Genomic DNA, 142,083 nt, shown 5'->3' on the forward strand with positions numbered 1-142,083 from the left:
GACCACTATGATATAACATGGGCAACTGTTTGTCCCAAAAAAATAAAATAAAGGAAAAACAAAAGAGCTTCTTCAATTTACTGAAAAGCCACAGCAAGGGCAACCACAAATATATATTTATATAAAATAATTCAGATGGGTTACCAATTCAATTTTAGACTTTTAATTTTTGTATAACATAATTCTAGACCTTTGTACAAAGTTTTAATGAGGTCATTTCGGTTAGTTGTAGCCAAGAATTGCTGATGCGATGTCTAATCATCACGGACACACTAATTTAAATACCTCATGCATCATCACATAGCGATTAGGGGGCGTCAAACTGAACTATATACCCAAATTAGAACCTGATCAAAGCTAAAGGTTTTGAGTTTTGCAAATAATTATAAAACAAATATTGTGCTTGTTTCGATTTGGTTTGGGTTATTACTTGAACTGAACCAAAACATGTTACTCGATGAAAGAGAGTGTCGCAAACATAGGAAGAAGGAAAGCCCGCATGTCATGCAAGTCATGTCTCTAAGTAATTGAATATCAAAACACACACAATTTTTAGTTCATGTTATATCTGAATTTCAAGTCAAATCGGATCATTACAAAGATGCACACTTCTCGTAGAAACTCAACTCGATCCAAACTGTTGACAGCTCAAATAGTGATTTTCGACAGGCCATTAGACCGAATGGGTAATTCTTCCTATCAAGCCCGACGCGATCGACCGGTCATGCACGAGACGCTCACCTGGCACACGCCGAACTGAGGAGAAATTAGGACATTATGTTCTTTTTGCGGGACAATCAAACCGGGGAGAAATGAGGTCATCATGTCCTAATAAGATGTCATCACCTTTGATAGAACCGTAGCGAATCTTTCTGCTCGACAGAAATGACTTTTGCTCCACGATTTAAATATTGAGAGGTCGACATCTCGAGAGGTACAATTGTCCCCCGCGCACAATCAATTTATGGGGAAGAGGACAAAAGGAGGGGACGAGAGCGACGCCCAATAATGAGGGGGACGTGTCGTTCCGCATTATTACGAGGGCTCATCGTTCGCGACTTTGTATCTTTTATTTTCCACCCTCGCTTTTTAGGCGGATCGGTCGAGCTTGTCGTGGCGTTGACCGACTTTGATTACCGGTCAGGTGAAAACAATATGGAATTGGGCTATTTAACACCTAACATTGGTAGGTTAACATGCACGATTGGCTCTTCAATACCTAATGTCGGTAGGCCAAAAAATAAGTAACTTTTAGTCATTATCGACAAGTGGTAGGCATAATCAATGAGAGCAAATTAGTCATTTATGGACAGAATTATTGGTAACTCAAAAAGAGTCAATTATTTGATGATGTAGTAGTCTTACGATTGATTGGCAAAGTCATCAATATAGATAGTGAGTAATCGACAAAAGGAATGGACGGGTGATTATTTCAATTGCCACTATTTAAGAATTGTTGTTACTTCTTTTTTAATTGGATTGTAGAATACTATAGGGTAATTTCTCATGAATAATGTAACTTCTCCTAACCACTAAAAAGTTATTTATGTTTTTTTAATTTATAAACATGGTATATAACTATCTGTAGAGGGTTATAAATAACCCGAGTATGTTTGTTGTAAGCCCCCAACAATCATGACAAAAAGCTATTATCTTTTATCAATGCAATCCTTCAATTATCTTTAGTTTCATGTCCTTAGCTGTATCTCAAAATCTTTCGTCTAGGTGAGGGCCGCGGTGTCCTCAACTAGCCAGATCTGGTGAGGACGTCGTGGGCAAGCGAGGGCCAACGTGCCCTCACCCACTATCGGAGAGGGCATCACAGTCGTTGCCGGCACTTAGGGTAGGGGAAGGGAGGGGGAAAATGAAGAAAATAAAAGAGAACAAAAGAACAAAATTATAAATCAAAAAATCAAAAATCAAAAATATTATTTTATTATTTTAAATACCAAGTTAGCACCAGTAGCACCACGTCAATGCTAGCCAACCAAAAGTGGCCAAGATAGACTGAATTAGCACAAATATAAAAGATTTAAGATTGAATTAGCTACAAAAATTTTAGGATTGAATTGATATAATTATAATAAGTTTAGAATTTTTTTAGTAATTTCTCTAGTATTATTCCATTTCTCTAAAGGTTGCAATTGATGTGGTTATGTTCACATTCTATGGTGGCTGGAGAGACATGCGAGGGGTACTAAAACTTATGGAAGTTTGTACATCGCTTGTGGGTTTCAGTTTTTAGAGAACTTAAATCTATAGGAGAAAATTTTGTTCCTTAACTGTAACAACACCGTTCGGGTAACTATCTTGCAATATTAAAAAAACAATGAAAAACTATAATTTGATCTACTTAAGAAAATAACTAGATTACTTAAAAATTAGAATTTATGGGATATATAGAGTATAATGTGATAGTCTTTTCATATTTTAAAATTATTTTCTGGTCCATTATTTAGTAATGCATGATTATTATTTGTCATTGTGAGCATGGGTTTTGTGGAATTTCAGGCGAAATATTTTAGGTTGAAATTGTTTACACATTTTCTTTGTACATGGAGATAACCATTTATAATTTAACGCATGGTTTGGCATCAAATGAAATTGGATAAGTTAATTCGTAGAATTTCGAAAGCAATGTCAAGGTAAATTCTTTTTTTTTCTTCTTCTAAATTTTTTGTTTAATATTTGAGTTATGATAGATCTAGTATTTTCTAAAACTACTTTCACTGTAGAATAGATTATCACGTCCTATGTCGGTTTACTTTATTATTTCATAGTAATCTAAAATTTCAAATATTATAAAGCTTATGAAAAAGAGAGAGAAGTGTTATGAGGCATTCATTAGTTATATTTTGTTCTAAAAATGCGTCAATAAAATTTTACTAGAAATTAAATAAAATATTTCCAGTTAGTTTTGTTAACAAGTATCACTAAATCAGTAACAATTGTTTAATTTTTAAAAAAAAAAACTAAATTGTTTTTCCTTGCTTCATAGTTGCCTCGCGGAAGGAAGGAAAAATGGGTCCCACGCAAGAGCCCTTCTAGATTTCGGTTCTCCAAAACAGCTTCATGTGACGCCGCGAAAAGACAACGCCCTGACATCACTTTCCCTCTGCAAATGACCAGAAAACGATAAAGGCTGCCGCTACTTTGCGAGGTCAGAATATTTAATTGGACGAATTTTTTAATCAGAAGGAATAAAATATTACAAAAGTTGAGCACTGATTAATCCGCTTACCCTTTTCGATATACATCTTCGGCAGATCTTTTTGACATTACGATCTGTGCATTTCCTTGGTATTGCCAAGCAGGTGTATCAGTCGAGGAAATTTTTGTTAGGGTCAAGGATTCCCAAAGCGATCGATTTGCATAATTTAACAGCAATTAAATAAGTTATGAGTTCATGCCATGAAAGGTGCGCAACAAAAATTGTGTCTACATAAGTTGACTCAATTACATGTTAAGATATGAATTGACATGATGAGTTAACGTGTCATTTGATTCGACATAACCACAACTAAATATATTTTGTAGAGATTTTTTTCCTCACTTAAAGTTTATGAAGATAATATCCATATCGAAAAGAAGCAAATAAATAAAAATATGTTTAGGAATACAAAAGTCGTTAATATAAAGTAAAAACAACTCAATATTACATTTTAGATGTAATATGGACTGAAATTACTTATCTCGTTTAGAAACGTGTTAATACAAGTTTCGTGCATAAACATGTTTATCATATGTGCAGGTTAATGTATATTTGTGAACAATTTATTATATCAGTCCTGTTAATGCCTAAGATGCCAACACATTCAATAATCATGTTAACTATGTCGGTCGCGCATTCTGTTTTGTTAAGTGGTGATATGTTCATGTCAAGACAATTCAATGCATCTCATAAATATGTTGCTTTTGGATTAACCAAGGAAAAGTACCCAAAAAATCATTAACTTATTGTAATTGTGTTAATTCAACTATAAACTTTTCCATATAAAAAAAAAACTATAAACCTTTCAATTATGCCAATTTATTGCAAGTCTTTTCTCATTTTGTCAATTAAGTATATGGGATCAATTTTGGCCAAAAAATTCCCGACGTCGACGTTGAACATCCTACGTGGCATGGCTAGCACCAAGGTGGCCATTTTTAATAATATTTTGATACATTTTGATTTTTTAACAATTTTTTGTTCTTTTTTATTATTACTTTATTTTTTTTGTCTTTCAGTTTCATTTTGGCTAGTGAGGGCCTTCGTGCCCTTGTTGGCTATGCGCAAGAAGGCCCTTGCCTAGATCTAGCATTAGCCTTCGCACCTCCGCTGGCCACAGGCAAGGCGACCCTCACCTAGATCTATTGAGGGCAGCCACTCTCGTCAGCCAAAATGAAAGGAAGAAAAAAGAGAAAAATAATAATTAATTTAAATCGGTCATGACGGAGGACGGTAAATGTTTACATTAACGATTTTCGGCCAAAATTGACTGGATTTATTAAATTGAGAAATTATGAAAATGTCTAGTATTGAATTGTTATGATTGAAATATTTATAACTGAATTGACATAAATATAATAAGTTCATAACTTTTTTTGTACTATCTTTTGATTAAACACATTCGTATTATATTCATATTTCAATACGATGCGAATGATTGTACTCTACGTCCCTAAAAATTAACGATAGGTCCTACATCAAGCTGCGCGTACTACATTCCTTACCCACAATAGGCCGATCAACGCGATGCCAATTCGATCGGTCACCAAATCCACCATGACGAAAGAGACGGGAGGACATTTCTCGGCACGCCCCATGTTCGAACTGCAGAATTCACGATTCCAACAGGGGAGGGTTTTGGAATTTCCGGAAACTAGGAGGGCCACACTCGCTGTTTTCGTACTTTTCTTTTGGGCCCCACGTTGCAACGGACGATGTCGTAAAAGAAGAAGAAGAAGAAGAAGGGGCCATCAATGCATGCGAGCCCGGCGGACACAGATTCCCCCCATGTCCCGTCAAACAGAAGAACACGAGGTTCACTGGGAACTGAAAACAAAGCAGAACAAGACAAAGTGGGGCCCGGCGGACAGGAACGGACGGGTGGCAAGTCGCCACCTTGCGCGGGCGACGTGCTTACACGTGGCGCTGCCCCTCCGTTCCGCGGAGCTTCATCTCCCCGTCCCTTCGTGGGACGGAAGGGACGGGGCCTGTTTACCCCGCTAACGCAAAATGGACGGTCTAGATCGTCCGCGAACCGGACCCCTTTTTTCAGGTGCATCGGAAAAGTTACTTGACTGGCTGAATATAATATATCATGCTAATCACATATTAAGGCTCCATTTATTTTTCAAAAAATAAATGATTAAGAACTTTTTTCTAAAAATAATCGGTTACGTTACTTAAAAATTTGCTATCTTATATATGCATTGGTTAAGATGAGCCGACCCTTGTTGGCTTTGGATAGCAAGAGCTCAGTAGTTGGATGCCCGATGCTCTCACTGGATCTAGTGAAGTCTTGGCATCCCTCACTTGTGCCTAACAACCCTTGCTAGTCTTCTCTCCAAAAACCCAAGAAAGTACATAAAAGAATAAAAATTTGAAAAATATTCACATCGGTATCAATTATGCCACGTAAAATGAATGGTGTTTACATCAGCAATTTCTAATCAAAATTAACTGGATGAACTTAATTGATAAACTGTAAAAATGTTTAAGATATAATTGTCTCAATTAAAAAGTTTAGAACTATATTAACAAAAATGCAATAGATTTAAAATTGTCTGAACAATTTTCCCATTTAGTGTAGGGGGTTCAATTGGACTCGATGTTGGACTAGTAATTCAACTAAGTTGATACTTGATAGTGTAATTTTCCAAACATCGTTTTCTTAATTGTCATGTCACTAGTTCTCTCCCCCAAACCTAGAAAGTCAATTCTCACGTGTCAAATATACATGGCAATACTCCTGGGTAGAGTCACAACAAAAAGACTCGATTTCCTCCGGGACATAATTGCACTGAACAAAATGGAGCAATGACTTGTGAATATGATTGATCACTTGCCTAGCTACGCACAACCAAAAATATCATGATGGACTTGTTGAAAAATATAATCAAGTACCTCAGGACATAATTAGACTCAGGAAAATCGTCGATAGCTTGAAGAATTATGCACAAACATGATGATTGACTTGTTGAAAAATATAATTAGGGCACCTCCTGGATATGATCGGACTAAAGAAAAGCAGAAACGACGCGCGCAAATCGTTGATGGCTTGCCCATTTAGCCATGAATGCTACAAATGAATTTGCTGAAAACTATAAAGCTACGTTTGGTCATCCGACTTTCTAATCGGGATACAATTGGATAGGATTTATTATAAAATTCTGGGATTTTTTTATATCTTATCTATTGTTTGGTGAATCGCAATATTAAAATTAGATATGTTCACATCATATCATGTACATTTTTTTTTATATGAACGGCATATGATTATAAATGAACTTAAATTCATAAACGGAGATGGTAAAAATATCTCGTAACACTATTTCTTAATTTATTTTTAATTTATTTTTCCTCTTTTTTTTATATTATTTTATTTATTATTTCTTTTTTCCCTTTCATCATTCTTTAATAAATTTTTATCAAATAGTAAACCATACTAACATACCTAAAATATAAAAATACCTAAAATATATAATAAATATAAATATTTAAATTATAGATTGAATGTTTGTTATAAGATAGAATTAAAGTTGAATATATAAATTAAAATAGGATTAATTAAAAAAATAATTTTTATTTTTTATTTATTAAATTAGAATTAAAATATTATTTATATTGAAATATAATTTCAATTTTGTTAATTTAATAAGTTTGTTATTCGAGAAAAATAACTTTCCTATCATAAACATTAAACATCCTATCCACCTTTATCCCACCTCCTCCGTAGGATAATTGTATCCTGTATATATCTCATTATATCCGACTTTATCTTGTCCTGAGTGAGCACCAAATGTAGGATAGAATAAATCATATCCGATTCCGAATTTTATCCCAACTGTCAAACGCAGCCTAACTACGGTACTTTCCAGATATAATCGAACTAAAGAAAGGAAGAAATGACTCGCGAAGATTGTGGATGGCTCGCTCAATTCCGCAAGATCTTCTTGATGAATTTGTCGAAAAAATACAATTTATGCTAACTCAGCAATGGCAAGATTGTGACGAGGACCTTGTTAAAGGGATAAGACTAAACTCTACGTGACAACATCTTCAAGAACACGATGCGAATGTGCCAAGCAATTTGCCATTTTCTACTCAGCTAGCGGTGGCACTAATCCGCCAGCTTTTGTACTCGTTCGATTATGAATATAAATTTCAGTATGACCTCACGTTACATGCAATCACGTGGCATTATTATGATAAATTTCATCTTGTAGTCGAATCGGACAATTTCTGATTTGGAATTAGGTGGTCTAGTGGGGCGCACGGGGTGTGGCGAGAAGGCGACACGATCCCACGCCTGTTCTAAAATAGAATTAAACGTGATCCAACGGTCGTGTCGTTTTACGAATTTTGAATGGTACCAAATCGATTAAAATGAATTTAAGGGAAACTCGATAGCGACGCGAGCCGACCGAGTGTGATTGTCCACTTCGAGAGGCAATGCCGACCACTCCATAAGTGCAACCTTCAATTTGCAAATTACAATTGTTGTTGCCATCACTAGCCCCACTTCAGATGCTAAGATCTAGTCCTTTTGCACGTTATTGGGCGTTAGTCTTGGTGCCATTGAATTTAGCAATCATGCCTTGAATGTAATTATTGGAGAACAATCTATGTCAAGTTAGACTAGTATATATACCTTTTTTTGTGGGGTACATATTAATTATGCCCCTCGATTCTTTGCAATATAATAGATTGACTTCAAGGCTTATCATGGATGTTCCATTCGCCACTTCTATCTTGTGTAGTTATTAATTGCACGCTTTTGTTACCCATTTCCCCACTTTGCGCCTACTTTTGAGGAATTTATGCAAATGTGGTGGGATCCCGGTAAAATGTTCCGAAAGATTTAAGCCGTTCGAGCAATCCCCCTCGCATATAAATTAGACTTTACCCTAAGACTAAAGCAATAAAATATACAACAAGGGAGGCAAATAAGGCCTAAAAAATGTCAAGCTCAGAACCTCCCCCTTTGATATTCTATGAAATTTTATGAGATCACAGCTAACTATTGTAAAAGTTTAAATAAATTTTTATGAGACCATTAAAAATTATTCTTAAAGTTTAACCGATATATGAAAACTTACTTTTTTTTTTTTTTTTTTTGGTCGAATATGAAAACTTACTTCGATATTTAAATATTCTAACAATATTGTAGATTAGTGTCATGACCTGGAAAGTGAAGTGCAGTTCACTTTAATTTGAGGCAGGTGTGATTTTTTAAGCTTGCTTTTATTAATGTTGGTGCAAATCTGCCAAATCATGCTTTTATTCTAGCAAGAACAGAAAGAAAGAAAAAGTGTCGTGCTTTTCGAGGAATAGAGACAGAATTAGGTTACCTTTTTTAGGTGTCAACATTGCTTTAGAGCATAACCTAAAACCGAACCAGGTCGACACTATGCAATCCAATTCCTCTTGGAAATGGTTCGATCTTCAATCTTAAAAATTGGGAATCGGCACTGTGCGATTTAGTTCCAGGTTCGGGGTGCTAAATCGAACGGCAAACCGACCCTAAATCAACCCTAAACCAACCTTGGCCGAGCCTATTTTAACTATGTTTGTTGTTTGTTTTGTTTTCAAGTTGTTAGAATATAATTCATGTTTTATGTTACACGTTTTGTACTTTTTATTGTTCATATTTTAATTTCGTTTTTATCTTTTATAGGTTGTTGCTTTTGGCAACTAGAGATTTCTACTCTTGCTTTAGCTTTTGTTTTGCTTGATTAAATGATAAGTTGGACAATTCTGTGTTGCTTAAAACTTCTATTTGGCTTTTACCGGTGTTTTCTTCTCACCGTTTTGTTGCTAAGTGTAGCGATTCTGAATATCGTGTGTTGATGGATAAATAATTGGAAAAAGTAAGTTTGTCTATTCAAGTAATATAAACAAATGAAAAAAAAATTTGACCCGTGCGTGTAGGTTCCAAATTTCAAGGTTAGACTGACTCAAGTTCATGAGATCAAATAGTGCCTTAGGATTATAATTTGTAATGATGCAGAGATGATGTTACGAAGGGAAAGGTGGGGTGAGGAGAGGCGGGGCCGGGGTGGGGTGGGGTGGGGGTGTAGAGAGAACATATCCGATCTTAGCACATAATGGGCACGTTCCTTCCTAAAGTGAAAATGTTTTCAGTGCTCATGTCCTCTCATGAGGATCGGGCATGAAGATTTTTCATGCATTTGATCCGACAAGTAACAAAAATATATCTTAAAAATTATACAATCTACCAAAAAAATTCATTATTTGGGAAAAAAAATTCAATATGATCTATGGATTGTTCACTTTATTATACTCTTAATTTGCATTTGATGATTCGAGTATAACTCCATATTTTATTCAATGGGAAATATATTAATAAATATGTTCGAAAGCGCCATGAGGCACTTAGTAATCATATTTTACGGAAAAATAATTTCAAAAATTGCTGACTAGAAACTAATACATTCAAAATTAATAATATTTTATTGCCCATAATAATAATAATAATAATAATAATAATAATAATAATAATAATAATAATAAAATCCATGTCCGGCTTGATGATTGCCTCCTAGAAGGAAAGAGAACGGGTCCCACAACGAAATCCTCCTAGATTTCGGTTCTCAAAGGGACGCTGCGAAGCGACAACGCCCGCAGATATTCTTTCCATCGGAATGCTCGATGTACGGATATTTACTCACAAGGAATAGAGTATTGCCGAAATTGCGGCTGCTTAAGGTCGCTGTTTCCAACGCAGCAAGGATGAGCATCACCAATCAAAGTCAGAACAAGACTAATCAAGCTCATCTTGTCTCTATACATCTAGGCGGATCAAGAGTCCATTATCGTGCGTCGCCTATCATGAATTTTTAGTCACAATCAAGCCATCGTTGCTTGAAATTTAAGTATCGTGGTATCGATTTTTATATAGTAAATATACTTAAAAGATGCAGATGCGAGCAACAGTTTGATTTATCTCTATTTAAAGCAATGTGGATGGCAATGCGTTTAATTTTTTTATTGCTTGTCCAAAACAGCACACATGCCTTGTTTTTAGCTCTGTTTAGTGCTTCATTGCGGTTTGTGCATATCCTAGGTATTGTATCTAATCCCACCAAGTTGTTATGTCAATTATGGAAAAATCTTATTAGGGCCAATGACTTTTGACATAACTTGTATGCACAACATGGTTGCATTTAACTAGAATTAGGTTTGGTATAAATGAGTTCGTGTCCTTAAAGGGGACATGGTAAAATTTATGTGTCTTACGTGAATTGATCTGCTTAATCTATTAAGATACAAATTGACATGATTAAAGTTAACATGTTAACACATCATTTGATTTAACACGCAAAAATTAGATACGTTTTGACACATTTACAGCTCATATTTAAAGACTTTTTATCCTTGCAAGTTAATAGGAAATAACATCCATATCGAATAGAATAAAACATATTTAGGAATATAAAAGTAATTAAATATAAAAAAATCCATTTAAGAAAGCGCTAACTTAATAATACTTAGATGTAATGCCAAGTGAAATTAGTTGTACCATTTAGAAACATATTAACATAAAGTATTGTGTATAAACGTGTTTTAAGTGTCTACCAGGAACACGAGGTAACGTATATTTGTAACAAATCAATGCATTGTATCTTGTCGACACCCGACATGGTGACACGTTTCACAACCGTGACGTGTACCCGCTATATTAGACATGTTGTGTCCAGATTATTTATATTGATGCTATGTCTTTGCTTCAACATGGCACGTATCGCCAACTCTAAATGTTATATATTGTATTCTATATCCCTAAAATTAACCGAAACATGGCACATGTGTTAGATAGACCCGTTAAACCAACTCTAAATGTTATATATTGTGCAAAAATTTTCTATATCCCTAAAATTAACGAAACCGTTTATATATATATTTAAAAGTCTCATAAATTTAATAGATATTTTATAATTTTTAAAATAATTATTTTAAAAAAATCAAGCTATGTGCACATTCTTACCGCCGACGCCGTTTGCATGTGTTAGAGGTAATTGTATCTATGAAATGCAATTACAACTTATGCGATTGGATAGCACTATTTGGAATGAAAGAGGGAAGAAATCAAGCTATGAGACTTTAGGCATCTGCATAATAACCACTATAAGAAAGAAAAATAAATAATAAAAATAATTTTTTTTTTTTTTTTTTGTCATTGGAAAATAAAATAAATTTGTTAACTCTTTAACCCATTTAAACCCATATATCTTAGTCTTAACCCATTAAACATAAATCTATTTAGTGACGTAATATTCTAATTGTATCTATGAAATGCAATTTTTTTTTCAGGACAAATAATAACCACTATTGAAATGTCCAAAAATAGGTTTCAAATAGAAATTAGAAATAGCAAATTTCCACCTTTTTATTTATGGAATGGAAACAAAAATAAAAATTCTCCTCATCTCTCACTCGCTTTCTTTAGTGTGCATTCTCCCACAAGAAGACCACCCTCCTCATCCTCGAGACTCTCCTCCTCCCAAACCCCTAGATTGACACCGGACCCCGGAGTGCCAAAAGTTACAAAAGTGACACTTAAAGTATCAAAATCGGAGTAAAATGGATCACTTAAGTGCCAATTTAGCCAAAATACTGACGTGGCAATTTTCCGGCGAAGCAAGTATAAAACAGCATCATTTTGGTGGTGACGTGGTAAAAAATAATAGAAAATTAATTAATTTAAATATAAATTTATTTAAAATATTTTAAAATAAAAAAAAATTTAATATTAAAAAAATAAAAGGGGGAGGGAGCCGAGGCCGGAAGGGCCGGTGACGGAGGGGGAGGGTCAGCTGGGGTCGCCGGCCCCTAGTGGTGGCGGTTGAGGGCTGAGCAGCCCGCCTCCCCCTTTTTTTTTTTTTTTTCTTTTTTTAATTTTTAAAATTTTTTAATATTAATTTTTTTTTAAAATATTTATAATAAAATTTAATTTAATTAATTTTTGTATTATTTTTTTACCACGTTGGCACCAAACACAACGCCGTTTTTGCATTATTTGGCCACATCAGTATGCAAAACGGCTTCGTTTTGCACTTATTTTGTCAGAAATTGCACACGTCAGCATTTTGACCGGAGTGACGCTTTAGTGATCCATTTATCTTCGAATGTGGCACTTAAGTATCACTTTTGTAACTTTTGGCACTTAAGTGTCCCTTTATGCCAAGTTATGACATTTGAAGCGATCTTTTTCCCTTAGATTGGCCCTTGCCTCCTTTTTGCCCCCTTTGACACCTCCGTCTTTGCCTCTTTCAATGGTAGCTACTATACCTCCTCCTTTTCCAAGCTCGCCCTCGACATCGACATTAGTGCCAACACCTCCTTTTCCAATTTCCACCACTCCCTATTGGACAATCCCATCATCTACAACTTCTCTGAGCTTCAATCTACCACCAATAACTTCCTCACCAAGCCCCACTACTCTGGATGCTCCTCCTCCTAGTGCTACTCCCTTTGCGACAAGGACACCATCATCTTTCGGCGCAAGTTCAGGCACAAGATTGACATGGGCTGCCTTAAGGAGCTACCTGGGATGATTAGCCGGAACAACCTAGTTAGCATCGCAAAGCTACTTGGCACCTCCATCCTTGGCAATAACATTTTCTTGGTCAATGAGTTCGTCAATGATGCCAGCCTCTCCAATTTCATGGTCCTCAAGACTTGTGTAACATCCTCGATTTCAACCCTTATTTTGGTCCCAACTAAGAGGCTAAGCTAGATAGGCCTTAGGTTAGTCAAACCTTCTTAGACAAGTTAAGAGCACATTAATTGCATTTGGCTTCTAGTTATTCAATACCGAGATGAAGTGTCCAAGCTAACCTCAGACCTAGATGAAAACTTGGGAGATAAAGATGCCTGAGTTTGAGTCCGAATGCCTTAGTGAGCTAGCGTCACGATGTCTCAATTGAGTTGAGATGCCCTGATTGAGCTAGGATGCCTAGCTTGAAACTGGATGCCTCGGTTGAGCCGAGAGGGCCTGGTTGAGCTGGGAGGGCCTGGTTAAGCCAGGACAATGATAAATGAATTTGCATGAGTCCCGATATATGCATAAGTATGATATGTTGATATGTTCATTGACAAGTTGAAGGTAAGCATGCATTGAAGTATGTTGTAATGGGCATCTGCATATGGTAGAGGTGTAGTAGTAAGTTTGCTAATGATCTGCCATCGATATTGCATTGCGAGTGTTGTACTTACTAAACTTTGATAATGAGATGTCTTCCTAGTAGAGAATTAAGTGTTTTGCTTATTGAGTTTCCCCAAAACTCACCCCTCATCTTTTTAGTCTTGTAAGCATAAAAATCTCACGTCAATTTTGGGAGTTGCAATCTCGCTAGAGGAGCTAAGTTTTACCTTGATCTTTTGAAGATGTGGTAGTTGTAAATATAACGACCCGTGATAGAATTGCTTGTAAAACGTAGCTAATGTAATTGTGTGTTTGTAAATGGTTGTTTTTCTAGCTAATTGTTGTTGTCCAAGTGTTGTATATACGTTTCTGCATATGCTTAATGAAAAGATAAAAAGAAATGGGACGGCAACATGCTCGGGACGTCGCAAAAATAACCCTTGCTGCTCGTGACCTTGGGATAGAGTCAAGGTCGTGATAGCTTGGATGTCAAGGATGCTGATCACCAACATCATCACACACCGCCTTATTAACATTTATAACAACACCAGCCTTAACATGATTCTCATCCACAACCACATCAAGACTAGCAAACAAAGCCATCACTCGAAGACAAGATCTACCACTTCAGGACTGCCTAGCCGTGTGACAAGTGGACAAGCGACGTGCTCCAAAAGTGGGCGTGTCTAGTGGAGGTCAGAAAATTTATTCATGATTTTTATATTGTTATTAAACAAATTTCTACTTCGGAAACAAAAAGTTTTTGTCATTATCAAATGCGATTAAATACTCCAAAATTTGTCTAGGGAACAAAAATAAAATTTTTGGTATGAAATTGTTTCCAAATGATAAAATAGTTATCATTCGTGCCCTAAAAGTTGGAGAATGAGATGATTTGTCCACATACTTAAAAAAGCAAATAAAACAAAAGATAAAAGTTATCAACATGTAAGAAAGAGCTTTACCGCCAGAAAATGCATGCTTTTAATTGGGGAGGTTTTTAGAATTTTAGGAAACTAGGAGGGTCACTAAGAATTGGATTCCTTAGTAAGGCACTCGTGCCATCAACCATGACAATTTTCTAGACGCATAAAAAGTGTTTCTATTTCCCAAAACAAAAATTTATGTTCTTTTGTTTCTGATAACAAAAAGAACATAAATGTGTTTTCGCCGCAGAGGAGGCGCCGTCGCAGAGGAGACGCGCCTGTCAGAGAGACGCTGTCGTGTGCTCGGAGGAAAACTTTGTTCGAGAATGAGGATTTAAAAAAGGAATTTTGTTCCTTTTTTGTTTCGATTTGTGTTTCGTAAACAAGAAAAATAAAAATAGAGAACAAAGAAAAAATAGGGTCCGTTCGCTAAAAGCTTCTTCTTCTTGATAACAGATTTTCTACAAATAATTTTTTCTCTCTCTTCTTTTTTTTCTTCTTTCTTTCTTCTTCTTCTTCTTCTTTCTTTTGGCCGGCCGCCGACCTTGGCCATAGCTGGTGCTGGCGACCAGCCAAACGAGGGCCGATGACCTCGCCAAAGCATCACTAACCCCCAGAGACGTTGAACCATGGCGAGGCTCACCCTCACCTAAATCTAGCGAGGCCGAGCCTTGCGATGCTCGCCGGTGGTCGCGAGGCTCGAGCGAGCGAGCGAGCCGGACTCGCCAGCTTGGCCGTCGGCCGCTAGCGACCAACTACAAAGAGGAAGAAGGGGAGAAAAGAAGGAAGAAAAAATGAAAATATAATAAAATATTTAAAAATTAAAATAAATAATTATATACCAAACGTATTTCTTTCCTGGGAATAAATTTTTTTCACAATTATCAAGTGCATTCTTATATAAAAAATTGTTCCCAATAACAGAAAAATAAACTATTTATGTTTAAAAATTGTTCTCAGAATAAAAGCGTTATTAAACGTGTCCTAAATGTCTCGTATTTTTGTTGTGAGAAGAAGCTAGGGCAAGCAAAAATAAAGAACAGAAGAAGATGAGGGGGCGAAGCAGACGAGTAGAGAAATAGAGCACCTTACGTGGGTAACATGCTTACACGTGGCACCGCCCTCCGTACCCAATGCCCTATTCTGTGGAGCCTTGTCCCCGAGGTATTACCGACACAGATGGATGATCCGACGACGCACGTGTCGGCTTCACGTGAGAATTGCCACGTCCCTACAAAATGGACGGCCGAGATTGTCCTCAAACCGGATCCTTTCAGGCGCACTGGAGAAGTTATTCGACAGCTTAATTCAATGAGTTATGCTAATCAAGTATTAAGAAATAATGACCGAAGAAAAAGTATTAAGAAATAATGAGATCCATAGATTCTCCCCCTAAAAAGCGACTTACCAAACAATTTTTGGTATGTAATCAACCCCCTTCGATTTTTTTCTCTGGCAGAAGGACCACAATATGTTCTTTTTTAACTTTTTGCTAGGCCAAGATGCTACTTTCAGTTGGATACCGTATATTTTATGATGTACTTGTTAATAACATTATTGGTAGCTCGGGACATAATTAGACTGAAGAAATGAAGAAATGGCTTTGGAAAATCGTTGATGGCTTGCCCAATTAGGCACGAACATCATGGTGAGCTTGTTGAGAAGAATGACTACGGTACCTTTCCATATACCAGTCGGATTTAAAGAAACAAAGAAATGACTTGTGAAAGTCGTTGATTGCTTGCCCAATTAGGCGCAAACATCATGCTGAGCTTGTTAAGCAATGACAACAACGGTACCTTCCAGACATAATCAAACTAAAGAAAAGTAGAAATGACACGTGAAGATCATTGATGGCTTGCCCAATTATACACAAACATCATGATGAACTTGTTGAAATATATAATTACGATACTATTTGGACATAATCGTACTGAAGATATGAAGAAATGACTAGCGATAATCGCTTGCCCAATTAGACACAAATATTGTGAAGTAGTCGAAAAAACATAACTATGCTACTTCAACAATGACATGATGATGGCGACGACCTTGTTAAGGGGATAAGACTAAACTGTGTGTGACAACAACATTTCATTTTTTGGAATATAACCCGCATTGGCTTAGACCCAAAATTGCCCCCTTCATAACTTTAGTGTGACCTCGCAATCTATGCAATTATGGTGGTATGTAATTTGATAAAGAGAAAATGATATAAATGGTCCCTAGTTTTGACTTAACGTGCAATGTGATCTCTGAACTATAACCCAATATGCAATGTGATTCATAAACCTTTAAATTATTCAATGTAATCCATAAAATTTTGGTACATATTTAATATATTACCCCTAAACTTGAAATAATGGAATAAAAACATTTGACATTCTCATATTGTTCAAGAAATAAGTTAAATATGTACTAAAAATCTAGGAATCGCTTTTAACATTAAACTAAAGTTCATGGATCACATCAAACAAATTAAAAATTTAAGGATCATATTGCGCATTAAGTCAAAGTTAAAAAAATTATTTATGTCATGATCCCTTTGATAGATATTATCTCGTAATCACATCGACAATATTTTTATTTGGAATTAGGTGGGTGTATGGGCGTTGCGAGAAAATGACACGATCCCATGCTCATCATAAAATATAATTAAGTGTGATTTGAGGATTGAGTCGTTTTACAAATTTGAAATGGTACAAGATCAATCGCGAATGTGAGGGAATATCGGTAGCGCCACGAGCCAACCGAGTGTGATGGTCAATTTGAGACAGCCCGAATAAAGCTTTCCGGACAAAGATCAAAACCCTGACAAAAAAAAATTGTATAAAATATAAAAATTAGGAGGCAATGGCCACCACTCCAAAAGTGCAAATTGCAATTATTGTGGCCATCGCTAGCCCCACCCCAGATCCAAAGATCTAGTCCTTTTGCACTTCATGGGCGTTTGTCTTCGTGCCCTTGAAATTTAATAATTGCATCTTGAATATTATTATGCGAGAACAATCTCTGCTAAATCAGACTAATCTCACTTGGGGACCATCTAATTATGTCAAAAAGATCGCGCATGCGGATTATATAACACATATTAAAATATTAAATTAGGTCTTTATCGAACAGCTTTACATTTTCATAAATAATTAGCTGGGTCCCGCGATATTTTATATGGTATCGAATTAAGAATTTCTGAGTTTAAATGTTTTTAGACGATTTATTTGTCACTTTTATTACATATTTCCACAGTTCACAAAATCTTATGCCTTGATAGTTACGTTCGCCACTTTTTATCTTGTTTAGTAATTTATTGCACTCTTCAGTTGCCCTGCTCGTGATCCCCACTTTCCGACTACCTCTGAGGGACATGGCTTTAGAGATTTCGATATCCACTTTATGTTTTGCAGATCATTATGCCGATCTGGAAAGTGAAAGGCAGTTCAGTTTATTTTAATGTCAGATGCAATTTTTCCTGCTGAACTTTTTATTAGGGTGGGTCTAAAGCCATGCTTTCTTTCTAGCAGGAAAAGAGAAAAGAGAAGATAAGAAGGTCGTGCTTTTCGCGGAAATGGAGACAAAATAGGTCGAGGTCCCGTTAAAGCGGTTCCCCCTAAGTCTTAAGACGGTGTACTAGGACTGTACTTTGTAATGATGCAGTAATGATGTAAAAATGGTGTTCTGATCTAGGCATATGAGTTAGCACGTTCACTCGTAGAATTGATAACTGTTTTTAGTACACAGGAGCTCTCACAAGTGCAGATTTCATGCATCTGTTTAACAAGTAATTTGAAATTATGCAATTTGATAAATGAATTCAGCATTCGAAAGGGAAAGGTAAAGTTTACTAGTGGATTGATTGATCTACTTAACTTTTGTGATCTAGAGATGAGAGTAGAGCTTTTTATCAGCGTGACAAATGAAATTAGACTTATGAAGTGGGACTATGCTCAAATTGAGTCGGCATAACCCATTATATTTAATTTAACTCAATCGATAGAACTTTTTGAAACCCAACCTTGTCCCAATGCAAAATATTTCACGCATCCTCAAACTCAAGATTGAGAACAACCCCGATTAAGTTGTTACAAGTATGAATTTCAATGAAGAGTTCGAGGTCATAGAATAAAAGTAAAGCATAAGTATTTTTATCCATGTCTACCATACCTACAAGAATTTTTGCACATTAAACACAATATGTGCTGCCAACGTACTTGCTCATTCTAGGGTTTTGAAACATGATGCTAATGACATATACGTAGTTGCACGTGATTTCATATCACGCGCCTTTGATTTTGACCTTAATGATGGTATCTCAGTTTAAAGGGTAGCCTAAAGACCAGACGATTAGCATGTATGTGTTGTTGCGATTCACGTGCTCGACTCGATTTGGTTTCTAATCACTCTAAGTAAAGTATGTTATCGAGCTCGAGTTCGACTCTGTATGAATTCCTTAGCTGCTTGTGTTTGTTCATATTCCTTTTGAAACACTTCGGGTTTTTCTCTGTCTCTTCCTCTGGCCAGTTTGCGGTTTCTCTTTTTGATGCATCATCTTTCTTCCCACTCCTTATGGGGGTATACATGCCTGTGCAGTGTCATGTGGATCATGAAGATGGACATTGGGCCTTTCTCATCATTCAAATTATGGGCTATTGTCAAGGAGCTTAATCTTCAATAGCAAGAAGAAAGGAGAATCTGTTCGGCCCATTTTCAACATTAATTTGTTTTGTCAAAGAATGCATCTTCTAGCTTGGCTATAGAACAATTGATGTCTAAAAACAACAATTCACACTCCTATTCTCGTTATTGGAAAGAAAAGGAGGAAATGAAACTTCAAAATTCATATCCATCTTGTTCCTGTGCACTCGAGCACGTGTGAGCACTTGAATAACATATCATTTTATGTGGATCTCACCTAAATTGAAACTTTACGGCGAGTTGCATAAATAACACTTTCAATCGATACATCACATAAGACTTAGTTTTCATAAGCCAAACTGGTTTTGCTTTGAGTTACATCTACTTTTTTTCCAGAACCTCATTGTCTTCGTGAATTAAAATCGTGGGAAAGCGCAAACTAGTCTTGATCACACTCTAGACAAATTAAGATTTTTCAAGACTGAAGAATGATTGGGTGGTTCAAACTTGTGCTTGAGGAACTCTAAACTATGTGAGAGCAAGCCCTATATCACTTGACCGAATGCCGCGGTGGTTTCTTAGAACCTCCGATCCGGTGGTTCGTCGTCTTAGAAGAGATATATTGCCTTACGTGTTGCACCGTTCATGTACTCATCAAAAACTATGGGAGGAAAAAGAAGGGCCCTAATCATCAAGTCTCAAAAGAAGGTAGAACGTCATTTCCCATTAGGGCTTCAAAAGATGGTTGAACGTCATTTCCCATTAGGGCTTCAAAAGATGGTTGAACATCATTATCATATCCTACTTCTCTTACTTATCCACTATTTAGCCAATTTATGTGTATCTTGACCCCATCTTGGCCCTTTTGCCAGCATTTGCAATCAATGTTGGTTCCTCAAGATATGGTCCTCCATTATGGAGTGACTGATTTTATGGGCAATACTACCAATCAAGAATTGGACTCATTCCTATGGAAAAAGGACAAAGAAGAGAGAGGTCTCAGCTCTTTTCAATCAAGACTTCAAAATTGAACTGGTGAATGCTCTCATCAATTGTCTCTACCTCATGAAGCATGATTGCTTCCCAACCAAGAAGAAAAAAGGGGAAAATCAACCTAATTTATTCTCTCTAATTTCCACATCTTCAGGTAAAGATATCTAGCAAGACTTCATCCATCAAAGATCCCCAAACCTCAACCTCCAAGCCCAAAGCAACTTCCATCTTTTCTTCATCCACATTTCTCCATCTCTCTCTCCTCTCCATATCCTTAATGTAAGCATGCCTTCCATCTTCAACCTCCCATCCTAAAAACACTTCTTGGGGTTGCCGATTGATCCAACCCTCGGCTACCTTCAACAGTTCGCTCTCGAACTCATCCAATCCTCCAATCGCAATCTTGTTCGCGCTCTCCTCCTCCAGCCTCTCCCTGAAGAAGTCCAACAGGAGAATGTCCACTTTCGAGGTGAAAGACGGATCAATTCCCGCAGCGACATCAAGCAACTCTCGAATCTTCTCTTCGATCTTTCTTTCGTCGTCTTGAACCTCAGTAAGAACACTCGGACTGGGGGCCAAGCTAGGGTACTGCACTGGAACCTCGTCTTCGAGCTCCGACAAAGCGATCCTTCTCTCCAACTGCATTGGCTTCAATCGAGAAAGCGTCTCGCACCGGTGAGCCTTGTGCCTGAGCTTGTGTTTGGCACCTGTTCATCACAAACATCATACTTTAGTTACTTGATGCACACAAGGATTCAATGTACTCATCAACTAAATTCGTTCACTTAGAGAGAGAGAGAGAGAGAGAGAGAGAGAGAGAGACCTCCGATACGTGAAGGGCTCCATTCAAAAGGGGAAGCAATGTCCTCGTCATCGTTGAATGGACAGTCCAAGACAGACACCGGACTGAACTGCTCCTTCTCCTCATTAGGCCATTCTTGCTGCATGAACAAAAACAAAGGGATTTAGCTCAAATGGATCGAGTGGAAAGAGCATTTACCGACACCAGATCATAGAGAAATGCTATCAAATAGAAGAGAGTGCATTTATACTTCTCATCTTAATGATCCTTTTGGCCCATCAATTTTCATGCAAAACAGTTTAATCTCATCCAGGATCTATCACTTTTAATTTGATTACCAAGGATAAGAAAAGTCAAATCCTTTGTCGCATGGCCAGGACGGTTCAAGTCATGAACCTATGCACTTGGATGAAATAGCGAAAAATGACAGCGGCGGTGGCGGCAACAACAATGTTATGGACGGTTGGAATGTACTTGCGCTCTCTAACACGTGTATGCTAAACTACGTCCCATGTCCTCAAATGAAATAGTGGTTGCATGTTCTTGACTTTAAAGGAGTCTAACTCTATTTTAATGTGGGGACATCCTTCTTAAAGAAATATATAGCGTTGATTCCATGCAATTATTGCTACGACCTACATGGATGGATACATACAGAGGATAGAGCAAGAGAAGTCAAAAGGATAAGGATTCAATCATTGGAACAATCACATCCCAATTATTTCCTACACTTGATCTTATCACGTCATATGTGAGAAATTAAAATAGCAAAAAAGATGTTCTTTTTTTTCGAAGAAGAAAAAGAAGAAGAGGGGCAAAAATAGTAAGGTCGTACAATTATACCAACTTAGAGACAATAAAATGGAAAATTCAAGTCCAATGATGGCAACAGCACACTAGCAGACAAGAATCGACATCTGTCCACTTGGTCGATCTACATTTAAACCTAACTTCGGTCCAACTAATTTATGTTATGGTCGGCATTATTTAATTTCCCTAGCTACTATATATACAAAGGGACCAGCACCAAACTATGCACAACAAATAAATTAAATGAAACTAATTTACTAAATTATAGTATTTCATTCCTCCTAAACTGAAAACTCAATTTCTCGACCGACAAAAAAAAAAAAATCGCAACTACCTAATACCCTAGCGCCCTAACGCAAATCAAGTGCTGCAATATACAATCTTTTTTATTTTATACTTTTTGTTATATCCGTAGTGAAGGTCGCAGATCACCGCACACGTGGCTGCCCGCAAGAGCCTTATTCGGCGGAGAGATCTAGTATTTCGCGCAGTAGGGATATTAATGGTCTTGCACTAATCGACGCCGTCGATGCCGCGTAGAGGTCTACACGTAGCGGGATCTAGGGCCTTGAAAAGCTCGATGCGATTCCATCGCATGGTCCCGAGAAATACCATGCTATTTCCCCGAGACATCTAGACCACCCGCACGTGGAAGCTGTGCCGTGGCAGCTCCAGCTGTCCTTCTCGTGCAATTTCCACGTAGGCCCCCTCCTCTCTCTTTTTTTCTTTTCCTTCTGCGTGATTATTAGCCTTTTTTTTTTCCAAATTTTTTAAAATAAGTAAAAAGCTTAGCATAATTCAAAGAAAAATTAACATCAATTTACACGAATTATAAAATTGTACATAAAAATTCGATATTTATGCCAAAGTAAAAATAGGAATTTTTTTTCGCGGCGTGTTTGTACTTTTCAACATCTTCATGAATGTCGTTTGAATCACGTAACTTGCTCGCTAGTAACGACAGACATTAGGCAAAATTTTAATTTGAACTCTTGTTGGTGGTTTACCTTAGAGCAGGTGGGGGTCGCTGCGATGGAATCCTGGCCGTGCGTTGCGCCTACTTTATCGCTGACCTTCTCATCGTGTGGTCCCCGCGGTGCGGGGCCCTTATCCTCCGACACGACGTCGTTCGGCCGCCCGGGGCTCTCCGGGTCGCCGCCCGGAGAACGGGCCAGCTCGGCCGCGAACTCGCTGCTGTCCCAGCTGCTGCTGTTCCGGCGGTTGTTGCTGCTGCTGGAGCTCGTGGAGAACCTGTGAGGCGCCACTGCGGAGGCGGCGTTCAGATCGGGCGGCGGCGGGGGCCGATTCTCGACAGACGTCCGCCGCCCGGTCCCCTCGCCAAGGCGGTCGTCTCGGCTCGGCTGTTTCCTCCAGAAGCTCCGGCTCCACAGCTTCCGCGAGAGGCTCCGAGGCAAGAGCCCCCTGCGGCCGCGAGCTTTGGTCTTCTTCGCCGCGTCGCCCGAGGGGGACTTGGCGGAGTGAAGCTGGAGGAGCTTCATGGCGTTGAGGACCTTGACGGAGGCTCTCTGCAGGACGGAGGCCGTCGCCGGAGGGCGCGGGCTGGTTTTCCGCGGGCGTCGTTTGGAGGGGGCCAAGGGTGCCGCTTTGAGGTCGATCTCGAGGAGGAATCGGACGGTGGTGCAGCACTGTCGGCGGGGGAAGGATTTGAAGCCGTTGGATGAGCAGGAGCTCATGTCGTCCCGCAAGTAGTCCTTGAGCATCAGAGGGCGCGGGTCGCTCTTGAAGGACTTCCGATGGTGGAAATTAACGGTGGTTATTTCCATGGCGGGATCGGGAGCTTCTTCAGCAGAAAGTTTGGAACTTTTTTGAGTGGGCAGAGAGAGAGAGAGAGAGAGAGAGAGAGAGAGGATATGGGGACTTTCTCAAAGACAAGGAACTGTCCTTTTGCTTGATTTCGAATTGGGTTTATGAGAGGACGCAGGAATTCTTGGAATGACAGAGATTGGGCACTTTTTGCGACGGGTTCTTGTCAAACAGGCGAAGCATTTATGGCGAAATGCTGAATGCGCATGGAAAAGGAGATCGCAGAGGATAATTTTCCCATAAATTCACCATCAGAAAGTGAACTGCTCTAACACTGCATTGTTGGACGTACATACATACAGAGAGAGAGAGAGAGAGGAAGGAAGGGAGGGAGACGAAGCTGAAGTTAGCTGAGAATAATGGTGGAGAGAGAGAGAGAGAGAGCGAAGGGAGAGAAGAATTTATAGCAGGTGAAGGAGGGGGGGGAGGGGGAGAGAGGGGGTGGGGTTTGGGTGGGGGAAGAAGCAGAGAGGTAAGTTCCTAGCTGCAGCTCAACGAAGATCTCAAGGTGAAGATGGGATAAATCTCAACTGACAGGCTTGCATTATTTTTGCTGCAGAAACTCGACAGAGAGGAAGCAGAAGGAGAAGTGGTAACAGGAGGAGGAGGTAGAGAAGGGAGAAGAAGCTTCATCCGAGCTTCTTCTCCTGCCTGAGGCGATTGGGGGGGAGTCTTTTTGAATCTCAAGTTTGGTTATTTTATCGTTTCGGATTTGAAAGCATTGACAGAAATATATATTAAAAAACGAACCTTTTGAATCGAATTGAATTCAATGAGGTGGTGGGTTTTGGACGGGAGTGCGACCGGGAGTTGACTTGCAGAATCTGACGGGGGGATTCGCCATTGGCCCCGTCTCCCATGCTCGCTGACCACGCTTCGCGCACTCGGGCACGTGCGCATGTCATTTTCCATTTCTTCTCTACCTGAAGAAGACGGGCGAAGCGGGGAAAATGGAAAACACCTGCAGCTTTTTTGAACGTGCACGTTGGGACTACGAGATCGGACCCGGTTCGGCGCCTCCCCGTCCATCGTATACTGTACGATTTGACAGTGAGAGAGAGAGAGAGAGAGAGATCTTTCTTTTTCTTTTTTGTTTACTCTGCGTTTCTCTGTTTCTTTAATGGAGACGGCTCCTGCTAAAATCGTGATGGGTCACAGAATTTGTGAAGGGAGACTGAAGAGAGCCCAGATGTTTTTGGACTTTTGGGCATGCTTGATTAGATCTCATTGTTCATCTGAAGTATTGATTTAGATCTCGTTTCGGTTGAACAATGTCAGCCTTCCTCAATAAGTTAGGGATGGAGAAGCGGCCATTTCTTTTAGAAGTTTCACAGCACCTTTATGCACCATCTCGATCCTACTCCATGTGATTATAATCTTTCAACTCTTGTGTTCTAAATCTCATGCATTTTGACAGTGAAGGTAAAATTCGAGATAAGATTAAATTTATCAAATCTTGTGTTTGGTTTCTTCTCGGGATAAGATAAAGGGTGATATAATTGGAATATAAATCAGATTAAATTATCTTGTGGAAGAGGTAGGATAAAAGTAGATAAGATTTTTAGCATCTATAATAAGAAAGTTATTTTTCTCGAATGACAGACTTTTTAAATTAACAAAATTAAAATTATATCTCTATATAAATAATATGTCAATTCCAATATAAGAAATTCAATATAACAAATAATAATAAATTTAGTTATTTTCATTTAATCTTATTTTTATTCATATATTCGAATTTAATTATATTTTACAAAATAATTTCAATATATAAATATAAATATAAATAATATTTTTTATATTTTTAGATATTTTAGCATTTTGGTTATATTAGTACAATCTACTATTTAATAAAATTTTATTAGAGAATGATGGGAGGAGAAGAAAAAATAAAAAGAAATTAATTAATAAAAGAGAGGAAAATAAAATAAAAACAAAATAAAACAAAGCAAGAGTGTCGTAAGAGATTTTTACCATCTTCGTTTATAAAAATTTTGTTTATATGTCGTTTATACCAAATAATGTATATGATATTATTTGAATATATCCTACTTTATTACTACAATCACAAAATAGTGGATATGATATATCAAAATCCATTTAATTTTATATTATATCCTATCAAATCCTATCCAATCCTATCATGATTAGAAATTTGGACAATCAAACGTAGCCCAATAGATTTTGGCTTTTCAAACTCTTGAAAAATAGATATGAATAATACTAATATGCTCGTCTGTATTGGATTTACTCAAATTCTTGCTAAGATAGAAGCAACTATTAAAGAATGATTGGAGGGATTCAAAAGGTGACATTCCAAAAGATGAATCTTCTTTGCATCTTTACTTTTAGCTATGTTATTTTGATCCAAATTTGTTCTCATGTCACGTAAGAAAGCTCATTCCAAGCCCCCACAAGACCACAATAACACAGCTGATGATTACTAATTCCAACATTGCAATCTTTAGTTTCCGCCTCTTTCAAAGCACCAATGAAATTATATCGGCTATTTCAATCAATTTTGTGGCCACATTCAATGGTCACTGCTGACTTCCTTGTGAATTTAGTTTGTTGTTAGTAAATTATTAGGGTTATAGTTAATTAAAATTTGTAAAATTGCCAGTCAAATTTGTCCTTTATATATATATTCTATCCTATCCTATTAAAAAAAAACCAATGATACACATACAAAGCAGAGCAATTATATGAAATCATCAATTAAATTTTTATTCAACCTAATAGAATTGTTTTTTTAGTTAAAAGAAAATTTTTGTTGTTCTATTTTTATCATTGGATATAATATAAAGAGTAAAGACAAGAAAAGTATTCTTATTCCCCAAATATTCGAATGTTGATGCCTAATACTCCATCCATTGTTTCAATCGTTGTAATTGTGCACAAAGTACAATTTTGCACAATAGGTACCTATTTCGCTGGAATTTCTCTAAAGATGAAATATCTTTAACCGAATGTAGTTCTTCGGCTTTTAATTGAAAGAGATCAAGTTTTATGGCGATTTCAGATAGGAAATATCCAAGTGAACACATAAATCAACTATTTTACTCTAAACGAATTTATATAGACACAAATTATGCCTGAAGTCAATCGACAGTAAGACTTGAAAAGTACAATTGATAAAGACAAACCACACACTAACAAACCCCATTGAAATTTAATCGACCACAAAATTTGACAATGTAATCACACAACGTTGGACTTTAATCAACGACACTACACCCAAGATATAAACACATGCTGAAATTTAATCTACGATGTGAATCTAAAGCTACAACTAAGGAAGGTAAAGTGCAGTGCAAGAAAGTAAAGATAAAGATAAATTTGTTTGATTTTTGCAAGGAGCTTTCTAGTAGACAACTGATGATATCTGTAACGGCTTTGCAGTAATCACCTCTTGACGGTTTCCAATGATTGTCTCAATTGTCTCCTTGTTTTTTTTCTTTATTTAGCATTTCCCTACCCATGATCTTTAAACCTTCTCTCTCTAAGCGTTTATCCTCCTGAAAAAAGGGTGTTAACTACCTCCACGATCTTGTTTTCATAATTTCTGGCAATTGCTCATCATAATTGTCTTGCATTTGTATTGCTTCTCGGTTCTATCTTTCATATCTCCTTGTTCGATATTCAAATGACAAGTGTTCCCTCCAAACGTACACGCTCATTCTTCCCAATTCCAATTGTTTTGTCTTATGACCGTGCCTTTACATATACCCTTGTTGATTTCTCCTACCCTTAAGACCTTTAGACGGCATTTCACCATACGTATCATTGTCAACATCCATACTAATGATTTATGGTTGTGAGATTTTGTGCATACTGTCAATTATTGTAAAAGCGTAAGCTTTTAAATGAAAGTATGATTTATTATTTAACTATTCAAACACTTCTCCTAACTCTTATACAAATTTTATTATTTAAATATTCTAAAGTTTCCCTCACACTTAGTCTAGTTTTTTTTGCTTAGTATTAAGCATGGAAATTTAATTTGGGAGGCAAATGAGACTTGAAAAAATTTGAATTTAGTATTTTAGCTTTGATATCTTGTGAGATTTTGCAATACTATTGCTACCTATTCTAAAAGCTTAAATTTTTAGATAAAAGCATGATTATTATTTAAATATTCTAAATACTCTCCCTCACATTTAGTGTGGTCTTTTTGCCTATTAGTAAGTGTGAAAATATTTAATTACGGAGGTAGATAAGATTTGGAAAGATTTGAACTCAAAACCTCCAACCCGATCCCAAGTGAGATTTCATAGAACCGTTGCTGAATGTTGTAAAAGCTAAAAATTTTAAATTAAATCGTGATTTATTATTTAAATATTCTAACAATCGTATCTCATCCTGAGAGTTTGATAAATGAATATATATCACTGATGTCCCTCACCATTGACTGACCCCACATCATCTTTCATTGGCATTGATAGAATGTAATGCATCCATCAATGTTCACGTGCTTCTTACGTGACTATTCAGTCTCACTTGTTATATTTCAATATAAATAATATATAATATTCGAAAAATGGGCAGAATTACCCTTGGCAAATACCATTACTTCTTCTATTTGTGAGTTGCAATTTCCTCGGTATATTGTAAGCATTTGTAGAGATTGCTCATCCCCTTTGCAATTCTCATGAAGCGATGCTCTTTTCCCATCCAGCTCTTGAATGTCTCTAAGGTATAGAGAGATTCGATCGAGCAAAAACATTGTGGGCCGAAAGCAAAGGCAAGGGCACATTCAGGCCTAAACCCAAACGATATCATGGACTGCTCATCGAGAAAATATTAGGTGGGTTTTACCCTCCACCTAGGTGAAATGTATCACCATTCAAAAAACGACACGTGGCAAATTTGGGCCCACCCGTCAGCACCCACTCTCTCCATTAACTCCGTCTCTCTCCCGTTTACTCTCTCTCTCTCTCCTCCCCTCCGTTTCTGCCCACAACTCTTTCTCCCCCTCTTCTCTCTCCACTTCTCTTTCCTTTTTTCTTGCGTCTGCCATGGCTCGAGCTCGAGTCGGCTCATGGCCGCTTCAGGTCAAGGATAGACGGCGCGCCGCCGCGAGGCATCGGCGTGAAGCCTCCCGCCTCCGCCGGTCCATGGTCCGGACCCTTTCGGCGTCTCCGCCTTTGGATTGCGAAGAAGAACAGCATGGCGACGACCAGCGAGCTGGCCACAGTGGCCGCCACTGCCTTGACGATCATCTTGCTTGAGGAAGATGACGAGTCCGGCGCGGCGGCGCTTGGAGCGAGTCTATTATGGAAGGAGGAGGAGAGCCGGGGGGCGGGCGGACGACGTGGAGGCGGCCTGGGAGAGGAGGGCGCGGACGCGGGAGGGGTCGGCGGGCTGCTTCGGGGTGGGGATGCGCTCCACGCCGGAGTGGCGGTTGGCGACGCACCAAGACTGGATGAGGCGGGGGAGGGTGTGGTTGGGGATGAGGGCGAAGTCGAGGAGCGGGGCGCGGGTGACGGGGCAGGTAGTGTTGCCGGCGGCGATCCAGGGCTCGATGCTGGACCGGTCGTAGGTCTGCCCCGTCGACACAGTCACCGGGTCCCGCATCAGCTCCAGCGAGATGGGGCTTCGGAAGTGGTGCGGGATCTGGACGCCCACCATGTCCAGCGGCTCCAGGCTCAGCCCCCACGCATTTTTCTCTCTCTAGGAACGGCGCAAAAAAACTCCCTTTTGTTCGTTACTGCACTCCCTCTCTCTCTAGAATGTGGGCACTGGATGAAGTGAATGATCGACACTTGCAGAGCGCGCAGGTGGGCGCTGGCGAAATTCCTTCTCCGTTCGTGAGAGGACGCTGGTTTTTTCTTTATACAAATCGGGAGCAGAAGAGAGAGAAAGAGGGAAGAGAGAGAGAGGGAGGGAGAGAGGACAGCTGGTTTTTGTGGGCAGAAACGGGAGGGGAGGAGAGAGAGTAAAAGGGTGAGAGACGGAGGGTTAACGGAGGAAGTTAAGACCGACAGGTGGGCCCAAATTTGCCACGTGTAGATTTTTGAATGATGATACATTTCATGTCGGTGGAGGGTAAAACCCACCTAATATCCGACAACGTTGGTACCTGATTCAGGTGTACTTTTGGTACACACTCTCTCTCTCTCTCTCTCTCTCTCTCTTCCCGTCCGTGTGCGCTGCGTGTGCGTGGAATTCCTCCCTTCGACTCCGGTCCGCGGGTTGCTAGTTCAGGTCCATCGCCATCGTTGAATTCGCGGGTCCCATGTTTTTGTTACGTTTTCTGCACGACAAATCGGGATAAAAAGTAGGATGTTTTACGGGGTCCGAACAAGCACTAAATAAACATGTATTATTCCTAATCACGTACGTTTTGACGATTGACTATAGTCCCGTCCCCTCAATCATGTTCGCCACTAAATTTCCTTCAAATGCTCTCTAAAGAAAATGTTCTCACATAGATAGCAAACTTTCAACTGTCAATACTCGTTTTAGTTATATTGACCAAAAGGTTAATTAAATAGCTTTAGTCATAGATAACTTACTTAAAGTCTGACAAATATATTTTTCATCATTATTTTGAGGATTACATTGCTGAAATAGAAAAATTGAGAAGAGAGATCAAGCTCCCATAGGAAGAAAAGTTTGTACCTCTTCTTAGATTTTTTATCACGTGCATATTGATGGATCTGGTGACAACAAATTCTTTTGGTCCTTCACACAAACAAACTACATCCAAAGTACCCATTCATTCATCCTTTGTCTTTCTCCCCATATGAGGAATTCCCATAAAAACTCAATTGGTTTTATTGGTATTTGTCCATTCCCTATACTATTGTCATCAGTGTGAATGTTTTCATAGTTAGTTACGCAAGTGTCTGGGACTAACTTCACAAAACTTCACAAAATCAAGAGGTTATTTGGACCTTTACAAGATCTCCCTCGACATATCACACTCCTTCACTCTAGACCTGTCAAACGAATGGGTCAAATTGGGTTGAATATGGTCTCCCAAAGAGACCCATTTTTAATGCATTTTTTTAAGCACTATGAATCTAGTGACCATACTGAGCCTAATACATAACCAGCACATACCTTACGTGATCTATATTACTAAAACACTTCTATATTGAACCTAATTTATAAAAAATCATACCCAAACTAAAGAGAGAGAGAGTGAGATCAAGGAAGAAGGGAAAATTTCAAATAAAGGTTCGAAGTAAACCTATTTTCTCAAATAATGACCCAAAGTGAACTTTGTTTTAAATAAGGACCCGATGTGGACCCATCGTTTCAAATAAGGACCCGAAATGAATTAATTATTTCAAATAAGGACCCGAAGTGAATTTTGTGTCAAATAAAGACCCGAAATGATCAAGTTAATCTCTATTAAGGACTTTAGCTTGCCGGTAAACATTTTCCAGCGATTAAAATATGGGCAATTTTGTTAGCAATTTGTCATTGAAAAAAAGGAAAATTCTAAATTAATTAAGTTTAGATTATTCATTTAAATGTTTACATTTTCTTCTTTCTTTCCCTCACTGCTCCTCAACCAAATTGTTGCTTGGTCATTGTCGCGAGTCGATTCTCGTCACTCCTCACCTTGCTTGACCCACAGAAAATTTGGGTCTCCGCAAACAAACAAAGAAGCATATGGTTTTCTTCTTGTTTTTGAATTCGTGCCTCAACTGGTGTAGAATTTAGGTCTTCAACTTTGCAGAAGATGGGTACAAGGAATGGGGAGAACTTCAGTCTTTGACTTTGCAGAGGATGGGTACAAGGAATGGGAAGACCATAGAAAACCTAAGGTTTTTTTGTTTCTGTTTTAGGATTTGTTAATTTTCCCTAGATTTTTTGACAAAATTGTTCAAACTCCAATCGTCATAAATATCACATGCTTGATAGCCGGCGAATATTTGGCTAACTAGCAAGCTCGGGTCCTTATTTTGAATTGATTCAACCACTTCGGATCCTTATTTGAAACAATGAGTTAATTTTAGGTTTTTATCTAACACAAAGTTCACTTCGGATCCTTATTTGGAATTTTTCCAAGGAAGAATGAGAAGAGGATTATAGAGGTGGGTCTAAGTAAGTTGTAAAATCATTTATGACCCATTTGTTAACTATAACCAATTCATATGATAATTCAACCCATCATATATGAGTTAAGAAATATGAGGCATAGTGACAGACCTACTTTACTCCTTAGTCAACTCTCTCGCTTGCATTGGCACTCGAAACTGGTGACAATTCCCAAACGCATGTATAGACAGAATCTTTCAAAGATTTACTTCAGAAAGCAAAGAATCTTTGAAAGATTCTGCCACAACAATTTCGACTCTTTCTACAATTATCACCCATGCTGTCTGTCCGGTCAGTAATGACAACAGTTATACACGCGACAAACATATTGACACAGAACTCTGCCTATTCGACAGGACCCAGAGACACTATAACGAGCTGATAATAGGGGGGGAAAAAGGAATAAAATCGAAGTAAGATGGAAAGCCCTACCTAAGAGGAGAAGATAAAAGAATGTAGAAAGAAAGAAAAGCTGCATAATTTGTATCGTCGTCGTTGTCGTCGTCGTCACAAGGAATAGCTCCAAAGTGAAACATCTGGATCATCGCCATCTGCATCGAAGTCACAGCTTAAACGAACGCCGGCATCATGTGGCGTCGGAGATAGAAGAGGACACTCGAGCCACGCCTTCATGTCCAACGATGTCATCTCTTCAATCTTCACGCAACCACTCGCTCTCTCTTGCTTTAAACGAACGCTGGCATCATGTGGCGTCGGAGATAGAAGAGGACGCTCGAGCCAAGCCTTCATGTCGAACGATGTCGACTCTTCAATCTCCATGCAATCACTCTCTCTCTCTTGCTTTACCTTTTTATCATGTACAATATGCACACTCGCCTCTTGGCCGGGGCAGACGCTCCCTCCGCTGGCTTCGCCACACGAAGAGACCGCCTCCTCGGCCTCTGCAGGGCGGAACGCCTCAGCTGCCGCCATGGCGGTCCTCCTTATCTCGGCCGCCTCGCGGGACGCCGGCACGGGCAGCCGCCAGGCGGAGTCGGCGAAGTTGAGGCACACGCCGTGCCTCCCGCGCAGGGCCAGCGCGGCCACGTCGTGGGCGCGCGCCGCCATCTCCGCGGTCGGGTACGTCCCGAGCCATACCCGGGTCTTCTTGTTGGGCTCCCGGAGCTCGCACACCCACTTGCCCCTGTTCCGCCGCCGCACCCCACGGTACACCGGGTGCCTCGTCTCCTTGAAGACCTTCCGCCCAGCCGGCCTCTTGGGCCGGCTGGAAGCCAGCGCCACGGCCGGCTCCTCGTCGGAGCACGCGGCGTGGCTCGCGGAGGACTCCGACTGCGACGACTGCGACGGGGACGGCGAAGACGACTGCGCCGGCGTCGGCACCCGCACGTCCGACGGTAGTTGCGTGTGAATGTTCATCAAGAATATGGCTACACTAGAAGATTTTGACTTCGCGAGTGAGGGTGGAGATGGTTTTCTCTCTTTTTGGGCTGTTTTTCTTTACTCTTTTTTCGGGGGATTCAGAAGCCGCATAGGACGGAGACGTGGATATATACAGGAGAGCTAGTGAGCGGGTCGCGCTTTTGGTGCGGTTTCGACACGGACGAGCGAGGTGTGAAAAAGCGGAAAGCGGAAGCTAACCGGACCCCACTCGAGGCAGTAGCGAATTCCCCTCCTCTCTTTTTTCTATTTGCGTGCTTAGGGTCTTGACCCTATCAACTGTTACCGTTGGCCAAACTCGCGCATTCTTTCCACGTGCCGGAAATCGAGGAAACCCCTATTGCGGCCACAAAGACGTAACACGTGCATTGTGCATTTCTTCGTCCCCATTTTGCAATCTGGGTCGCTGTTGATGTGCCGTAATCGCGTCCATCAATTGATTGGATTAAGATAGAAAGATGTGTTTGATTAGTGTCGCCTTGCATTCAAAATAAAGCGTATCTTATCATATCATATCTTCTGAGCTTTACGATTGGTGTTTTGTTCAGCGTTGTTTAGTATTTATCTCATGTCATTCAATCAGACCGGTCATATTCAATTAAGCTCCTTTGCATTGCTTAATCGACCCATTTACTACATGGTCCGAATTTACTTAATAATATTTCAAAAATTATCGCATTGAAACGTGAGTCGACTGCCAAGTGAGGATGAGATACCTGCTATTAGGAAACACGTGTTGGATGCGACTTGTTGTACGCTTTGTTTTGGATTGGGGGTGGGGGTGGTTCAATTGGCGCAAATACCCCCTTTGAGTGTTATCACCATGACTACTCCCGTAGATATATGAACCCGATGCCGCAGTGAAATCTTTTTCACTCGAGGGAATGTATGCTCAAGACACGAGCTGATCAGAGGTCCGCCCACTACAGGATCCTACCCTATTCACCAGCGCGACAATTCCGTCGCTATGTTATCGTTTGTCTTGTCAAAGTTAGGGAATAAGCAATTGTGGAAAGGAATATGTGGACGGAGAACACCCTATCTTCTGGTCAACCGGCGTTTCCTTTCGCGGGGCCTGGCGTTTGACCGGGCGTAGGACTTTTATCCCTCTTCTTTGCATTTTAGGTGAGTCCTGCATATCCCCCACCTAGAAAGAACCAAAGGAGGACTGATTCACGTGAGGTATGGAACACATTGCGCGAAGTTCGACGTCCCTCGCGGGTGATGTCGATCGGTTCGTGTTCATGAACCCATCTTATTCCTCGGTCGCTCTTCAACATATTCCATTCCACCCTTTGCCCCGTATCTTTCCTCAGATACATTTTACTCTATTCGGCTCCAACACCATACGTTTTCTAATCGTTTCTGGCGACGAATGTTTATGTGCGGCGTGATTGGATCGGGTCGCTTCGAGTGATCATTTTTGATTTTGGGTTGCCATTGCCTTGACCTCACGAGGTAATGTTGATGCGACGATCCTAGTGGCCGTTCCACCTGAGGAGTTAGAGGGGCTTAGTTCTCATGCTTGTGCCTCCGGTGACCAGATGACATCGAGCATTACGTGAAAGGTTTTCGTGACCCGCGGGCATGTGCTAGTAGACCTATTCGATCAGCCTGTAGGATCGGGCACTCGGCGTAGAAACCCTTATTCGAGCCCCATCCATTTGCACTACGGATCAAGATAGGTTCACTGGATTTAGATATAAATTTCCTCACGAACTAGAGCCATGCTTATCTCCATCTCTAATCAAAAGTAACTTTCTCAAACCAATCTTCTAATTCGTGACTCACGTGAAAACATCAATTGCTTTTAAATTTAGTTAGGCTTGCACATGGGCGAGATCCATAACTTTTAACTCATCAGTGAGAGGCATAATCAAAGGAAAACATAGCCCCTATTTTACACCAGTTTTAGTTTCATACTCTGTGTTACTAGCGCGACGGGATACATCGTCCGTGTTACTTAGATTATGCAGCGATGTGGATTGATTTCATTCGAATGACACAAGTAATATGAAAAATGCATTCGAAACCTCTCGTTTCATTATCTGAAAATCACGACCAGAGTTGGAGAACGACGAACTTGTACGCCGATTGCAGTGTCGGATCGCGCATATGTGTACATATATCTTAGCTCCCTTGACTGCGGAAACATGTATACATGGATTCTGAGTATCCTCTGCAAAAATCATGGTTTCCATGGGAACGGGGATTCCAGACAAAAGAAATGCGGAACTCAACTGGTGTTCACAAGGAAACCTCAGAACACTAGAAATGGCTGAACAATGATGGAAACAGAGTGAAGAAAGTCACCCGCTGGGCACGTCAGCGCCGACGTAAGACCTCCGGAGAGGAATGCGGGGGCCGGGCAGCCAGCCGTGGCGGTCAACGGGAGGGGACGCCGCGACCAGCGGAGAAGACCCGGTTTCGCCGAGGGGAATGAGAAGGGAGAGGAGCTGCTTATGGCTGACCGTGGATAAGGTGGGTGACACCTGTCACCACGATGTCGGACTTTGGTCTCCTGAAAAGGACGGCCACAAGAGAGCGATGGGACATTCTGCGACCGCACATCTTTTGACCTTTGTTTCTTTTTGACCTTTGTCTCGTGTACACACTACTGTGGTTCCACCTCAACACTGGTGATTCATCTTCTTCTTTTTTTAAATTCCCAAAACTCCGGTTGATATCCTTACCTTTATCGGAAATTTTGATGACATAAAAAGGAAAAAAACGAGTTACCGACATCACGGCAGGCAAAATATCTAGTCGTTTTATATGATCTCATTGGAAAAAGATCATCAAATCAAAGTTTAACATATTGATGATCCGAGACAGGTTTTTTAATAATTGGACTCATGTCTCAATTTGAAAATCTCTGTAGAAGATAATAGAAAAGGAGTTATTGTGAGATTTCTTCTTAAGGGATAGATATTGCAGATTCGAAGGAGACAATAGAACTTGTTTGAATGATTTTTGAAATCCAGAATTTGCAAGGAGAGACTTTATGCTTTTAAACATCAAAAATCCCCTCCCTTATTAAAAAAACCCATTGATCACTTCTTCTCCTTTGGCTTGATTTCTTCTGCTTAAAAACTTGTTTTCGCCTCTCTATCTCTGACCTTTGTTCTTTGTAGTACATGCATATATTGCATATTCAACAATATTGACATGTCAAAAAATTGCACAATCAATTCCAAGTGTGGGCGATGACCATATAAACCATTTTAGCTGCTGAGCTACTTAAAATTATCGAGCGAATTCGCAAAAAGTGGTTAGGCAGCTCTTCTCAAGTGATTGAAATTAAAATAAAAAGCATAATATCTCCAGAACTATAGAGAAAAGAAGAACAACCCATTTTGCGTTTGTCTAAGAGAGATCTAAATAGTGTTATTGTGTGAAGATGCTAAGTGACTATGCTAATCGTATAATTTTACGAGTTAAGCAACCTGTCGAAGCTGCTCGGATTGAATATAAAGTAGATATTTTCGAATGCATGATCTTATCTCCATAAAAGCAGAAAAACCTACTAAATTTTTTTGTTGAGATATTTTCTCTCGATATCTTATCTGCAAACGAAAAATTTGAAGCCGGCTATAAACCCTAAAAATCCCCTAAAATCTAGAGGGAGGGAGATATATCCACAATCAAAATGCAGATTGGATCAAGTGAAGAGATCAAATTTAAATAGGAAAAGGATTGCCTGCTTCTCTATAAAGACCCATCAAGTGACTTCTTCTTCTTCTTCGTTTCCTTGATTCGTTTTCTTCTTCTGTTGCCCGCTCTTAGCTTTCCTTCTGTATTTGCATGTTTGATGAACATTAGATACAGAGACTGTAGCTAAGCAACATGGCAGGCGGTGCTCTCGTTACTGGTCCTGGAAAGAGCTATCCGGGAAACCTCACGTGCAGGGTTTTCATCACCTGCATCGTCGCCGCGACCAGGGGTTTGATCTTTGGCTATGATCTCGGGATATCAGGTCTCTCTCTGTCTCCCCCTCTCTCCGGCTCTGGTAAAAGTGTGAAAATTCTTGCTTATCAGATTATTTTGCACGATGAAGTTTTTAGTGTCGATGGTGAATGAACGTATAGTTCAATCTCTGTGCCTAAGAATATCATCGGTTAGATTGGTAAACAGCGAAGGATTTGCTCATCATCGATCAACATGAGTTGAAAAATCTGAAATTTCGTCACCGGCTTCTTTAGTCATGATGTCTCTCGACTATGCGCCATTACCAAACTGATGAAACAAAATGCTCTGATGTATTTAAGTGATTCTAGTTTTCGATACGATGCGTTGCAGGTGGAGTTACGTCGATGGACTCCTTCTTGAAGGAGTTCTTCCCGTCGGTCTACAAGGAGTCGTCGGTGAAGCCGTCCGACGACCAGTACTGCAAGTTCAACAGCCAGATCCTGACCTTGTTCACCTCGTCGCTCTACCTGGCAATGCTCGTGTCGTCCATGGCAGCATCCACCATCACCCGGGCCTTCGGGAGGTGGTTCACGACCCAATGACGTCTGCCTGGGTTGCGCAAGCCTAGATCTGGCCGCTGGTGAGGCCCAAGCACCGCCGCCTGAGGTCACTTGACCACAGGTAACCTGGCTGACGGCCAGACCTCAGGCAGCTTCGCTGGCAGCCAAATCTAGGTTCCCTAGACCAGGCAACTTCGCCAGCGGCCAGATTTGGCCCGCGGTGGTTGGAGTATGGAAAGATGATGCTTGGTAAAAAAAAAAAAAAAGTCAAAGAGGAGGACTCGCATTTTCAAGCTCAACGCAGGTCCCACTTGCTTTGGGCGGAGATTGAACCAAATACTTAATATTTTTTTTCTATGGGCTTTGCAAAGCCCCTTGGAGTGCTTAACCAAATGCATTGATGGCCCTTCTTATTCTTCTTTGACAACGTCCGTTGCAACGTGGGACCCAAAAGAAAAGAAGGAAAAACAGCGAGTGTGGCCCTCCTAGTTTCCGGAAATTCCAAAACCCTCCCCTGTTGGGATCGTGAATTGTGCAATTCGAACATGAGGCGTGCCGAGAAATGTCCTCCCGTCTCTTTCGTCATGGTGGATTTGGTGGCTGATCGGATTGGCATCGCGTTGATCGGCCTATTGTGGATAAGGAATGTAGTACACGCAACTTGATGCAGGACCTCCCGTTAATTTTTAGGGATGTAGAGTACAACTGTATAAGCATTTAGAATCGGCCGTTCACATCATATCGAAACAGGGATATAATACGAATGTGTTTTATCAGAAAGAGTACAAATTATCAGAAAGAGTACAAAAAAACTCATGAACTTATTATATTTGTGCCAATTTAGTTATAATTTTTTTTTTATCAGTCCTACTCTATTCCTACACTACACTCACTTTCAGACTTTTGCCCTGCCTCCCACTCCTGAAACTTACGCGCCCTCGTCCCATCCCCCTGAGAAGGTGGGGATTTGAACCCCTCACCTCTCCCTTCCATGTTGGAAGAGTGGCCAAGGGCGAATCCCGGTGGTTCGTTATAAATATTTTAATTATAACAATTTAGTACTAGACATTTTTATAATTTCTTAATTAAATCAATTCGGTCAATTTTGGCCGAAAATTACTAATCTAAATATTTACTGTCCTTCGTGACATGACCGATTGATTATTATTTCTTTTTTTTCCTTTTATTTTCGCTAACGAGAGTGGCTGCCCTTACTAGATCTGGATGAGGGCCGCCTTGCCTTAAGCGAAGTTGCAAAGGCTCTTGCCAGATCTAGGCAAGGGCCTTCTTACCAACAGCCAACAAGGGCGCGAAGGCCCTCACCAGGCAAAATGAAACTAAAAGACAAAAGCAATAAAATAATAATAAAAAAAGAACGAAAAGTCACCAAATCAAAATATATTAAAATATTATTAAAATGGCCACCTTGGTGTTTGCCATGCCATATAGGATGTTCAATGTTAGCAATTTTTTGGCCAAAATTGATCGAATATACTTAATTGACAAAATGATATAAGAATTTGGAATAAATTGGCACAATTGAAAGGTTTATAGTTAAATTAACATAATTACAATAGGTTTGTGATTTTTTGGGCACTTTTCCCCTGTTCATCCGAAAGCGACACATTTATGAGATGCATCGAATTGTCTTGACATAGACATATCACTGCCTAACAAAATAGAATGCGCAACCAACACAGTTAACATGATTATTGAATGTGTTGGCGTCTTAGGCATTAACATGACATGATATAATAAATTGTTCACAAATATACATTAAACTGCATACATGATAAACATGTTTATACACGAAACTTGTATTAACACGTTTCTAAACAATATAAGTAATTTCAATCTATATTACATCAAAATGTAATATTGAGTTTTTTTTCCTTTATAGTTAATGACTTTTTGTATTCCTAAACATATTTTTATTTATTTGCTTCTTTTCGATATGGATGTTATCTTCATGACTTTAACTGAAGAAAAAAACCTCTAGATATGTGCATGAAGTATGATAAAACATATTTAGTCTTGGTTATGTCAAATCAAATGACACGTTAACTCATCGTGTCAATTCATATCTTAACAGGTTAATCAAGTCAACTCATGTTAGAGACAATTTCTATTGCGTGCCTTTCATGGCATGGACTCATTTATATCATATCCGAACTAATTTAATTGTAGTTAAATTATGCAAATGGATCGCTTTGGGAATCGTCAACCCTAACAAAAATTTTCTCAGACTGATACACCGGCTTGGCAATACCTAGGAAATGCACAAATCGCAATGTCAAAAAGATCTGCCGAAGATGTATATCGAAAATATAAGCGGATTAATCAGTGCTCAACTTTTGTAATATTTTATTCCTTCTGATTAAAAAATTCGTCCAATTATATATTCTGATCTCAAAAAGTAGCGGCAGCCTTTATCATCTTCTGGTGATTTGCAAAAGGAAAGTGATGTCAGGGCGTTGTCTTTTCGCGGCGTCACACGAAGCTGTCTTTGAGAACCGAAATCTAGAACGGCTCTTGCGTGGGACCCATTTTTCCTTCCTTCCGCGAGGCAACTATGAAGCAGGGAAAAACAATTTAGTTTTTTTTTTTAATTAAACAATTGTTACTGATTTAGTGATACTTGTTAACAAAACTAACTGGAAATATTTAATTTAATTTCTGGTAAAAGCTCATTGACACATTTTTAGAACAAAATATAACTAATAAATGCCTCATAACACTTCTCTCTCTTTTTTATAAGCTTTATAATCTTTGAAATTTTAGATTACTGTGAAATAATTAAGTAAACCAACATAAGACAAGATAATCTAGTCTACCGTGAAAGTAGTTTTGAAAAATATTAGATCTATCATAACTCAAATATTAAACAAAAAATTTAGGAGAAGCGAAAAAAGAAAAAAAGAAAAAAAAATTACCTTGACATTGCTTTTGAAATTCTACGGATTAACTTATCCATTTTCATTTGATGCCAAACCATGTGTTAAATTAGAAATGGTTATCTCCATGTACAAAGCAAATGTGTAAACAATTTCAACCTAAAATATTTCTCCTGAAATTCCACAAAACCCATGCTCACTATGACAAATAATAGTCATGCATTACTAAATAATGGACCAAAAAGTAATTTTAAAATATGAAAGACTATCACGTTATACTCTATATATCCCATAAATTCTAATTTTTAAGTAATCTAGTTATTTTCTAAAGTAGATCAAATTATAGTTTTTCATTGTCTTTTTAATATTGCAAGATACCCGAACGGCGTTGTTACAGTTAAGGAACATAATTTTCTCCTATAGATTTAAGTGCTCTAAAAATGAAACCGACGAGCGATGTACAAACTTCCATAAGTTTTAGTACCACTCGCATGTCTCTCCAGCCACCATAGAATATGAACATAACCACATCAATTTTAACTTTCGAAAAATGGAATGATACCGGAGAAATTACCAAAAATGTCGTAAACTTATTATAATTATGTCAATTTAGTCCTAAATTTTTTGTGAATAAGTTAATCTTAAATCTTTTGCATTTATGTCAATCCAGTCTATCTAGCCGATTTTGATTAGTCGGCACTAACGTGGCACTACCGACGCTAACATGGTATTTTAAAATAATATTTTAATATTTTTGAATTTTTTTATAATTTTGTTCTCTTTTTTTTCCCTCCCTTCCCCTTCCCCTACCCTTAGTGCCGGCGACGGCTATGATGCCCTCTCTGATAGTGGGTGAGGGCATGTTGGCCCTCGCTCGCCCACGACGCCCTCGCCAAATCTGGCTAGTTGAGGACATCGCGGCCCTCACCCAAACAAAAGATTTTGAGATACAAGTAAGGACATGAATCTAACGATGATTAAAGGATTGCATTGATAAAAGATAATAGCTTTTTGTCATGCTTGTTGGGGGGCTTACAACGAACACACTTGGTTTATTTATAACCCTCTACATACAGTTATATACCACGTTTATTAAATTAAAAAACATAAATAACTTTTTTGTGGTTAGGAGAAGTTACATTATTCATGAGAAATTACCCCCATAGTATTCTACAATCTAGCAACACCAGTTAAAAAGAAGTCACAACAATCCTCAAATAGTGGCAATTGAAAAAATCACCCATCGATTATACTTACGTTGATTACTCACTAGCCATATCGGCGACTTTGCCGATCAACCGTAAGACCACTACATCATCAAATAAACAACTCTTTTTGAGTTACCAATAATTCTGTTCATAAATAACTAATTTGCTCTCATTGATTTAGCCTACCGACATTAGGTATTGAAGAGCCAATCGTGCATGTTAACCTACCAATGTTAGGTGTTGAGTAGCTCAATTCCACATTGTTTTCTCGATCCACCTGATCGGTAATCAAAGTCGGTCAACGCCACGACAAGCTCGATCGATCCGCCTAAAAAGCGAGGGTGGAAAATAAAAGATACAAAGTCGCGAACGATGAGCCCTCGTAATAATGCGGAACGACACGTCCCCCTCATTATTAGGCGTCGCTCTCGTCCCCCACTTTTGTCCTCTTCCTCATAAATTGATTGTGCGCGGGGGACAATTGTACCTCTCGAGATGTCGACCTCTCAATATTTAAATCGTGGAGCAAAAGTCATTTCTGTCGAGCAGAAAGATTCGCTACGGTTCTATCAAAGGTGATGACATCTTATTAGGACATAATGACCTCATTTCTCCCCGTTTGATTGTCCCGCAAAAAGAACAAGAGGAAATTTCGGCGTGTGCCAGGTGAGCGTCTCATGCATGACCGACCGATGGCGTCGGGCTTGATAGGAAGAATTACCCATTCAGTCTGATGGCCTATTGAAAATCACTATTCGAGCTGTCGATAGTTTGGATCAAATTTATTTTCTACAAGAAGTGTGCATCTTTACAATGATCCGACTTGACTTGAAATTCAGATATAACACAGACTGAAAATTTGCATATAGGGCATATTATGTGTTTTGATATTCAATTACTTAGAGACATGACTTGCATGACATGCGGGCTTTCCTTCTTCTCATGTTCGCGACAATCTCTTTCATCGAGTAACATGTTTTGGTTCAGTTCAAGTAATAACCCAAACCAAATCAAAACAAGCACAATATTCGTTTTATAATTATTTACAAAACTCAAACGAAAAAAAAAACAAAAATTTCAGGTTTGATCGGGTTCTGATTTGGGTATATAGTTCAGTTTGAGACCCCCTAATTGCTATGTGATGATGCATGAGGTATTTAAATTAGCGTGTTACGTGGGATGGCCGAGATGATTAAACATCACATCAAAGATTCTTGGCTACAACTAATCGAAAGGATCTCATTTAAATTTTGTGCGAAGGTCTAGAATTATGTTATACAAAAATTAAAAGTCTAAAATTGAATCGGCAACCCATCTGAATTATTATTTTCATTTTCATTTTTTTTTTTTTTGTGGTTGCCCTTGCTGTGGCTTTTTAGTAAATTGAAGCTCTTTTGTTTTTCCTTTATTTTCTTTTTTTGGGACTGATGGTTTTATTAATTATTGTAATGGGCCTAAGTTGGCTCGTCCGCTCATGTTAGGCCTAAAAGCCCGGCCCACAATATTAGGGCTCATGGATAGAGGGATATGATGAAGAGACACGTTTCTTTTTGGAGGGGACGTATATAAAGGGAAATAAAGAGGGAGGAACGCACCTTTTGAAGTAACGTACGTTCCTCCTCTCTCTCTCCCTCAAAAACACTTCCAAAAGGAAAAACAGTAAGCAAGAGGCGACACCCATCTTCCCTTCAAGGCCAATTGATATCATCGGATCGAATGGAATCGGTTTCTCTCCCTCATATCGGCGTCGGTGTTTAATATGTGGCTAACAAGGTACGTTTGATTCTATGATGTGCCTTAGGATCGGTTATGCATGTGTTTTTCCTGGGCTCGTCTTCCACACAAGTTTAGAGGTTCGATTTAGTGTCGAATCCGGTTTCAGGGAATTAGAATTTCCTTCATTGGTATCAGAGTCGTAGTTCTTGTTTCTCGATCATTTTCCATGTTTTTCTCGACTCCTTTCATGTTTATGGATGATTTCTTATTAATTTTTGTGAAATTAATCGGCCGACACCGATCAGGGCGGAAAAATCCCGACACCCGAGCAGTGTTCATCCATTTTTTCAAGTTTCTGTAAGTTGAAATCCATTTCTGATGGTGTTGGATGGAAGGTCTCGTCGAAGAGCGCAACGAGTGGCGGAACGCCGTCAAAGGCCACCAGACGCGCCCCCACATGCAGCCGGAACGAACCGACGTCTTCGGCGCGTGCAACGCACGCGCTTGCGTTGCACGCGCACGCGGGGGGGCCGTCGATGGCGCGTCCCACACGTGCCAGGTCGATTCGTCCGACCCGACCCGACCGGTCCAACCCGACCGCCCATTGACCTCGACCGCGACCGTTGACCGTTGACTTTGAACGTTAACTTTGACCGTTGACAAAAAAAAAAAGGAAAAAATGTGTTTCTTTTTCCAATTAAGTCTATGTGGATTATATGTGATCCCTTATTTGTTCTGCATTTGTTGCAGGAACAATGTCTCTCCTTAGGTCGCGCACACCTGTTCGCGCAATTACCGATGAACAAAAGGAAGGGCTTTCTAAGTTGATAACCGAGCTGACTGATCATCAATGGGAGAGGTGACTTAATTGATCACGTTCTTGAAGTCAACGGGAAAATTCAAAAGGTCATATAGAATGGTCGTCCCATGCCACAGTCTGAGATGGTGCAATTTTTCATGAACACTCTTCCACCAGAATGGCAAGGAGTGTTGAATCGCATATGGGATGTCAACAAAGCCATTTCATATAGGAAAATTGTGATAGATTTTATAGATGATTATTACTAGATTGTTACAAGGGAAAAGATCAAGAAATTGAACAAAAGAGAATCTTTCCCAGTTTATGTATTGACTTGGTGTTAGATGTATTAACTGGTCTTTGTTTAGTGTGCTTTGTGGACATCTTATGTAATGTTTTTCTAACTAGTTATTGTTGGTGTGGCAACTGATATGTTAGTTATATTATGTGAAAGCATTATTATTCTATTGGATGTCAAATATTATTTACTTTCTGTTATTGTTGACTGCTATGGGTAATTCATAAAAGTTTTTGTAGCTTCATAGAATTTATTTTGCATAAGACAACTATATTAATGATAGTTTTAAGTTAGGATTTTTGGAGGATGATTGAAAACATAGTAACATTTTCATTTTGAAACCTTACTTGAAATTGTTCATTAATATGATGGGTCTGTGCAAAATGGATGCATAAATGATAGGCATTAATAATTCGTGTATATATGTTTAATGTGTTCAGATCAATGGCTTCAGCCACAAAGAGCATAGTTATCGAGCTCAACAAAGGTGAAAAGCTCAATGACGATAACTATGAAATATGGCACATGAAAATCCAATATGTGCTAGAAGAGTAAGAGGCACTAGAAGCTCTTAACCTGACCATGGTAGAACCTGAAGAAGGAAACACTGCACAACACAAGAGAGATAAGGAAGCATTTGTTGCATGGAAAAGAAAGAACTATCTTGCTCGCATTACGTTGCTGAGTAGCATGGAAAATGACGTCATGCGAGAGTTTAGGCATTTTGAGAATGCCAAGGAAATGTGGGAAGCATTGGCAGCAAGATTTGATCATATTTCGGTGACCAGACTAAGGCAGCTCACTATTAGGTTTGACTCTTATAAGAAGTCTCATGGTCAGACCATGAAGCAACATCTTAGAAAGATGTCAAACATGATTAATGAGCTGAAAGATGCTGGCCATGTCCTAACTGATGAGCAGCAAGTGCAAGCAGTAATTCGTTCATTTCCTTAGAGTTGAGAGCATATGAAGGTGTACCTGACCCATAATGAGAATATCAAAACCTTTGAGGATGTAGTGCGTCATCTTGAGCTAGAAGAGGACCGCCTCTTGGCGGCTAAGCCGAAAGCTGAAATTTATCATGTTGGTTCTAGCTCACATGGAGCTTCGAGCTCCAAGCACAAACGTCCTAATTGGTTCGATAAAGGGAAAGGCAAGGAAGCAGGTCCTTCAGGAAAGAAACCTAAGCTTAACCAACATGAAAGAGGAAAGCATCCTCGAATGAAGAAGCTTACAAGGGTGAAGTGTTATAATTGTGACAAGAAGGGTCACTATGCTCGCGACTGTCGTGAGCCAAAGAAGGTATACACCCCTTGTACTTTTCAGAACTTTGCTTATGTGTCGAGTTCTGTATTCTTAATTGAGTCTAATCCTTTGTGGATTGTAGTTTCAGGAGCAACAGACCATGTAGTGAAGGATAGATGATCATTCGTGGAATTCCGACGAGTACCAACTGGAACTAAGTGGATCTATGTGGGAAACAACTCCAGAGCTGAAGTAAAAGGAATTGGCACCTGCCAACTAAACATGCGTGGTGGACGCACTTTATTCCTACATGATGTATTGTATGCTCCGGAGATTCGTCGAAATTTAGTGTCTGTTTTAGTGTTGGTCAAACTAGGTTTTAATATGAACTTCCATAATAGAGGCGTGGATTTATTTTTGGATACAAATTTCTATGGTTGTGGTTATTTTCTGGATTGTTTCATTGTATTAGATATTGACTATATTAATACAAATGTTTGTTATTCCCTTCTCACGTCTCCTAATTCATATGATAATGATGTGAATGTGTGGCATGCTAGACTTGGTCATATTGGCCAACAATGTATTAATAGACTAACCAAAAAGGGTTTGTTGGGTAACATTGAAAAAGTCGATTTGCCCATATGTGAGCATTGCCTAGTAGGGAAAACGACAAGGAAACCATTTGGAAAAGGTAAAAGAGCTGAATTTCCTTTGCAATTCATCCATTCTGACGTTTGTGGTCCAATGAATGTGAAAGGAATGCATGGGGCTGTTTATTTCATCACTTTTATAGATGATTATGCTCAATTTGGATATATCTATTTGATTTCTCATAAATCTGAAGCATTAAGTTGTTTCAAAAGGTTTATGAACTTGGTAGAAAATCAATTAGACAAGAAAATAAAAGTATTAAGATCCGATCGAGGTCGAGAATATTTATCTGATGAGTTCAGAAAATTATGTGATGAAAAAGGAATAGAAAAATAGTTGTCTATTGCATATACTCCTCAACAAAATGGTGTTGCGGAAAGAAGAAACAGAACCCTACTAGAAATGGTTAAGTCCATGATAGCGTATGCTAACTTACCTATCACTTTTTGGAGTGATGCGTTGTCAACTGCTGCCTATATACTTAACCAAATGCCTTCCAAATCAGTTACTTCCACTCTATATGAGTTATGGACAGGTAGAAAATCGGACTTAAGTTTTCTTAAGCCATGCGGTTGTGTTGCCTATACTCATGAGCCCTCTTACAAGTTTGGAAAATTGGGTCCCACAGGAAAGAATAGTATTTTCAAAAGATACTCCGAACACTCGAAAGGGTATGTGTTCATAGGTGAGCAGGAAAGTGTGAGTATAACTGAATTTGAATCACGGGATGTCACATTCTTAGAGAATGAATTTCCTAAGAAGGGTGAAATAGGTGAAGATTACTCCCTATTTGAAACATTGGATTAAGATAATGATATTAGTGGAGTTCGTCCAAGTGGGAGTAATATGAGAAGTGATGAATTAAATTCAACTCACTCTCAATTACAACCGCATGATGAGATGATATCGTCTTATCTAATCCGAGTGGAAGCATGATGGGGAATGATGTGCAAAGTGTACAATCTCCCATACGGCGAATAAGTCGCAAAAGTATTCCCCGTCAACGTTTTGACATTGAAGGGGAAACTTTTATGATTGCTCCGCAAGATGAGGATGAGCCAAGAAATATTAATTGGGCTCTAAATTGTCCTAATAAGGAAAAATGGATTCATGTAATGGAAGAGGAGATTGAGTTAATGAAGTCAAACCAAGTTTGGGAACTGGTTGATCTTCCAAAAGGACGCAAAGCCATTGGGAACAAGTGGGTTCTCAAAATAAAGCGAAAAGCCGATGGCTCGATAGAAAGGTATAAGGCTCGCCTTATGGCGAATGGGTATAACCAACAGAAAAGAATTGACTATGAAGAAACATTTTCTCTTGTAGTGAGATTTACCTCAATTCGCATTATTCTGATAATAGTGGCTAGTATGGATCTTGAGTTATATCAAATGGATATAAAAACTGCTTTCCTCAATGGAGAATTAGAGGAAGAAATATATATGGAACAACCTACTGGTTTCATAATGAAAGGCCAAGAAGAAAAGGTATGTCGACTTTTGAGATCGATATATGGCCTTAAGCAGTCGTCAAGACAATGGTATATACGTTTTCATAATGCTATAATGGCATATGATTTTACAATAATAGATGATGATCATTGTGTATATATTAAAAGATCCAAAATATCAATTTGTGATCATATCATTATATGTTGATGATATACTAATTGCCGGAAGCAATATGGAGTTTGTTAATACTGTCAAGAGTTAGTTATCTTCCAACTTTGAGATGAAGGATATGGGTGAAGCTGCATACATTCTTAGAGTTAAGATTTCAAGAGATCGTTCGAAGAGATCGTTATCTCTTTCGCAAGAAACATATATAAATAAGGTTCTTGAACGATTTCGTATGCAAGATTGTAAACCCATAAACACTCCTATTGCAAAAGGTGAATGATTGAGCCATAGACTGTGTCCAAGGACTCCACAAAAGAATGAACAAATGAAACATATTCCTTATACTAGTGCTGTTGGGAGCTTGATGTACATTATGATGTGTACAAGATCTGATATATGTTTTGCAGTTGGAATGGTGAGTAGATACCAATCCAATCCAGGTCAAGCACATTGGAAAGCCGTTAAAAGAATACTGAGATATATGAAGGGAACTGTTGATTACAAGCTGAATTACCAAGGAAATGATTTGCGACTTGAAGGCTATTCAGATGCTGATTGGGGAGGAGATTTAGATGAAAGAAAATCTATCTCTGGATTTGCTTTCTTACTGAACAATGGTGCCATATCATGGAGCAGTAAGAAGCAAACGTGTATAGCCTTGTCCACGATGAAAGCTGAGTTCGTGGCATTATCAGCAGCAGTATAAGGAGTTTGGCTTAAGAGATTTTTGGATCATTTAGGTGTTATTGAGAAAGCTACAAATCCATTATTGATTAACTGTGATAGCCAAACAGCTATAACGTACACCAAAAATCCAAAATATCATGGCAAGACCAAACATATAGATACCAAGTATAAGTTTGTCAAAGATATGGTTGCACGAAAATATGTGAACTTACAGTATATATCTACGCATAGAATGGTAGCAAATCCTATGACAAAGTCAATACCTAGAGATGTGTTTTGTGGTCATGTAAAATCTTTAGGATTGCGTAGAGTCTGATGTAATGGATATTGTAATTTCCCTGAGTTGTTCACATTTATGAACTTGTGTTTTTTTCATTATTAATGACTATGAATGTTTGTTTGATCTTTATGCATCTTAATGCTCAGTGCATTACTTTAAGTTGAGAAAGTATGTCGGACAGATATAAGATTGGCCCGCTTACACGGGTAATTGCATCTATTTACTATGTGATAAATAGAGATGAGACGGTTTTTAAGCTTATTATCTAGGTGATAATCGAGAGCTCAAGCTTAAAATATATATGTCACCTTAACTAAGTGCTAAGATGATGACATGATATGTACTATGTCCGAAAGTAAAATACCCAACATATTTTACTTTATTTGTCTAAGATGCCAGATGTGAGTTCTGATGAAATATGTGAATGAGTAGATACGTGAACTCAAGTTAGACATTGAGTATGTCTGAACTATCATCTGTACGGTATTGAAGGTTAAACATATGTTCCATGGGAAATGAGTTAATACCATAATACGTATTTCATATTACGTATGCATAAGACGACTAATAAGAGTGGCAAAAGTTTGATCTCAACTTTTAATACCGTGTGAGACTCTTGAGGAAAATGGTTCCTCAATTTGAGTGCTCTCATGACTCTTACTTATTCTCAATATTTCTATTTAGTGTTTGCTATCTTAGGATGTTGCCAATGGTCATGAGTTGATTCGATCTAATGGGACATTTCTAAAAAAGCAAACTAAACTAAAATTGAGAGTTTGAAGGAAAGAGGAAGATTGAATTTGGAGAATCACATTATAGTTTTTGTATTCACTGGTCGACCAATTATGACTGTCTTTGGGATAATCATAATTGTGAATATATATATCATTATTTAAAAGAGATCAATAGAGATATAAATGTGATCGATCGATATAGGGTACTGCATATTAAATCTACTCAGAGTGTGATGCCCATTATGAGTTGCTATATATTCCTAACAGATGTATGGCAACGAGCTCTCAAAGTATGATGGTCGCACGGATTGTTCACCGATATGAATGTTGAAGAGAGGTAAAGAGGATCCTGTTCAGCCTACCATGTGCGAGTGGGAGATGATGGTTTTATTAATTATTGTGATGGGCCTAAGTTGGCCCATCCGCCCATGTTAGGCCTAAAAGCCCAGCCCACAATATTATGGCCCATGAATAGAGGGATATGATGAAGGGACACGTTTCTTTTTGGAGGGGACGTATATAAGGGGAAATAAAGATGGAGGAACGCACCTTTTGAAGTAATGTACGTTCCTCCTCTCTCTCTCCCTCAAAAACACTTCCAAAAGGAAAAACAGTAAGCAAGAGGCGACACCCATCTTCCCTTCAAGGCCAATTGACATCATCGGATTAAACGGGATCAGTTTCTCTCCCTCGTATCGGCGTCGGTGTTTAATCTGTGGCTAACAAGGTACGTTTGATTCTGTGATGTGTCTTAGGATCAGTGATGCATGTGTTTTTCTCGGGCTCTTCTTCCGCACAAGTTTAGGGGTTCGATTTAGTGTCGAATCCGGTTTCAGGGAATTAGAAATTCCCTTCAGGGACAAACAGTTGCCCATGTTATATAATAGTGGTCAGAACTGAAGGTGGGGGTGGACCACGAAGCTTTCATTTATGTAAAAATAGAATATTCATTGCTTTACATATTATGCGGATCATGTGATTATCTGATCACGAGCTGTCATTTTCCCTTTTTCGTGCGCCTTCAATAGTAAATTCACGATATTTCTGGCTTTCATTTTCTTTTTCCTTTTTTTCTTTTTTTTGTTGAAGTATTGAAGCGGGAATGATCCATATATTTTTATAGTGAATTTTTCATTATGGAATTTTAATTTGGCCAGGCATTAGTTATATTTATTTTGAACCCAACCAGTCCAACAAAACAAAAAACAATACATAACGTCTTTAATTTAGAACTCTAATGGACAAATAATAATAATAATAATAATAATAATAATAATAATAATAATAATAATAATAATAATAATAATAATAGAACTCCTAAGCGAAAATTAACAATTTTTGTAGGTGAATTTGACACGTTTGCAATATGTGCGTATGATTAAGTAAATTGGGTATTTAATATGTGGATATGATCAATAAATTAAGTGCCTATCTATGTTCCTCTATCTACTAATACAATGCTATAATCTCATAAATTCACAAGATCGTTATGTCATAACTAAAAAGCAAAAGCACCATAAACAATTAAACATGTGCACGCACACATTCTAAAGTTAGCTCGCCAAACACCTACTATAGTGTTACAGCGCATTATAATTTAGGATATTGGAATATCGAACAATGTTGTGGTAACTATATCTTAAACATTTTCACACATGATTAAAAAATAACACCTTTTAAATCAAAACTTAAATTTCCATGGTTCAGACTCATCTTGAAACATGAATTCCTTCACAAAAAATTTAGTATTAATGCCCATGTGCATCTCCTTTTTATAATGTGATTACATAATAGCCACCGTCTTGAAAATCAAGCTGGACTGATTGAATCGATCGAGTACTAATCCGATCTTCCATTCAATTACCTATGCTCGTCATCTTTTTTTCCTCCTATCTCTCGTGATTTTAGCTATAAGATTTACCTCGGATCAATAGCATATAGTAGAAGTTGCTATCTAATCTTAAGCATGATATTAGGAAACACTAATCCTGATTAAAATTTCCAATCAATTTAAATATTTGCCCCCCTTTTCTTCCCAAGTCGCCAACTTTGAGATTACGAAATTTCCAAGTCTCCCTCCGCCCAAGGGGGATGTTCCAAGTAGGGGTGATCGGGTAGGGTCTAGACCTAGACCCTATACCCGACCATGTTATAACCGATTCCTCTTTTCCGAACCTTATATCAAATCCTATTTGTATTGGACTATGTACTCAACCCACCCTGTTTTTCCGGTTCGGTTCCAGGATCAACCCTGTTTCCACTAGAACCTGTTTTGCAATCTCCCAATATCCTATACGATTTCGAATTTTATATTAATACGTGAAAAATGACGTAACCTTCCTAATTTGTATTGAAACATTAAGCACTTATAATAAATAAATACATGAACTTTTTTACTAAATGAAAAATTAAGGATTCATAAGGCTAATTATAATAAATAAAATAATAAGACAAAAAATTAGCAACAAACATGGGTCTAATATTAGTCTTATTCTCACAACTACTACATGAAGCTATTCATTTATGCAATCATAACTCCTCATACTAAAGAGAAATTATGCAAGCCAATTCATGTGATACATAAGAATTTGACGGCAACGAACACCGTCCGTCCATCGAACGGTGCGAGAGGGAGCCGGTGAGAGAGGGAAGCAAGTGAGGAAGAGGAATGACAAAGGAGGAGTGCCATGCGTGTTTAAGAGAGCCAAGAAGAAAAACGTTGTGTGATTGCGGGAGTAAAAATAAAAATTAGGGAGAAAAAGGGTTTTGGACCTCTACTTATAAAACCGGTTTCCAAACCGGTTTTAAAACTAGTCCATGAACCGGTTTCTGAGTGAGTAATCACTCAGAATCTATTCCCGGACCGGTTTAAACTGGTTCTGAATTTTGGAAACCAGTTCTTGGATTGATTTCAATGAGAACTAATTCTCGACCCTGTTTTTCGAGTGGATTGGTCCGGAAACCGAGTATATCCAGTCCGACTGCACACTCCTAATTGCGAGCACTCTCGCTCCCGCATATAAATAACAGGATCCGCTTTTCTCTGCTGAACCATAGAATCCCATCTCTCTCTCTTCCCTTCCTTTCGCTCACTATCCTCTTCGATTCGGCAAAAGCTCGCGAGGACTCTCCATTGCTCCACTCTCCCGATTCAACCTCCCCGGCTCCCCGGAAGGCGCCTGCCGCGCCGCGCCGCCGCCGTTCCTCATCTCTTGGTTCCATCGTCGTCCCCGCGGAAGCAAGCAAGCGCGCGCTCGCTCGCTCGGTCGTCCGTCCGTCCGGTTGCCACGTGAGCCTTGGGAGGAGCGCTCCGGATCGCAAGGGCTTCCGTCGGATTCGGTCTGTGGTAAGTTTCGTTCGTCCTGGTGCGTGCGTGTTGATGCGGTCGGGGAAATTAACGGTGGTTATTTCCATGCCGTGATCGGGAGCTTCTTTAGCAGAAAGTTTGGAACTCTTTTGAGTGGGCAGAGAGAGAGAGAGAGAGGATATGGGGACTTTCTCAAAGACAAGGAACTGTCCTTTTGCTTGATTTCGAATGGGGTTTATGAGAGGACGCAGGAATTCTTGGAATGACAGAGATTGGGCACTTTTTGTGACGGGTTCTTGTCAAACAAGAGAAGCATTTATGGCGAAATGCTGAAATGCGCATGGAAAAGGAGATTGCAGAGGAAAATTTTCCCATTAATTCACCATCATTAAATGAACTGCTCTAACACTGCATTGTCGGACGTACATAGAGAGAGAGAGAGAGAGAGAGAGAGAGGCAGATGAAGCTGAAGTTAGCTGAGAAAAATGGTGGAGAGAGAGAGAGCGAGAGCGAAGGGAGAGAAAAGAATTTATAGCAGGTGAAGGGGGGAAGCAGAGAGGTAAGTTCTAGCTGCAGCTCAACGAAGATCTCAAGGTGAAGATGGGAGAAATCTCAACTGACAGGCTTGCATTATTTTTGCTGCAGAAACTCGACGGAGAGGAAGCAGAAGGAGAAGTGGTAACAGGAGGAGGAGGAAGAGAGGGAGAAGAAGCTTCATCCGAGCTTCTTCTCCTGCCTGAGGTGATTTTGGGGGGGGCCTTTTCTGAATCTCAAGTTTGGTTATTTTATCGTTTCGGATTTGAAAGCATTGACAGAAATATATATTAAAAAACGAACCTTTTGAATCGAATTGAATTCAATGAGGTGGTGGGTTTTGGACGGGAGTGCGACCGGGAGTTGACTTGCAGAATCTGATGGGGGGATTCGCCATTGGCCCCGTCTCCCATGCTCGCCGACCACGCTTCGCGCGCTCGGGCACGTGCGCATGTCATTTTCCATTTCTTCCCTACGTGAAGGACACGGGCGAAGCGGGGAAAATGGAAAACACCTGCAGCTTTTTTAACGTGCACGTTGGGACTGCAAGATCGGACCCGGTTCGGCGCCTCCCCGTCCATCGTATACTGTACGATTTGACAGTGAGTGAGAGAGAGAGAAAGAGAGATTTTTTCCTTTTTTGTTTACTCTGCGTTTCTTTGTTTCTTTAATGGAGACCGGCTCCTGCTAAAATCATGATGGGTCACAGAATTTGTGAAGGGAGACTGAAGAGAGCCCAGATGTTTTTGGACTTTTGGGCATGCTTGATTAGATCTCATTGTTCATCTGAAGTATTGATTTAGATCTCGTTTCGGTTGAACAAGTCAAGCGGCTTCCTTGGATAAGTTAGGGATGGAGAAGCGGCCATTTCTTTTTGAAGTTTCACGGCACCTTTATTCACCATCTCTATTCTACTCCTGGTGATTAGAATCTTTTAACTCGTGTTCTTAAACCTCAAGAGTTTTTTATTTTCAAACTTCACTTGTAAAAAACGGATATGAATAATACGGATATGCTCATCTGTATTGGATTTACTCAAATTCTTGTTAAGATAGAAGTGACTATTAAAAAACGATTAGAGGGATTCAAAAGGTGACCTTCCAGGAGATGAATCTTCTTTACATCCTTACTTTTAGCTATGTTATTTTGATCTAGATTGGTTCTCATGTCATGTTAGAAAGCTCGATCCAAGCCCCCACAAGACCACAATAACCCAACCAATGATTACTAATTCCAACATTGCAATATTTCGGTTCTGCCTCTTTCAAAGCACTTTTGCCTCTTTCAAAGCACCAATGAAATTTTATCGGCTACTTCAATCAATTTTGTGGCCACATTCAATGGTCATTGTTGATTTCCTTGTAAATTTAGCTTGTTGTTAGTAAATTATCAGGGTTATAGTTAATTAAAATTTGTAAAATTACCAGTCAAAATTGTCCTTTTTTTATATTCTATCCTATCCTATTTAAAAAAAAAACCATTGATACACACAAAGCAAAGCAATTATATGAAATCATCAATTAAATTTTTATTCAACCCAATAGAATTGTTTTTTTAGTTAAAAGAAAATTCATGAAAAGAAAATTTTTGTTATTCTATTTTTATCACTGGATATAACATAAAGAGTAAAGACAAGGGAAGTATTCTTATTCCCCAAATATTCAAATGTTGATGCATAATACTCCATCCATTGTTTCAATTGTTGTAATTGTGCACAAAGTACAATTTTGCACAATAGGTACCTATTTCGCTAGAATTTCTCTAACAATGAAATATCTTTAACCGAATGCAGTTCTTCGGCTTTTAATTGAAAGAGATCAAGTTTTGCGGTGATTTTGGATGGGAAATATCCAAGTGAATAGTGAAATCAACCATTTTACTCTAAACGAATTTAGATAGACACAAATTGTGCTCGAAGTCAATCGACGACAAGACTTGAAAAGTACAATTGATAAAGACAAACCACACACTAACAAACCCCATTGAAATTTAATCGACCACAAAATTTGACAATGTAATCACACCACGTTGGACTTTAATTAACGACACAACACCTAGGATAGAAACACATGCTGAAATTTAATCTACGATGTGAATCTGAAGCTACAACTAAGGAAGGTAAAGTGCAATACAAGAAAGTAAAGATAAAGATAAAGATAAATTTGTTTGATTTATGTGAGGAGCTTTTTAGTAGACAACTGATGATATCTATAACGGCTTTGTAGTAATCACCTGTTGGCGGTTTCCAGTGATTGTCTCAGTTGTCTCCCTGTTTTTTTCTTTAATTTTTTCTTTATTTAGCATTTCCCTACCCATGATCTTTAAAGCTTCTCTCTCTGACCGGTTATCCTCCTGAAAAAAGGGTGTTAACTACCTCCATGACCTTGTTCTGATAATGACTAGCAATTGCTTATCATGATTGTCTTGCAATTGTATTGCTTCTCGGTTCTATCTTTCATATCTCTCCGTTTGATATTAATAGGCAACTGTTCCCTCCAAACAGACACGTCCATTCTTCCCAATTCCAATTGTTCTGTCTCATAACCGTGCCTTTACATACCCCTGTTGATTTCTCCTGCCCTTGAGACCTTTAGACGGCATTTCACCATACTTATCACTGCCAACATCCATATTAAATGATTTATGGTTGTGAAATTTTGTGAGACTACTGTTAATTATTGTAAAAATTTAAGCTTTTAAATGAAGGCATGATTTAGTATTTAAATATTTAAACACTTCTCATGACTCTTATACAAAGTTTATTATTTAACTATTATAAAGTCTCCCTCACACTTAGTCTGGTCTTTTTGCTTAGTATTAAGCGTGAAAATTTAATTTGAGAGGCAAATGAGGCTTGGAAAGATTCGAACTTGGTATTTTTAGTTCTGATATCATGTGAGATTTTGTGATATCATTGCTATCTATTCTAAAAGCTCAAGCTTTTAGATAAACGTGTGGTTATTATTTAAATATTATGATACTCTTGCTCACACTTAATATAGTATTTTTGCCTATTATCAAGTGTGAAAATATTTAATTGCGGAGACAAATAAAATTTGGAAAAATTTGAATTCAAAACCTCCAACTCTGATGCTATGTGAAATTCTATAGGACTATTGCCGACTGTTTTAAAAGCTAAAACTTTTAGAAAAATCTTTGTTTATTATTTAAATATTCTAACAATGGTATCTCATACCCGGGTGTTTGATAAATGAATATATATCTCTAATTTCCATCACCATCGACTAACCACACATCATCTTTCATGGGCATTGACAAAATGCGATGCATGCATCAATGTTCAAGTGCTTCTTATGTGACTATTCAGTCTCACTTGCCATATTTAAGTGTAAACACTATCTAATATTCAAAAATGGGCAGAATTACCCTTGGCAAATACCATTACTTCTTCTATATGTGAGTTGCAATTTCTTCGGTATATTGTAAGCATTTGTAGAGATTGCTCATCCGCTTTGCAATTCTCATGAGGCGATGCTCTTTTCCCATCCAGTTCTTGAATGTGTTTCTAAGACAAAGAGATTCGATCGAGCAAAACCAATGTGGGCCGAAAGCAAAGGCAAGGGCACATTCAGGCCTAAACCCAAACAATATCATGGACTGCTCATCTTTGTCCGTTCTCTCTCTCTCTCTCTCTCTCTCTTCCCTTCCGTGTGCGCTGCGCTGCGCGTGGAATTCCTCCCTTCGACTCGGGTCCGCCGCTCGCTAGTTCAGGTCCATCGCTTTCGGTGAATTCATGGGTCCCATGTTTTTGTTAGGTTTTCTGCACGACAAATCGGGATAAGTAGGATGCTCTATAGGGTCCCAACAAGCACTAAATAAACATGTACTATTCCTACTCACTCCCGTTTTGACAATTGACTATAGTCCCGTCTCATCGATCATATTCGCCACTACATTTCCTTCAAATGCTCGTCCTAATCACAAACAACAAATTTTCAACTATCAAGACCCGTCCTAATCATATTGACCAAAAGGCTGAACAAATGACTTTAGTCACAGATAAATTGCTTAAAGTCTGATTTTGCTCAAAAAAAAAAAAAGTCTAACAAATATTTTTCTCATCATGAGAATCACGTTGCTAAAATGGAAAAATTGAGAAAAGAGATCAAGCTCCTACAGGAAGAAAAGTTTGCACCTCTTCTTAGATTTCTTATCACATGCATATTGATGGATGTGGTGGCAACAAATTCTTTTAGTCCTTCGCCCAAACAAACTACATCCAAAGTACCCATTCATTCATCCTTTGTCTTTCTCCCCATATGAGGAATTCTGAGAAAAACTCAATTGGTTTTATTGGTATTTGTCTAATCTCTATACTATTGTCATTGAGTGCGAATGTTTTCTTAGTTAGTTACCCAAGTGTCTGGGAGTAACTTCACAAGATCAAGAGGTTATTTGGACCTTTACAAGATCTCCCTTGACATGTCACACTCCTTCACTCTAGACCCGTCAAACGAATGAGTCGAATTGGGTTGAATATGGTCTCCCACATAGACCCATTTTCGACACATTTTTTAAGCATTGTGAATCTAGTTACCATATTGAGCTTGATACATAACCAGCACATACCTTACGTGATATACATTGCTAAAACACTTCTATATTGAACCTAATTTTTAAAAACTCATACCCAAACTAAAGAGAGAATGCGAGATCAAGGAAGAATGAGAAGAGGATTATAGAGGTGGGTCTAAGTAAGTTGTAAACTCATCTATGACCTATTTGCTAACTATAACCAATTCATATAATAATTCAACCCATCATATGAGCTAAGAAATATGATGCATAATGACAGACCTACTTTACTCCTTAGCCAACTTTCTCGCTTGCATTACCACTCATACCTCGTGACAATTCCCAAAGGGATGTATAGACATAATATTTCAAAGATTTACTTCAGAAAGCAATGAATGAATCCCTCTGATCAGACAACAAAAGCAAACGGATGAGACGATGATTCCACCAAAAGAAAAAATTAAACACAGATTGCATCGTCTCTCCCAAAAACTAAGCTGCCACGATTATTTCGACTCTTTCCACAACTATCTCCCATGTTGTCTGTCCGGTCAGTAATGACTCCAGTTATACACGCGACGAACATATTCACTCAGAACTCTGCCTATTCGACAGGACACAGAGACACTATAACGAGCTGATAATAGGGGGAAAAAAGAAGAATAAAATCGAAGTAAGATGGAAAGCCCTACCAAGAGGAGCAGCTAAAAGAATGTAGACAGACAGAAAAGCCGCATAATTTGCATCGTCATTGTCGTTGTCGTCGTCACAAGGAGTAGCTCCACAGTGAAACATCTGCACCATCGCCATCTGCATCGAAGTCCCAGCTCAAACGAACGCTGGCATCATGTGGCGTCGGAGATAGAAGAGGACACTCAAGCCACGCCTTCATGTCGAACGATGTCGTCTCTTCAATCTTCATGCAATCACTCGCTCTCTCTTGCTTTAAACGAACGCCGGCATCATGTGGCGTTGGAGATAGAAGAGGACACTCTAGCCAAGCCTTCATGTCGAACGATGTCGACTCTTCAATCTCCATGCAATCACTCTCTCTCTCTTGCTTTGCCTTTTTATCATGTACAATATGCACACTCGCCTCTCGGCCGGGGCAGACGCTCCCTCCGCTGGCTTCGCCACACGAAGAGACCGCCTCCTCGGCCTCCGCAGGGCGGAACGCCTCAGCTGCCGCCATGGCGGTCCTCCTTATCTCGGCCGCCTCGTGGGACGCCGGCAAGGGCAACCGCCAGGCGGAGTCGGCGAAGTTGAGGCACACGCCGTGCCTCCCGCGCAGGGCCAGCGCGGCCACGTCGTGGGCGCGCGCCGCCATCTCCGCGGTCAGGTACGTCCCGAGCCATACCCGGGTCTTCTTGCTGGGCTCCCGGAGCTCGCACACCCACTTGCCCCTGTTCCGCCGCCGCACCCCACGGTACACCGGATGCCTCGTCTCCTTGAAGACCTTCCGCCCAGCCGGCCTCTTGGGCCGGCTGGAAGCCAGCGCCACGGCCGGCTCCTCGTCGGAGCACGCGGCGTGGCTCGCGGAGGACTCCGACTGAGACGGCGACGGCGAAGACGACTGCTCCGGCACCGGCACCTGCACGTCCGACGGTAGTTGCGTGTGAATGCTCATCAAGAATATGGCTACACTGGAAGATTTTGACTTAGCGAGTGAGGGTCGAGGTGGTTTTCTCTCTTTTTTGGCTTTTTTTTAACTCTTTTTTTGGGGATTTGAGAAGCCGCATAGGACGGAGACGTGGATATATACGGGAGAGCTAGTGAGTGGGTCGCGCTTTTGGTGCGGTTTCGACACGGACGAGGTGTGAAAGCGGAAAGCGGAGAGCGGAGAGAAAATACTGTCAACGTACCTAATATTTTCTCGAAAGGGGGAAGCTAACCGGACCCTATCAACTGTTACCGTTGGCCAAACTCGCGCATTCTTTCCACGTGCCGGAAATCGAGGAAACCCCTATTGCGGCCACAAAGACGTAACACGTGCATTTCTTCATCCCCATTTTGCAATCTGCATCCCCGTTGACGTGCCGACGTGCCGTAATCGTGTCCATTAGTTGATTGTATTAAGATAAAAGGATGTGTTTGATTAGTGTTGCATCGCATTCGAAATGAAACGCATCTTGTCATATCATATATTTTAAGCTTTTTTCTTACGCGTTTTGTCCAGCGTTATTTAGTATTGTTCTCAAGCTTTTCCCTTACGCATTTTGTCAAGCGTTATTTAGTATTGCTCTCATGTCATTCAATTGAACCGGTCATATCCGATTAAGCTCATTTCCATTACTTAATCGACCCATCTACTATATGGTTTGAATTTACTTAATAATACTTCAAAAATTATCGCATTAAAATGTGAGTCGACTGCCAAGTAAGGGTGAGATACGTGTTATTAGGAAAGACATGTCGGATGCAACTTGTATCGTACGTTTTGTTTCAATATGTAAATGGATTGGGAGGAGGGAGGTGGTTCAATTGGCGCAAATACCCCCTTTGAGCGTTATCACCATAACTACTTGCTTTGCCCGTAGATATATGAACCCGATGCCACAGTGAAATCTTTTCACTAAACGTAATATATGCTCGAGACACGAGCTAATCAGAGTTATCTTTTCTCTTGTCAAAGTTAGGGAATAAGCAATTATGGAAAGGAATATGTGGACGGAGACCACCTTATCTTTTGGTCAAACGGCGTTTTCTTCCTGCGGGGCCAGGCGTTGGACCAGGTGTAGGACGTTTATCCCTCTTCTTTCCATTTTAGGTGAGTCCTACACCTGGCGGACTGATTCACGTGAAGTATGGAACCAAAGGAGGACTGATTCACGTGAAGTATGGAACACATTGCGCGAAGTTCGAGGTTCCTTGAGGGTGATGTCGATCGGTTCGGGTTCATGAACCCATCTTATCTCCACGGTCGCTCTTCAAGATATTCCATTCCACCCTTTGCCACGTATCTTTCCTCAGATACATTTTACTCAATTCGGCTCCAACACCATACGTTCTCTAATCGTTTTTGGCGACGAATGTTTATGTGCGGCGTGATTGGATCGGGTCGCTTCCAGTGATCATTTTTGATTTTGGGTTGCCATTGCCTTGACCTCAGGAGGTAATGTTGATGCGACGATCCAAGTGGCCGTTCCACCTGAGGAGTTAGAGGGGCTTGACTTCTCGTGCTTGTGTCTCCGGTGACGAGATGACATCGCGCATTGCGTGAAAGGTTTTCGTGACCCGCGGGCATGTGCTAGTAGACCTATTCGATCAGCCTGTAGGATCGGGCACTCGGCATATAAACCCTTATTCGAGCCCCATCCATTTGCACTACGGATCAAGATAGGTCCACTGGATTTAGATATAAATTTCCTCTCGAAATAGAGCCACGTTTATCTCTATCTCTAATCAAAAGTAATTTTCTCAAACCAATCTTCTAATTCGTGACTCACGTGAAACCATCAATTGCTTTTAAATTTAGTTAGGCTTGCACATGGGCGAGATCCATAACTTTTAACTCATCAGTGAGAGGCATAATCAAAGGAAAACATAGCCCCTATTTTACACATTCGTTTTAGTTTCATACTCTGTGTTACTAGCGCGACGGGAGACATCGTCCATGTTACTTAGATTATGCAGCGATGTGGATTGATTTCATTCGAATAACACAAGTCATACGAAAAATGCATTCGAAACCCTCTCGTTTCATAGTCTGAAAATCACGAAGAGATCAGAGTTGGAGAACGACGAACTTGTACGCCGATTGAAGTGTCGGATCGCGCATATGTGTACGTATATCTTAGCTCCCTCGACTGCAGAAACATGCATACATGGATTCTGAGTATCCTCTGCAAAAATCATGGTTTCCATGGGAACGTCCCGGGGATTCCAGACAGAAGAAATGCGGAACTCGACTGGTGTTCACAAGGAAACCTCAGAACGCCAGAAATGGCTGAACAATGATGGAAACAGAGTGAAGAAAGTCACCCGCCGGGCACGTCAGCGCCGACGTAAGACCTCCGGAGAGGGCCGCGGCGGCCGGGCAGCCAGCCGTGGCGGTCAACGGGAGGGGACGCCGCGACCAGCGGAGAAGACCCGGTTTCGCCGAGGGGAATGAGAAGGGAGAGGAGCTGCTTATGGCTGACCGTGGATGAGGTGGGCGACACCTGCCACCACGATGTCGGACTTTTGGTCTCCTGAAAAGGACGGCCACAAGAGAGCGATGGGACATTCTGCGACCGCACATCTTTTGACCTTCGTTTCTTTTTTACCTTTGTCTCGTGTACACACTGCTGTGGTTCTACCTCAACACTAGTGATTCATCTTCTTCTTTTTTTCAATTCCCAAAACTCCTATTGATATCCTTACCTTTATCGGAAATTTTGATGACGCAAAAAGTTAAAAATCGAGCTACCGACATCACGGCAAGCAAAATTTCTAGTCGTTTTACATTATTTCAATGAGAAAAGACCGTCAAATCAAAGTCCGACATATTGATGATCTCATGCAGATTTTTCAATAATTTGATTCATGTCCCAATTTGAAAAATCTTTGTAAAAGATAATAGAAAAGGAATTATAGTGAGATTTCATCTTGAGGGATAGATATTACAGATTAGAAGGAGACGAAAGAATTTGTTTGAATGATTTTTTAAATCCAGAATTTGCAATGAGAGACTTTATGCTCTTAAACATCGAAAATCCCATCCCTTATTAAAAAACCCATTGATCACTTCTTCTCCATTGGCTTGATTTCTTCTGCTTAAAAACTTGTTTTCGCCTCTCTATCTCTAACCTTTGTTCTTTGTAGTACATGCATATATTGCATATTCAACAATATATATATATATGGTATATTCAACAATATTTGACATGTCAAAAAATTGCACAATCAATTCCAAGTGTAGGCGATGACCATATAAACCATTTTAGCTGCTGAGCTACTTAAAATTATCGAGCGAATTCGCAAAAAGTGGTTAGGCGGCTCTTCTCAAGTGATTGAAATTAAAATAAAAAGCATAATATCTCCAGAACTACAAAGCAAAGAAGAAGAACCTATTTTGCGTTTGTCTAAGAGAGATCTAAATAGTGTTATTGTGTGAAGATGCTAAGTGACTATGCTAATCGTATAATTTTACGAGTTAGTAGATATTTTCGAATGCATGATCTTATCTCCATAAAAGCAGAAAAACCTACTAAATTTTTTTGTTGAGATATTTTCTCTCGATATCTTATCTGCAAACGAAAAATTTGAAGCCGGCTATAAACCCTAAAAATCCCCTAAAATCTAGAGGGAGGGAGATATATCCACAATCAAAATGCGGATTGGATCAAGTGAAGAGATCAAGTTTAAATAGGAAAAGGATTGCCTACTTCTCTATAAAGACCCATCAAGTGACTTCTTCTTCTTCGTTTCCTTGATTCGTTTTCTTCTTCTGTTGCCCGCTCTTAGTTTTCCTTCTGTATTTGCATGTTTGATGAACATTAGATACAGAGACTGTAGCTAAGCAACATGGCAGGCGGTGCTCTCGTTACTGGTCCTGGAAAGAGCTATCCGGGAAACCTCACGTGCAGGGTTTTCATCACCTGCATCGTCGCCGCGACCGGGGGTTTGATCTTTGGCTATGATCTCGGCATATCAGGTCTCTCTCTGTCTCCCCCTCTCTCCGGCTCTGGTAAAAGTGTGAAAATTCTTGCTTATCAGATTATTTTGCACGATGAAGTTTTTAGTGTCGATGGTGAATGAACGTATAGTTCAATCTCTGTGCCTAAGAATATCATCGGTTAGATTGGTAAACAGCGAAGGATTTGCTCATCATTGATGAACATGAGTTGAAAAATCTGAAATTTCGTCACCGGCTTCTTTAGTCATGATGTCTCTCGACTATGCGCCATTACCAAACTCATGAAACACAATGGTCTGATGTATTTAAGTGACTCTAGTTTTCGATACAATGCGTTGCAGGTGGAGTTACGTCGATGGACTCCTTCTTGAAGGAGTTCTTCCCGTCAGTCTACAAGAAGGAGTCGTCGGTGAAGCCATCCGACAACCAGTACTGCAAGTTCAACAGCCAGATCCTGACCCTGTTCACCTCGTCGCTCTACCTGGCAGCGCTCGTGTCGTCCATGGCAGCATCCACCATCACCCGGTCCTTTGGGAGGCGGTTCACGATGCTCTCAGGCGGCCTCCTCTTCTGCGCCGGTGCAATCATCAACGGCTTCGCTAAGTACATCTGGATGCTCATCGTCGGCCGCATCTTACTAGGGTTTGGCATTGGATGTGCTAATCAGGTTATATTTTTATTCTGATGCGTGACTATCTTACGTAGATTTCAATATGCGACTGAATTCTCACTATGGTATCGTTTGGCCTGTGATTTATGTAGTCTGTGCCAATCTACGTATCCGAAACTGCGCCATACAAGTACCGCGGCGCGATGAACATGATGTTCCAACTAGCGATTACGATTGGGATCCTCATAGCCAACCTCCTCAACTACGCGTTCGCCAAGATAGAAGGCGGCTGGGGGTGGCGTCTCAGCCTGGGGGGCGCGGTTGTCCCGGCTTTGATCATAATCCTCGGGTCGTTCTTCCTCCCAGAGACGCCCAATTCGCTGATCGAGCGCGGGAAGTTCGATGAAGCCCGAGCCCAGCTCGTGCGCATCCGGGGGGTCGAGAACGTGGACGAGGAGTTCGACGACCTCATCGCGGCCAGTGAGCGGTCGAAGGAAGTGAAGCATCCGTGGGCGAACCTGTTGAAGAGAAAGTACAGGCCGCAGCTGACGATGGCCATATGCATCCCTTTCTTCCAGCAGCTGACCGGGATGAACGTCTTCATGTTCTACGCGCCGGTCCTGTTCAAGACCATCGGGTTCGGGAGCACTGCTGCGCTCATGTCGGCCGTGATCACGGGAGGGGTGAACGCCCTCGCAACGTTCGTCTCAATCTTCGCCGTCGACAAATTCGGGAGGAGGTTTTTCTTCTTCGAGGGCGGACTCCAGATGCTCATTTGTCAGGTATGTCTCGACTCTTGAGTCAACCTCTTCATTTCGCCTTCGTTTCGATTTACCGAGCAGATATAAAGTGCAACTATAGCTGGAAACATTATGTTAGAAACAGATAAAGTGGATGAACAAAATAAATGATAATGTCATCTTCATAAAGAGATCAATTTTTTCGAAATCTACATTATACAAGACGACATTTGATCGTATATATGGTGAAGATTACTCTCTTGACATCATCTGAGGTAGAAAACAATTTCTTTCAAGTCCGACATTATCCATACCTTAACCGCGCAGGTGGTGATTACGGTGGCCATCGCTCTCAAATTCGGGATGAGCGGCAACCCCGGCACGCTGTCCCACTCGTATGCCTTGACCGTCGTGGTGGCGATCTGCACCTACGTCGCCGGCTTCGCGTGGTCGTGGGGCCCGCTGGGCTGGTTGATCCCTAGCGAGATATTCCCCCTGGAGATCCGCTCAGCAGCACAGAGCATCAACGTTGCGGTGAACATGATCTTCACCTTCTTCATCGCGCAGATCTTCACCCTCATGCTGTGCCGGCTGAAGTTCGGGCTCTTCACGTTCTTTGCTTGCTGGGTCGTGATCATGAGCATCTTCATCTACAAGTTCCTGCCGGAGACCAAGGGCATCCCCATCGAAGAAATGCACCATGTGTGGGAGAAGCATCCTTATTGGAGCAAGTTCGTTAAGGGAAATGGCAACAGCAGCGGTAATGGTAATGTCGGCGGTGGCGGCGGCGGCGGCGACAGTGATAAGCCCCAGTCCGAGGAATAGGGTTGCTTGTGATGAAAGAATCCCTGGAGGCTAGCAGTCATCAATTTCCACCACGACGTAGGTAGAACTTGAGAATTTCTATGTTGGGGAACGACATAGGTTCTGTTTTTTTTTTTTTTTTTTGGACAATGACATAGGTTCTGTTTATTGGCGCTTTTAATGACCCTTTTTCTAGGTTTTAATTTTCTTCTTTGGGCTTATGTTGAATCGTTATGGTTTTGCTTAGAAAAGGATACATTCTTTTGACACGTTGATGCAACATAACATGATTACGAGTAACAAAACTAGTCCTGGTAAATCTGACCTAGATGTTGTCCAGACTTTCAGGACAGGTCCAAGCTATAATGTCCAGGCGACGGAGGGCGTGTTAGTCGCAATTCATCACTAACTTAACTTGAAACTGCATTAAATAACATCATACTTAAAAAGCAATGCATCCATCTATGGTCCACTATCACTCCCAAATCCTCTGCACAACAATTCGACTCTCTTTTCATGTCCGTTTCTGGCCTTTGAAGGCATCGTTTGCCGAATCCTAAGGAGCAATAGAAAACCATGAGATTGCTTCCGATAGGAGAAAAACTGAGTCATTTAATTATAACAGAGGGGTGCCATTGTTCAAAGGAAATACAAAGCAGCAGAGCGTAGCCATTTGAACCAGCTACATGTCGAAACGACCTTTAAAAAAAACCTAGTAAGTCTCTAACCAGACCGCCTTCCCGATTCTCACTGTTCCTTGCGACCTTTAGATCTGGCTGGTTTCGCCGGCTTGATTACATACCCAAGGAGGATCAAAGCTATGGGAAGAATGGTTCCGATGTAATATACACTTCCGTACGAGGCAATCGTCTCGTGTAAACTCAACACCTGCATGCCACGAAAAGAGAAACTTAGAAACGACAGAATGCTGATACCCACTCCAGATAAATCTAAATATGTACATACGAAGAGAGAAGCTTAGAAACAACAGAATGTCGATTTTAAACTCCAAAAGAATTCAATTCCTCTACATACAAAGGCGTCTGTCTGTATCTTCATATCTTCATTTTATTAGATGTACTCCATGTGCACGAGCGTGCATGGGGAAGGGGGGAGAGAGAGAAAGAGAGAGAGAGAGAGAGAGGCTCACCATGAAACCAACACATGAATAATTCAGAACCAATAACGTGTAGGCAAAGTTCAAAAACACTAATATGTTCTTCATCAGAGCCATCTTTGGAGGAATTGCCTGTTGCCATCTGTATATCACTGCTTGAAAGCAACAAACCATAGTCAATCAAAGTAAGTATCAATCATCGGTGCAAGGAAAAATGGACAGATCTGTGGTTACCTCTAGATCCAGCTATCATCAGGGCCGACTGTACAAAGAAAATGATATATCCAGGATACAATCCCTACAATGAGAACAACAAGATAGTAGGAGCAGTTAAGATGATTGAAAAGTACCTAAATCACGATATGAAAGGGAAAAAAATATTTGACTCAACATAAAGAGAAAAGGAACCAAATCCCAACATACAGATATAGCTATTTCAAAAGGCAGTGATAGGGTAAGGATTGACATGAATTGGCTTGTATTTTTCTTTTGGGGGAGGGGAGGACCCATTTTGGGCTGGAAGGTTCTCTCAATGTGCTATACTTCTTTTGAGCACACAGAGTTATTCAAGTTGCCTTCCCACACATATGAAACGTACTAATGCCAACTGCCTTTTAGAACCTCCAAAACCCACACTACCAGAGGGCATGGAAAATGAAACAAAGACTAATGAGAGCCTTTTCTTTTGTTTTTGTTCTTTGTAGTGACAGCAAACAACAAGTACTCACATGCCAAACTGCGCTGACTGTCTGAGTTGCCAGCAACTGGAAGAAGCCAGGTTTTTTCCCCTTCTGAACAAGCCTATCATAAACATCTACAGCAACAGGATTTTAGATAGTTTTACTCATGAAAAATAGAATTTTTCAAGTAATTTTACACTTGAAAGAGGATATCTCTATCAGTTGCAGTTACTAATCTATTTAAAGATTACAAATGCTTAATCCAATTAAAGCAGGGAGTAACCATAGCATATAAGTATCATAAGCTGCCAAAGGCATCCGACATAACTCCAAATCCATATATTTGTGCTCATATGTGCTTTAAGACATTTACTAGAGATGGAATGATATACATGTACCCGGAAAGTCTCCTCATTGTAATCACAAACTGCAACCGAGCAGTGATTTCTATTTGGACCCAGAAGTATAAACAGACAAAAGAATTAACAAATGAATTGAGTCCATTACATTTGTCGCAGATGATAAAACCTTGTTAGCTATAACCATATCAGTTAAAAAATTAAATAACAATCTGATATTGCTACTTTCAATTGAGACCCTTCAGTTTGAGGGAGGAAAAAGAGAAATTGACACCCTGTGCATATACGAACTTATCAGTCAAATTCTTTGCGTGCTACTCGAAAAGTTCACCTTCTCCTAGCACTCAGCATTCGAAAAAGTATGAGATCTCTTAAGAATAGATACTCACAATGACGGAGCCAAGTGCTGACTTGGATATTCCACACAAGTGGCAACTGAACTGCACTCGTTGCAAACTCAACTCCTAGGATGTCAACATTCTTTGCCCTATCCCACTTTGGCTTTGGTGGAGAAGACTCTGTCCAGCCACTGAACCCAAGGCCACCTATAATTATGGAGGCCTCAGAAATTGACCAGATGAAATAATACTTCCAACGAGCCGAGAAGCCAGCCATATATTGATAACTCAACCGCTTCCAAAATCCCCATTCATGGTATACTGGATCCGTAAACTGAGACAGTGGATATTGGGGCACCAGGTACAGGTATAAACCCATGCAAAAGGCTGCTTGGAGAATAGCTCTCACGGTTGCGCCAAAAGGTGATGGTTTAGGTCCTTTATCAGAGCGGCTCCAAATCTATAAAAAATTTGTCAAAGGCCAAGAGATCAGTTTCCTTTAGAAAGTGGAAGATAAAAGCATGGACTAAACTTGCATAAATCGTACCCCCTTCCCTTCAGTCCATTCCAGATAATCCTTCATCTCATAAACAGGACCAGCAAAGTGACTGCCACAGCAGAGGCAGTAGCCAAAGTACTCTATCAATGAGGGCAACTTAATTAAACGATTCTTCTTCTGAGAATCACGAAGATCCTCCTCTTTCAGCAACCCATCATTATAATTGATTGCACATGAGATTACTTTCAATGTCAGTACCATTAAAGCTCCTGCATACAGGTAAAAAGCAGTTGATCATCAGGCAGACAGTATAATCTGTTGCAACCGCACAGCAGAAGCCAGACACCTTTACCCGGAGACATCACCAAGAGTTTATACGACATACTCAATCTTATTAAAAGAAAAACTTTTTCCCTTAAGACTCAATTTACTCATCCAAACTCGAAATACAACATTCAACTAAAATGAATAGCTTTAGCTAAGGTAAAGATTAAAATAAAAAAAAGCGTTTCCACAGGCCGGGAGAAAAGTTAATTCCTCAAAGCCCAGGGCCACCACTGCAAAGGACATGCAGGCAACTCGACATCATATCAAAGATCTTAAATTTGGAAAGCAACTCAAATCATCCACCTCCAGAAGAAAAGAAGAGTTCGAAAGTTATAAATTAGGAACACAAGAATATAGAAGGCACGTAAAAACTAAAATTTTCTCTTACCAGTCGCATCAATGCCTCCTTCTTTCCATGCATCCCCACTCATGTAGTAGACATGGCTACAAAGTCATGCACAGTCAAGATATTTAAAGCATATCACCTTAAGCAAAATGACAAAGATCAGAACATAAATTCTTCTTGACAAGTTTTGAAATACTCAGCTCATCATCTGTTCGTTTAGAAATGTTCGAGATCTTGATATTCATCAGAAAAAGTGAAGCACAACGTAGTATGTACACTCAGTGAACAAGCACAGTATATGCAATATATAAAGTTAGAGAAAACTGAAAACAGACAGCAAAACAGAGCCCTTAAGCATAGTTTATGCATGATATTAACATAAAATAAAGCTGAAATCAGACAGCCAAACAAAGGATCAGATTGCCTTAAGCCAATGTGGCCAAAAACTTTGAGTGACTGCCCTAGATAAATTGTTCTAATGAAAAGTGAAATCAGCAGCAGGCCCATGCTTCTCCAAGCTTTCAAGCATGTACTGCTTACTTGCTTCTCCTTAACAACTTTTTAACTGCTAACTGAAGTCTAAAGGACTCTTGAAAGCCCAACCAGATTCCCTGTTAGTGCTGACAATTGGGATCTACCTAATTAAAGAAAGTTAAAAAGATACAGAAGTCATCTTAGAGTAAATAAATCCCGGAACACTACCCTAAAGGAACAAAGGACATCATATCCCCATTGCTTATCTCCTTGTAGGGCGACACTTGAAAATAAAAAAGATAGCTTTGTTTTTCACTCTAAAGGTTGGAAAGAGCCAAACATAAGCAAAGGGCTTAAATGAAATGAGAGCAAATATAAGAAGCCTAACTCTATATCTACGAAACAGTTGCATTAATTATCATGCAAGTCAAAGGTTAGTAATTTACAGTCCCAATCAATTACTTGAGAGATTTCCTGATCAGTAGCATAAAGGTCAAGTCATTTCCGTTAAAAAATTCAAGTATACCCATACTTTTAGCAACAGTAGACAACTTTTACATTTTTCCTAGACAATTTGATTTCCAAGGAGACAAAGATCAGAGCCTCCAGTGCCTAATATTTTGTCTATAATCGAAGCACGACAGAGGAAATTAAACTTTGAAGCCATGCTCATTCTCATAACATCACTGGCTAGATGCACAAGCCAAATCAGCTCCCTGGCCAACTCGAAGAGTCAAAGAAATCCGCAGAACGAGGAAAAAAAAAAGAGACTCGACATTGGTAACAGCCGACCGCAACAAACGCACAAGGCTCATCAATCAAACAAGCACGCGACACCAGATGAAGCAAACTCACTTCCCAGCATGCACCATTGGAAAAATTCCACAAAACACGATCATTTCATCACACCCGTAAGCACCACATTGGAGGAAAACGAGCAATGACCCATCTATCTTCACTTTCTCTAAACACCAATAGCTACAGGCACGAGCCAGTCAGCTTCAAATCAACACAAGCAGAGCGAACAAATCCCGTCCCGATAAAACACACTCGAATCCAACAACGAATCGAATGCAATGCAACAAACACCTGACGAGCAACATTCGACAATCCCAAAAACCAGGCGTGCAACATCCGGACCAGCAGGGGAACCTATTACGGCCACGAAAGCGGGCACTAGCGTTCGAATCATTTCGCGCGGAGAGCCGAGACCGTACCAGCCAATCAGGTAGCCGAATCCGAGGAAGAAAGTGAGGATGCCGCACTTGGACCGGCAGGCCACCATCGAGAGGTAGCCGAGCAGCATCGGCACCAGGAAGTGGAGATTCGAGGAGAATCCGAACGAGAGGTACGAGAGGAGGGCGCCGGAGCCGGCGGCGTAGGCGTGCTTGGCGAGCCGCCCGGGGACGAACCGCCAGAGGAAGGAGACTGGGATGGTGGCGAGGTAGCAGAGGAGGAAGCGGAACACGGCGACGGAGACGCCGATGGCGGAGGCCATGGATTCCATCTCGAGCTCCATGGCGGTGGGCGGCGGGCGGCGGCGGTGCGGCGGAGGAGGGGGCGGCGGCGGGGGTTGGGCTTTCGGGCTCGGCTCTCGACCCCGCGCTCGGCGGTCCTTCTTATTATCTCTCTCTCTGTCCCCGAGTGGTTGGGTGGTGGTTCGGGGAAGTGAAGACACCGGGGCGGCGATTGGATTTAGGGGCCCCGCCGCCGGTGAAATTACCGGATTGCCCTCCTGACTTCTCCAGCGAAGATGGAGTGTGAGGGGGAAGAATCGGCTGGTTTTCCGTGTCGTGCACGCGTGTTGTGCAATCGCTTTTGAAGGATTTTGCTACGGGAAAAAACTCCGTGCAACGTGGTTCTCGAGTCATGCGTAAGCAATGTATCGATAATTTAATTTAAGAAAATATCATTATCAAGTGTTCCGAGGAAAAAGGCAATTGGATTCTATAATTTTTCTCATCCTAAATCCTTTTCATGCATCATGCGCTAATAATTGACCATTCCATTTGATATTTGAATAGGAGTGTCGGTCCCGTGCCATTGCTAAGTCAATTAATCAATAGCGTCAAATGAAAGGGACGACTACAACATAATCTAAGCCATCAATGCTTACTAATTGCTTACAATTGTTTTTAAGGATTTTCCTAAGAAAAAACTTCTCTTAGATTGTGTGTAATCAATGTTGTCACAATCAAATATGATGAAACATCATTAATAAATGTTTCGAAAAACTTGTTAACTAGATTATTATTTCACAAACAATTGGGTTCTACAATTTTTCTCATCCCGAACCTTATTATATGATCATATATTCGTAATTGACCCTTTCATTGGACATTCAAATAGGAGTGTCGACACCATGCCATTGCTAAGTCGACTAATCAATGGCGTCGCATGAAGGGAAAGTAAAAAATTACGACTCAAGAAAGAGAGATGGGTGGCGAATGCACCATCATAATCTACCCATCAATGCCTATTAATGAGGGCCGGCGACGCTCGCCGTAATTACAAACGCCCGTCAAGAGCGCGTAGGAAAGATTATACATACGAACTCATTCAATTTCACTTAGAAGTTAGAACCCATCTCATTCAAACGCTTCATGCACTGCGGGACCGCATGCTCTATTGGGGGCAATCGACATGTGCGTCGCGAAAAGGCTCACGGAGTTTTCGGACACACGCGATCGTACCCCCCAACGATGTCCAAAAGAGACATTTTACTCGGGACGGTACGGCCTGCGTACGCGCCTTTCTGCCTCGGAGTTATCGACGGACTTTTAACGAGAGGGGCCACGGACAAGTGCTAAGGCGCCGTTTGGCGACCTAAAAAACCTCCCAACCATTAAAGCCAAAGTCCGGTTTTTCCTTGGTAGAATTAATCAAATCTCGATTGGTTGAGGCGTTTAAGGTACGGACTAATGAAGATCCGAGATGGGTCTGCCGTCCCACGACGTTGGACCGGCTCTAATCCCATGCGTTCAAAAGGATTATCTTTTAGTTTCCAAAGCTCTCGAAAGACCTGATGGGTGGATCATGCTTGTTTTTCTCGTCTTGGTTAGATTTACAAGTAGAAGCTCGATTCTAACGAGCATATTCGCTACATGGTACGCAGGATTCGGATTGAAATTCTTAAGAAATAGCGCGAATTCGGCCTACCAAGTTACAACCTCATCAGCTAAGGAGCTGCTGCATTACGGTCGTGTCCCGTAGCACATAAAACTTAGAAGGGGTATTGACACTGCTCAAAACCATGGATTAGCTACTTCAGGTGGCAAAGTTCATCACTGCATCACAGTAAAAGCAAAGAAATAACGTATGCTAACTTTCAAGATCAGCAGCAAATAACATTCAGAAAGGAGAGGCTTATCTTATTTGGAATCAAACTAAGACTAAAAGAGTTCGTAGTCCTAGAATTTGTATGCAAACTCGATTCTTCGCTTGGGATGGAAGCCGTATGATATGAATAAACATTCTTATATTTTGTCCCAATGCAGAGAACTTCTGGGGACCGAGGGGTTTCAGCTGATAGATTTGGTGGGCTACTCTCAGAATAAAAAGCGCAGACAGGTACACTCTTCGGTCAACCACAGACCAACCATGTCAACAAGTTCAACAACAGCAATCTTTATATAAAGAAAGCATAGGGCTCAGATGTTATTTAGATGTTTCCGGCAATACATCAACCCTCGGCAAATTCAGAGAGAGGTGTCTCTACTCAAGCAGGATGCTAGGCTATACACAGTTTCCTCGCTTGAGGGGTTTCAGCTGATAGATTTGGTGGGCTACTCTCAGAATAAAAAGCACAGACACAGACAAGTACACTCTTCGGTCAACCACAGACCAACTATGTCAACAAGTTCAACAACAGCAATCTTTATTTAAAGAAATCATAGGGCTCAGATATTATTTAGATGTTTCCGGCAATACAGCAACCCTCGGCAAATTCAGAGAGAGGTGTCTCTACTCAAGCAGGATGCTAGGCTATACACAGTTTCCTCGCTTGCTTTCTTACACACAAACGCTCGTACTCCTAAAAGACTCATATTGGTATTTATGGACTAAACTACTTCCTACCTAAGAAGGTTAGATGCACCTCAAAACCGCATCAACCTCTCCTTGGACTCGCTAGGGTATATAATTACAGAGTCCACACATAGACCTCCTTTAGTATGTGTACAATCGATTTGCGTCATGGAGAACTTCACCTTCGTGGACGCGTGTTGACTGCCAACAGCAAAGTCCCCGACATGGTAGTTCATCCATTTTCCGGGCTCGCCAAGGAAACACTGGGATGAAGCACACTGGCCGTCAGAAGTCCATAGCTGGAATCGCACCGGCTTTTTGTCCCAACCGTGTACGTGCTCGGAATTGCAAATCCTGCGACCGAACTTCCTCTGTGCCCGTCCCAGCTGGATTCTGAAGAAGACACTGTAGGAACCCGCGGGGAACGGGAATTCCATCTCGCCCTCGACCTGGAACCACCATGTTTGCTGGAGATATGCAACAGTCCCAAACCTGCATGTGAGTGGGATTTTAAATTAGCTCCGAAGCTCAATGTCGCGCCATACAGATAGATATGGAAACGCCAAATGAATCAAAAGAAGAATAAATTATAAAACATGCTTAAGTTCTTTTGTACTCCAATTTGAATTGAGCAAAAAGGAAAAAAGTGCTGGCTTTTCGTTCCATTTTCTAATGTTTAAGTGTCAGTGCCTCTTTAAGCACCCTACTAATCTGTTAAGGTAGTCGCGCATCGCATGGCAACTAAGTAATTACCAAGGCAGGGCAAACCCGAGAGTGGCCCAAAGGAGGTTTTATTCAGTTGGACTAACCCATGAGCACACCACCTGAGGCATGGTTTGGTAGCTTTATTTAACTTAATAACTTGTAATATAACAAAATTCACCGGCAATGCCACTATCAGGTTTTCACATGGCATGCCTAATTCCCAGAACAAACCTCAGCAATTATAAGTCAACAAGGCTTAAGAAACAAAAAAGGGTAAGAAAAGTACGAAGGAGCACTGATGTGCTTTCAAGACACAGACCCAAAAAAACCTTATATCCCTCCAACCATACTTGGCCATTTCCCATAGATTGCTAAATAGCAGAATAGATGTCAAGCACCAACTGTACATGTAGATGACAGGCCTAAGACTATGGTACTCAAAGAAAAAAGAGTAGCATTTCAAATTCAGTACCAAATGACATATTCTGTAACCCAAATGACTACACTACAAATCGCCATGCTTCTTTTATTTGCTTTCCAACAAGGAGAGAAAATAAGGATGACGAAATTTACAAGGTAATAAAGTTTGCGAGACAGTTGCCCCGACTTCTTGATGGACGCCATGTCAACCGTCAATAACAGCAGGAAAGTTCAGCTGTGAAGGCGACAAATCATGTCATAGTCCAAGAGTTTAATATTCAAAGAAAGGCTGGAACCATCTAATTGCATCAAATTCTGATTGTCGCACCATGCCTCAAAAGAGTTTGATGTTTCAAAAAAATGGATAAAGATCTAACTGAATAGTCCTTCAATTTCTGATATGGCCTGCATATATAACCCAAGAGATATAACAACTAGAGGTAGGAATGAAAGCTCAGAACTGAGTCCGTTCTTCTTCCAAAAGTATCATGGTTTTAACTTTATACAATAAAGAAGAATCAGATAAATAGTCCACCAAGGAAACTAAAATGATAGGTCCTTCAGCATGAGATTAAGAAAAGTAAGCTCCAGTTCTTAAGGCCATCTAGCAAAAGCATCCAAAGAGAGAGCACGATTACATCCAAAGAAGAAACTTCATGATGAAGAGCTTTGCACAAATAATGCCAAAAGTCCTGTGCAGAAACTAATGGCAAACAGGCCAAACATGCCAAACAGGCCAAACATCAAGACATTAAATCCACGGAATTTGCAAAAAGAAATTGAATGTTGAGATAATTAAAGGACCTCTTTAGGACGATTACAATGAGGAATCCCCAAATCTGAACACTTGGGGCCTTATCGGGAAATTTACTTAAACAATAAGTTCCAAAAGACACATATAATTTCGTTAATGAATCTGACAAGGAATTAACATGAAACTCACCTAGATTCCTCTGTTGGGATGTGACTCCAATATCTCCTATCATCAATCCCGGTAATAGCTAAGCCTTTTGAAGCAATAGATATACAAACACGGCTGGTACATTTATCCAGCCAAACTCTCTGGCAAAACGGATAAACAACAATAACCCATCAGCTATGCCATGTAAAGCTTGCTCAACTGTAAAATTGGCAATTTGATTCATAAATCTGAACTCGACTAGCTTGTATAGAATGGCGAATTAAACCCTATGCTGATATAATTTGGCGTGGAACTTTACACGTAATCCATATATCAAAGAGAAGAACCCAGTTTTTGAAACAAGTAAAAGATATCCAAAGAAATCAAGGTAGGTCAACTTGTTAGCTGAAATTAAACCAACAGAAGAAAAAATAACAGTTCCTAATGCCAGTACTCTCACCACAAAAGCTCAATTTCGACTACTGTAGATATATTCCTATTTCTCATATCCCAATCAACAAATTTTTCATCAACTCTAAACATAATCCCAGCTTTTCGCCACATCTTTTTCCGATCAAAAGTACCTTGGTGAATCTGAAACTGGAGACTTTTATCAAATTATCAGCTATCAACCAAAAGAAGAAATCAATAATCCTTATAAATGAAAGCCTCATAATCATCCAAATAGACGATAAATCCAAACACAAAAAATTTCCTCACTCAACGACCATCAGAAATTCATTTCTCTATCAAGAAATTCATCCACCCTCAACAATAATTCCGCTAAGAAAACCTTTTACCTTTGTGCCTCCATCGAAAACGTTAGCTCGACAAAGCCTCGTGTACATCTCCCTCTTGCTCAAGCCATTCCCAACGACCCGGCCACCGCCGAGCACCTTCTCGACGAGGACCCCGTAGTTCTCGGGCAGCTTCGATTCCCAGACGAAATCGGCCCACGACGCCCCTCGAAACGCCCGATTCAGCCTCCCCAGCCGGCAAATATCCGTCGGCTCCAAGTAGGCCAAGACCGACGCCGCGCAGCTCTCCGGCAGGTCCCCAGGCCCGTCGCCGCCCGCGCGGGGGGCGCGGACCGCAGGGACTCGCTCGAGAAGATCAAACCCATCTCCCAAAAGCTCTCCCGGACAACAACCGAACGGACGTACGGACGATGAGAGACGGAAAAAGCAATAAAAACCCGAACTTTCTTGAAGAATCTCAGCAGGCGGGGTCGGACGCGGAGCTGGGAGGATGAGATGGATAGATGGGTTTTGTGAACGGACGCGTATGCGTATCGGGTTGGCTTCAGTTTTCCTTATTTAATGCGATTTTATCTCCTGGGTCGCCCTCGTCCGTTCTTGCTCTGTTGCGCTCGCTTGTCTGGTCGTTTGTTCGTTTGTCCGTTTGTCCAAGAGAGAGAAAGTGGAGCAGGGGGAGGAAAGGGAGGGCGATCTTGACAATTGGCGGAGGGGCGATGATGGTGGCGATGACTGTGAATCGATTAAAAAATTCCTCCTGCTGACATTGCATCGATCTTGAGTGACGATATCCAGCCGAGCTCTTTTCTTGAAATTTGCCGTGGGCGGTCGTGGTGGTGATGGTTTGAGACCTTGACCAGTTGACCTTCTCTTTCTCTTTCTCTTTCAGAGATAGGAAAATTGAATTTTTCGACAGTAGTTTTTCTGTGGTCACCATTGGTTTTGTGGAAGAGATTTTTCTTCATTGCTGTGGCGCGGGCGCATTGAGCTGTCCTTGCAGATGAACAGGGGAAATCTCTTCCACGAAGATGGAAGAGAATATTGAAAAATGTTTCTGGCGTGTGTGCTTAACTCTACCGGTGGCTAGATAATTAAAGCATAACTTTCTCCGGGTCGTTATGAAAAGGGTATAATTTTCTTTGTGGTGGTTGTGAAAAGGGCATTGTGGAAATTTACGGCATGTCACTTTAGGATATCGTGGAAACTGAGAAGGGGTGTTTATTCAGATTTTACCCATTTTGCCTATCAGGACTTATCTTAGGAAAGAAACCCTTAGGTTACCGAACCCCATGATAATCTCCCACGGATAAATTCGGTCGGTAAAAATAGAGCCGATCGTGAATTCGGCGATGCATATCAAACTTGCTTGGGCCAACCGAGCTCTCGGCAAATTTAGGTGGGTAACATTTTCTTGATTAATATTGCAAACTCATAGTAGAAATTCCAAATTGGCACAAGAAGCAAGTAACTCAAATTCAACACCTATAAAAATTTAGGTAATAATGCGTGATGATATCAGATGTTAAACACAAGTATGTCCGCCCACCCGACTCAAATCATTAACTTCAAATTTAGGCCATCGCAATTGAATCAATTGATGCTTATTCCATCAACCCAATCTAGAGGAAAAAGGAAGCCATGTCACTATCTATATCCATACCACTGATCTCAACTTTGAATGACAAATCATCCCCACCCGATCAAGATTTCACTTCCCAATATAGAATTAATACGATTCTTACAAGTGGTACCTTAATTAATGGGAACAACCTACACTGACAGTGACGCAGTAGTACTCGATACCAAATTGTCGTATTACATTATAATTCATGTCCCCATCATCTTTGAAATTGATCTTGATGGAACCGACCTAGAAAAAGTAAAACGAGCCCAACTCATTAAAGTCGAACCTTTTATCTACGCGTATCATCAAGGAAGGAACGAGCTTTCGGACGTGAATCTGAATCGGCTACACCCCGGTGCACGCAAGACCAATTCGCATGTACCTCCAGATGAGGCAGGCCCGGCATGGGACCCACCTGATGCTAATGGCGAATATGAATTTGGCCCCGCCTAGATTTACACGTGTAATCACGATATCAGTGATGCTTTTTAAGAAATATCGGTACGGTGGCTTGACCACTTTGATTAGAAATGGGATGAAGATATGTTAATTTAATTTCCGGAAGTTTTAAGTCTTTTTTGTCGTGTTAAGTGCGGGCGGATTTTGATTGTCCATGAGAAACCACTCCTTCAAAAAGCTCCTCGCACGTTTCTTCCTTCTTTCATTTTAAAATCGCTCCTCTAATAAAGAAAAAATATCATCATACACGCATTATTATTCTTTTAGCATTTAATTAGAATAGACCTTTTGAGGTTTCAATTATGTATAATTTTTAAGACAAAGGAATGTTGGATCAACTCGCAACTTGTCTTGCAACTTGTTCTGTTTGTAAGGGAAATTATCCAATTAATTCTACAATTATTCTATAGACAACAATTCAATAATAAACTTTTCAATTTTGTTAATTCATTTTTAAATTTTTACACGAGATCTCAATATGCTTGTGGCACAAACTGACCAAAATAACTACAATAAATTTCGCGCAAAAGATTGGGATTAAATTAGCAAAATTGGAAATTTTAAGATTAGATTGGCATTCCTATCATTTCATAACTCATTGAATAGTTTTCCGTTTATTTGCAACTTTAAGTGTGAAATATCAAGGTCCCTAATAATTTATCTCTAATATCAAATTCAAGCGACATACGAACTTATCATCAACACAAGCTTTTTCCATTTTCAGAACAAATAATGTAGACAGTTGTATTAGCCAGATCTTTCAATACCTAGGCCCTTCTCCTATGTATAATAATCTCTAATTATCATGTCTCTGCAATCTATCATGTTATAATTTGGGCAAAATTCAAGTCGTGCAATGCTCTTCTCTTTCCACTCAACATTCAAGTCTGCTAAGTTTGCCCATTATTTAACACGACTCAACTTCGTTATTCTCTAACCACTGGAATTCGCTCCAGTGGCCACCCTTCTAACATGGAAATGGAAGGTGAGGGATTCAAATCCCTCACCTTCTCAGAGGAGGATGGGGTGGGGACGCATAAGTTTCGAAGTGGGTTTTGACTCCCACGCCCAAAGGCGGGCGCAAAAGTACGAAAGTGAGTGTAGAGTAGGAATAGAGTAGGACTGACAAAAAAAAAAAACTTAGTTATTCTTAAAAAACCTATGAGCCGTTCTTAACCTGAGCCACAAGTGAGAAAAGACGTTGAAGTTATTGTCTCGCATCACTCGAAGAGTCCCAATTAATCAATGGTGCACCACAAATTCTGGGTGTCGAGCTAAAACCTTCATCGTTTGGCCATGGGCAAGGGGCTAAACGGGCTACAACAGGCGAGGAAACTTTTTCCTCCTTTTTACCATAACTCGTTTTTTTTTTTTTTTTTTTTATCAATCTTATTCTATTCCTACTCTACACTCATCTTAGACTTTTCGCCGCCTCGCGTGCGGCGTGAGTCAAAACCCACTCTTAAAACTTATGCGTCCCCACCCCATCCCCCTGAGAATGTGAGAATTTGAACCCTCACCTCCCCCTTGGAAGAGTGGGCATTTGGGCGAATCTGGTGGTTACCATAACTTGTTTGAAAAGTTATTAATTGCACAAACACTTAGGGTTTGTTTGGTAATCAACTAAATAATGATTATTTCTATTCTTTTATTTCTCAAAACCAAAAAATAACTTAAATCCATTTGATAATAATTCAAGAATCAAGCCTAAGCTATTTTTTTATTTATTTTTGCTCTTTTCGTTTCTTATTTTATTTTCTTTCTTTTTCTCTTCCTCTTCTTCTTCCTCTAATCAATCATTGGCCACGACGATGGCCGGCGACCAACCAAACAAAGTCTAGCGACCTATCGGTGGCTGACCAAACTCGATCTCACCGGATTTGGATAAACTTCAGCCTCGCCCCGAGGTTGCTAACTCTCGTTTGGCCAATTGCCAGCCATGGCCTTCGCCAACGACTATCTAAAGGAAGAAGAAGAAAAGGCAAAAAGAAAAAAAAATGAGAAAATGTAATAAAATTATTTAAAATTACAAAAAATTCTATGTAACAAAAAAAGTTGAAGGTCGTACCAAACGTTTTTTATTATAAGAATAAAAATTTTGTTTACTTCAAATGCTCATAAACTCATCCAAAAAGCAAAATCAGAAAAAATTATTTATGAACAAAAATTATTCTAAAGGCCATTAATTATCAACTCGTGTTAAGGAAGTTTCGAGTGCATTCGAGATATTAGTGCTGTATTTTATTTTATTTTTCCGATGTGCGATTGCGGACGGACCTCGACAGGTCATAGAGAGAGAGCGCAATGACAAGCGAGCGGCACCTGCCTTCCTTAAAAACCTTTGCGATCCTAACATCGACGGGGAGGGGTCGTTTTCAAAATCCAGCAACGTCAGTCGACACATTCCCCCCAACATAATCAAAAGAAAGCAGCCAAGCACCACGATGATATCTGAAGAAATATCTGCACTCAATCAAGAGGGGCGACTAGAATTCAGGAAAATATCTGGAATCCAACTTGCTTTACCACCATCATGGCCCGTTAGAAAAGTTTAACCCAAAAATGCTCGAGTGGATAAATGGAGAAGGCTACGTGAATGTAAACAGTGTATAGGATCAATTGTTAAGCGACGTGGGACAATAATTTGACAATACTCATGATCTCGAGTCGCCCAAAAAAAAAAAAAAACAACTATATCGACATCCTTGGAACAAAAACGAGGACAGTAGAAAAGCAAAAAAAACAAAAAACATTCAGGAAATGATGAGATGAGCAATCGAACTTGTGGCGGACGTCCGCAGCACATCATGTGCTGCCGCAACTTGCAAGGTGGGGGCCTTGTCCTTCACTCCGTATCGAGCGTTCCAGCTGGGAAAACGGGGTGGTGAGTCTGGGCCGTTCATTTTGGCCCTAAAATATTTTGCCGTACGGTAGACGGTCCTTGTCATCTAACGCTTCCAAAATGCTAAACATATAGTACTGTCATGTCGATGTAATTGATTTCCCCTCGGACGTTTTGATGTCGTTCGTAATCGATTATCCTTTCACCCAGCCCCCTTCACATCTAGTGGGGAGGGAGAAAATTCTTCAAAGTACTTAAATTTGTCGTGTATATGCTAATTCAATTTTAAAGTTTTAAATTTTACATAAAAATGGATTTCAAGGCAATTGAGTAATTTTTTCCTTTTTCTTCCATTTTGGCGTTAAGTAAGGAAAACGGTTTGAAAAGTTATAAATCCATAACACTTTTGTCAATTCAATTATAAATCTTTTAATTTTGTCAATTGAATCTTAAACCATTTCTCGTTTTATCAATTGAGTCTACCCAGCCAATTTCAATCAAAATTGCTAACATGGACGACAGCTGTTCAATATAGTATAGCCAGCACTAACGCTAATAATTTTTTATTTTTTTATATCTTTTTTTTTGTTCTTTTCTCCTTCTTTTTTCTTTCTTTTTCTTTTATTTCTTCCAAGCCCAGCGAGGTCGCCAACCAACCCTTGCCCAGTGGCTAACTCACTTGTGGTTGGCAAGGGTCGACCGATGACCCTCACTCGATTTGTTTTAAAAAGAAAGAAAAAAATTATAAAAAAATTATTCACATGAGCGCTGGCTGTCTTATGAGTATTACCAATATCTACGTCAGCGATTTCCAATTAAAATTTGGTGAATTGACTTATTTGGCAAAACGTAAAAATATTTAAAACTCAATCAGCAAAATTGAGATGATTAGGATTCAAGAAGTAAATGTGCAATTAAATTATGATAATTTGAACAATTTCCTCCCATTAGAAAGAACCAAAGGTCAAGCGGCTATTAGGATTGATATGTTAGGCATCATTCCAGGCTTTGCCCGACTAGTCGATGTCCATGTAATCAGGAAGAAATTTTAGGTGCGCTAGAGCGAATATCATTGCTTTTTGTAGATTATCAAGTGAAAGTTTGAGAGAAAAAACCTCGACCTTACCTTTCTTTCTAGGGAAAAGATTTATAAATTCAATTGCCAGCACAAGAAATTTAGCGTCTTTTTCTTCCTTACATTATGCTGGAGTTATTATTTCTTTATTCCTTACTTAACATTCCCTCCTCATCATCTTTCTTTGCGCTGATGACCGCCCGTTTCGACCGCATCAAGATCCCCCTTACCCCCGCGGTGTTATCCATTATCGCGTCGAACGCAATCGCTTGTTGACTTTTCATGCATACAAATGATATGAGCACCAACAGGAGAAATATGACGATTCATCCTAGAGACAATCGTGCGGACTAATTACGTCGTCCATTTACCGATCCACTTTAGGAGATTAAAGCGCGCGTGACAAAATTTCTATTTCTCGATTTTCGTTTTCTCGCATTAAGCAACGTGGTTTGGGCAATCCAGTTTGATAACGATTTGATTTCTCATTTCGAAACAGATTTTATTAGGAAATAGAGAAATTGAAGAAATCAGTTGAAATTTTAACTTCTCGTTTCGAAATAGAAATCGAAATCGAAGCGAAATCAAACCATATAAAAGAACCTTGCACTTTCTTGCTAACTTAATTCACTCATAACCACAACTTCACAAATTATTGCTAATTTTCTTTTTCTTATTTTGCGCGTGTTTTTTTTTTTTTTGCATTTTTTTTCAATTTTTTTTTATAACTTCCTCTTTATGATGAAAGGCAATTGAATGGGTCCCCAATTTTCAAAAATGACCAAAGTTCTTAAATGCTTACTTAAAAACAATTGGGCTCTTTCCTCCTAGAAAAGGCACGGGTATGGCCAATTGAAAAAAGTTCTTACATAATAAATTAATAAAGAACATGCTTAGAAATTTAACCTTATTTTTTTATGGATTCAAAATTCTTGCAAAATCAAAATAATTAGATTGTTATACAATCTTGAATTTTAATTCGAATGCAAGAGATTCAAGAGAATCTCTCTCTTTGCCATGCAAGGGCCATTAAAGATTTATTGAGCAACAATAAATAAATTAGGGATGAGTAAGCTGGGTGAGTCAATTTGAGAATCAAAATAAACCGACCTTCCCCCGATTGGTTCCTAACCATAAACGTTACTTTAAGGTAAAATTCTCATATATTCATTTACAACATTAATTTTATTTTTTTGATAATCTTGTATAATACTAGTTTTTGATAAAATGACAAGTCTCACGTATAGGCATCATTGATGGCACCCATATTCATGCTTCCGCAGTACTTGTTTGAACCTACGCAGGATGAGCTTGCAAACGATACATTGACCGAGGAGGGAAACCAAATAAATATGCTTAGGAAAACAATTGCTAATAAAATGGCAAGGAATAATAATATGCCGGAAATTCCATGAAATTGTATTTTCAACTTTTGTAATGTATTAGTATTATTTTGACTATTATTTTGTATTTGAGGATTTCCTATGTTGTTTTACTATTATTTCGACTATTATTTTGTATTTGAGGATTTATATGTTGTTATCTAATCAATTTATATTCCTAGAAATAGAAATTTTGTTCTGTTATCAAACGAATTTTGTTTTAGAAATAGAAATTTTAAGTCGTTATCAAACGGGTTTTTCTTCAGAAAACTTATCAGAAATAGAAATTAAGAAATTGATTTGCAATGAAATCAATTTCTGTTTCAGAAATTTTGTCATGCGCAGCCTAAAGTGGCTGAAAGAAAATGATGCTAATGATGCTAACGTCGCCTCATATGTCTAATCCTCGTACCCCAAGCTTGATGTATAGGCGGATAAAGGTAGTCGGCAGATCGTGCCTTGATATGACAAGTGAAGGGTCCACTTGATCAGACAAACGACCGGTGGGTGACAATTTGATGAGAAGAGGGGCAAATAGAGGGCCGAATCCTTGGCTGAACCCGCACATGGACCGAGGCCGTGACTTCACTTCGGTCCATCCGATTCCCAGTCCGAAAATGTACTCAAGTTTCACCACAATCCTACTAGAATTAAAACCCTAAAGGTAGCGATTTTCTTGTAGATATGCCATATGGGCCAGATCGAGGATATCGTAGGAAACAACACTTCATCACCCAAAAGTAAGTCACACAGGTCTATGACAACGATGATGTCGGCCCCTCTCCGATGGTTCCATGGTACTTTTCTCTCGCACGCTCAGCACGTCAACTTTCACTCCGAACATTGAAAAGCTGCACTGTCTTGACCACAAGCAGACCTCTGCCTCTCCATGTCGCTTGCGCTCAGGCTTGCAATAGAATAAATATCACAATCACAGAGAGAGAGAGAGAGAGAGAGAGACGGGAGTTTTGCAAGCTTCGGTTTCTAATTGGCTCAAGCATGCCATCAATAACAGCACGCCTAACCTCAAGCAAGAACCCTCCCAAAGTACAAGAGGAAACTGTGCTCGACAATGCGATGCGATCAGTACATCAACAAATTTTGTAACCATCTGCGTTTCGGTCAACAAATATTCTTGCCACTTCAAAGTTCCTATTGATCGATCCAACAGCTCAAACCCAGATAAAAACCAGCGTTTCATAATTCAAGAAGCTACAGTATCATGGGCATCGCCCTAAATCACCTCAAGGAACAGCGCTTCTTGTTTGCTTGTAAGCCCAAGCTCGTTTAGAGTCAATGTGCTCTCACCATCGGTAAAAGCACGCCGCGGGTAAGGCCTCACCTGTTCAAAAAACCACATAAGCACTTTGCAGGTAAAACCAAAGGTATCTTCCCTGGTGTCATATCTCATATTTCATTTCATCTATTCACGATTCATGCCTTTGGAAGTTTGAACAATAAACTAACACTCCCTCAAGTGAAGTGTACGCAGTAAACAGCAAAATCCAGCAAGGATCTGAAGTCTTACCAGCCTATATGTACCGGGCTTGACCGCCCTACCAATGTCTATGAAGTCAAAAAGACACTGCAGAGAAAAACAAAAACCAGAATAACATGGATAAGGTTAGTACAATGAGCAAATTCTTTATTTAAGAAACAAAATAATAAAACTCCTATTCAACTTGATTCACCTGCAATTTATCAGATTTGAGGAACCGTCGGCCTCGCCGGCTGCCATCTGGCATTCTCACTAGGAGGGTTATCGCATTTTCATCATCTGGCATGGGTTCCTGAGGAAGAGAAGCCTCCTTTGCAGCTAGTTGTCTCTCAAATTCCTGTCATAGAAACCATAAATGCTAAAGATGCAACCACGAAGCTAAAGTAATGGCAAGAAAAGCAATACACTGCCTCTTCAACTGAACCTTGCAAGCAAGAGTGGGAGATAAAAGCCCGCACAGGTAAAATCAACATGAGATGATTGCTGTTATGTCATGTACCGTGAGTGGAACTAAGTTGGAATCAAATTAATTAAACAAAATGATTAACTGAGAAATAGAGCGGAATAAACACCTCTATTTCTATAACTTATGGTCGCACGAATTAGTGAAGCAAATAATCCTCTCTAACTAATTAATTAGACAACTAGAAAGTATGCACTACATTCGGAGTAAGACCAATGCTAGCAATACTATGAATGTTTCACAAAATTGAATTACTGAGTGATTTTGAAAACTGCAACTGGAAATTTGAACAAGTGAATCATATTCAAAATCCATTAGGACTCCTGCGCAGCATTTTGCAAACCAATTTTAGTATCTTCGGGACTGTTCTTACAATTAATGGAAGATTAAATGAAATTGCCATTTCATGGCTCTAGAGGAACGACAACGCCCTTCATAGGCAGATTGCTCACTCTAATAAAGCATGCATTAGCCCTTGATTGACAAATTCTTTTGTACTACTCAGTCTGCTGAAGAGGACATTCTAGCTTCCTAGTTCCCCAATAAGGAAGGGGAAAGGATATTGGAAGTAGAATGGCAATCCATTCCTGCCATTCACCTCCACTCAAACATGACCTAAGATTGACTAGACCATGCATCATGCCTCATAGAGGACTTTACAATTGTCCATTCTATGCAAGTGTTAATTATGATCAGCTGTCAGTAACTTAAAAGCGCAACAGGACAGAAAAAGAAATCTGACAAGTCTACCTGCTCCTCCTCCAACTTCCTGCGAGATTCTTCCTCTTTTCTTCTTTCTTCTTCAAGAGCAGCTTCTCTGGCCGCTTCCTCTTCCAAACGACGAGCTTCAGCTTCTGCCTTGGCCCTCATTTCCTTCTCTTGGTCAGCTTGCAGTGATGCGAGATACTCATCATCCTGCACAAATAAAATTTGTAAAACAAACAATGGACCTGCTGAAGAGAACAATCTATACCAGAAGCCCAAAATCAAACCTGTTGTTCCCTTATTAAGCGCTGAGCTTCAAGAGAGGGCGATGGAGGTTGAGGTGGTCGCCGGGGATAAAGACTATCACCTCGCATGAATTGATGAGGTCCATAAGCATAATCATATCCAGTCCCTTCAGGAATTCCACCGAACATTGCAGCTTCAAGCATAACTGCTTCATCATGTTCCTCAGAGGAGATACCACCCCACTTTAATATGACAAAAGGGGGAGAAAAGGAGGAAAAAACACATTAGCTGGAAAAGAGAGAAGGTAATTGCAATAAAGAGAGAACCAAAAGGGCAATATCATGGCACCGCATCAGAAGGGAATGCACTTCCATCATGCTGATGTTGATTATGAATATTCTGTTCTGAAGGGGGTGGATCATCCTCAATTTCTTGGACAACAACAGCAGCACGGGCAGAGCGGCGCCTGGGCCTTTGCCTAATGAGAGGTTGCTCCACTTCTTCAACTTCATCTTGGTTCGATGGTCCTCCTGCATCCAGCCTATAGGGGCGATTAAAAGAAGCACCAACGAATAATGAAATATGACAAATGTCAAAATTTTGATGCTGCTCCAAATCACTTACCTCCCATTTGATGAAGCTAATTTGCGCAGTTCTACCTCTGAACTATTGCTATCCACTGCTTTTGAGTCTCCAGGGTCATCCCTTCGCTCATGCAATGCTTGTTCTTGCTGTTTACAATTTGCTCTTCATGTGAGACGGGAACACTGACATAACATTTCTGCAGTAGTGGAAAAGTACTAGATTCACAATATGGGAAAACAACTACCTTCAAGGACAATGAAACGGCATGGGAAAGTTCAGGATCCTCCAGCTGAGATTGCCTTTGTGGAGGACCACGTTCACTTGATTCCTAAGTCAATAATGAAAAACACAGAAAGTTCAGGAAAGCATTCAGTATAGAATATCAATGATATCCATATACTACAATATGACAAAGGTTGGAATAGTTAGGACAACATACATTTTGGAAAAGGTCGCTTCCCTCAATATCCCGTTTTGATGCCTCGATGGCAGCTCTAATCATTTCTTCTTCAATGTCATTGTAATCTGGCAAGCTGTCAAACCCAGATGGACTTGGCCCCACGTTTCTATTCTGGGAACTGACACCTGGAGAATCCTCAGTATCCTCATTTTCTCGTGTCGCACGTGCAGTTGATTCAGCTGGAACATCATCTCCTTCTTCAACCATAAAAGGTCCGCGAACTTCTGGACCCTGATCATGTTCAGTACCAGTTACATCCTCAATGGTGGGACCCCTGCCAGAATGATCAGATGACCCATCGCCATCCTTAACCTCTATGGGGATTTGCCTGACATTCCTTGGATGTGTGACAAATGGCAGGCGTTGCTCAAAATCAGAACTGGCACTAAGCAAACTCCTTGTGAGTCTTTCATTGAGAAGAGAGTAAGGATTGAAATTTTCTCTAGCAGCCGGGAGGAGTGAGAGGGGTGGTTCTGGATGTTCTTGAACAGGATTATCAATATCCATGGGATCTTCTTGAGGTGCAATGGATGTTGCATTCACACTGGTTAAGAGAATACCAAGAACACAATAGTGAGAAAGAAACAAGATAAAGCAGAATATGAAAACACAGTAACATAGAAATTTTTATGTACATATATAGGTACTATATGGAATTATATGACAATTCACCAACATGTTTCTATCTCCTTCACTGAAGTGTGCATTGACAGCTTCATTTAGGTTGCCACCGTGCTCCTGGTTGAAATAAATAAAAAGAACTAATTAAAAGTATCAACTGAACAATTTGACTAACAGTTCATGATCCTGTGAATAGAAACTAAAGTCCAAAGCCAAAAAGAATAATGTAAATAAGTTGAACAGACGAGGAGGGGCATTGACTACTAACGCACAAATAAATACATGAAAGAAACACCACTATGCCTGGTCTGCCTATGGTGCAAATACAAACATGCTCAGCTTTCTTCACTGATGAGCCCATGCAAAACATTGTTAACATTCTAATGCTGGATTTCCCTATGAATTACAACCACACTGTAATTAACTCATAGGCACCCCATCTTCAAACTTTGAAAGTCTCCAACTTCTAACAATCTGATATCTATTTCCAGGTTCTGCCAATTTGGGTGATTCTACTTTTGATTTTTGACTTTTTTTCTCTTACAAATTGTGTGGTACTCACATTTTGACTTTTTTTAAAAAGAAAACACTTGAAATCAAGACTTTTAAATATTGACATGTGAAGAAATATGTAGGTTTTCCGATAGTTTCAAAGCTTAAATAATAATTCTATATTCATATATTGAAGGGAAAATTGTAAGTTAAAGAAAGGAGTAGCCAAAAAGTTGTCCCAAACAGGAATAAGAGACCACGAGAAGCCCAAGCTCTTGCTTGAAAATGACATTAAACAGAAAACCCCAATCACAATGCATTGTCCCATGATTTCCGTTACCCATGCTAAGCAAATTGCAAAAGCTTTTAGCCTTCTCCAATATTCAGAAGCCCGGAATTCATGCCTAAAAGTGGCCTTACATTTGACGAGGACCACCTTGTTTACCAATTTGAAGAAACCTCTTTTTGGTATTATTCATCAGTGAGCTTACGTTATTTGTACCTCACAGCCTTATACCGACAAGCAAGTTCTTATTTTGGTTGAACATGAACAGAAAACCGCAAGAATAAGACACCACAAGTAGCCCAAGCTCTTGCTTGAAAATGACATTGAACAGAAATCCCCAAGCACAATGCATTGTCCCATGATTTCCGTTACCCATGCTAAGCAAATTGCAAAAGCTTTAGCCTTTCGGAAGACTGGAATTCACGCCTAAAAGTGGACGAGGACTACCTTGTTTACCAATTCGAAGAAACCTCCTTTCGGTATTATTCATCAGTGGGCAAACGACATATGTACCTCACAGTCTTACACCGACAAGCAAGTTCTAATTTGCCCTACGCATTACCAAGTTCCCCACCTTCTTTATCTCGCCTATTCATATTTCCATTGTCCCTAATTTCGACTGAGCACGTAATTCACCCCCCAAAAATAGAGCCCCTAAACAACCTCTAGGTCGAGCACGACTCCCATTAAGCAGAAAACCCAACCAGCACTCACTGACCCAACAAGCCAAAACCTAGGAGCACTCGCAATCAACGAGCCAGAGAACAAATAAGCTAAATCGAACAATCGCGCGGGCGCCACCTAACTACAATCAACTGCACCCAATTCAGCAATCCACGCCGATCACGCCACTCGAGCGAGAAAAAAAAAAAAACGAAAGCTCCGCAATTTCCACCCGCACGCCCGCAACTAAGTCGATTCGCCGATCAATTTCCCCCCCGCCGCCGCGGCCGCGCACCGCGAAACCGAAACGAAACAGGAAATTCCCGCGACAAAAAACAAAAACAAACCCGATCGGCAGTTTCCGGGCAAAATCTCACCTCGAGCTTCCGGGCGGCGACGGCTTCGGGCTCGCCGGTGATGCTCATGAAGGTCTCGATTGCCTCTTGATCGGGCCGCGCCATGGTCGGGATGGGATGGGAGGGAATCGGAGCTCCGCCTCCTGGACTGGCGTGCGCGCGCGTCCTCTTCCTCTTTTCTTTTGGCTGAAGGCAGAGATTACATGTATATCGAAAACTGATGATGAAGGAGAGCTGGCGTGCGTATGATGTATATATATGAGCGGTCGAGGGCAGGGAAAGAGAATTGGGGACTCTCTCGGGGGCAATCTGGGGAATCCCTGCCCAGCTTCTCCAGTCTTCTCAGCTTCTTCTCCCCCTCCTCTTCGTCTCTCTCTCTAGATAATTAGAGAGAATTATAGTAGCGAATTCATAATTCTTTTTTTGCCTCCCCTGAAAAAAAGAAAACCCTAATTTTAGGTCTAATCACAATTCTACCCCCCACACTCTCTTTTGTTTCAAAGTAAATCACAGACTTTTTACTCTAATACCAAGTCTACCCTTATTAGTCCTCGGTTCAAAAATCTTTGTTGGTTTCCTCAAAATTATCAATATCAAGAGATTATGACAAGTGAGGATGTTGTTGGAAAAAGCGGGTTATGATAGCCAACCTCTAAGTAGTCCCAATTTTGATAATTTTCAAGGATTCGGTGGTATTTTTTTTTTAAGGATTAATGATGGTAGATTTGAAACTAGAACGAAAGTTATAGATTTTTCAAACAAAAAATGGTTGAGGGAAAATTAGAGATTAGACCGAAAAATTTGGTTTTTTAGAGAATTAGCCCTAATATTAAAAAAGAAAAAATTTGCTTTTTACTACTTCTCTACTCTACTACCTTCAACTTTTATGGATGAATTGTACATTTATGGTGTGTTTGTTTGAGTGAAAGTATTTTCTAAAATTTAATTTTTAATATTTTCGACTATTTGGTTTGTTCGAATGACTAGTCAACCAAAAACATCAACAAAAATTTTCATGCATAAAACTAGGAAATTGAAACCTTAAATCTAAAAAGGTAAAAACACTTTTTGAAATTACTTCCATCGAATTTTTTACTATTTTTCTTCTCCCTCCATTGGTCATCGAGCCTTAGCAACAGCTTACAAGGTCAAGCTCAAGCTTGAGTCTTGCCCACGGCCAACGACAAGCCACAAGCAAGGCTTGACCTCGCCGGCCTCACTAGTGGTTTGTCATTGGCCATCGTCAAGGCTTGACAATCAGCAAAGTAACAATGAAAAAGAAAAAAAAAATTATTAAGAATTTTAATTTTTTTACGTGAAATAAAGTCATAAAATTGAAATCATAGCAAACAAAACAAAACTATTCTCTTTTTAAAATAATTTCTTATAAATTTATTTTCTTTACAGTGAAGTTTTCCTCCAAAAAAAAAATGTACCTTCTTTAAAGTGATAGCAGTAATTTAATCACGAAATTAGAGAAGAGATATCACTTGAAAATATTATATATCATTTGGAGAAGAGTTGAATTTTGTGGGTTCGTTTGGCCCGTATATAAGTTTACTTTAGGCATATTAGACACCTCCAGCATCACATCCTTTTCACAAAATATTAAATTTATATAATTATATCTATTTAGTTCAATCCAATCATCTAATCATTTATTTTTCAATAATTATTATCTTTTTAAGTAATGTTAACTCTGATATTGTATTTTACTACATGTTGTATCGAAAGAAATCGAAGTAATTCTATTGTGTATGGTGAATTATATTGCGAGCCACAAAATCAATCTTTCTCTCCTTGCTATAATATAGATGTAGAAGTAGATTTTTTTGTAGATACATTGAATAGTATAGCGGGTATGCTAAAATTAATTTAGATGAAATTATAAATATAATTACCCTCTCGTTCCACTAGAATTAATTTTATAACTATGTGAATATGTTTTATGAATATTTTCTCATTCTCATCATTCAATTTTGTTGCTTCTTGCCGAGAGATCTTCCTCTAAACTATCACATTTTCTCAAGTCTTAAGTCTTCATTTGGAAAAGAAAAATACTCGCTTCATTAAAATCTAAGGCATTTAATGTACAAACACCACTTTTATTATAGTATCTTGCCTTAGATTATGATATTCAATGTAAGTCATATTTTAAGCAAATTCATCGCCGTTGCATCGTCGACATGTTTATTGGAGTAAAGCGGGGTCATCAATATGCCTGGCGCAAGTGCAATTAATGCCACAGACAAATCAAGAATGGAAGGGGCCGTGTGATTTTGGCAATAATAAGGTGCATATACAAAGAAATTAAGAAAAATCTATTAATTTTTTTTGATAAAGTGCAATTAAGCCTTAAAAATTTCGATTTATGCAGTCAAGTCAAAAAATTTCTCCAATCTACATTGAGTTTTAAACCTACAAAAAGTGCAATCAAGCGATGAGGGCTTTGCAACCCTTGCTGCTGCCGTTGCACCACTATCACTAGTAAGGGTCGGTGATGGTGGGCGAATGGTTGGCGATTGTTGCTTGGCCTAAGCCAACCCCCTCCCCCAATGGTGACCCTTAGCCAAAACGAATTTGGGTAGGAATTGTAGGCCCTTACTTGCGATTAGTGAAGGTCCCCGAGCCCTATCCAACCTACCGACCACCCCCTTGGTCCCCACCATCATCAGCCCTTCCTAGTGACAATGGCGTGGTGGTGAGATCAGCGCCTGCATTAAAATCATATTTTGACAAAAATAACATCATTTTAGTCACATTATCGCCATGTAGAAGAAAGAAAATATTTTTTTTAAAAAGGCCACATAAGCATTTTCCATCCGCTAACTTGGACAGAATTGATAAAAGTATTAATTATAATATTTTAACAAGTTTTATGACTAAATTGTACTTTCATAATAAATTTTAGGATTTCTAGTGAACATATAAAAAAAAATAATAAAGAGGATACATGGGAGAGAAATCGATTGCCATAGTTTTGGCAAGGGTCATCGCCGTCAGGTGAGGGCTGCAGTGGCATGGGCAAGGGCCTGCAGTCTCTCACCAACCTAAGAAGGTGAGGCGGCATCAGCGTCCCGTTCAAATGACCTCAGTAACAATTGACCTCGCTTTTCTATTGGTTCTTTTTTTTTTTTTTTTGGGGGGGGTGGATTTTTGTGGCACCCACTTGGCACTAAATCAATGTCACGTGACATCGAGAAGTATTTAAAGAATGAGTTAATAGCAATAAAAATCTCAAACTTGTATCCCAAGACAGATTTATCCCGATTTAATTCTCCTTTCGCAAAATATAACAAAATTGTTATTTCCACGACACATTTGTTTTAAACTAATTTTATTCGATGAAAAACCTCAATTTAATACGCATTATATATTTACCCCAAATAGGTACCTCTAAGCTATCATTTGTTAGCAGTGTTGGGATCAAACTTGGAGTATAACCAGTTTGAAGATTTTCATAAAACAAATATTAATTCAAAGTAAATATGTCATATGAGTATCAATTTTGGAATTTAAGACGTTTAGGGTAAATATGTCATTAAGATGTCGGTTTAGGAGTTTTAATGGTATTCACCCAAAAAAAATTGTATTAGCATTTTCTCTCACTCGAATTAGACGAATCTAAAGAATGTATTTAATTGTACGAATGGCATGAATTAAAAAATTCAGCACTTAATTATATTTTTACAACAAGTTTTACGACCTAGACCGAACTCATCCCTAAACATGTATAGGCACATGCTTTTATGGTATATAAAATCACTAATCGCAATAAAAACGTTAGCATTGCACTTATTGTGAAATTCATCATTTATTGCGAAAGTGACTAAACAATAGGCAGAGTTCACTAAATTCGTATAGGAGGGAAGTTATTTTTGCTCATCGAGACTTACGAATCACCTAAAAAATTACTAGTTTTAATTAATGGGCTAAACATCTACCTTTTCTATGTACGAAAAGTTAAGTAAGAATATAAGACCAGCACTCATCAAAACTAGCTACCTAGCCTAGTGCTTACACATGTAAAGATAGCATGTGCCTGTGCATCATATTCGAGATTTTTGGAGAAATAAATTGAAATTCCAATCTGCATTTAATTTTCACCATCGTTAAGATTCTATGGTGTCAAAGGTCAATTGAGAGCGAGAGATCAAGCGGTCACGGGGAAATCCATTTTTAGCAACAATTTGCATTCACCTGTCATCCATGCCATTGCTAGCGATCATGTAAGAGTTTTAATGAAGATTTCTATGCAAAAATCTAACGGATGTCAAAATTGTCTCACAGATAAAAAGTTGTGCTTCTCTTTATAGAAAGTTCGAAGGCCGTGTTGAAAGTATCAAAGCTTCCGTTTGTTTTGCATAAAAATAAATTATTTGAAAAATATTTTATAAAATGGTCAATATCCTGAAAAATCATAAACTAGTACATGACAAATTTATCTCAAACTAATTTTTTAACCATGAAAAATCTCAAACCGATACACCTGTAATAAATTTATCCCAACTGACCATAAAAAATCTCAAACCAGTATGCTTGTGACAAATTTATTCAAAACTAATTTATTCGACTGTCAAAAACCCTAAATTGTTATATTTGTAACAAATCTACCATCCATTCAATTGGATTAATACCACCAAAAATTATAAAAATTGTATAACTGTGATAAATGGAGAGTAAAATCTTAAACCGATATACCAGTCAATTGTCACGTGTCATTTAACATAGTAATTTGACGGCAAAATTTAACGAAAATCAACAAAGAATAAATTTGTTACAAATATACTGGTTTAAGATAAATTTGTCAAGAATGTATCAGTTTTGGGTTTTTGGTTGTAAAAAAATTAATTTTTGGTAAATTTGTCACAGGTATACTAGTTTTTTTGTTTTTTTAGGACATTAATCATTTATAAAAAATGATCATTTATACTGTTTGAAATAATTAATGAAAGCATTTTCATTTTCACCTGCCAAGAATAATTATGCCAAAAATTCTTATGATTGTCTATATATATTTCTTACGAGGTCAATTTTTGAGTTGGCCAGAAGTTTGCACAAGGACATGGTCCTCTCATGTTATATATTAACCATTAAGTCGTGTTACATGAACCATTGCGTTTATGAGTTGAAAGAACAGTGTCTTGAAGACAATTGTTAAGCTCATTTAATCATAAGGGTTAAACCATAAATTAAAAAAAAATTCCAAATTGGTATACTAATGATAAATTTATCTTAAATTAATTTTTTGAACAAAAAAAACTTTAAACCAGTATACCCGTGATAAATTTATCTTTCATTAATTTTCGTTAAATTTTATCATCAAATAACTGAGTTAAATAATACATAGTAGTTGATGAGTGTATCGGTTTAGGATTTTACCTTCCATTTGTTAAAGATATACCAGTTTATAATTTTCTGTGATATTAATATAATTTAACAGAAACTAACAAATGGTAAATTTGTTACAAATGTACTAGTTTTGGATTTTTGGTAAATGTGTCACAAATGTATTACTTTTGGGTTTTTTATCGTAAAAAAGTTAGTTCGAGGTAAATTTATTACATGTGTACTAATTTGAAGTTTTTCGTAGTATTAATCCTAATTATAAATACTTAAGTTTTGAAGCAATGATCATGTATGACACATGAAAAAAATTAATACATTGAAAAAAAGGGTATGACTTTTATTAAGGGCTAATGCCACAAAAAATCTTAAACTAGGATTTTTTGTGAAACGATGATTCGTTCAGAGTAAATATGTCAAAAAAAATATCAAATTTAGATTTTAAGATGTTCGGGAAAAAGATATCGGTAAAACATCAGTTTAGGATTTTTAATAGTACTAAATCAACAAATAATTTTACCAAAAAAAAAAATCAACAAATAATCACGTGAACATTTCGCTCACTCAAATTGGACAAATCTAAAGGAGGTATTTGATTGCGCGTATCGCACAAATTAAAAGATTCGGCAATTAATTACATTTTTGCAATAAGTTTTACGACCTAGGTTGAATTCATCCCTAAACATGTCTAGGCACATACTTTTACGGTAGACAAAATCACTAACCACAATAAAAACGTGAGTGTTGTACTTATTGTGAAATTCATCATTTATTGCGAAAGTGACTAAACAATACCCAAAATTAACTAATTTCAAATAGGAAAGAAGCTTTTTGCTCATCGAGACTTATGAATCACCTAACCCCCCGTGGCTATTCTTTCAACACGGAAGAGGGGTGGGGGATTCAAATCTCTATCTTTTCATAAGGATTGGGATGGGAACGATTTAGTTTCACGTGTGGATTTTGACTCCCATACCCTGTAAAGAGGTAAGGTAAAAATCTGAGAGTGAGAATTAGAATAGAAATAGAGTAAAATTGATAAAAAAAAATTACAAATTACCTAAAAAGACACTAGTCATTAATGAATGGGCTAAACATCTACCTTTTCTATATACAAAAAGTCAAGTAAGAATATAAAAACAGCCCTCATCAAACTAGCTACCTAGCCTAGTGCTTACAAATGCAAAGATGGCATGTGCCTGTGGATCATATTTGAAATTTTTGGAGAAATAAATTGGAATTTCAATCTTTACGTTCAATTTTCACCACCATTAAGATTCTATGGTATCAAAAGTCGATTGAGAGCAAGATAGATCAAGCAATCATCGGGAAATCAATTTTCAATCAAAATTCTAATAATAACGTGTATTCACTTGTCATCCATATCACTATTCATGACCATATAAGATTTTTAAAGAGGATTCTATACGAAAATTCAACGGATGTCAAAATTATCTCAAGCATAAAAAGTCGTGCTTCTCTTGAGACATTTGAAGGCCACGTTAAAAGTTTCTAAACTTTCGTTTGCTTCACAAAAAATAAATAAATTAAAAATTATTTTTTAAAAAATGATTATTTATACTATTTAAAAATTAATCAATGAAAATATTTTCATTCTCGACCCTAGCTCTTTTCCCACCCGCTAAGCATATTTGTTCCAAAAATTCTCATGATTGTCAATAAATATATATATTACGAGGTCGATTTTTGAGTTGGCCAAAATTTTGCACAAAGATATGTCCTCTCATGTTATGTATAAACTATTGAGTTGTGTTATATATAAATGTTGATTCATTTTTTCCGATCAATTTTTTTTTTTGTTAAAAGAGAATTTGTTAACTAGTGTCTTGAAGATAATTGTTAAGCTTGTTTAATTATAAGTTTTAATATCATGAAGAACCTCAAATTGATAAATTTTATTGTTAAATTATTAAGTGGTAGTTGACAAAAGTATCGATTTAGGGTTTTACACTTCGTTTATTTTATGGTTTTTCGTGATATTTATCTAATTTAACGGAAATTAACGGAGAGTAGATTTGTCACAAATATATTAGTCATTAGTTTTTACTAATTTTATCACAGATATATCGGTTTAAATTTTTTTATTGTCATAAAAATAATTTGAGGTAAATTTATTATATGCACATCAATTTGAGGTTTATAAATACTTAAGTTTTGATGCAACGATCGTATATAACACATGGAAAAAAATAAAACATGTAAAAGAAAAGAAAATATATGATTTTTATTAGGGTTAATACCCTCGAAAAACCCCAAACCCAGTACACTTGTGACAAATTTACCTCAAACTATTTTTTTGATCACCAAAAACTCCAAACTGGTATGCCTTTGACAAATTTACCCCAAACTGGTACACTTATGACAAATTTATCCTCTGTCAGTTTTAGTTAAATTTTATTATCAAATTATTAAGTTAAATAACACGTGACAGTTGATCGGTATACCAATTTAGGATTTTACGCTTCGTTTGTCACAGTTTACAATTTTTGTGATTTTTTTGTGGTATTAATTCAATTTAGCATATGGTATATTTGTCACAAATTTACCATTTTGAGGTTTTTTGCAATCGAATAAATTAGTTTGGGGTAAATTTGTCATAAATGTACAAGTTTAGGGTTTTTTATAGTTAGTCGGGGTAAATTTGTCACAAATATACCAGTTTGGGGTTTTTCATGGTCAAAAAAATAGTTTTAGGTAAATTTGTCACAAGTGTACCAGTTTAGGGTTTTTCAGGGTATTAACCCTTTTTATTAAGGGTTAAATTCATAAAATATCATAAACTAGTATGTTCTTGTTATATTTACTCCAAATTAATTTTATTGTCACAAAACCTTGAATGGGTACACGTATACCATATATATCTAAAAAACTAAACCTTAAACGGGTGCATTTGTGCAACATTTACCCTATATTGGTATATTTATGTCATTTATAAAAAATTATGATAGATCCAAAATATCTAATGTTTTTTTAGATAAATTTGGAATAAATATGGTATAAATGCGCGGTTTCGAGATTTTTAAGACATGAAAATCCGGTGAAGTTTTCTCATAAACCTTTTATCGATGCTTCGCTTAAGGCTCGTTGCAAAATCTCAAAACAGTAGACACCCACCACCGCTCACGACGTCGTTCCGCCCTTCCTCTGCAACCCGAGGCAAGCGTCGAAAGGTCGGAGCAGATCGCCGATTCGTCGGAACCTCCGGGGAGCAGAGCTCGAGCTTCCGGCATCCGTACCGACCACGACGGCGAAAATGGAGGAGAGACAAACGACGAGCTCGATGGCGCCGGCGACGGCGACGGCGACGGCGGCGAAGCCGAAGACGGGGACGACGAAGCAGAAGCGCGCGCGCTCGGGGTTCTGGAGATGGCTCGTCGCGTCGGTCGCGTTCCGGCTCGCCCTCGTCTACCTCCCCAGGAACCTCCGCCTGTCCACCCGCCCCGAGGTCGCCACCCCGCTCACCAGCATTCGCCGCCGTAACGCCGCCTCTCTTCGCTCCGTCGATCGATTTCCCCGATCCCCGATCCCCCGCCCCTCCTCCCTTGAAGTCTTAAGAGGTCCATTTTCTGATTCGGTTTCTGGTTTTTCTTGTTTGTGCCGCCTGCAGTTGCCGAAGGCTACTGGTTGAAGCAGTCGGCGATGTCTCCCTACGCAGGTTCGGCTCCGTTCGATCTCTGTGGGAAGGAAGCTGCTTGTTTGCTTTACTGGTGTTTACTGGTGTGTCGCTGTTTGATGCTTTGATCCCTTCCACAGGTTCCATGTATCACGGTTCTCCTTTGCTGTTGCTCGTTCTCGGACCTCTCGCTGTCAAAAGGTAAGTACCTGAGTATAATCACCGATGCATTTTGAAGGCTAGGTTGATTGTGAGCTTTGCTGGTTATCTGCTAGAACTGAATTAGATTTATCTGGCATTATCGAAGCGGAGACTCTGGCTTGTGCGAAAAGTTGTTTTTGATTCTGGAAATTGGATATCTTTTTAGGGGAGTTTTAGTTTCTTGCGTGTTGCAAAGTTAATTATGTTCTGTAGCTTTCTCGCTATGCAGAATTGAAGGACAACCAGAGCATCTTCTATGCAGGTATCTACTTCTCTTGTGTTTTGCTTGCGTAGGTAGTTCGTGTTTTACTATTTTAATGCAGTGTGATGTGTGGTGATCTTTATTGTACTCGTCTCTTGTTCAAAGTATGAGTAATTCAGCGTGTTGTCAAGTACCTGGAAGGATCTAATCTAAGTACAGATTACAATGCTTCTGGTCCTATCTTTGATTTTTCTGAGTTGAACATGACTGCGGAAAACTTCTGAACTTGGAAATTTGCCATCGTTTCGTTGTTTTGCTTTCGATGGATTACATTGAGCACAATATGTGATTGTTACAATGTCGCAAATTTTTATAAACGTCTGTTGTATCTTATCTTGTGAATTTGTCTTTCATAAGTCGGTATAATCTGTTAGATCTTCTCCAGAGCAATCTAAGATTATCCCCTGCATTTTTTATGTAATTATCTTCTATGTTGATGAGTTGTTCAGTCCATGAGAACAGCTCTTTTGGTTGTAGTCTTCTTCTTGTGATTGCAGATATTCTCAATGCAATGCTTATTCGTGCAATTGGTCAGAGTCTGCAGAAGGCATATGCCCAGCATCTGGAATCTCTGGATCTTTTCAATTTGTCAGAAGAATCAGGTGTTATATCCTGCTACTTCTCTCCCTTTTGTAAGACTATTATTGCAATACATTAAGTTACACAAGCTAGTATCTCCTAGGCTTAGAACTATGGCAAGCTGGCTGCATTGGTCTAAAATTGGTCTAAATTGAGTATGTCATGCATATTTGGAGTCACTGAAGATTATTTCATAGTTCATTATCCTAAACAAGGCATGCTGGCTTGGCGAGGTCCATTTAAGTGAGATAAGGGATTCTAAAGATATATATAGTCTAACCTCTTGATATATTTAATACCGGTTTGGTTTGGGTATACTTACAATCTCTTCCTGGAGGCTTCTTTTTCTATCGTGGAACTTCTTTGGCCAATTTATTCTAGAGACTTCGTGTATTCACTAATACTTATTTTTCTAATTTCCATTGTATGAAGCTTCATAGATGATATGCTACTTTGAGAAAAGAGCTAGTGAAGCTGCAACACTATGCTGCTTAAGTTTAGGTCTTATTTTGTTTCAGGGATGTTACCATCGGGAGACATTGCAGCCCTGGTCTATCTGTGGAACCCTTTCACAATAGTTGCATGTGTGGGTCTATCGACATCTCCTATTGAAAATTTGGCAATCCTATTAGCCCTTTTTGGTGCTTGTAAAGGTATATTTCTGCCTTCACTGAGATATGGGGACTGCATGAGGACTGCATTGAATATGTATTTGCTGAATTTATTAGTCCAATATTTTGCTTAATCAAATATTTGTCATTCCTCCTACTTTTGGAAATAAAGCATATTTTGGTTAAGGACTTGAGGCTGATGTTCACGGTTTGAGACATCAGATTTGTATTTTAAGCAGTTTTTAAGTTATTCTTACGGCACAGACAGACTTCTCTAAATTTATCTTGTGTTCACCATAGGCCAAGCTAGATGAGTTGATACTTATTGTGCATAATTTATCTGTCCTCATGGTTTGGATTATTCAACATCTGTTGATTGGCTGCATAATAAACGCATTGGAAGGAGGGGTATTTGGCCAAAATCGATCAGTCAAGAATAAAGCTTTCTTTGAAGTTGTGCATCTAGAATGACATTATAAGATTGTCTCAAATTGAGTGGAACTGAGAGTTAACAGATGATTTGAAATATGATTGCAGAGTGCCTATTAGGTCCTAAGCTCGTCTTGTAGTCTGTTTGATTTTCTTGGACTGTACTTGTTAATTTAATATGTCATTATATTGGAATTGGACTGCAGGACTGGTTCCCTTGGCAGCTTTTGGATGGGTCTTGGCTACTCACATGTCTCTTTATCCTGCAATACTTATAATTCCAGTATGCATTTCCCCTTTTTTTCCTGTATTGTTTGGCTCCTCAAGTCTATTTATTTGTATGCATGATGGTGTCAATCTATATTTACCCTTGCTTTTGATTTTAGATTATTCTCTTCTTGGGGTATGGTCCAGATGCTCCTCCTAGAAAATTGTTGCCGCAAAGGAGCTACAGGACATGTGGAAGTAGTCCTTCCAGCGATCAGTATTGTAAAACAGAGGATGTGACAGACCTGTTGGAACTCCGAATTCTCTTCTCATGGAGACGAGTCACGCAATTCCTACTCTGGACTTTTATCTGGGGAATCTATTTTTTGTTTCTTTGTGATATTTCTGTCAAGCAGTATGGTGGTCTTTCAGAGATGTTTAAAAGGTGACTGCATGCTATGTGATCCTAGCTTCTCATCACATTATGACTTTGTGAGACTACCAGAGCAATCATTATATTCGTTGGCTGATCTGTTTCATAACTCCTCTCCTTTTTCACTATTATATGAGTAGATTAGTTTCTGATACTTCTAACCAACAGGAAAGGGAGATAATTGGGACGAGAACCTAAGTATCTTTGCTGATTTTCTGATGGTATACTCACTCAGTATTGAAGGCGAAAATTTAAAGATCTGAATGATCTGTTTAATGATCTGTTGTACTTGCTGTGCTATATGAATTGTCAATTCAAATACTAATGTGCTTTGGATCTGCATGAGATAGAAGCATTTGCATTATAATGTTCTGTTAAGGAACTTTGCTGTCATTTCCTCTCTAATGCTAGACAAGATTTGGGTTCAGAATCAATCAATCTTTTTTGCCTAGCCCACAATCTGATGGCAGCAGTTTATAAAGAGCTTGATGTTTAAAATATCCTTAGTCTGAAGATTGGTTTAACTTGCCAAGTGTGTTCTTGATGAAAGCTAGCCATTCTGATTATCCATATACCTGCTTAGTATTGATTTTGAGGCGGTGGTTGTTGAATCTTACGCGGTGAACATTAGTTAAATTACCATCTTTTTTTGTTTCCCCTTGTATTGAGTCGAAGTGCACACATTTTTTTTTAACTAGTTATACTGTGGTTGAGTGGTCCTCGGTTGCCTTCCGTGATTTGTGATGATGAATTGGTTTTTCTTTTATGAACATCCATCATCTTCTTCAATAGTTTCTGCTCTAAATGTTCAGCTTTTAAATCTTTTTTGTTGAGATTCTCTGATATTTTTGCTGGTTTCTGCAGAACATACGGTTTCATTCTTACTGTGAAGGACTTGTCTCCAAATATAGGTGTCTTATGGTGCGTATGACTGACAACTATTATAGGCGTTCCTAAAAGGGAGCAAGTCAAGTTAATGGCAGGTTTTAATTTTTTGACACAAGTTGTTGTTTGATGTACGCAGGTACTTCTTTGCTGAAGTCTTTGACTTCTTCAGAGATTTTTTTCTTATAGTTTTCCATGTGAATATCTTGTTTATGATGCTACCACTTGCCATACGGCTGAAACACCAACCTGGCTTTCTGGCTTTTGTGTATCTCGCAATCTCTTCAATGTTCAAGTCCTATCCTTCAGTAAGTACTCGCACAGCAAAATCTTATATCTTCACCAATAATTCACTAGTGCTTCTACTTTATAAGTTTCATACTCAAGTAAAAGTAGGCTTTTGAAGACTCTAATTCTATCAGCGAGGACTTTATATGGTGAGAGTGTAATTCCACGTGCTGAAGTTTGAGAAGTTGGAGGCCTCCAGCCATTTTGAGAAGTTTGAGGTCATCAAGTTACGCCACTGTTGCCTAGTGTAGAATATCGAGAGCTGATTTTTTTTTGGGTGCTGGAGCTGATCTATCATTTCCTACGTTGTAATTGTTCCTGTTAGTAAGTTTTATCCAAAAGTTTAAATTGATAGATCAGCTCTTGGAAGTGATGTGAGATATTTCAACACTCCTTCTCTCGTACAAGTTAGATTGAGAGTGACATATGAAATTGATTAATAGAGAGCCTCAAACGCGAAATTATTCTGGGACGAATGTGGCTCTGATATTGTATTAGAAAGTTCAACAAAAAAAGTTTATGCTAATAGATGGAGGAAGACTATATGAATGTAAAGCCCATTGAAACCCCATAGATAAGCGATGCGAGATGCCTTAATTAGTGGTAAAAAGATGTTTCATCACCACACACCCCCACTAACAGTTATATACCTCATGTATCAGAGTGGAGAGGATTGATTGAATCATGTGTAATCAAGTCACTGATGCCTGTTTAGTGCCTCCCAATAATATTGCATTTTTCACCTACCTGGCTTGGGATTTAGGTATACGATCTCTGGTTTAGTGTTCCTTAAAAGTTTGATTGTCCAGCCAAAGAATATGAACATGTCTGTATGATATGAACCAGGGCCCTAAATGCATTTGCTGCTTCGCTTAAAATTATGTATATTTTCTTTCGCTGGTCTTTTCATTCTTTTGTGTTCTGTTTTCTCAGTCCAGCACATTCTTTTGCTTAACTTTGTTTAGATTGGAGATTCGGCTCTTTACTTGGGTGTATTGGCTTTGTTCGTGAATGAACTGGCAGGCAAGTGAAGCAAAACTTTTGTTTTGATTGTGTTTTGTATCTTTAAAGACTTAAAGACCTTTTAGATATCATGTTTCGCAGAGATGAAGTTCTCTTTCTTCCTCTTCTGTGGATATGTTGGAGTGTCTCTCCTTAGCCCTGTCATGCACAACTTATGGATTTGGAGGGTATGGTACTCTTGGAAGTTTCTTAGATGTCTGCTTGAGCTTTGTTGTTTTTCTTCAGATCATAATTCACGTGGCATAATTTGTAGGGCACTGGCAATGCAAACTTCTATTTTGCCACCGCTATGGCATATGCTTGCTTGCAGGTATGATTTAAGTTTGTAGCACATTTTCAGCAAGCATGACTATGAGCAGTACATAGCTGAAATGAAACATCATTTGCGGACAAATATTGTTTCTTTGTGGGCATTAGTCTGTAACATGATAGTTCTAGAGGAATATGTCTTGAATATTTAGTCATTGCCTGTAATTGTTGCTGCCAGTAACCAGTCCGTTATTCAGGGTTCTCTTGAATTTTTGAAGTTTAGACTTTGGGATGAAACTTCTATAGAATGTCCATCTCATTGAACCTCTCTCTCTCTCATGATTGATAGAAAAGAGAACAGAAAAAGAAAGGACCAGTAACCAACTGATGTCTCTGCATTCTATTTGTCCCTTTACATGGCCGATTCTGCAGATTATTTTGGTGGTGGAGAGTGTCAGCGCCATGCTCAACCATGACAGAAAGTTAAGAAAATTAACTACAGCGCCGCTAGCTGATGGCAAATCTTAGGCCCTTGTTGTGACCGGTGGCAGCTGTTTTTCAACGTTGACGGATGTTCAACGCTTAAAGATTCTCAGGAGCAGAGAAGCTGCAAAGGTTTCTGCACAGATCAATCCCACATGTTCGGGCACCTTCTTTCTCTCCCCCCGGCTTGATGTTTTGGGCTTTTAGTCTTGATCCTCTTCCAAAAATTATAGCTCATTCCGTGATGATGAGTTTTGGGTGGATGTTGGTTACGACATTGCACCAATTTTATATCATCTTCTTATGTCTAGCTTCAGGGCATCATCATCTATAGCAGACACGGTCTGCTTGTCGAGTGGAAAATGCCGGTATAAAAAATACGAAAGTTCTTCATTTCGGCATAATTTATCATGTCCCGAAATTTTCCTCTTCTTTTGATCATGCTCAGTTACTGTGGCTAGTCTGGTCGTCACTGCTGACGCTAAATCCTGCAAATACTTAATTGAAAACGGGATTCGTGGGGTTGACCCCATGAAAAAAAGATTATGCAATTTGAGATTTATATTATGGTGGTCTGTCGTTGTGAAAACTGTAACTCACTCCAAAATATTCTCGTCCAATGTTCATTGAACGCAAGATGATTAGTCGACACTCGGGATAGCTTAATGTATGCCTCTCGGGAGAGACAAAAGGGGCTCATATTTTTGCTCGATAAACTTATTATACAATAATCGATTTAGTCATAAATATTTTAATTGACTGAAATAACTATATTGATAAATTGTTAAAAAGTTTATTACAAAATTGATAAATTATCAAGAGATTCATAATGAAATTTGCACAATTAAATTATTTAGAACTGAATTGGTCGTCGTATAATAAATTAATGACTTCTTAGATAATTTTGTTGAGTTACTCTGTACGCTGCCCTAATTAAAAAGTACTTACTAATGGTATTAGGACAATTTCCTGGAATTTTGGTAGCACGTGTACAACTGGAAACCCTCTAGCCTTGGGCGACACTCTCAGAATCCCCGACAATTGCAGGATCGAGATGCGTAATGCAACCTCCTCCCCTGGTTTTCTCCTTCGATTCAATTATTTGCCCTGGCGATGTGATGCCCTCAAGAACGTGCTTCTGTTTCAACGTTACGTCTTTTCCTCTTCCAGTTCAGACAACTGTTCTGGAATTAATAATGTTTCAGATGATGATGGTGGTGATGATGATACGCTGATAATACGCATTGTCATGTGCCCTAGGCTTCAGGCCGACTTCATCGCCAGAACGGAATTCATGCACGATTCCGAGAGGCTCTGGTTACTTCGTTCAGACAGAGCAGCCAGCTCCCACGTCTGCAAAGCAACGCCACCCCCAGATTTCGTGGCTTCCGAGGTCCATCGATTGCCCCCCATTACTTACTTATGAAAGATATAATTATTCAATTTGAGCGATGTCGTGTGTTATGCAGATCTTATTCCTTCCATAACACACAAAGAATTCATTTAATTTAGTCGACACGGGATGGCTTACCAATTCAATCTTAAGCTTTTTATGTGCATATCAATTCAATTATGCACTTTTCAATTTTGTTAACTAATCCTAAGTCTTTGCGCAATCTTTTTTGGCCATCGTGCTAACATGCATATTCACAAACAATCCACATCAACGTGTCACGTAAGATAGCAATAACGGAACACCATATCAGTAATTTCTGGCAGTAATTGGACAAAATAACTACTTTGAAACCAAGCAAAAATTTAGGACTACATTGATAAAATTAAAATATATTTGTATCTATACAATATGTTTAGAATTGATTGAGTTAATTATCCCCTCATTCAATTTTTAACTTGTTTTTTTTTAGAGTCCATTTTTATCATTCACCAAATCTTCTAGTTCATATTTTTCATTAGGAAAAATTCCAAATAAGGACCCGAAGTTGACCAATTTTTTCAAATAAGGAGCCGAAATGAATTTTATGTCGGATAAAGACCTAACGTGGATCGATTGTCTCAAATAAGGACCCGAAATGGTTGAATCAATTCCAAATAAGAACTTGAGTTTGCTGGTTAGCCAAATATTCATGTGACATTTCCGACGACCAGAGTTTGGGCAATTTTGTCCAACAAAAATACACGGAAAATTAACAAATCCTAAACAGAAACAAAAAAAAACCCTAGGTTTTCTACAGTCTCCCCATTCCTTATACCCATCCTCTGCAAAGTCAAAGACCGAAGTTCTTCCCATTTCTTATACCCATCCCCCGCAAAGTCGAAGACCCAAATTCTCCGCCGATTGAGGCACGTATTCAAAACACAAGAAGAAAACCACATGCTTCTTTCTTTGTTTATGGAGACCCAAATTCTCTGCCGATTGAGCAAGGCAAGGAGCGACGAGAATCAAATCGCGATGATGACCGGGTAGTGATTTGGTTGAGGAGCAACGGAGGAGAAGAAAGAAGAAAACATAAACATCTAAATAACCTAAACTTAATTAATTTATAATTTTCCCTTTTTCTTCCAATCACAAATTTCTAACAAAATTGCTTCTATTTTAATTGCCGGAAAATATCTACCAGTGAACTAAGATCCTCAATAGAAATTAATTTGATAACTTCGGATCCTTATTTAACACAAAATTCACTTCGAGTTTTTATTTGCAACAATTGATCCACTTCGGGTTCTTATATGACATAAAATTCACTTTAGATCTTTATTTAAGAAAATAGATTCATTTCAGGTCATTATTTGGAATTTTCTATTTTCATTATTAAACATATTATTGCAGAGTAGTCAAATAAAGATAAAAAGATGAGGCATGATTCTCGTTTTCCCTTAGATGGCAGGAACGTGAGTATTTTAATTTTGTTTACTCTTTATAATTGAACAAATAGTAACTAGCTTTCTATGCCGGTGCCGGAACCGTATCTTTTAATCCATAAAAGCCATAAAAGATTCCTTTCGAACAAGCACTTCTTTCTTTACCGACAAAAAACAAGCACTTCTTTCTTTATTGCTCCGTACAATTACTTAAAAATAATTTCTTCCGTAATTTGAAATATATGATATAACTGTCATACTTAATTGGAAGCATACCATTGTGTGCCACATTGCTCTCCGTTGTCTTTAGAAAGATGAGTTTTTTTAGTCTCTTATTAACTTCTTTTCCCCGCTAATGTCTTTTTTTTTTTTTTCCCACTCCTACTTTTTCGTCATTTGAAACATCCCCTTTTGATGCATGTGATATGGCCTTTTATAGATGATTGAGATTTGACGATGAAAAAAGAGCATGTGATTCTTTTTTCTTTCTCTAGCATTTTGTCATGATGTAGTGGTGTTGACACGATATTTCATTTTCCCAGTTATGATTAATTGACTGTCACATTGATGCTCTTGCATTAAGAGTTAAAAGGAGGACCTTCAAAATTGGTAACAATAATAAGATATCATTCTGATAGTTCTTTAGCTTCATGGGATAATTCTTGACGGGTTCAATGAACCCCAGTAAATAAAAAGGAATGCCTCAAATTTGCAAAAATCAATTAAATGATAAATATCCAAGAACAAATCATTTCTAGGAATGAGAGAAGCACATGAATCACACGACCCTCCGCTTTGTCTTCATTCTAAAGTTAGTAATTTGTAGTGTGCATTTACAAGAGCAAAGTACATTAAAAGTGCTCATATTTCTAGAAAAAATTGGAAACTGGCCCATGCAAGTTTTTCTGCCAGCCCGGATTATAAATAAAATAAGTAAATGAAATTTTGACATTCAAATTCAAAACTTAAAGACGTAGGAATTTTAGGATGCGAATGGTAACGTTTCTATTTTTTTGTTCCTGGAACGAAAAAAAAAAAAGTGTTTATGTTAGGGGAGCAATTTTTGAACAAAAGAACGCGTTTGGTAACGTTTGATCCGGGAATAAAAAATGAACAGAAACACGTTTGGTAAATTTTATTCTTTTAATTTTTTAAACATTTTTATTTTATTTTTCATTTTTTCCTTTCTTTTTATTTTTTTTTTTTCGGCCGGTCACGGCCTCCGGCGACCGGCCGACGAGGCCGAGGCCTCGCCTTGGCCGGGCGAGCTTGGCCTCGCCGGATCCGGCGAGGCCGAGCCTCGATGGCGTCGCCGACCATGGCGAGGCCGAGCGATCGGCGAAAGAAAAAAAGAAGAAAAAAAGAAGAAAAGAAGAAAAGAAGAAGAAGAGAGAGAAGAAAGTTTCATTCGTTTTGTTTTTGAGCAAGAAATAACAAATTGTTGTTTCTTTTTTTTTTGTTCTTATTTCGTTCCGAAACAAAAAAACAAAAAAGAACAGAAACGCAACCAAACGTTTCTGTTCTTTTTGTTCGGGAACAAAATCCGTACAGAAGTGTTCCGGAATCCATGCACACCCTTATTTTCTTGTGTGGAAACCCTTGTTCCTGATGATTCTCCATCATATAATATTCCCATTCCAAATTTCAAGAAGCTACAGAGCCTTACCTCATATGAACACAGCAACCGACAATCTACTGCATATAATGTCCTTGAAGTGGTTATGATATTGCCTGAAGCCTCCCGAGCAAGGAATACAGAGACGTTTTACCGACAAGAAAGCATGTGGTAAAGCCTCTGACAACCCAAGATTACTAAGCTATACATAGTGTCAAACCCTAAAAATTTGCGTCCGGTTCAATCAAATATCATGAATATGGTCAAAAGAGGTTTTGCTTTCCTGGATGTTCGGTCTTTCTCTGCTCCGGTCAAATGGGAGTTTAATGCAAGTGGCCACACTTGCTTGACCACTACATGTTACATGTTTACAATCTGAAGTAACGTGGTTTCCTGGTTCCCTCTGCTTACTACACAGTTCAAAGCATCTTCACTTTCAATAATGGAAGCTTGTACAATATAAATATGCAATTTGAGACAATTATTGATGGATGAACGATGGACAATGAAAAGGCAACTTGAGATGTGGACTCGTTTTATTCAGAACATTTTTTGTGCTTGATCATCACAATACTTCTGGTTAATATAAGCGGGGGTTACTCAATGGTGTATTTTAATTTATCTTTACTCTTTATTAAAAGAATCGCAAGCAATTATCAACGACGTCTATATGTGTTCCCACACTAACATGTAAACAAAGTCATCAGGATTCTTCACGCTTATTCGCATTAGAAGAATGATAGCTAAAAGAGAGAAATTACCATCTATGGAAGGCATTTGTCACGAAACCACAGAAAAAGCCATCAGAGCAACTCCTCTCTGCAGACAATACCGATAACTTCATCCTTATGCGAAACATTCCCATAGCAATCAGATCAAATGCAATTTACGTTATCTTCACACGACAAACAGAAATGCCAAGTCATTGAAGATTTAAATTTGGTACATTGAACAACTTCAACGGAAATTACTAGTGCAGGTTTTAGCGAAGTTTTACATGGGGCACCCACATGAAATCGCTATAAAACCCACAAGAACCATGCTCTTGCAACTTGAGTATAAAATTTTAGAGCACATGAAATACATAGTAGATGCAATTCTTTAAGGAGCTTTTAGGAAATAAGAAATGAGCAAGCAGGCCATGGACCATAATAGTATTTTGATTGAACTAAACATGAGGGAGATCTTACTTACGAGGATCCACTGCGTGAGGGTTGCCACTTAAGAGATTTTGTGTGAAGGACAAATCGGGCATGTGGGTCCCGATGGCTCTACTTCAAATAAGCTTCCATACATGATAGGACAACCATTAGGACTTCGGAGGATACCCTTTTATAATTTGAGGGGAAAAGAAGGATTTTAATTCCTTTCTGGCCCAAAAAAGAAAAGAGCTTACTCAAGCTGTCAGCTGTCATAGTTGTGAACCCACTACCTTTTCACAAGGGAGTTCAGCTGTCTTCGTCATCAGATTCTGTCACGGAAATATTCCATTTCTTAACTTCTTCATAAACTAAGAAACAAGACAACAAAAGCACTTTTATGCTATAAACGCGTGGGGTGTGACATATATGTATATAGTGTTCTCAGAACATAAATGATAAAGACAGTCTGTGGCCTGCATATCCAAAGGTCAGCATCAGTAAGATGCCTAAAGTTGTTGACAGCAAATCGTGAAGATGTAAATAAAATCCGTTATGCGAAGGGTGTTACCAAGTCGATAGGAATACTATAAAGACGCTTGAATCCACAGTTGGTCGAGAAGTTTTTGACAAAAAATTTTATCAGTTGCGTGATACATTTGAACAGTTTATTCTATATCGTACAATGTCCACACAGAAGACTTTTTCTCCAGTGAATCAGAGATAACCCACAAACAATTATGATAAAACCTCAAAGATGCAAATAATGGAGGGTTACAAAAACAGTGACCTGCCTATCTACTCACTGCATGAGGTAAAGTCCGTGGCTCAATGTGACGGAGGGACACTGCTCTATGCTTCGAAATGAGTAAAACCTCATTCATTAGCCTAATTAGTTAGCCACTGTTTCTTCAGAGACATAGGTCAAAGAAATATGAGAGAACACTTTTTCCCTCTCTCTCTCTCCCCTTATTTCTTCCGTATCCATTTTGCAATCTCTGATGACGCAGGTGCAGAGATTTCGAGCAATAGATACGAATATAAGAACAAGATTCCAGCTAGAGAATATCTAGGAACATATCTGTGATATATCTGTAACTTGGACAATAAACGAAATGTTTAAGGGGGGAAGAGGCAAACAAGAAGAGCATATGATGAGGCATCAGTGTCACTTAGATACTGTTGCATACAGAACAGTTGCTTTTAAGATCTCAATGAGTTGGTGAGACCTTATTCTATTTATGTGTTCCATTAAATGATGCACTGAAGATTGGCATTGCTTTCTGATACATATTTTCCATTAGACAGATCCTTCCAACCTCATATTTCTTTTCCAAATTTAGTGGACATCTAATCTAGATAACTGCCTCCACAAATAGGCATTCGGAGATACAATATTATATATATTTATATTTATAGGGAGAGAGAGAGAGAGAGAGAGAGAGAGAGCATCGAATAGGTTTCTTTATCATGTAATGCAAGTCTGTTGCACAAGTTCACATAGGCCGTTGACGAAGGATAATCAGTGGTCTCTCGGGCAGAATGATTCCTGATTATTTTATTTTATCTCCAACTACTTGTATAGATTTCTTTTTGAAGCAAACAGCTTCCCTAAAACAAAGGGCGCCAAGTCAATAGTCATTTCCCAGGCAGATGTGAATCACCATAACCCTATATAAGATTCCTCTAATGGGTTTCCGAGATAAGGTCAAGAACTATGCCTTCAACTCATCTCTTCCTTCTCAAACTTTCTCCTCCTGTTCTGACATTTTCTTAAGCCTGAACGCTGCCTCCATATGATTTTCACTGAAACCAGCATCTGCTAATAGAGAACTTCTCACATTGAAGATATTAGCAGAACTGAGAATGTGGGCATTGTGCATTGGAGCTCTAATCATTATAAGCATCACACACTGGGTCTACAGATGGAGAAATCCCAGATGTGATGGAAAGCTCCCGCCAGGTTCAATGGGGTGGCCACTTCTAGGCGAGACCCTTCAGTTCTTCACTCCAAACACAACTCATGACATCGCTCCATTCATCAAAGAGAGAATGGAGAGGTGACTAAAATCTAAAGTTAGGACACCGCTACTCTTGCCTTTTCTAATAAATTGCTAATGTTCCAGAAAATTTTTCAGGTATGGGCCAATATTTCGTACCAGTTTGGTTGGTCGTCCAGTTGTAGTATCAACAGACCCTGATTTCAGTCATCTCATCTTCCAACAAGAAGGGCACTTGGTCGAGAGCTGGTATCCAGACACCTTCACAGAGATCTTTGGGCGGCAGAACGTGGGTTCTTTGCATGGTATTATGTACAGGTACCTCAAGAACATGGTGCTCTATCTCTTTGGCCCAGAAAGCCTCAAGAAGATGCTCCCTGAAATTGAGGAAGTTGCAATTCAAAGGTTAAAGCAGTGGTCGAATCAGGACAAGGTTGAAGTAAAAGATGCAACTGCAAGTGTAATGCAGCCTAAACTCTGCTCTCTGACTCAGATATTCCTCCAAAAGAGATCCTAATTCGAGCATATGCATGAACTTATGGTCTCTGCAGATGATATTTCATTTGACAGCAAAGAAGCTGATAAGTCATGACTCGGATAGCTCGCCAGAGAATCTGAGAGCGAATTTTGATGCCTTTATAAAGGGATTGATTTCCTTTCCTCTAAATATGCCTGGAACAGCCTATCACAAATGTCTACAGGTAAACTGAATTAATTCGACAACATTAAATAATGTAATTTTCCTCCTCTTTGGTTCCATTTCCCAATTCAGGGGGAAAAAGAAATGGAAATGACTGATTTTGACATGCTGAAGAACCATATTATGGTATCAACCTTGTCCCTTTGTGATCCTGAATCAGGGCAGGGAAAAGGCAATGAGAATGCTGAAGAACCTAATGCAAGAAAGACAAGCAACGCCCAAGAAGCACCGAAGTGATTTTTTTGATTATGTCCTGGAAGAACTTCAGAAAGAGGGAACATTACTCACGGAGGCAATCGCTCTGGATTTAATGTTTGTGCTACTTTTTGCCAGCTTTGAGACCACATCCTTGGCTCTTACACTAGCCATCAAGTTTCTTTCAGATCATCCTAGGGTGCTGAAACAACTCACGGTCTGTAAAATTCTACCTTTTTGGTTCCACTGTATAATTTTACCAATAGGTCTTAAGTGCTGGCAAACTTTCCCTGAATCCTTATGCTTATGGCAGGAAGAGCATGAGGCCATTCTCAGGAAAAGGGATGATGCTACTCCTGGAATTTCATGGAAGGAGTACAAATTAATGACATATACATTTCAGGTGGGTTATAACCATTCAAAATATCAGGTAGAGATTATACGTGCATCTGTATGGCTCTAATAAAATTCATCCTTCAGTTCATAAATGAGACTGTAAGACTAGCAAATATAGTTCCAGGGATCTTCCGAAGAGCACTAAGAGACATCCAGTTCAAAGGTATGTACAACGGAATCCCTAGGCGTTCTATTGTAACTAAGATAATAAATTCATGCCCACCTTGACGAAGCAAAAAGCCCAATGTAAATGCAGGATACACCATACCAGCAGGATGGGCGGTTGTGGCATGTCCACCGGCTGTACACCTGAACCCCATGAAATACGAAGATCCTCTTTCATTCGATCCAGAAAGATGGGAGGTGGGTCCTGCATCTGTGGATTTCCACTTTTGGTGCACCAGCGAGCAATTCAGTGCAAAAGAATTTGTGTGAATAACTTACTAAGCCATTTAATGTGCTAATCGAAATTGGTGGTCAAACACAGGGAATTGAAGTGAATGGTGCATCTAAACATTTCATGGCTTTTGGCGGTGGTATGAGATTTTGTGTTGGAACAGACTTCACAAAAGTCCAGATGGCTGTCTTTCTTCATTGCTTGGTTACCAAGTACAGGTAAACAGTTTATGAAAGTTTATTGTGGATGAGTGTTCCCGAATTTGCATGGCAAACAAGCTTTCATGTACAGACTAGAGAGAGAGAGAGAGAGAGAGAGAGAGAGAGAGAGCTGACCTTTTCTTCAAACTTTCAGGTGGCAAATAATCAAGGGAGGCAACATTGTCCGAACCCCTGGCCTCCAATTTCCAGATGGCTTTCACATTCAGCTCATGAAGAAAGATGGACTGAATCTGGAAGACGCATAAAACTCCAGAATAGCCAAAATCAACACTTCAAATGCATGTCATTGTCATTCGAGCATCAAGCGTGCGTAAACTGAGGGAATCCTACTGGCATCCTCCAATCAGATTGCTTGAAGAGCCGCTGAATAGGAAAGCCTGACAAGAAGATGGCAAATTACACAGAAGCAAGGAGCTATCAGAGTCTTTTCAACAGAGATCAATTGATAATTCAGACACTACATTTTTTTAATTTCATCTTGCTCAAGAGAATAGGCTGAACATGTAACTTCAATCACCGAGAAAATTTGTTAATAGAAAATCTTTCTTGCAAAACAGAGTACCTCTGTCAATCTTTTTGGTTGAGACAACTTATATCCATCTCTAAATAGAGAGTTTGCAGCTCCTCAGCCTTTCTTCTACGTACTCGCCCTGCCTGAGAGAAGAGAAAAGAAACAACGAAACAGAACATCTAGTCAAATTAAGAGGAGACACATCACCTGGAGACTCAAACAAGAGAGATAGAAGACAATTACAGCGCTCCGTGATATATGTCCTCCCTCGCTAATGCAATGTGGATCCCGCCCACATTTATGGTCGTGGGTACTATGACTGCATCTTTTCTTATCAATTCTGCAACAATCAATTTCCCCGTAGCACCAGCGACTGTTTTGCGAGAGTAAGACGACAAGCATTTTCAATTTCACCGACAATTTTCCGATCGTCTTTACAGTTCGGCTTAGAACCTTATTTCTGGGAAGAAAAAGTTCAGAAGAATCACGTTCTGGTGTAAAACCCATCGGAAACACCACTGAGACCGCGACTCTGGTAATCTCTTTGCTGCTTATGAAGAAAACATTCAACTTCTCTACTGGCGCCACGGACGAAATCTGAAATTGCTTAAAAATCAATGTCGTCTCAGGCACATATCTCCTTCGCATAGGAAACTTCCGAGCAGGACACGCCGGATCGCCGAGAATCGCAATCGATTCACAGCATCGAAACAACCGAGCCATTCACACAGTTCACCTCGAGCAGCTGTTGCTTCAACGTCGGAAACACAAAACGCCATCAGTCAATTGCCACTTCAGGCAGTCCACAGTCATCACTCGACGAGCACGCTCCGATCAAACTACTACCGCCTAGCTCGCTCCTGCACAAGCTGACGCTCGCCGCCCGCCGCCGTTTCTGCGTCGGAAACAAAAGCGACGACGCGCGACGGCGAGCGCGATAAACACTGAAAGCGGAAAGGATTCTTACGGAAACCGCGCGAAACCGTCCCTTCTTCGCGAGCCGCGCAGCCTTCGATTCGGAGAGCGCTCGAACTGCAATGGAGGAAGAAGAAGAAGAAGCAGAGGAGAGCGAATGGAGCTAGAATTTCAGGGATTCGAAGGAGGTCGGAGGCTCTTGCGAGAGTGCGGTTTCTCTCTGGCTTTATGATGATGATGAGGATGATGATGATGATGATTTTGACTTTTTGACCGCCAACGCTTCAAACGGTTGCTGCGCTCATTGGTCGAAATGCGCGCCACAATTTTAATTCCTCTCGAATTTTTATGCGCCGGGATTTCTATCTTTGCACCCATAAATTATTTTATCAAGCGTCTTCAAAAAGAATATTAATTATAGAAGTTGCTAATTTGATGATCTACTGATTTATTATTTTGCAAGTGAAAAATAAAACAATTGACTTTTTGTGTATTCAATAGTGAAGAGTAAAAAGAACTGGATCGAACAAACTAATTTTTGATGATTTTCAGTTCTTAAAATTTAGAATAAGTGAACCTTGGTCCTTTTCTTGGTTCCAAGTGTAAATCCATTGATCGATTTTTTATTTTTTTTAACTTCTTATTATTCCAAATTTCCAAAACTCTAATACTTATTCTTTTCTCACTTAGTCACTCAAGTATGATGTGTAATGTAGACTTTGGATGCATTTTAAGTAAAACTTGTGAACTTTGTAGCATACTCTTGTAGCTATTGTTATGATTCATAAACTTTATAGCAAACTCATAGACTTGGTTCTTGATGACCATTATAGTTTTATCCGTACAAATCATCATGTTTAGCTTATCATAAGCTTGATTTACAAAAACATCACTTGTGTAATAGTTTAGACACAAAACAATACTTGCAAACTCATAGCAAAAAAGGAAAAAAAGAAAGTATATACAACCAATTATTGGACTCTAATCAATTGGTCAAGAATGAATTTGATTACTAGGATGGGATATGATATTGGTTTGGTTTTTAGTTACGATGGTTTCCAATTCTATAAATTAAGAATAGATTCTTTTGGTTTAATTTTCAATTTTAGGATGGGAACTGGCTTAAACCAATCCACCCTAAAACGATCACTCTTAATTAATATAGATATGGTTTCATGTTCACAATATTAGTAGTTAGATAAAAAAAAATTCAAAAACCCAGATTTTTTATTTCCCACCCGATTCCTCATCCGTTTCGAACGAATGGGCGGCACGGGCCATGACGTAAATAACCCAAAAAGTCAAGGGCGGTCTTCGGAGCATCGAACCCAAACACAGAGGACCTCGTGTGGCCGCTCCTTCGACCAATAGCGAACTCCCCTCCCGCTGACATGCGCCGGCCCCCACCACTACAGAAAAAAATCTCTCTTCCCCGATTGGGCCCCCTCACCTCCCACCGCTACGCATGTCGTCACCCGATTGCTCCCCCGCGCGGACCGCTCACGTGGCGCGCCCCCATTCGCCCTCAATAAACAAAGATATAGTTCTTATTTTTTTTTTTAATTCGCGTTTTTTCTTTTCCTTTTTACCAGTCTGTACTTTGTAGTGACTTCCTGGTGACCACCTTTGTAATAATAATAAACTATAAGCGGACGCCATTGCCTGCTCCCTCCCCTCCCTCTGATCTGACCCCTCCATGCGCGGCGAGATGGCCGGGGACGCCGTGCCGGAGCCGGGGCCCGGCCGGTACCGGGCCGTGGCCGATCGGTGCCGGCGGCTCGAGGCCAGCCAGGCCGAGCTCACGGAGCAGCTCGCCGAGCTCGCCGAGCCCGGGGAGCTCCAACCCCGGCGACGACGTGGCGTCGCGGCCGCCGCTGCCGCCGGGCGCGGGGCCCGATCCGCTCGGGCGGTTTCCGGGGGCCTTCCGCGGAGGAAGCCCGTATCGGAGGATCCTGGAGTCGATTGGACACGCCGTTCACGTCTGCAGAGCTTCTTCGCGGAAGATCGTGTACTGGTGCGTTCTCGTTTTTCGGTTTTGAAATTTCTGTGAGAATCTCGGCTCGCGATTGCGGTGGCCGATTGGCTCTTGATTCTCGTATTGGAAGATGAAGATTGTTTTGGCGTTGAAGTCGGGAGTGTATGGAGCAGCTAGAGCTTCTTCAGAGGATATCATCTGATATGCTACGCGCTTGTTCATGCGAAGTCATTGGAAGTTGCGCTTGCGATTGTTCGTGTGCTTGTTTTGCGTGTATGAATAGCGGAGAACTATGGATGTCCAGTTACTTGGGCGCGAATTTTGATTCTGATTGCCTGTTCACTCTTCGAGTTTGTATTGGAAGTTGAAGAGCGTCTATGATTTTTAAACCGGTTTGAAAGTGCCAAGGAACTCCTGTAATTGTTGTGGATATAGAGATTTTGCTCCAGAAATAAGAAGAACACGAGAAACTAAAAAATCTCGTTGAACATGTGTGCAGCGTTTGTTGAAGTAACACCGATAATTTGAAGGAATTATTGGCGGTGAAATCTTAAAACTCGTATCGGTTCATAGGGATAGAGATGTTCGACCTTTTGCGGTGCAATGCTGAAGTGCTGAGCTAAGGTGCTGTTGACTTCCCTTAAAAAGTTTTGACAGTTGGTGCTTAACCGACCCTAAAAAGAATTCTGTCTTTTTATGCTGTTCGTCACAGCTGATGGAAGATTGTGTTGGATGTTTGACCATGATACAGTGAATCCTGTGTTTAAGATGTCGAATTTAATTTAGGAACATTTCTTGATGGGCTTTTCTCTTTTTTTTTTTTATGACTTCAAGATGGTGTTCCTATTCATGATGCATGGTCATAGGAGCTAAATAGTGAAGGTGTTTGACAAAAGTTCACACTGAACTTCTGGTCTTATAAACAAAATGCACAGTTATATTTTTTATTTGTCTTGGTTTTGGAAGGGCAGATAATTGTAGAGCCAAAGTTTTATTGCTGAAGGGCTGAACATACTCTAAGCAATGTTTTAACTTTTTGTATTTCTTGACAAAATTTCCCAAAAGTTAGATAAGAAAGTATAGCGCTAATATAACAACAAATTTAGAGGTTTGAAATTTGTTTGATCAAAGACTAGTAATATCCAGAAGAACGTGAACCATTTTGAGATTATCCAAGAAAAATCTCTTCTCTCAATGAACTTGAATGCCAGATCCATACACGAAAGCTCAGATTATGATGCGTTTACCTATGTCCATTGAAATAATAATTAAAAGGTCCCTTCTTTCAAGTTACTGTTGTCACTTATAGTGTCTGAATCTTGTAACCAAAAGGTCAAGCAAAGAATCCTAGATGCCAGTATTTGCATCGAATATCTTTCAAATAGGTTCAAAAATCTTTTTAAAAGTAAACCCTTTCACTACATGATATACTGAGCTATATGTACTATTTTAAGCTCTTGTGAATATGCCGAAAGAATATTTTCAAACACATTCTAGCAGGAACTAGTAACATTGGTCATATACCAATGTGGCTATTTTGGAAAGCATTCAGTCCTTTTTTCCAGGAAAGTGTAACTTGGATCCTTCCGCCACATTTTACCCTTAGCTTTGCACTTCTTAAAGCAGGGAAATCTTCCGTTAGAGGCTGAGATAGAGAAATTTCATGTTTGCAATATCTTGGTGAAGCTGCATCTGTATCTGAAGTCTATTTGTGCTTTTGAAATTCCAGGAACCACTCTGCTGAGAATCTCTATGGATGGAAAGACTATGAAGTCATTGGACGAAGAGTTGATGAAATTCTAGTTGCTGAAGAACATTGTCCTTCTCTACAGAATATCATGGAAAAGCTGAGGTTTGGCCAGTCATGGTCAGGTCGGTTTCCTCTTAAGAAAAGGTCTGGTGAAATATTTATGGCTATGGTGACAAAAAGCCCGTTATATGAGGGTGGAGAGCTTGTTGGTGTTATCACTGTTTCAAGTGATGTGGCCCTTTTTAATGGTTTAAGCCTGGACAAATCAAGAGCAAATGAGGAGCATGCTAATGGCTTGCCTAAATCATGGGGTTTGAACTTGAAAATGATTCAGTGGCAGCCACGGCCACAGATTGCACCTATACCACAAATTGCTTCCTCTGTTTCAAACCTGGTGCTTACACATTCCATGTCGTATTTCTCACTTTCTTCACCACTTTTCCCCTTTTATCATCTGCCCCTTCATTACTATTTTGGAAATTGCTGAAGCTTGGAGATAGTTGACAGAGACTTCATTATTTTGTTCACAGGCGTCCAAAGTTCTACCTCGCAGATGTGGGGACAATACACAGAATCCACGTGTCGGTGGACAGCATGATGCAATAGAAACTGATGATGCTGTATTAGAAAAACCTGGTAAATTAGTAAGTCTCTGTCCTCTGATCCTATAAATAGCCACAGGATGAATTTCTCATATCTCTAAAGAAGCGATTGAAAATCATTGTCTTGTATTCCCAGTATTAACCTTGAGAAGATATGGTTGAATGAAGAGATTCCTTGAAAGGTGAATTGGCATGCTTATTTGCCCAAATCTATGAAAGTCTATCAGTGTGTCTCAACAGCCTTTCCAAGAGTTTATTTTACCTTATTAAAATTTTGACAGTGTCAACTTTATAGATGGGCAATGCCTATTTTGCCCTTTCATTAGTTTCTACCATCTGATGTCAATATTGGGATGATGTTTGCATGGACACTCTTTCTTGGGATGCATGTCTGAGGTCTGAGTAGGAGGTCCCGCAGTTGACATTTGAAGGTAAAGAGTAGATAAGCAACTTAGTTTGGCCAAACTTATTTAGCTTAATTGAAATTTTTTCCAGCTAAGTCCTGCCAATGGCTGTAACCTTGGGCCATTTCCTGTAATTTCGCATTACAAGATCTTGAACTGCAAAGCCAATAGTTTATCTGCATGAGTTTCCAAAGGAAGATTCTTGCAAATAGTCGGTTGCTGGGTTGTGTGCACCATCACAGGATGGTTTGTTGGAGGAGATCAGAGGTGACTTAGAGGTGAAGGCTGTCAAGATTTGTTTTGGTGTGTGGAAATATCTAACTTTAGATCCAGCTTTAGCTTGCTAGATGGCAGTTTCACACCGGGAAGTTTCTAAGGCGCACACTTCTGTTGCAAGGGGAAGTTCAACATTGAATAGTTAAACTTCTACAGAATAGTTAATATGCTTATTTAATATTTAACATATTGACTTAAACTTTCCAGGCAGTGAAATATGGTTTAGCAAGATAAGCTAGTAGAATGAGATTTTTGGATTCCTCTTTGGCATTTTGTTCAGTCCTAAACACTCTGCCACTTTGAATATAAGAATGTGAGCTAGAGGACTATCCACAACTGTGCATATATAGAGCATTATTCATTTATAAAATGGAACCTGTGCTGTGATAATGTTGCCATTCTATTGAAATTTTTTTGTATATTTTACTATTGTGTCTTGTGTTGGTTACTTTTTCATGATTGAACCAACTGCAGGCAGCAAAACTATTGGAAAAGCTGCACATTAAAGGTAATCGGAACCCGGTAAATGAAGATGAAAGTTACGATCAGATCAAACATGCAAGTAATTGTCCAGTGAGAAATGGGGTGATGTGTGAGCCTAATGTTGCAACAGATTTGAAGGCATCGAATACCTGCCAGGGAACTCTTCATCCCAATGTTATGGGAAAAAGTCCTGGCAGGAAAACTCCTGCTTTAGCTAAAAGAGAATCCATTGATTTGCACAGAGATGCACATCCTCCCACTTTCAGGGAGACTTCTGAGTTAGCATCCTCAAGGGAATGCAATGAGTGCTCTCAATTGCCTAAACCTGGAAATTTGTTGCCGAAAGTGCGCAACCAAGCCAGTGAGGAAACTGCTGAGCCAGGAGACTTGAAGGCCTTCTTGGTAAAGGATGAAGCACAAAAACTGCCTGATGGCAAACAGTTCCACATAAGCAATGGAGAAAGCGTCGGCAGCCATGACACTTCATCAAGCAAAAGTGATAGCGAGTTGAGTTATATGGTTGATTGCGAGATTCGCTGGGAAGATCTACAGCTGGGTGAAGAGATTGGGCAAGGTACAGTTTGGTCTCTCTTTATTATTTTGACTGACACTGGACTTCATACATCTAGATTTATGAGTTACATGTTTCAATTGAAAATAAAAAAGTTTCAGCTTGAGGAAGACTGGCTTAATCATGCTGTCCAATGAGAGTGGATATTTTTAAGCTTGTCTTAGTGGGCATCCTTTATTGTAGCCTACAATATCAGTAAGATGGTAAATGAGAAAGGATATTGGGAAGTCCAAACATATGAATGTGAAGCCTAACACAGATTTCGACAAATTGCAAATTAATTATGCTTGTCTGACCTATGCTGCAGGTTCATATGCAGCGGTTTATCATGGCTTGTGGAAGGGATCGGTAATTACCTTAATTGATGCTTATATGTCATAATAAGAATGACAAACAATATCTTGATCTTGGCAAATTGATTTGGTCCATCAGGATGTTGCTATTAAGGTCTATGTTGGGAATGAATATGGTGAAACCACTTTACAGGACTACAAGAAAGAGGTACACTTGAAGTTGTTACTTTTAACTACATTCAGAACATGCTTCTCAATGATCATTTTTGGCTCTCCCTTGCCGTTATTCAGATCGAAATAATGAAGAGACTGAGACATCCAAATGTTCTGCTGTTCATGGGAGCAGTCTACTCTAAGGAACGACCAGCCATTGTAACAGAATTCATGCCAAGGTAAGGAAATTATGGCAGTTTCCGATGCCTGGTCTTGCAATGATGCCAGGAGTAATACTTACTGTTTGTCAGATATTGAGAGTATAACTGTACGTGTGAGTTGGGGTGGTACTTTTCCTTTTCTTGTTATTACTTAGATGTATCAATTTCTTGCTGTCTTGATTGATCAGGGGAAGTCTCTTCAAGACGCTACACAAAAACAATCATGTCTTAGACACAAGGCACCGTTTGAGAATGGCCCTTGATGTTGTGAGTCTCTCTCTCTCTCTCGTGCACGCACATGCGCAGCGGACACACAATGCACATACTTACAAGCATGCAAGCATGAACATGATAATGACACTGTAGACGCTCTTCATTAGCGGATAAGTTGACTTGAATTAATTCCTCATTGCAGGCCAGAGGAATGAATTATTTGCATCACAGGAATCCACCAATAGTGCATCGAGACCTTAAATCTTCTAACCTGCTTGTTGATAAAAATTGGACCGTCAAGGTAATATATGCCCAATATAGTGCAACGAGGACCTATAGTCTGTGGGTCTGTTAACATGACAACGTGCAGATCTATCGAGCCAAGAATTTACCAATTGTTTGATGTTATTTGTTTACAACTGTTGTTAGGTTGGAGACTTTGGTCTGTCAAGGTTGAAGAATGCCACGCTGTTAACAGCAAAATCTGGAAGAGGAACTGTAATAATATTCTCTTGTTGAGTCATTTGTTTCATGTGGCAATTCTTAGCATAAACAGAATCATTTGCTACTTGATTACTTCTCTATCTGTCTCTCATTTTGCTTGCAAGCTATAGTCTGTGGGTCTGTTGACTCCAATTTTTCTGATGCAGCCTCAGTGGATGGCTCCTGAAGTCCTTCGTAATGAACCATCAGATGAAAAGTAATTTCTGGAGTCACCTTATATAATTCGTGATGAGATGTCTGATTTACTCCCGCCTCTCTTTTCTCTACATGGGATAATCAAAATGCGAGTTTCAATAAGTTAGTCTGCAAAAAGTTCTTGATAAAAATTATACCTATATGTTCTAATTATTGAAATTAGCAGCCACACATGTAGCCATATTTTTCTGATTTAAGAGAACTCACGCATAAAATTGTATCTCCTATGACACGCAGGTCTGATGTGTACAGTTTCGGCGTAATACTATGGGAACTGATGACAGAATCCATTCCGTGGAGCAACTTAAATTCCCTTCAGGTACTCCACTCTCTCTCTCTCTCACACTTTGCCTACTAGTTTTTGCTTAAGTTGCTCTCCTCAAAACTGAAGGTTGTTGGAGTGGTTGGCTTCATGGATAGAAGATTGGACATGCCGGAAGGGATCGATCCCGTCATAGCATCCTTAATCCACGACTGCTGGCAGAGGTAACAAACATCCTCTAGCTTCTTTGTCGTCATATCTATCGTTATTTCCTCAGTGCACAGTTAAATTAAAGCTCATCATGACTTTGGCATTACTTGATATTATGAGCAGTGACCCGGGTAAGCGACCTTCATTCGAAGTGATCCTGCAGAGGATGAGAAGCCTAGTCCGCAGTTGTGCGGCTGCCTCTGTCCGAAAGAACCCAGGTAGCTAAGGTAGTAATTCGATTTGGAACCAAAGTTTTGTTTTTGTGCATATAGTGATCGAAATCTTCTTTACTTTCATAAAAAGAAAAACCGAAAGTAGGGTAAAAGAATCCCTGTGCATAAGATCTGAAAGGGAACTCTCATCCAAAACTACGCCAAAGATGAGATGAGACGTTCCCCGTGTTATGAGAATTGAGAAGTGCACTTGATTGATGAATGCTATAGAAATCACAAGGTATTTGTTGTTCTATTTTTTCCTTTGGCTGGGATATCGCAATGTATTTGTTGCTATAGACTTTGAGTAGACTGATTCGAGGAAGTTTTTTGATGTGGTTGGTAGTTGACAGCCTCGTTCCTCCCGATATATGTCCTTACATAGGTTATCGAGACAGTGGGCTTTATTTGGAATAGAAAGTTCTCTCGGAGGTTCCGTTTACTTTATGAAAATAAATAATTTAAAAACATTTTCTTATAAAAGATAGTTTATCTCACTTGCAAAATTAAATAAACAAGAAATGTTTTTATTGTCGATAAATATCTTTAGATATAAGTTATTATTAATAATGAATTTTTTATTACCTAATTATTTTAAACGATATGAGTAATTATTTTTAGAAAAATATTTTTTGTAGCATTCATTTTCTTGCTAAGCAAATGGAGTCTTAAGTTGAGATTTCCATCGTTGTGCATGTGCACAATGTGTTAAGTAACTTTCTAGCGATGTTTGGCTAGAGAAGTGGTCGTTCATTGCTTCTCCCATGGAATGAAGAATGATACACAGAATTTCAGAGAGGTAAACGATTTAGCGTGTCCTCTTATAATCGTGCCGATAGAAATCATGAAACACGGCCAAATCACCTTCTAAATGTAGCCTTGGCGATTCAGGGAGATTAACCAAAGCCGAAATACTCGAATACTTGACCTCACCCACTTTCCGTTGCGGTTGGAAGACGCGTCTTGGAACCGAGTTAATTGGCCGATTTATATAATCATTTTGAGCGAGACGTGTAGTACGTATAGTCAGTGGTTGAATTCGAATGGACCTCACGGGGAATCCGCACATCCGACCGTTTAGACGACCGAGAAATCTTTGCGTGTGGATCCGCCAAGTACGAGCGAAGTACGGCGGAGAGAAAAAAGGCAAAATCGGCATGGGCATCCATGCGTGGTGGACAGGGGCAAAGAGAGAGAAGAGGACATTAGAAAGGCCAGAGCAGGAGCGAGCATTGATGATGGTCGTGGGCCGCGAATTTTGACTCGGATACGCCGCGAGGAGTTTTCACACCAGAGAGCAGAACAGAGCAGGCAGCAGTCCTTTCGCATCGGCGATGGAGGTGGGGGACTGGACCTGATTGCGAGGCGAGGAGCTCGTGGGGCGACGTTGCGTCTCTTTGACCCGGAACGTGGGGGCCGCTCCCTCGGGTCAAACTCCCCACCTTCTAGTAATGATGATACCTTTTTTCTTCATTTGGGTCGGTGTTGCCGAGGGCAAGGCTCGACAACCCATTTTCGGAATATCTAAAAATTACTGCTAGAGAATCTCAAGGACTGATTCGTAAGATTAAATTCGCTGAATTCAGAGAGAGAGAGAGAGAGAGAGGAGGCTAGAGGCTAGAGTCCTCCGTTCACATTGTGGTGGGCCGTAATTTTGCAGAGATGCGCTGCATCTTCTTGACCTTCTAATCGTACAGCGGCACGATGGAGCAGAAATATATTCCTTAGAGTAGGCCATGTCTCTGGTCGATACACCTGTCAAATGAGTAAATATGATTAAATTCGAATTGAGTTAAAAATTATCCGACTCAAGTTGATGCATTTTCGTGCAAAATCAAGTTAACGTATACTCAACCGAACGCATACTTAATCTGTTCAATATTATTAAAACACTTACATATTTAACTAAATCTAATAAAATTCACGCTCAAATTGAGATAAGAGTACGAAATAAGTGAGCACGAGATTCAATGAGACCAAGAGAGACCAAGAGATAGTCATCAAAATAAATTAAGTCTAAGTAAATTATCAACCCATTTAATATTGTTATTATTTTAGATCTTATCATTTTAAATCCATTTATAACTATTTGTTAAATATGACTAATTCATATAATAACTTAATCTATCGAATATTGTTTAAGAAATTGGCCATAAACCCATTATAGCAAGTTTATCTATAGATAAAATTTACATGCTCTTCTTCCTCAATCGATAAGTTTCGGGTTTTGATTTCGACTTCCTAACACAATGTCGAAGCCAAGCATTTGACGTCACAGGTGTTCCACATTTATCTTTTCCTTTTCTTTTTTTCCCCGCAAGACTATTTTCATGTCTAATATTTATGAGTACATTATTTTTATTAATTTGGCACAAAAAAATTGTATAGATATCGCCGCTGGGATCCACCGGAAACCAACGTTGCAAATTAAATTACGTGTCGGCAAGAAGGTGCTGGCAACGATATCTTCGCGAAGATATTATCGTTCCATCACTCCAATTATATTTATTTTCCCAGGAAAAAAATAAAGAAAAGAAGAAAGAAAAAAAAAAGATTGGGGAAAAGATATCACTGTAGATTCTACCCCGTCCGGGCATGGAAAAAGCGACGACGCGGACGTCCCGTCGCTTCGGAACCGTCCGATCGAAAGATCTGCGGTCAGCCCCGGTTCGGGTTTTGTCTCGACCGTGGGATTCCGCTGGCCCCATCACATGGCCGGGTGCGGTGGACAGGGCACGGGAGCGCGTCCGTCCGATCCTCCCGTCGTCTCTCGTAGCCTGACAATCCGACGGTCCCCATCTGCTCTGCCCGGTTCGGATACCTAACCTAGCCTAGCCTAGCCTAGCCTAGCGTCTCCCGCTAGAGTAGCCCGGTCGGATCCGGGGCGGGTGGGTTCTTTTCTTAACCATTGTACGGTAAAGAAAAAAACACGAGAGAGGCTTTTCCAACTTTCTCGTGAGCGAGCATTTTTTACCTCGCTTCGTCTATCATGTAATTATTTTACTCGCCTCATTCGCCCTCTTTTTTTATTTTTAAATTTTAATTCGAGATCACGGGCACATAAACTTGACTTTTCGGAAATGCGTGGGAAAAAATTGGGTTATTGATGTATACAATCGAACGCCCAATTCGCCCTATTGAATCTTGAAAACATTTGGTCGAAAGGACTAGTTAATAAGTGCATCAAAGACATTAATTAGGCGCATTCAAAATAGAAATGAGGCATACAAATTTTTATGTCTTTGATAACTATTAATTAGAATTAACAAGTATCTTAGAAGTACTCTTTTTTTTTTTTTTTTTGGAAAGAGAATTTGTTAAAGACTGTCTCACCTTAAATGGGTTTCTCAGGGTACCTCCCCTCCTACGGGTGGGGGTTGAAATGCGGGATAATATCCCCACTGGGCTCTTCGACCACGGCATCTTTGGTGCCGGGATCCCACCTAGAGGGAGGTTACTGTCATCTCCTATCATAGTAGGCTGATAAACCCCATTGAAGGGTCCGGAAGGGGATGGCAGTATCTTAGAACTACTCTTTTTTTTTATTATTATTATTGGAAAGAGAATTTGTTACACCATGATGTCGTGAATATTTATGGGCTCCACCCTAACATCTATGTGGGAGGGCGTAGAGGCGTGGCTTCTTATGTGGTCGTGGGACATGACATGACATAGGCACCTATGCTTCTCTTTCTTGTAGATGACAGCCTTATAGAATAATCATTGGGAAACATGCATTTCGATTCCCCAGAAGCTGTTTTCGTCTTTATCTTTGCTCTTTTTTTTTTTTTCTTTTTTTTGGTTGAAAGTCAATTTCTAATTTCAGCCCAGTTACCTAACAATGAATAACGCCTGTGTTACCACATTCAATTGTCCAATTTCGTGTCAATATATTAACTTTGATTTTTAACATAAATAACGATTTTCTCACAAAATTTCACTTGATATAAAAAAAAATTAGTTTAAATCTTTTTCAGAGTCCTCATCTACCTTTAGGATATATATTTTTCACAATTTAATCTTACACCAAATACAATAAATACTGCATCATTTTTTTTTTCAACACTACGTCATTTTAATTTAAACCACGCATTCTTTCAATAGTTTAATTCTTAGTCGGTAATGATCTCATAATGCGATGGTGTGTTATTATTTGATTGCATCCTGTGTAAAATACTTCCTTTCTAATATATGCATTCAGATGAAAAATTACAAAAATTGTTATAGCGGTTTAAAGAAATTTCTTATTTTACGGCGTTGAGCTTTTGAGTCACACCCTCTACAATACAACCAAAAGCGCGTTCGTCATTCCACTACCCTACGATTCATGGAGAAGACATTTTGTCCATTAGATGTGTCGCACCACTAGGTAAAGACATGTAAAATAGCAAGCCAATCACATGTTAATTATTTTTTAGAGTTCGGATACAAAAGTTGTTTGCGATCAAGAAGTACGTGTTGGGTAGTGACATCATTGAATCAAATACATCATGCCTTTACCAAAAAAAAAAAATTCAAGCGAACAATATAAAATGTTATGTTCAACATGCAATCGATATTTAAATTTCTAGAAAAAGTGTAATTTAAATCAAGGCGTTTCGAGCGCAGCACAATTAAAACCTCTTGACTATCTCTCAATTAATTATGTCCAATGTAGTGCGTCTGTAAAAAAATAAATATGCATACCATCATAATCTTCAAACAAACCGCTATCTCTCTCCCCTTAATTTGTTTTTCGAATCTATTTTGACCGTTTTGTTATGTTTGTTAATTACTCTTCACTAAACAATATCATATCAGCTCAAAAATTAAGAAATATTGCAAAATGTCATGCGGAATATCTAGCGTGCCATATCGGGAAAGTCGGTCGATTGGCTCGATTGGCTCGTTGGGATGATTTGATTGCACATAGGACAAAATGTCTAGGTCCATCAGTACAACTTTTCCCAAACTAGTTGATCTAAGTATTTTTAGCCAAGTATGGTGCATTAAATTAGGCTTGTCTGATAACCAATCAAGCGTCGAAGACTACAAATTCAGCCCCCAATAATTAGATTTGTTTGATAACCTCAATTTAAATCAACCAGATAGGCTCCACTAAGTCAAAATTCCACTGAACGTGGTAAGCAAGAGTTGGATTACTTAATTAATTTAATAATAAAAACAATCTATGGCAACTTGAATATGGCGAAATACATCGCTAAAACCTACCACTGACGAACATTGCCCTTATCTTCATTCAAAGAATTAAAAATATTCCGCTGTCAACGACGAATTCTTGGTTTTATTTTCAAATCTTAGGGTTACGAGCATTTGAAATTCGATATTTCAAATTTCCAACACCTGATGTCTTTATTTCATCGTGCAATATTCAAATTAAATAAATGAAAAGATGCTCCTATAGACTCCTAGCTAGCCCATGCAGCATTCAATAGATCGAATGTCGTGGAGAGGAACCACGAACATCGAACGGTCAAAATTAATCCCCGTGCAACGGAACGCATCGGTCGGATGGTGAGCCATCGCTGTCCATCGGATTATCCCGTCCCGGATCGATGTGGTGACCCGCCCCTCTTAATTGTGCAATTTGGACTAACGGGCCACTTCATTTTCGAGCTGCAATTGCTCCGGTCGACGACCCGCGTCGACGGTGACGTCACATTAGTGGCGAGGCAAATATCTCAAATCGGACTTTCGACTTTCGATTTTGTTTCAAGATATGCACAAGTCCGTACAATAATTAAGAGAGTTGGTAAATGTCGATTTTGATTGGTAAATTCGTCCAAAATCTCCCGATCCAACGTCGTTATCAAAATAACTTTAGTCGATAAAAGATGAGACCAAAAAGCTTGATTGAAAATGAAAGTAAATTAATCGAGCAGCGCATGTTTTATCTGAAGATTAGATATGATCGTCCTTTTAAGCATTTTTTTTCTACCATGCATTATTGCATGCCGAAGTTGTCGTCAATGAAGACAAAATTCTCGAAATTGCCCTTTTCTATCACGACATTAAAAAAATTATAATAATCTAGCGACGACAATTCAATTGCTGCCGGCACTATATTGACATTTAAAAGAAAATGACAGAGCAGAAAATGTAAATTAATAAATAAAATAAACAAAAAATGGAAGGGCGGTCAACAGAAAAGGTCAATGGCGGGGCAGAGCGTATTAGACCCGGCTTAAATTGAAATCGTGACTTTCTAAATTGACTAATTGAATGCGTCGATTACGTTGTCGCTAATCCACCCAACTAACCCGTTGCCACCGACCGTGGGAACCGGGTCGTCGGGTCATCCAATCCCAACCCCCTTTTTTCACTGCACGTGATCCGTCCTATTTCATACCAAATGATTAATCAACCCCTTAATCAATAAAGGCCGTACACATCGTAGATAAATTGACCACCAGCACGCCAATTTTGTACACAGGTAGACCAATCAGACGAGTGCCAGTCGGAACGGATTTAGTTTGAATCAATAATGATTTGCTTCAATGTAAATATGATGGCTCATATCCAATTTGGCCCAATTCATATTACCAAAGCATTTAAATATTTAACCTAATTCCCAAACCGAGGTGAGAGAACAAAGTGGATGAACATAAAATTGAGTGAGACCAAGAGAGAGTTATAGGAGTTAGTTGGGTTAAAGTAAATTGTGAACCAATTTAACAATTATATTATTTTGGATTTTACTATTATGAACCTCTTTATGACTAATTTACTTAATATAATCAACTTATATAATAATCCAGTCCATTAAACATGGGTTAAAAAATAACTACATATAAATCCATACACAACCACAAAACGTCTAGTTAGCTAAGAACATAATAATAACAAATAGAGATCAACAAAGGACTACGAGTTTGGCAATAGTTTAGAAATATCGGACACGTGATGATTTATCGAAAAGATTTTTTTGGCTTCAATCTCGCGTTTTGAATTTTGTTTTTATGCCTGAATTTGCTTATGAAGTTTTTGGGTGTGGATTTAGTACTTTTGGAAATACCTTTTTCATTCTACTTAGTAATTATCAAGTTGGAGTCCTAATCTATTTTTAAATACAAATTAGGAAAAAAATTCAAATAAAGGTTTGGAGAGGGGCCATTTTTTTTAAAGAAATTTTAATGTGAATACTATTTCAAATGATAACATGTAAGACGGTCGTATTAGTTTCGAATAAGGGTTTAAGCTAATTAGCCATACAAGCATTTGAATTTTAACAGTAAAAAATAGGGCATTTTTGTCTAGAGCAAAATCTGAATAAAGATTAAAGAAAACTAGGAAAAAAAAAAAAAGTCGCTTGAACCACCTCAGTGCTCATTTGGTTTGATGGGATGTGATTGAACTGCTTACCTTTTAACATGGTCGGGGTGTGCGTTGCTGCTGTTCCAGCATTATCCAAGCGTCGTCATCGAACCCTTCTGGGGTTGGCCGACGCTTTGGCGGCGTGATGCAATTCGGCCGTCGTTTTGGTTTGGTGGCGCTCGATGCGGAGCCTTTACGTGCCATCGTCCTCCCGACCATCGCCCCTCGCCAAATTGATGGTGCAGCTCCACTCCTTGGCAGCACCCACCAGATAGGCGTCGCCTCTCGGCATCACGAACGCGGCCACATGACAGCAATCAAGACAAGAACAAAACATCTAAGGATCGCGAAGAAGGGTGTAAGCAAAGCATCCAAGGTATATCGGAGACGCGATGCAAAGTGTAAGAGGTGGGAGTGAGGCTAAGAGTGAAAAGATAGATTCGACTGTAACGGTGATCAATAGATGCGATTGAGAAGCAAATGATTGATACAGGAGCGAAAAATGTCATGACGGAGAATGATTGGAGTTAGTTGAAGCTATGAGATCTTCAATGTTGTGGTCGGGATCCTATGTTCATAGAAATTGGTATTTTTGGCTATATTCTCTTTAACTTTTCCATTCTTTTAATCGTTATTCATATTTTGTTTTGGACAAGATATTTTCTTCCGACCGCTGAAAAACTCGAGCATTTGCGGACCGGCAAGTTGGAGCCCTTATTTTAGATTAATCTAGCAATTTCGAATCTTTATTTAAATTAAAATTTGCTTTTGGCCTTCTTTTTATGAGAAAATGAGCGCACGCTTTCGAGCCCTTTTCGCTAAGAATTACACGTCATGCTTTGGCGGGGCGAGTCGACTCCACGCGCGATCCCACCCGCCGTCCACCATTTCTTCTTCTCTCGTCGTCAACTGTCTCTCTCCGCCGTATAAAATTCAACACTCCCACTCTCTCTCTCTCTCTCTCTAAGTGCAAGACTGCAAATGCAACTCCATAGCCAAAGCTCGAGTCTCCATCACTCCCGCACGCACCACCACCGACACACCGCTTCCCCCTCGCTCAGCTGAACCGCCGCCGGCCGCCGCCATGGGCAAAGCCTCCAAGTGGTTCCGCAACCTCCTCGGCCTCAAGAAGGCCGACTCGCCTTCCCCCCCGCCGGCGCCGCCGCCTGCCAACCGGGAGAAGCGGCGGTGGAGCTTCGTCAGGTCGCACCGGGACAGGGACGGCGGCGGCGGCGGCCGCCACCGGCGCTGCAGCAGCTCGTGCCCCACCCCCGCCGCCGCCCGCTCGGGGGTCCTCGCCGCGGACCCGAGCAAGCACGCCATCGCCGTCGCGGCGGCCAGCGCCGCGGCCGCGGAGGCGGCGGTCGTGGCCGCCCACGCCGCGGCGGAGGTGGTGCGGCTGACGAGCAGTGGTCGGTGCGCCGGCGCCGGCAGCGCCGCGGGGTACGGCGACGGGGGCCGCGCGTCGGCCAGGGAAGTGGAAGCGGCGCTCAAGATTCAGTCGGCATTCCGAGGCTATCTGGTGAGTTCTCCGATCGTATCTGATGCCGTTTATTCTCATCCTGCACGACGTTTCGGTATCGATTTTGGTGAGATGGTTACGGGGATTAGCCTGCTTCGAGATGGAGCGAGCGAGCGGCCATCTGGGCGACGCCACGTGTCCGCATTTGTCTTCGTCTTCCTCGATCCGTCGTCTTGAAAACTACCTGCAATTAGATTCCTCCATGAGCTGTCGCTACCATTGCTCTGCATTTCTCTGCAATCGCGAGCTTAGAGATTGATTCTAATGGCCGCTTCAATCCCGTGAATCGTTTCTCAGCAGGAACTTGTCTTTCCATCTGTCAAATCGAAGATTCCTCCCGCCTTTTTTTGTGTGTGTGTGTGTGTGTGTGTGCATGTGTTCCTTCGCTGCTGTTCTTGTTCTGCAGATTCTAAGCTAAATCAGGCCCTTCGTGTTCCCTCGTTTCTTTCGTGCGGCGAACTTATGAATCAACCATTCGCAGAATCCATCACGAGATGAGAAAAATCGAATTCCAGCGAAAGTTCATGGAGGCAAATGCATTGAACGAATCTCCCCACGAAGGAGGCGCGTTCCTTCGTCCATCTACAGTTTGGGCGATTCGTGATGTTCCTTTTTCCATCTCCCTTTCCTTGCGAGAACTATCCGTTATCAGGACGCTGTCGTTTTGTCCCTCTCTCTCTCTCGCCCACTGGTTTCGTCCGAGTTGTTCTCCCCCGTCGTTTCACTCGGAAAGAGCTCGCTAGGCAACAGAAATGCCGAAACTCTTTACTGCTGTTTCCATTTCTTCAATTCCGAGATTCGACGGAAATGGAATATGACGTGTATGTGCAATTAAGATAAAGGAGAAGAAGAAGGAGAAGCCGTGTGGGCCTGGACAAAATTTCTGTCACGTCCTACACGTTCTGGGAACGAGCTCCTATCAACGTCCATTTGCCATCGCCGAGGCGAGATGGCGTTTTCACTATTTTAATCCTAGAATAGGATTAGGTGCTCTGCGTTTCTCCGCTGGTCATACCACATTCTCCCTCCCCACTCTACTCTAATCTACTCTGCTCTTGTCCGCTTGCGGTGGCGTCCTCTGCCCCTTTTTCCCCTTCTGGGGTTCATCTGTATCGTTTTCCCATTATGATAATTTGTCCACTTCTGCTGGGTGGGTTGGGTGGGTTGCGGGGGAGGCTCGTTGCTTAACCTTTCCACATTCATTTGGTGAGAGGTCTGGTTTTACACGCCGGTCCGTGCGGTTGCCAACTGTACGTGGGAGATGGGTAATTGGTCTTTGCGATTTCTGTGCTGAATTGCTTGTTGAGTAATTGAATCTGGACGGTGAATGGCTCTCGCAATTTCTTTTCGTGTCATTGACAACATGAGTTAAAGTGCGGACTACGATTTTCAAATCGAGGTAGATGGCTGGTCGGATAGACTTGGGAAGTTAGGTCAACACTTGGTCTGGCATGCTTTGATATTTTCTCCGGGATTATATGGGAGTGGGTGGCGGTCCTCGACCCCACAGATTCTTGGAGGTGGCGGTGGTGGGTCTTGGTGGCTAGTTTCCTTAAGTGTGTTTAGGCTACTTTTTGGTGATGAAAGTGGGATTAGCTGGTTTTTACTTTTGAGACCTTTTTTGTTGTTGGTGTTGTGGAATTCATGGTCACGGACTCGTGAAACCGAGCAGTCTCTTTTTCCCGTTTGTAGGGCGGCTAGCGAAACGTCTTTGTCTTCTCGATGCAATGTCAGGCTTTCCTCCTTCTCCCCCCTCTCCCTTTTTCTTTTCGAGCAGGTGCGGGTGTGGAGTGGGTGAAAACTCGTCTCTTTATGGCGCCTGTTTCCCTTTCATTTTCGCACGTCAGTGTGTGCTCTGGCTTCCCCCTTGGCGCCATTTTCGAAAGCCCATCTAATCTAGGAAAATAGTAAATGCAGTTCTCGTGCATGGTGGAAAAGTAGCCATCGTGTTACGTATTTTATATGTTTATATCGGACTGTTGACTGGTTTGTGTTTCCTCGGTATCACGTCATGTATTGCTCTTTCAAATGTTGAATCCATATGACATGATTGCACGAGAAAAAAAATTAGTGCATTGAAAATTATGAGATCCCTTTCGTTTGGTTATGTCATGAGTCAACAAATCCATTTAATTGTTTAACAATAACCGGAAAATCACTATAAATTTACCTCTCGTGAGTGAATAATCACCTGGCGTATGCTTTATCCCTGGCCCATGTACTTAGACACCATTCTGTATGACCCACTTTTGGCCGGGGGTCGTGTCTATTTTGTCCCCATTTGCCGTAAGACACCGATTTGTGCACGGATTATTGTACTTAGGAAGTTTTTTTTTTTTTTTTTGGTCCCGTCAAAAACTGATTTTTGTCTCAGGGGCGGTGCTGCTTCGGCCCCTCATTGGAAACCCCCATTGCTTCTCTCGTCCAAATCCTTCGTACATGTCGTCCGACGAGGCGCTCAGCTCATTTTAGTGGTCATTATTTAGACCCAAATATGTAGTACCATGTCACTAAATCTATCCGTACGGACCAAATCTTATCTACTTACTGCACGCGTAATTGCAGTTCCAAATCGTCTTTTGACAGTGCTTTCCCCTGTTGTGGTCATGTGTACTTTGAAGCTAGCTGGACGAATTATTGCCTTTGTTATCTACATTTGTTTGGCTTTGCCTGTAGCTGTGAAAACTCACAATTCTCTTTCCTAATCGAGATGTGGCTCTCTGTAATTTACTAAAGATCGTACCTTGAATCTTGCTTCTGCTGCTTCTTGGGTCCGGCAGGCAAGGCGAGCGCTGCGTGCCCTGAAGGGATTGGTCAAGATTCAAGCGCTGGTGAGAGGGCATATCGAGAGGAAGCGAACTGTGCGCAAAATGCAAGCCCTGTTGCGTGCCCAGGCTCGGGCACGTGCGGAGAGGGCCCAGGTCTCTGAATCTTCGCAATCAAGCAGCAAGTCCTCTCACTTTCACCACCCGGTAATACCTCCACTTCTCCCTTCTTTTCATCCGTTTTCTTTTTTGCGTCCTCCTGTGGACCAGCGATTTTTTATATGCTCGCATCGCTTGTGTTGATGATCTTACGCACGTAGCTTTTGACAAATTCCTTACGTACGAGAACAAGTGGACCTTCGAGAGCTGCATTTTAAACTATTCATGACAACATTGTTACAGGGCCCCGCTACTCCCGAAAAATCAGAATATGTGGTTCGAAGCAAGAGTTCCAGACAGGATCAGTCGCCGGTTCTCAGGGTACGCTTCGACCCTCGACTTGGTGTTACGTTGCATTACGTTTATCATGTTCCTTAGGTAAATGAATTACTTGAAATCCCAGGATAGCTTGAGGACTGGTTTGTCCAGAAGGAACCTTTAATTGCGGAACCCCCATTATTAATCTGAAATACTCTTTTAGTGCTTGCTTATCTTTGACGCCTTTATCAATTCAATCCCAATGAATGCAGAGGAATGGTTCCAGATCAAGTGGCAGGATCGTTGGATTTCCAGAAAGAGCACCCTTGGGCCGCAATTGGTCAGAGCGTCGTGTCGATGACAGACTGGGGGATCAACGTGGACCTTTGGCGAACAGTGGGCATGTGGATGATGAGAGAAGTGATAAGATCCTAGAAATCGATCCAGGGAAGCCCTCCTTTACGCCCAAGCGCCGAAGTCTTGTACAGTCGTCGCGGTACTCGTTGCCTTCAGACCAAGCGAGTCATAGCTACACCACTTCGAAAGACTCGACGGCGCACCAAACAGTTCCTAGCCCCTCTTCATGTGAGGTGCAATCTCTATGTCCGCTGGATTTCTCTCATGATGTGGAGGAAGGTGCGTTCTGCACTGCCGACAACAGCCCCCAATTCTATTCTGCGTCTTCCCGGGGCGCTAGTTCTAGGAGAAGCCCATTCACCCCCACCAAGAGCGATGGCTCGAGAAGCTACTTAAGCGGCTACTCGGACCACCCCAACTACATGGCTTATACCGAATCTTCAAAGGCCAAGGCCAGGTCGATGAGCGCCCCTAAACAGCGGCCTCACTTTGAGAAATCTAGTTCCACGAAGAGGTACTCTATACACGGGTTCGGCGAATCGAGGTCCATCTCACAGAAGGTCCTGTCCTTGCATGCCAATTTCTCAAGCAAAGCATATCCGGGGTCGGGTCGCTTGGACAAGCTCGGAATGCCTGTTAGAGGTGATGGGTACGGGTATACATACTAGAGGAAGGTACAGGAGCATACTATTGTCGGTCTCTTCTGATTAAAATCGATTGCCTAACTGATGCTTCGGCCAACCGTCTTCTCTTCGTAAATGGAATGTATCAAACTATATTAGAATTGAAGTAGTCACCATTAGGGCAGGCCTTCATATATCTAACAGAAGCCGTGTTATAGAGCTTCTAGTTTTAGTTTGCACCTTATTTCAACTTCCGTGACTCTGCTACTTTTGTTCTCCCTAGTATTAGGAGTCAACTAGGATTGTCAAGGAAGGTATCGATTTTATAGGATTTACGGAACTTTATTTCGCTTGACAAGAGTGCATTCCTTAAACTATATTGGTATACTCCTACAGATTCACGTACAAACCAACCGCCCGCCGTGGAAATGCTATTTTCACCCATCCCTTCTTGCAAAATCCAAGTGAAAAGCAATTCATTCAATCTGTTTTAGAGAGAGAGAGAGAGACACGGAGCGAGATTGGTATACTGTATTTCTATAAGTTGACGGACAAAATAACGTGGTGGTGTCTGAAGCTACAGATTTTTACACAAGCTGCAAGGGACGTCACGCAATAAACAAATGAAAGAACGAGTTATGACGGAAAAAAAATAAAAAAAACAAATGTACCCTGAACACAGAACATATGAGATACAGAACACTCGGGAATTTTTTTTTTCAGTTAGTACACTTCCATCTCGAAGTCGGTACGCAGCTGAGGTAGTGGCACCAGCTGCAGTGATCATTTGCGTTCTCTCCTCTGAAAAGCATGATCAACCCCACCACAAATCTGCAGCATTTAGGAAAAGCTCGAGTAAATCTTTCCGGCTCACTGTGAGTCCATAGGTACTCATAAATCCATTAGCAAGCAAAGCATTTGAGATACCGTTCTAGGCAACGTCAAGGGTTAAAGAGAAACAAAAGGAGAGAAATCAAACTAGCAAAATACGGCAAAATGTCCAATTCGTGCAATTGACAACAGAAAGATCTTGGACCATCGATGCATGCATTGGCATTACCATTGACCAAGTTAAAGAGCTTACCCAGCTATCAACAAGACTAAGGCAATCAACAAGAGGACATATTGGTAGCCCATGTGCTTTGATTTGGCACGACGCTCTACCCAGCCAAACTGGGGCCGGATGAGCAAAATAAAACCGAGGAGGAATCCCGTCAAGAATCCTCCGATATGGGCAAAGTTGTCCACATGAGGGAGAATCCCAACTGCTAGATTAATGGCTACGATGAACAACAATGTGAAAAGAGCTGCAGCCTGCACGACATAAAGAAGTTTTTGAGCACAATATAAGCACCATGGTCAAATAATCTACTTCATCCAATTCAGTGGAACTTAAAAAGTTAGCAGTCATAGGCTAATGAGTGCTGCCCGAGAAATCTTCAATTTCAACCTCAGAAAACTTATTTGGCGCTCGGATTTTGCCATTCTCTAGTCATGTTATTGGAATGGCTAAGGAACAATTTTGACATGGAGGGCATCAGACCTTATTGGTATAGATGGTCCAGTTAGTGAGAAGCTCTGACAACATCGCTCCCAAAAGCCCAAAGACAGCACCGGAGGCACCAACGGAGATATTGTTCTGAATAAAAAGGGAGGACAGAACGCTACCACCAAATCCTGATATTAGATAGATTGCTCCAACTTTTACTGCAAGAGTAACCACAGAAGAGCAATGTCAATTGGAGTCCACAGGGATGAGACTCATCTAGTAGAAGACTTCCCAAATCAACAGGCAATGGAATGAAGTTATACAGAACATTGCTATAAAGCAGCTTTAAGACATTATTATGTGATACGGACAGTAGACATACCGAAGCCAAATTGCTGTTCAAGGCGAATTCCAATGAAGACCAAGCTCAACATGTTTGCAAGCAGATGAATGACACCAGCATGCAACCACATACATGTGATGAGTCTCCAACCTTGGTTTCCATTTACAACATTGTCCCACTTTAAACCTCCCATCTTCAGCAATCTATATAAAAACAAAGCATGAAGTTCAACAACCATGATTCCAAATCGCCACAAAGATTCTCCAGTAAATTACAAAGATGTCTATATCTGTTAGCTTAGTTTATGATGGACAGTTATGATGCTAAGTTTCTGATCAGGATGTCACTCAATTACTTCTAGCTATTTAAACTAAAGTCGAAAAATACTGTGGGACTTGTCGTCCTCCATCAGCTCAGTAAAGCCTAATTGAATGTACAAAAAAATTTCAACAAGCAATAGCGGTACTCCATCTGAGATTTTGTGAATGGAACTTCTCATATTTAATCATGCATTAAGTCAGAGTTTTTTGACAGATGACAGGGTCAAACATAAAATTGGATGTTAACCTGGAAATTTTTTTGGCACAATGATAGACGTAAAAAAGAAAAAAAAACCAGTACATCTTATGTCCGGACAAAACTCCATATGAACATTTTGTAAATGGAAGAAACCAAAAGAAAAGACCTTAGGAAAATTTAAGGGGCCAACTTTGTGAAATATCAGAGCATAAAAAGAACAGAGAACATAAACATTATATATGCAAATAGGCATTTATGATCAAACAAGGAACAAGTCATATCAAATAAAACAAGACTGTCCCGCCAATTGATTTGCTTTATTCCTGTCAATTTTAGGCAAGAGAAAACTAAAAATTAGCTGTTAGAAAATGACGCCTAGCAACATTACAAAACCTCCCAGCTCAAACACAAGATATGGGACAAACATAAAGACAACACCTTGCATAAGGCATGCTTCGAAATTTTGCCTCGACAAATCGCAATATGAGAAACTTTGCAGAACTCAAAGCTAAACTTATAGAATACGCAAACAAAAAAGCTGGAGGAATCAAAAAGCCAGTGCAGATCAAGATGCAGCTGTATCCATCTGTTTTTCGTCGGCCAATATCTGCATTCATCTATTTATTTATTTACATATACAGACGATAGTGATATCTAATAGTATAATTTACCGTGTTCACCGAGATCAAACCCCAAATTCTCCATGATTAAGATGTCATCTCCTTCAAAGAGGGGAAGCAAGCAAGTTTTCATATGAGCAAGCTTCAAGACACTCAAACCAAAAAAATTCCTGATCTGGAACTCAAATTCAACAAGCACAAGAGGACTTAGCCAAACTTATGATCCCTCAATGGCTAATCAAACCGGAACCAACAAATCAAAAAAGAAGAGAAAAAAGAAGCCATAATTATCAATAGATAACCTTGTTCTCAGTTCCATTGGACCAGCTTGTCGAATTTCACAAATCAAGTGCAATACACACCGGAGCACACATCACTGCATCGGAGGACAGGCTGTTCATCAAGCAACAAGTGCAATGCGAGGATTTTCCTAAATTTCGAGCTAAATACGAGCTGCCGAACCGCAAGAAGTTGCACAACAGGTGACAGGCATCATCAAATCACACGAAGAAAACGCAGTGGAATCACTCACGTGCTGGAAGAAGGGCCGAAGAGCGGGTTCTCCTTGAGCGGCTGGAACGAGAACCTGCCGAGGAACCCGGCGACGCAGCCGCCTTCGAATCCGAGGTTGTTCCTCGGGCAGTTGTTCACGTACATCGCCGCGATGAACACCGCCACGTTGGCGACGACGATCACCGGGACCAGCCACGACGTCCACTGGCTCTCGGAGTCGCCGCGGCCGCCGCCCGCGTAGTACGCCGCCGCCTGGTTGTATCCCCCGCCGCGGGGGCCCTTCGCGGCGCCGCGCTCGAGATCCCGGCCCGACATGCCTCGAATCCGAACCCCGGAAACAAACCAAAAACCCCGACCCGACCCGAACCCGGACCCCGGTTCGAACGACGGCGAGGGGGGATCGATCGGCGAGCGCGAACCGCAGGAAGAGGATCGAGGAACGAGGGAGCGATCGGACGGCGGAGGTTGCGAGAATGCGAAGGGAGGAGGAGGATCTGCGGCTGGCTTTTCTGTCTCCTTCGGTTTCTTTCTTCTTCACCGTTTTTTTAGCCGTTAAAACTCTCCGCTTTCCAATTGCTTGCTGGCGACGAGGAGTAGGAGAGGCGGCGGAGACGGACCGAGGGTTTGCTAGAATCACCGTCGGTGACGCGGGGCTTTTTTTATAGGCAGCCGCGGTACGGTAACGGACGCGGTTGCTGTCGGGATGAATTTACCGTGACGCCCCTCGCTCGGCGACGATAATATCGTACTATAAGTCGGGAACACGCGGGATTCTCGTCCTTATCGCTTTCTTTTTTTTGCGCGTTCCCGGCGGGACAGCGTCGGCCGGGGATAGTCCAGCTGGCACGATCATTTTCTTGTTAATTAAAGATTAGACGTGGGATTTGCTTCCATTTGGAGGGAGGGGATTCGATGCGGGGGGGATTCTCACGCGGTGTTTCGCATGAATCGTCAGATTCCCATCGAATTTTTAGCTCACCTAAGTTTCACACCTTGGTGAGAATAAGGGACAAAAAGAAAGTCGGACATGACCTCCATGATGCCTCTACCTCAATTTCTTTTTATATGTATTATTAAGACCGCCGAGCTTGTAAGACAAAAATTCTCTCTATTTATCATAAAAAAGAAAATCAATCCTGAATTTTGATCATCAGGGCACCATTATCAATCTTTTTTTTTCTTGTGTCATTTTTTTTTTTTTTTTTGGTATTGGAGGAGCAGAACTGCGGCCGACAACCGCGCCGTAAACCCCAAGTGACACTTAAGCGGGAGGACCCACCACCCCGAGTCACACTTAATACACCTAGCGCCTCCCCTGGGTTTTGAACCCTTCACCTCTTCGTTAAGGATCAGCAGAGCCTTATCCAGTTGAGCCACCGCGGCCGGTGGTTGTATGTCGACTTTTAAAGGAAAGGAGAAAAATGTGATGAAATTTTGAGGTATTGGTGTCGTAATAAGAGTAATTTATGA

At 39.9% G+C, this 142,083-nt stretch overlaps 12 protein-coding genes and 1 long non-coding RNA gene across 16 annotated transcripts; 5 read left to right on the top strand and 8 right to left on the bottom strand.

The window, feature by feature from the left end:
• Positions 1 to 19,783: 19,783 nt before the first annotated feature.
• LOC104445995 lies at positions 19,784 to 23,776 on the bottom strand. Its single transcript, XM_039312448.1, has 3 exons — positions 22,547 to 23,776; positions 20,751 to 20,868; positions 19,784 to 20,634 (listed from the first exon to the last, which is right to left on the bottom strand). Exons 1-3 carry the CDS (start codon positions 23,321 to 23,323, stop codon positions 20,078 to 20,080), a joined length of 1,452 nt encoding a protein of 483 aa, XP_039168382.1. The 5' UTR covers positions 23,324 to 23,776; the 3' UTR covers positions 19,784 to 20,077.
• A 7,886-nt stretch (positions 23,777 to 31,662) lies between these two features.
• Positions 31,663 to 32,795, bottom strand: LOC104445996 (dehydration-responsive element-binding protein 1F). Its single transcript, XM_010059914.3, has one exon. It carries the CDS (start codon positions 32,793 to 32,795, stop codon positions 31,926 to 31,928), a length of 870 nt encoding a protein of 289 aa, XP_010058216.2. The 3' UTR covers positions 31,663 to 31,925.
• Positions 32,796 to 58,353: 25,558 nt separating this feature from the next.
• LOC104445997 (dehydration-responsive element-binding protein 1C-like) lies at positions 58,354 to 59,420 on the bottom strand. The gene has a single exon (XM_010059915.3). It carries the CDS (start codon positions 59,418 to 59,420, stop codon positions 58,560 to 58,562), a length of 861 nt encoding a protein of 286 aa, XP_010058217.2. The 3' UTR covers positions 58,354 to 58,559.
• Positions 59,421 to 63,298: 3,878 nt separating this feature from the next.
• LOC104445998 (sugar carrier protein C-like) lies at positions 63,299 to 65,585 on the top strand. The gene is made up of 4 exons (XM_039313248.1): positions 63,299 to 63,428; positions 63,752 to 64,077; positions 64,173 to 64,802; positions 65,088 to 65,585. The coding sequence occupies exons 1-4, from the start codon at positions 63,299 to 63,301 to the stop codon at positions 65,583 to 65,585; spliced, it is 1,584 nt and encodes a 527-aa protein (XP_039169182.1).
• A 571-nt stretch (positions 65,586 to 66,156) lies between these two features.
• On the bottom strand, positions 66,157 to 71,321 carry LOC104443766 (lysophospholipid acyltransferase 1). Its single transcript, XM_010057294.3, has 8 exons — positions 70,922 to 71,321; positions 69,273 to 69,328; positions 68,606 to 68,826; positions 68,110 to 68,518; positions 67,410 to 67,495; positions 66,916 to 66,979; positions 66,715 to 66,833; positions 66,157 to 66,452 (listed from the first exon to the last, which is right to left on the bottom strand). Exons 1-8 carry the CDS (start codon positions 71,221 to 71,223, stop codon positions 66,312 to 66,314), a joined length of 1,398 nt encoding a protein of 465 aa, XP_010055596.1. The 5' UTR covers positions 71,224 to 71,321; the 3' UTR covers positions 66,157 to 66,311.
• Positions 71,322 to 73,556: 2,235 nt separating this feature from the next.
• Positions 73,557 to 78,541, bottom strand: LOC104443767 (F-box protein PP2-A12). The gene is made up of 6 exons (XM_010057295.3): positions 78,518 to 78,541; positions 78,286 to 78,381; positions 77,941 to 77,993; positions 76,557 to 77,067; positions 75,799 to 75,917; positions 73,557 to 74,222 (listed from the first exon to the last, which is right to left on the bottom strand). Exons 1-6 carry the CDS (start codon positions 78,539 to 78,541, stop codon positions 73,802 to 73,804), a joined length of 1,224 nt encoding a protein of 407 aa, XP_010055597.2. The 3' UTR covers positions 73,557 to 73,801.
• A 6,318-nt stretch (positions 78,542 to 84,859) lies between these two features.
• On the bottom strand, positions 84,860 to 90,496 carry LOC104443768 (plant UBX domain-containing protein 8). 2 transcript variants are annotated; one of them, XM_010057296.3, is made up of 11 exons: positions 90,290 to 90,496; positions 88,527 to 88,588; positions 87,830 to 88,394; positions 87,635 to 87,718; positions 87,430 to 87,536; positions 87,154 to 87,346; positions 86,847 to 87,047; positions 86,605 to 86,769; positions 85,585 to 85,728; positions 85,422 to 85,478; positions 84,860 to 85,235 (listed from the first exon to the last, which is right to left on the bottom strand). In XM_010057296.3, the coding sequence occupies exons 1-11, from the start codon at positions 90,371 to 90,373 to the stop codon at positions 85,128 to 85,130; spliced, it is 1,770 nt and encodes a 589-aa protein (XP_010055598.1). In that variant the 5' UTR covers positions 90,374 to 90,496; the 3' UTR covers positions 84,860 to 85,127. The 2 variants fall into 2 exon arrangements, with proteins under 2 accessions (XP_010055598.1, XP_039168917.1); XM_039312983.1 differs by lacking the exon at positions 88,527 to 88,588 and having other exon boundaries at positions 90,290 to 90,476.
• An 8,205-nt stretch (positions 90,497 to 98,701) lies between these two features.
• Positions 98,702 to 105,302, top strand: LOC104443770 (phosphatidylinositol glycan anchor biosynthesis class U protein). The gene is made up of 14 exons (XM_010057297.3): positions 98,702 to 99,111; positions 99,243 to 99,290; positions 99,389 to 99,449; positions 99,679 to 99,711; positions 100,189 to 100,313; positions 100,809 to 100,943; positions 101,537 to 101,613; positions 101,717 to 101,982; positions 102,835 to 102,891; positions 102,995 to 103,163; positions 104,109 to 104,166; positions 104,248 to 104,333; positions 104,420 to 104,476; positions 104,848 to 105,302. The coding sequence occupies exons 1-14, from the start codon at positions 98,889 to 98,891 to the stop codon at positions 104,941 to 104,943; spliced, it is 1,491 nt and encodes a 496-aa protein (XP_010055599.2). The 5' UTR covers positions 98,702 to 98,888; the 3' UTR covers positions 104,944 to 105,302.
• A 3,965-nt stretch (positions 105,303 to 109,267) lies between these two features.
• LOC104443774 lies at positions 109,268 to 116,024 on the bottom strand. 3 transcript variants are annotated; one of them, XR_005551545.1, is made up of 8 exons: positions 115,136 to 116,024; positions 114,944 to 115,035; positions 114,496 to 114,758; positions 114,032 to 114,152; positions 112,632 to 112,849; positions 110,730 to 110,804; positions 110,528 to 110,618; positions 109,268 to 110,152 (listed from the first exon to the last, which is right to left on the bottom strand). It is a non-coding gene; the product is annotated as an uncharacterized LOC104443774 (long non-coding RNA). The 3 variants fall into 3 exon arrangements; XR_005551543.1 differs by having other exon boundaries at positions 113,987 to 114,152; XR_005551544.1 differs by having other exon boundaries at positions 110,524 to 110,618; positions 113,987 to 114,152.
• Positions 112,198 to 114,657, top strand: LOC104443773 (cytochrome P450 87A3). Its single transcript, XM_010057300.3, has 9 exons — positions 112,198 to 112,532; positions 112,611 to 112,932; positions 113,024 to 113,173; positions 113,333 to 113,584; positions 113,681 to 113,770; positions 113,848 to 113,926; positions 114,020 to 114,126; positions 114,251 to 114,378; positions 114,515 to 114,657. The coding sequence occupies exons 1-9, from the start codon at positions 112,339 to 112,341 to the stop codon at positions 114,624 to 114,626; spliced, it is 1,434 nt and encodes a 477-aa protein (XP_010055602.2). The 5' UTR covers positions 112,198 to 112,338; the 3' UTR covers positions 114,627 to 114,657.
• A 1,489-nt stretch (positions 116,025 to 117,513) lies between the features above and the next one.
• LOC104445999 (serine/threonine-protein kinase STY8) lies at positions 117,514 to 124,456 on the top strand. Its single transcript, XM_010059916.3, is given in 15 exon segments — positions 117,514 to 117,649; positions 117,651 to 117,821; positions 119,512 to 119,926; positions 120,063 to 120,176; positions 121,289 to 121,871; positions 122,176 to 122,216; positions 122,301 to 122,369; positions 122,453 to 122,553; positions 122,724 to 122,802; positions 122,951 to 123,049; positions 123,178 to 123,246; positions 123,399 to 123,448; positions 123,685 to 123,766; positions 123,839 to 123,933; positions 124,043 to 124,456. Coding segments are annotated over 15 exon segments (2,205 nt in total). The 5' UTR covers positions 117,514 to 117,515; the 3' UTR covers positions 124,146 to 124,456.
• Positions 124,457 to 132,376: 7,920 nt separating this feature from the next.
• LOC104443775 (protein IQ-DOMAIN 14) lies at positions 132,377 to 137,487 on the top strand. The gene is made up of 4 exons (XM_010057301.3): positions 132,377 to 132,967; positions 135,748 to 135,939; positions 136,135 to 136,212; positions 136,422 to 137,487. The coding sequence occupies exons 1-4, from the start codon at positions 132,530 to 132,532 to the stop codon at positions 137,172 to 137,174; spliced, it is 1,461 nt and encodes a 486-aa protein (XP_010055603.2). The 5' UTR covers positions 132,377 to 132,529; the 3' UTR covers positions 137,175 to 137,487.
• A 149-nt stretch (positions 137,488 to 137,636) lies between these two features.
• On the bottom strand, positions 137,637 to 141,242 carry LOC104443776 (RHOMBOID-like protein 2). Its single transcript, XM_010057302.3, has 5 exons — positions 140,633 to 141,242; positions 139,001 to 139,164; positions 138,673 to 138,836; positions 138,214 to 138,443; positions 137,637 to 137,960 (listed from the first exon to the last, which is right to left on the bottom strand). Exons 1-5 carry the CDS (start codon positions 140,926 to 140,928, stop codon positions 137,849 to 137,851), a joined length of 966 nt encoding a protein of 321 aa, XP_010055604.1. The 5' UTR covers positions 140,929 to 141,242; the 3' UTR covers positions 137,637 to 137,848.
• Positions 141,243 to 142,083: the final 841 nt, after the last annotated feature.

Source organism: Eucalyptus grandis, chromosome 5 (assembly GCF_016545825.1).
Source record: "Eucalyptus grandis isolate ANBG69807.140 chromosome 5, ASM1654582v1, whole genome shotgun sequence".
Classification (NCBI taxonomy): Eukaryota; Viridiplantae; Streptophyta; class Magnoliopsida; order Myrtales; family Myrtaceae; genus Eucalyptus; species Eucalyptus grandis.

Excerpts from the sequence above, each read along its gene's own strand:
- LOC104445995 (XM_039312448.1), bottom strand. The coding sequence starts at position 23,323 with ATGGAAATAACCACCGTTAATTTCCACCATCGGAAGTCCTTCAAGAGC. Across the intron at positions 20,869-22,546 it reads CGACCCCCACCTGCTCTAAG|CAAGAATGGCCTAATGAGGA; the intron begins GTAAACCACCAA and ends TTGTTCATGCAG. Across the intron at positions 20,635-20,750 it reads GAGCCCTTCACGTATCGGAG|GTGCCAAACACAAGCTCAGG; the intron begins GTCTCTCTCTCT and ends TGTGATGAACAG.
- LOC104445996 (XM_010059914.3), bottom strand. The coding sequence starts at position 32,795 with ATGAACATTCACACGCAACTACCGTCGGACGTGCGGGTGCCGACGCCG.
- LOC104445997 (XM_010059915.3), bottom strand. The coding sequence starts at position 59,420 with ATGAGCATTCACACGCAACTACCGTCGGACGTGCAGGTGCCGGTGCCG.
- LOC104445998 (XM_039313248.1), top strand. The coding sequence starts at position 63,299 with ATGGCAGGCGGTGCTCTCGTTACTGGTCCTGGAAAGAGCTATCCGGGA. Across the intron at positions 63,429-63,751 it reads CTATGATCTCGGCATATCAG|GTGGAGTTACGTCGATGGAC; the intron begins GTCTCTCTCTGT and ends AATGCGTTGCAG. Across the intron at positions 64,803-65,087 it reads TCCAGATGCTCATTTGTCAG|GTGGTGATTACGGTGGCCAT; the intron begins GTATGTCTCGAC and ends TTAACCGCGCAG.
- LOC104443766 (XM_010057294.3), bottom strand. The coding sequence starts at position 71,223 with ATGGAGCTCGAGATGGAATCCATGGCCTCCGCCATCGGCGTCTCCGTC. Across the intron at positions 68,827-69,272 it reads AGGAGGCATTGATGCGACTG|GAGCTTTAATGGTACTGACA; the intron begins GTAAGAGAAAAT and ends ACCTGTATGCAG. Across the intron at positions 66,453-66,714 it reads ATTCATGTGTTGGTTTCATG|GTGTTGAGTTTACACGAGAC; the intron begins GTGAGCCTCTCT and ends CGTGGCATGCAG.
- LOC104443767 (XM_010057295.3), bottom strand. The coding sequence starts at position 78,541 with ATGCCGGGCCTGCCTCATCTGGAG. Across the intron at positions 75,918-76,556 it reads TTTTCGATGGAGGCACAAAG|AGAGTTTGGCTGGATAAATG; the intron begins GTAAAAGGTTTT and ends CCGTTTTGCCAG. Across the intron at positions 74,223-75,798 it reads ATCCCAACAGAGGAATCTAG|GTTTGGGACTGTTGCATATC; the intron begins GTGAGTTTCATG and ends ACTCACATGCAG.
- LOC104443768 (XM_010057296.3), bottom strand. The coding sequence starts at position 90,373 with ATGGCGCGGCCCGATCAAGAGGCAATCGAGACCTTCATGAGCATCACC. Across the intron at positions 87,719-87,829 it reads GAAGCGACCTTTTCCAAAAT|GAATCAAGTGAACGTGGTCC; the intron begins GTATGTTGTCCT and ends TTATTGACTTAG. Across the intron at positions 85,729-86,604 it reads GGAAGTTGGAGGAGGAGCAG|GAATTTGAGAGACAACTAGC; the intron begins GTAGACTTGTCA and ends TTTCTATGACAG.
- LOC104443770 (XM_010057297.3), top strand. The coding sequence starts at position 98,889 with ATGGAGGAGAGACAAACGACGAGCTCGATGGCGCCGGCGACGGCGACG. Across the intron at positions 99,291-99,388 it reads GGCGATGTCTCCCTACGCAG|GTTCCATGTATCACGGTTCT; the intron begins GTTCGGCTCCGT and ends TCCCTTCCACAG. Across the intron at positions 103,164-104,108 it reads TGTTCAAGTCCTATCCTTCA|ATTGGAGATTCGGCTCTTTA; the intron begins GTAAGTACTCGC and ends AACTTTGTTTAG.
- LOC104443773 (XM_010057300.3), top strand. The coding sequence starts at position 112,339 with ATGTGGGCATTGTGCATTGGAGCTCTAATCATTATAAGCATCACACAC. Across the intron at positions 113,174-113,332 it reads CCTATCACAAATGTCTACAG|GGCAGGGAAAAGGCAATGAG; the intron begins GTAAACTGAATT and ends ATCCTGAATCAG. Across the intron at positions 113,585-113,680 it reads GGGTGCTGAAACAACTCACG|GAAGAGCATGAGGCCATTCT; the intron begins GTCTGTAAAATT and ends TGCTTATGGCAG.
- LOC104443775 (XM_010057301.3), top strand. The coding sequence starts at position 132,530 with ATGGGCAAAGCCTCCAAGTGGTTCCGCAACCTCCTCGGCCTCAAGAAG. Across the intron at positions 135,940-136,134 it reads CCTCTCACTTTCACCACCCG|GGCCCCGCTACTCCCGAAAA; the intron begins GTAATACCTCCA and ends ACATTGTTACAG. Across the intron at positions 136,213-136,421 it reads ATCAGTCGCCGGTTCTCAGG|AGGAATGGTTCCAGATCAAG; the intron begins GTACGCTTCGAC and ends CAATGAATGCAG.
- LOC104443776 (XM_010057302.3), bottom strand. The coding sequence starts at position 140,928 with ATGTCGGGCCGGGATCTCGAGCGCGGCGCCGCGAAGGGCCCCCGCGGC. Across the intron at positions 138,837-139,000 it reads TGAACAGCAATTTGGCTTCG|TAAAAGTTGGAGCAATCTAT; the intron begins GTATGTCTACTG and ends TTACTCTTGCAG. Across the intron at positions 138,444-138,672 it reads GGACCATCTATACCAATAAG|GCTGCAGCTCTTTTCACATT; the intron begins GTCTGATGCCCT and ends TATGTCGTGCAG.